This window comes from Cydia fagiglandana, chromosome 24 (assembly GCF_963556715.1).
Source record: "Cydia fagiglandana chromosome 24, ilCydFagi1.1, whole genome shotgun sequence".
Taxonomy (NCBI): domain Eukaryota; kingdom Metazoa; phylum Arthropoda; class Insecta; order Lepidoptera; family Tortricidae; genus Cydia; species Cydia fagiglandana.
The window spans coordinates 8161050-8282945 of NC_085955.1; the positions used below are offsets into that span (position 1 = coordinate 8161050).

Here is a 121896-nt window from a genome sequence, read left to right on the forward strand (position 1 = left end):
ACACTGGTGTGGGCCGCATGCACTTGTAGGTACTTGTAGGAAATAGCGGAGTGAGCCACGCCTGTCCCAGTCCACACACAATATTTAATTACAAACGCCTTTCCCCACTTGTTGTACAGTACAACACAAATACTCTTCATTGCACACCTCATTACAGAAAACAATACAAATAATACAGGAAGAAGAGGTTAAACAACAGGCGGTCTTATCGCTAAAAAGAGATCTCTTCCAGACAACCTTTAGGTAGCGGAAATTAATAAATTTATGTCATGTCAGTAGGTGTTTTATATTCAATATAAGAATTCTAGCACAAAAAAAAACACAATACAAAACAGTATAACATACAAATAAAGTACCTGTTAGTTTAGTATTATCAGTGGCGTGCAGTGCATACAAAAAAAGGTAGGCACTAGGGTAGGCAGTCCATACAAAATGACCAAAAAAAAAGTTGCCGATTTTTATAGTTTGCGTTACATTCCTTCAAGAATGACTCTTCTAGAGCCCGATTTAAGTCTTATCTCCACTGCACGCCACTGAGTATTATGCTACTACCTGTGAGTTCCTATAAATGGCTTTCTGTATCCACTGTAATTTCTATGGTATTGTCATAGCTGTTGGATCTCCGAATAAATAGAATAAAAAAATAAAATAAGAATAATGTAATGGAGAATGATTGCTGTAATGAAGTATTTCGTTCCAGGATTATCCAAAGCTGTCACAAACGTACTACGTGCTCCTGGAGCGGCTAGCACAGGACCACATGGCGTTCCTGGCGTCCCTGCAGCCCGAGGCAGGGCCGGATTAAGCATGTCGGGGCCCCTAGGCAGTGCGAGGCTCAGGCCCCCCTACAGCCAATTCTGCGCACAGCATATTTAGTACAGAGAAATAAACTTGCGTTTTTAATTTCAATCTTCAGGCGTCGGCCGAGCCGATCCAAATCGAACGATGGCTTTGTCGCTCTTATTGAGTAGACATAAAGCTTTATTCTATCGGTTTTTGCCAATTCCGCGTCGCGTCAAGTGTGAAGAGGGCCCTTTAGGCCAATTCCCAGTGGAATACCAAAGATGTGAGCTTCAGCGTCACTTTCCTTCTACCTCTAATCACTAATGGCAAATTTTAAGCGAGGCTAAAGGCTACGCTCAACGAGTTCCGCAAAGTTAATTTACTCAATAGTTAATATTTTGCGAGGCTGAATAGCGATTTTCCGACCATAAGACTAAACGCTGAGCCACATGATTAGTATCAACCTAATAATAAAGAATTTCCATATGTAACAATTACTTAAATTACTAGAGTTAGACCAAGTTAAGCCTGCAACAATTTCGATAGCACTCGCAGTGCAAGTGTTATTTTAAACGTAAACCATTTTTCCTGAAAACCCCATTATTATATTACCTACAATTTTAGAACAGGTACGCAGAATACGCCCCGTATACTAGCTGTAACGCAGCGGTCGGCAACCTTTTAGCAGCCAAGGGCCACATAGCAGCTAACGAAGTGGACGCGGGCCGCACTTTGTTAGTATTTATGACTTTATCAGACATTGTCGTTTGTCAATATTACATACAAAATAGCCAGCGAGGCTCGCGGGCCACGAGTAAGAGGTTCGCGGGCCGCTGGTTGCCGACCGCTGCGTGTAACGTATTGCTTCAATTTTATTACAGTATTTCATTAATTTAAAGAATGGATCGAAAAAAAAAACAATAACAAAGCACACTAATTATTATAAGAATAAAAAAATTACCCATGAATTTTGACCCTATGGAACAAAATTTTATTTGGTTCGCGCTGAGCCGCGAGGGCCCCCTAGCCGCGGCGGGGCCCCCTAGCCGCGGCGGGGCCCCCTAGCCGAGGCGGGGCCCCTAGGCAGTTGCCTACTTTGACTTAGGGTTAATCCGGCCCTGGCCCGAGGCCACCCTGTATGTGCTGTCATCCATCTCCGAGGGACTCACAGCATTAGGTACATACAAACATACATACATAACTAGTGGCGTTATGAGCTGTACACCTCACATACCTACATGCGTAGAGAAGTATAAGAAGATGTATGGAACATCAGTTTTCATACAAAAACGCGAGTTATTTCGTAGTTTCGTGGAACTATCAGTACTGCTACTTGATACCAGCTGCCTCAATTGTACCTACTGACGAAAAATGTACTACTAAAACAATTTACAACTAATATTATACGCAGAATAAGTTGGAAATAGACTTCCGGTGCATCCGGTTAGAATATTAGCTGAAAATTGTTGAGCATTTAAAGTTTTACATTGCCGCGACATCTATTGTCAACTAGCCGAACTGATAATGTTCGCTACTTGACGTTGACGTTAGATGTCAACTACGATACAACTCGCGTTTTGGTAAGAAAACTGATATGGGGCTGTCCATAAATTACGTCATCGATTTTTTGACCCCCCTCCCCCCTAAAATCATCCAAAAATGATGCTTCGAATGACCCCGCTTCCTCCTACATGCTATCATCTTCCGCTGTCCAGACCCCCCCCCCCCCATCCTAATTTGAAATGACGTAATTAAAAACAAACCGCCTTGATGCATGAATGTCCTATTTTATTGTCTGTGAAAACTTGTCAAAAAACAGTTTAAGGCACAGTTTAAGTTAGTCTATGAATTTACTGAGTCGGTAGTGCTGCACTCTGGCGGCAGAAGATTGCAGTAATATCCCCTATTAAAGTGCCGTGAGTTCAGTCATGAAAAAAAAATGTTTCCATGACTGATCTCATGATCTAATTGAATTTTGAGTGAATTGGGGCAACGTTTGAGGGAGGGAGGTCATGACCCTCGTTCCGGGTCATTCCTGATGCAGAGGCTGTCTATCGCGGTCCAGCGTGGCAACGCGGCGAGCGTGATGGGCACCTTTGCATCTGGAAGGGCGCGGGACGGGTTGTTTGATTGAGTTCTCGGTTGTGGCTTTATTTAGCTTAGTTTTAATTTAGTTTAATTTAGAGTTAATTTATTAATTGATCGAGTGTGTTTAGGTATAAGTTTTAATTTGTAATAGGTTTAGTTGTATATTTTGTTCAATAATAAGTAAATATGTATTTATGTTTAGATTGTACTTAAAATAAAGAAAGATACACCTGTATAAAATAAAATAAAATAAATTGAATTGATAATGGTTGTGTTGTTGCAGACACGAGTGTGTGCACGGGATGCTGCGCGACGCTGGACCACATAGTCACATATCTATTTAAGCAATTAGTACAGAAATGTAAGTATTACTTCTCCATCTATTATTAAGAGAATAGCGGACGACCGCTTCTTCACACCAAAAAGGATAGATAGTATAGAGGGATCCTGTCATAGTAAATTTTGTAGTTACTGTAAATTTACTGCCATCTATCGACACACGACTAAAACTCAAAATAAACTCGTATTAAATTATCAAGAAAATGTATATATGTATATGGATAAATGATTTTATTTAGAACTGACATTATAGAAAAAAAAACCGGCCAAGTGCGAGTCGAACTCGCGTTTCTAGGGTTCCGTACATAAGTCCGACTCACGGTTGACTGCATATTTCTAATAGGTTTTCCTGTCATCTTTAGGTAAAGAATTATTTTGTGTATTTTTTTTCAAAATTATAGACCCACTAGTTTCGGAGATAAAAGGGGTCCCCCCCCCCCCGCCTTGGTCATTTTTTGACTATTTTCTTAAATAACTTCGAACCTATATATTTTAAAATTATTTAAAAAAAAACATGTCCATTTTTGGGTTACTAATTTACATATGCGCACGAAATTTCAACTTAATTGGTCCAGTAGTTTCCGAGTAAATAGGCTGTGACAGACGGACAGACAGACGGACGCACGAGTGATCCTATAAGCATAAGGGTTCCTTCTTTTCCTGTTGAGGTACGGAACCCTAAAAAATGCACCATTTGATGTGTATTAATTATAACTATGTCCCTTCGTTTGACCAAAGAGAATTTAGTATAGAGGCGGATTGTCAAACTAATTTTTGTGGCCACAGTAAATTTACTGATATCTTTCGACACTTGAGTTTGATCCTTGTTCTTTCACTGATATGTGTTAAATTTGTTAAATGTCAAAAAGTGTCGCCATCTACACGAGCATAGGCCAAAGGTATGGCTAAGCTAAGGTATATCTCTAGGAGCGTAAAACAATAGTAAAAAGCTTTTAACTCTCATAATTATTGTTAAATCAACAAAATCTAACGAACGGGCATAGCTGTGGTAAATACCTCAAATTGTATTAAAACGTTTTCTATAATATTAATATCCATAGAGGAAAATGGGGACAACGTTTGTATGGAAATAAGCGGTCGTCCCCTTTCCTCTTAATATCACACACCACTGAACAAAACAATAGGGTATTTTCCTACTAGTCAAATCAGTTACTTTTTTAGAGCTGTCAAAACGATTTGCTAATATGGAATTTATATGAAACATTACATCGTGACGTCACGGTCAACTCACCTACTTTTTATATTTCTATCCGATTTATTAAATAGAGCTTGTTTTTAAAAATAACTCCCATCTGTGTTTTCCTAATAATTATCTGGTGCTTTATTTCATGCATGGTGTAAAATAATTTATTTTAAATACAGTACATATAATACCCTATTGATGAATAGGCTACATTCCTACTAGTCAAATCAGCTTCTTTTTTAGAACTGTCAAAACGATTTTCTAATATGGAATTTATATGATAACGAATATAGTGACGTCACGGTAAACTCACCTGCTTTTTATATTTCAATCCGATTTATTAAATACAAATTGTGTTTGAAAATAGCTGCTATCTATGTTTTTTTAATAGTTTGAAATAATTTATTTTAAGTACAGGAAACATCCCTATTAAAGATAATAACTTTACAAAAGTATGCTTAAAGCATACCTATATTTATTTCTGTTAAAAATCCCAACTAACCTTTTTTTTATAATACTTAAAAAAGCTTTTGTTTTAAATTTATATTCGAATAATATTTGCTTTGTTTTTCAGCAAGCAACAAAATTCCTCACGGGCGGCAACCGGAGACGAGTAACATGTTCATACAAGTTCTGCAGCAGCGGCCGGAGATCATGCAGCAGCTTCTGGCCACGGTGAGATTTGGTTGGGCAACCAACTATGACATCCATTTTTACAGTTACAGCCGTATTCAAACAAGTGTCAAAAGTAGGGTTGCCATAATTAGTCGGAACAGGCCGCGTAGCCAAGATGCCAATCGCTTACGCTCCGTAGCGATCGAAACGCAACTGTCACTGTCGCGCTAGTATGGAAGCGTGATAGAGAGACATAATGTTCGTTGTCGAAGCGATGGCGATTGTAACCTTGGCTAGGCCGGCTATATCTGGTTGCTGCTGTGTGGAGAGCCCTGCCCTCACTACCCACTAAGGCAGACCGGTCGACAAAATACGAGACAAAAACGGGACCAGTATAAATAAGGGACGTGATACTTAAATACGATGGCAACCGTAGTCAAAAGTCATGTCTTTGTTTGAAGAAACGTCAATTTTGACACTTGTTTGACACTGACATATTCGATCCATAACGTTTCAGTATCTAGTATTTGACGTATCCCATTGTTCGAATACGGCTGTTAGCCGTATTATTTTGTATGGAGACGGCCGCTATATGACGGCACCGCTATCCTGGGAAAACCGAGCTTTACCCGGGGTTAAGCGGTTAAACCATTAACCCAATGTCAAATTGTACTGATAACCGTGGTAACTCCAGTTTTAAGCGGTTAACCCCGGGTTAGGGAACAATGCAATGTCCCTTATGCTCTGGTTTCCTAGGATAGCAGTGCCGTCATATAACGGACGTCTCCATACAAATACTACGACATCCATATTTAGTCGTACGGCTCGGCCACGACATCGAGCGACTTGCGACGGCGGGAGCGATAACCATAGGTTGGAGCATGACACAGCGATGGGACCTTTCGCTCCAATCTATCGTTATCGCTCCCGCCGTCGCAAGTCGCTCGATGTCGTGGCCGAGCCGGTATGCCGTATCAAAGATATATTGATTGAGTAAGATGGGTAAAATCTAAGACAATTTTGTGCTTCGAATTTGACAGGTAAACGAGATGGCGCTGTACAGCTCCAAACATTTTGCGGTAACTCTGATTGTCAAAAGTTGACGTTTGACAATTAAGTGACCGCAAAATATATGGCGGAGTACAGCGCCATCTGTTTTGGTAGTCAAACTAAGGGGCACGTTTTTTTCTTAGACTTTACCTCTCTATTACGCCGTATTATTTAGTATGAAGACGGCCGCTATATGACGGCACCGCTATCCTAGGAAAACCAATCTTTAGTCTTTTAGATTTGAAATTTAAGGTAACACTTTAATTCCTGTAAACTGTAACTTTTTTGTGAGTGGAAAATAATAATAGTAGACTAAGGTTGACTGGCAGAGAATGCCTTATGGCATTAAGTTCGCCTTTTGTACAGTGTATTTCCTCATGTGCAATAAAGATTAAATAAATAAATAATATTATATTTCCATGACAGGTCCTAAACGTGATAATGTTCGAAGACTGCTGCAACCAGTGGTCCATGTCGCGGCCGCTCCTCGGCCTCATCCTCCTCAACGAGGAGCAGTTCAGCCGCATCCGAGCCGAGATGATCGCCCAGCAACCAAGGGACAAGCAACCACAGCTGGCGCAGTGGTTCAGCGGACTCATGCAGGGGATAGAACCCAACCTGCTCACCAAGAATAGAGACAAGTGAGTAACGATGATACAGCAACCAAGAGACGAGCAACCACAACTAGCGCAGTGGTTCAGCGGACTCATGCAGGGGATAGAACCCAACCTGCTCACCAAGAATAGAGACAAGTGAGTAATGATGATACAGCAACCAAGAGACGAGCAACCACAACTAGCGCAGTGGTTCAGCGGACTCATGCAGGGGATCGAACCCAACCTGCTCACCAAGAATAGAGACAAGTGAGTAATGATGATACAGCAACCAAGAGACGAGCAACCACAACTAGCGCAGTGGTTCAGCGGACTCATGCAGGGGATAGAACCCAACCTGCTCACCAAGAATAGAGACAAGTGAGTAACGATGATACAGCAACCAAGAGACGAGCAACCACAACTAGCGCAGTGGTTCAGCGGACTCATGCAGGGGATAGAACCCAACCTGCTCACCAAGAATAGAGACAAGTGAGTAATGATGATACAGCAACCAAGAGACGAGCAACCACAACTAGCGCAGTGGTTCAGCGGACTCATGCAGGGGATCGAACCCAACCTGCTCACCAAGAATAGAGACAAGTGAGTAATGATGATACAGCAACCAAGAGACGAGCAACCACAACTAGCGCAGTGGTTCAGTGGACTCATGCAGGGGATAGAACCCAACCTGCTCACCAAGAATAGAGACAAGTGAGTAATGATGATACAGCAACCAAGAGACGAGCAACCACAACTAGCGCAGTGGTTCAGCGGACTCATGCAGGGGATCGAACCCAACCTGCTCACCAAGAATAGAGACAAGTGAGTAATGATGATACAGCAACCAAGAGACGAGCAACCACAACTAGCGCAGTGGTTCAGCAGACTCATGCAGGGGATCGAACCCAACCTGCTCACCAAGAATAGAGACAAGTGAGTAATGATGATACAGCAACCAAGAGACGAGCAACCACAACTAGCGCAGTGGTTCAGCGGACTCATGCAGGGGATAGAACCCAACCTGCTCACCAAGAATAGAGACAAGTGAGTAATGATGATACAGCAACCAAGAGGCGAGCAACCACAACTAGCGCAGTGGTTCAGCGGACTCATGCAGGGGATAGAACCCAACCTGCTCACCAAGAATAGAGACAAGTGAGTAATGATGATACAGCAACCAAGAGGCGAGCAACCACAACTAGCGCAGTGGTTCAGCGGACTCATGCAGGGGATAGAACCCAACCTGCTCACCAAGAATAGAGACAAGTGAGTAATGATGATACAGCAACCAAGAGGCGAGCAACCACAACTAGCGCAGTGGTTCAGCGGACTCATGCAGGGGATAGAACCCAACCTGCTCACCAAGAATAGAGACAAGTGAGTAATGATGATACAGCAACCAAGAGGCGAGCAACCACAACTAGCGCAGTGGTTCAGCGGACTCATGCAGGGGATAGAACCCAACCTGCTCACCAAGAATAGGGACAAGTGAGTAATGATGATACAGCAACCCAGAGGCGAGCAACCACAACTAGCGCAGTGGTTCAGCGGACTCATGCAGGGGATAGAACCCAACCTGCTCACCAAGAATAGAGACAAGTGAGTAATGATGATACAGCAACCAAGAGACGAGCAACCACAACTAAGGACTGTATCGTTTATTATAAATACAGATAAAACCTGGTCTAACTGTTGACGTGTGTATTATTTTGTATTACTATGTTCTTAAGGTATAATCTGGGGGTATTTTTAAGACATATCTGATATAAGAATGTTTTACATTTATTTTATTTTAGGGACTTTATGATGATTTTAATACCTTCTAGCAAATGTAATTCGGACAAGCCTATCGAGCTTAATTTGAGACTATTTCACCGATTCCTTAGTACGATTTAAAGAAACAAAAGGTTAATATGCTGCCAAAATATGCCATCTAAGTGTCCTTTTCATGATTGCTCAATTGAACATCCACAGAATAAATGTGGTGTATTTTATCTTTACATGAAAACGACTTTTTATGCAACATTTTGGATTCCCGTCAATTTCTGACGCCAGGGAAATGACGGAAACAGCTAAAAGAATCCAAAGCCTAACGGACATTCATGGCGTTGAACCATGGCTAGAACAGGTCGATAGAAACGCTCCATGATGGTTATATTGTATACCAAAGTCGGGGTTGTCGTAAGTAACATGCCATATTTTCAAAAAGGCCACCAAGCACAGATCCAAAACTTTTTTTCCAACTAAAAGAAATGATTAGACTATGCCCAGATGTTTCGCTTTACGAATCATATGTAATTGCTGTTTACATAGTACGATTTTTTTTGTGTAATACTTATCTTGTTCGCAAACCGTAAATTTTCTTGTAGTATTTGTCCGAAATCGTTGTAGTTACTCGGGAGGATTGGGTAAATATTGTCCAAACCATATGCTTTACGTGATCTCCCAGGACGAAATGTTACTTATTATTAAAGCACTAATTAAACTATATGTGTAATTTTTTAATAAAAACATAATACCAGAAAAAACGGCTAAGTAAAGTTGTATTTATAATAAACGATACAGTCCTTAGCGCAGTGGTTCAGCGGACTCATGCAGGGGATAGAACCCAACCTGCTCACCAAGAATAGAGACAAGTGAGTAATGATGATACAGCAACCAAGAGGCGAGCAACCACAACTAGCGCAGTGGTTCAGCGGACTCATGCAGGGGATAGAACCCAACCTGCTCACCAAGAATAGAGACAAGTGAGTAATGATGATACAGCAACCAAGAGGCGAGCAACCACAACTAGCGCAGTGGTTCAGCGGACTCATGCAGGGGATAGAACCCAACCTGCTCACCAAGAATAGAGACAAGTGAGTAATGATGATACAGCAACCAAGAGGCGAGCAACCACAACTAGCGCAGTGGTTCAGCGGACTCATGCAGGGGATAGAACCCAACCTGCTCACCAAGAATAGAGACAAGTGAGTAATGATGATACAGCAACCAAGAGACGAGCAACCACAACTAGCGCAGTGGTTCAGCGGACTCATGCAGGGGATAGAACCCAACCTGCTCACCAAGAATAGAGACAAGTGAGTAATGATGATACAGCAACCAAGAGGCGAGCAACCACAACTAGCGCAGTGGTTCAGCGGACTCATGCAGGGGATAGAACCCAACCTGCTCACCAAGAATAGGGACAAGTGAGTAATGATGATACAGCAACCCAGAGGCGAGCAACCACAACTAGCGCAGTGGTTCAGCGGACTCATGCAGGGGATAGAACCCAACCTGCTCACCAAGAATAGAGACAAGTGAGTAATGATGATACAGCAACCAAGAGACGAGCAACCACAACTAGCGCAGTGGTTCAGCGGACTCATGCAGGGGATAGAACCCAACCTGCTCACCAAGAATAGAGACAAGTGAGTAATGATGATACAGCAACCAAGAGGCGAGCAACCACAACTAGCGCAGTGGTTCAGCGGACTCATGCAGGGGATAGAACCCAACTTGCTCACCAAGAATAGAGACAAGTGAGTAATGATGATACAGCAACCAAGAGGCGAGCAACCACAACTAGCGCAGTGGTTCAGCGGACTCATGCAGGGGATAGAACCCAACCTGCTCACCAAGAATAGAGACAAGTGAGTAATGATGATACAGCAACCAAGAGACGAGCAACCACAGCTAGCGCAGTGGTTCAGCGGACTCATGCAGGGGATAGAACCCAACCTGCTCACCAAGAATAGAGACAAGTGAGTAATGATGATACAGCAACCAAGAGACGAGCAACCACAACTAGCGCAGTGGTTCAGCGGACTCATGCAGGGGATAGAACCCAACCTGCTCACCAAGAATAGAGACGAGTAATGATGATACAGCAACCAAGAGACGAGCAACCACAGCTAGCGCAGTGGTTCAGCGGACTCATGCAGGGGATAGAACCCAACCTGCTCACCAAGAATAGAGACAAGTGAGTAATGATGATACAGCAACCAAGAGGCGAGCAACCACAACTAGCGCAGTGGTTCAGCGGACTCATGCAGGGGATAGAACCCAACCTGCTCACCAAGAATAGAGACAAGTGAGTAATGATGATACAGCAACCAAGAGGCGAGCAACCACAACTAGCGCAGTGGTTCAGCGGACTCATGCAGGGGATAGAACCCAACCTGCTCACCAAGAATAGAGACAAGTGAGTAATGATGATACAGCAACCAAGAGACGAGCAACCACAGCTAGCGCAGTGGTTCAGCGGACTCATGCAGGGGATAGAACCCAACCTGCTCACCAAGAATAGAGACAAGTGAGTAATGATGATACAGCAACCAAGAGACGAGCAACCACAACTAGCGCAGTGGTTCAGCGGACTCATGCAGGGGATAGAACCCAACCTGCTCACCAAGAATAGAGACGAGTAATGATGATACAGCAACCAAGAGACGAGCAACCACAGCTAGCGCAGTGGTTCAGCGGACTCATGCAGGGGATAGAACCCAACCTGCTCACCAAGAACAGGGACAAGTGAGTAATGATGATACAGCAACCAAGAGGCGAGCAACCACAACTAGCGCAGTGGTTCAGCGGACTCATGCAGGGGATAGAACCCAACCTACTCACCAAGAATAGAGACAAGTGAGTAATGATGATACAGCAACCCAGAGACGGGCAACCACAGCTAGCGCAGTGGTTCAGCGGACTCATGCAGGGGATAGAACCCAACCTGCTCACCAAGAATAGAGACAAGTGAGTAATGATGATACAGCAACCAAGAGGCGAGCAACCACAACTAGCGCAGTGGTTCAGCGGACTCATGCAGGGGATAGAACCCAACCTGCTCACCAAGAATAGGGACAAGTGAGTAATGATGATACAGCAACCAAGAGACGAGCAACCACAACTAGCGCAGTGGTTCAGCGGACTCATGCAGGGGATAGAACCCAACCTGCTCACCAAGAACAGGGACAAGTGAGTAATGATGATACAGCAACCAAGAGGCGAGCAACCACAACTAGCGCAGTGGTTCAGCGGACTCATGCAGGGGATAGAACCCAACCTGCTCACCAAGAATAGAGACAAGTGAGTAATGATGATACAGCAACCAAGAGACGAGCAACCACAACTAGCGCAGTGGTTCAGCGGACTCATGCAGGGGATAGAACCCAACCTGCTCACCAAGAACAGGGACAAGTAAGTAACGATGATACAGCAACCAAGAGACGAGCAACCACAACTAGCGCAGTGGTTCAGCGGACTCATGCAGGGTATAGAACCCAACCTGCTCACCAAGAATAGAGACAAGTGAGTAATGATGATACAGCAACCAAGAGACAAGCAACCACAGCTAGCGCAGTGGTTCAGCGGACTCATGCAGGGGATAGAACCCAACCTGCTCACCAAGAACAGGGACAAGTGAGTAATGATGATACAGCAACCAAGAGACGAGCAACCACAGCTAGCGCAGTGGTTCAGCGGACTGCATGCATGTATAAATCGGATAACAATGCAATATTATGGTACCATTGAGCTGATCTGATGATGGAGACAGGAGGTGGCCATAGGAACTCTGTGATGAAACATGACAACCTAATTGTGGGTTTTTAGAATTGTCTCGATGAGTGTTAGTTGTCTGTCGTAAGAAAAGTACAGTCAGTGATAAAAGCTTGGTCCGTTCAAAGACACGGGCGTCACACAAAGACACTTTCGACTCGAGAATGGAGTAAAACTACCGTATTTGTGGCAGAGGGGGTAGAGCTACTATGCTCAGTCTGAAGGATGTCTTTTGTCTGTGTTACATATTACATACTTTTACTTTTCTACTTTAACTAACTGATTATTGTGGAATGAAATACAGGAAGCGCTGGTGGCCTAGCGGTGAGAGCGTACGACTTGCAATCCGGAGGTCGCGGGTTCAAACCCCGGCTCGTACCAGTGAGTTTTTCGGAACTTGTGTACGAAATATCATTTGATATTTACCAGTCGCTTTTCGGTGAAGGAAAACATCGTGAGGAAACCGGACTAATCCCAATAAGACCTAGTTTACCCTCTGGGTTGGAAGGTCAGATGGCAGTCGCTTTCGTAAAAACCACCAACGGCACCAACAAATCCTGACCTACGTCAAATCATGGGATTAGTTGTCAAGCGGACCCCAGGCTCTCATGAGCCGTGGCGAAATGCCGGGATAACGCCAGGAAGAAGAAGAAGAAGAACTAACTGATTATTGTGATATTCCAGATTCACGCAGAACCTGTCCATGTTCCGGCGAGACATCAACGAGCTGCTGAAGGGCGCCGTCAGCGGAGCCGCCTGCAACGACATGATGACGTCATAGGTCACTACACACACACACACACACACCCGCACACACACGGACACACACACACACACAGGACACTTGTACGCAACCCCACACGTGTAAGAGTGCAGTGAGTGAACTAAAGGCGCCTTGGGTGCAATAGGTCCAAGGTTCAAATACAAGATACCGTCAACCGTGTTGAATGGGGATGGCTGGATTGAATATTACCAAAGAGAATAAATAGTATAGAGGAGTCCTGTCATAGTAAATGTTGTAGTCACTGTAAAATTACTGCCATCTATCGACACACGACTAAAACTCAAAATAAACACGTATAAAATTATCATAACAATGTATATTCCTATATGGATAAATGATTTTATTATTTTTATATCATTTTGACCCACGTTCATTCCCTGATATCTATGTGTTAAAATTGTTAAATATGAAACGGTGTCGTCAACGCCATCTAGCCGAGCATAGGCCAAAGGTGTGTGCGCCATCTATCCGAGAATGAGTTTTTCTTGATTTCTGAGGCACGTTTTTTTCTTTGTCTTTATTCATCTTATACGAAGTTATATATGTCTTTGATATGACTTAAAATTTAAAAAAAAACACACAAGACATTTTAAGAATATACACAAAAATTATATAATTCGATTGAAAATAATAGTATATTTTGTTTGACACAATTTGTGTAGGTTATTATTATGAAATTGTCAGTCAAATCAAATTTAAGGTTTTGTCCCTATCATAGACCTAGTATTACATAGATGAGCTATACGCGTGCCTCCGTGAGGGACAAAACATACGCAAAGCGACAATATTAAAAACACGTTTTAACATTCCTGACAACATACCAAAAACAATCTACGTAATTCGGTCGGGTTATTTGTCGCCCACCATAAACCATACTAAATTTTTGGTGGGGAACAAAGAAAAAGTGAGACTGTGACAAGGACAAGCAATGATACCGCTTTCTCTGCTACTCCTACTGAAATTTCCATAAGTGCATCTCGTTCGGTCGTTAGGCCCCTCCCCCGTGTAATCTCTATATTATTGTACCTCTATGGACCCTATTCACCCCGGTTGACGGTACCAGTTTTCCTAATCCTACTTACAAAAACGTTTTTAACTATTGCCTCGCGAGGTAAAAGTAATAGACTTTACTACAGTGAAACGTGAGCAATTGAGATTTTTTTTATAACCAACAAACACATTGAACTATTATTACTATACTTGGTCAAGCAGATCTTGTCAGTAGAAAAAGGCGGCAAATTTGAAAAATGTAGGCGCGAAGGGATAGCGTCTCATAGAAAATTTGAATTTCGCGCCTTTTTCTACTGACAAGATTTGCTTGACCATCTATATAGTTCGTTTTTTAGCATTAAAAAGAAGATAAAAAATCTTGACGTGTCTTTTTATTAAAAAAATATTGAAAAACGCTTTAAATAATTAGTTTATAATTACTTACGAAAGCAAAAGAATGTAAAATATCGTATATGATTTATAATTCTAACATGTTTGCTGTGACTTATTTTTCAATGGTGATTTTTAATAAAAAGACATGGCTAAATCGCTTACCTTCTTTCTAATGCTAAAAACTCGAACTATAGTAATAATAGCAGGCGTGTCTCACTCCACGATTCCGTCGCTTTGCTACAGGTAGCTAAAAGTACATCCGTTCCACCCCAAATTTGGGGTTTGCCATAAGCCGCGCGTGGCGCTGTCGCCACCTAGCGGCCATATCTGTGCTGATCGTAACATACGCGTTTTGTTAGAGAGTGAGTCTTCTGTACCTAGTAATATTATTTATTCTGTGATAATAGTTCAATATGTTGTAAATAAAAATATCGCATTTGCTCATGTTTCACTGTATCGTCACTTGCGAGTTGTTTTCCTTGTATCACAAATATCACAATAAAATATTTTCAGTGTATCGTTATACTTAAATCTGTAAAACACCGTAGTAATAGACCGTACCATTGTAATAGACGTTTTAGTACACTCGACATCAGATATATCGGAGGGGCCGAGGTGTTCAAAATTATCTGAACATGAACTTAAAAAAATCGATAGTAGAGGCTTTGTTCAGATAGTTGTGAATACGTTGGCCGTGACGATGTATCTGATGGAGTCTGTACACTAATTGTGTGCTATGTGCGGGGGTGGTGTAGAGCATTTAAAACGGGTCAGTTTCTATTAGAATTCCCTTATGAAGTCGCCCGTTTTAATAGCTTCATTGAGGAGTGGTTAGATTTCGTCGTCGTGTCGAAATGTAATGGACTTTTATTTTATATCGATGTATGTATTTCATTCGAGTGTTAGTGAGAAGCGAATTGTTGATTATGATCGTATTGTGAGCATTAATAAATTTAAATGGTTTAAATGGTCAATTTACAGATTTTTAAGCAAATTTTGACCAGTAGCTGAATTGAGTACAGTTTTTCTAGCATGGAAATCAAATCAGTTTCAAATCAAATGGGGTAAATTTTATCCCGTTTTATGAAATTACATCTTAAATGTAGTTAAATTTGAAATGTTGGAAACGGTTAACTGTACGTTTCAATCATTTTGTTGCTAAAAATTCAGGAATTAATATCACTGATAAAGTTTTTTTTTTAACTATGAGGTACATTGTCTACGGTGGTTATCTTCATAGTTAAAAAAAACTAGACTATTCATGACTTAAGTCTAATGTTTTATGTTTTACAATTAGTAACGGACTTTGGACAATTTTGTAACAACCTCCTGAAAGTTTTTTCAAAGCTAAGTGCATGCTAGTGATCCAAAAGACTCGAGGCTCTTAGCTCTTTTTTTAGGGCTCGCCTCATCTCTTGACGCCTAAAATATTTTACTAATTAAATAGGAATAGGCTTTTAGCCTTTTAGGCGTCAAGAGATGAGGCGAGCACTAAAAAAGCACAAAAAAAAAAACGGTCACCCATCCAAGTACTGACCACTCCCGACGTTGCTTAACTTTGGTCAAAAATCACGTTTGTTGTATGGGAGCCCCATTTAAATCTTTATTTTATTCTGTTTTTAGTATTTGTTGTTATAGCGGCAACAGAAATACATCATCTGTGAAAATGTCAACTGTCTAGCTATCACGGTTCGTGAGATACAGCCTGGTGACAGACGGACGGACGGACGGACAGCGAAGTCTTAGTAATAGGGTCCCGTTTTACCCTTTGGGTACGGAACCCTAAAAAAGAGCTAAAAGGCTCGAGTCTTTGGATACTTTGAGTAAATAGCATTTCTTGTCTGAAGTGAACAGGAGAGACCGTTTTTTTTAACTGAGCATTGTTCGTAGAAGCAATTTTTAACTTTTCTATTTTTATTTATGTCCACGAAACAGTATTATACCATTACATGTTTGAAATATAAATATATTAAGGCGGTGGCCTAGCGGTAAGATCGTGCCGCTTTCAATCCGGTCGGGGGTTCAAACCCCGGCTTGTACCAATGAATTTTTCGGGACTTGTGTACGAAATATGGTTTGATATTTACCAGTTGCTTTTCGGTGAAGGAATACATCGTGAGGAAACCGGACTCATCTTTATAAGGCCTAGTTTCCCCTCTGGGTTAGGTCAGATGGCAGTCGATTTCGTAAAAACTAGTGCCTACGCCAATTCTTGGGATTACATAGTTGTCCAGCGGACGCCAGGCTCGCATGAGCTGTGGCGTGGCAAAATGCCGGGATAACGCGAGGAAGAAGAAATATAAAAATATAACTTGTTAATTTCAACACAGTGATGATTCGTCTTGATATCACTTCATCTAGCCTCGCTGGAATGCGTTTTTTTAAGGGGTATTGGGGTAAATTCCAAAATCATTAAATTTGATCAACCAATCACTCTAAATTATATAGTCTGGCAACCAAAGCGTCTTGGTAATGGTGCCCCTATACTGATAGTTACATAACTTTATATAACATTGTGTGACGGACTATCAATACTATCACACTGTCCTTGTCACACGATGTTAAATAACTGCCATAAAATAATTATAGGGGCACCATAAAATAATACCTTAAAATTCTCCTATTCCGTACTACATTATAGAAAAGTTAAAAATTGCATCGCATAATTGTTTTCCATCGTATTTTCTCGGAAACGTTCGTATTTGTCATGCTACTTCAGCCGACCTCAGTACTTTTTGTACCGAGACTGACTGAAATAGCAAGACACGTTCGTAAGTTTCCGTGACGATGATGGAAAATAATTATGCACTACATCAGTAAGGGCTTGTGTACAAATCTCGCGAGGTTCGATAGGGGGAGGGGGGGGTCACGAAAAAATCACGTTGGGGGAGGGGGGTATAAGAAAACCTCACGTGTAATTTTCTACAGTGAACGAAACTAAAAAAAAACCTACCACATGAGTGGATACTTTTTCTCGGTTTCGTTAAACATAAATCTTCACTCTGCACTTCAAAATAGCGAGTCTATTTAACGAAAATAGAAAAATGAACAAGATTTTCTATATAAAATACTATTTATCTTAAAATTAGGTCAAATGAAAAAAATTCAAAAAAATACACGTGAGTTTGTGTGTGGGGGGTAGCCAAAAACCTCACCAAGGGGGGGGGGGTCAAAAAGTAGCCGAAAACACCTCGCGTGATTTGTGCACAACCCCTAATGGTCTGCATGTGACATGCCTTGAGGCGCCTAGTGTAACTGTAAAGTGTTGGTTCCGTATACCGTAGCCTTGTATACTTGGATGTTAGTATAGCGGCCGATGTAAATAGTTCATGAATACATTGTGATTTGTACAAAGTGCACTCTGCTTTTATTTCCGTCCCTATATCCTCTCGCGTCGAATGATAGTCCCTATTACTTTACTTTTTACTTTGTGACAGTTCAATTTATCCCTACGGGCAGGATGAAATAAAAAGCGCAGTATTTTTTGTTTTTAAACAGTTTATTATATTACATTATTATTGTTCAGTATATGAAAATTTATTTATTTATAATTTTGGACACAATATGTACATAATACATCTTAAATAATTACGAAAGTACCTATCCGTCAAAACCCGTTCTTTATCGCTTCCGGTGCAAAAGTGCCCATAACACTCACGGCATTACCCCGCTGGATGGCTATGGACAGCCTCTGCACCAGAAACGATTCGGAGCGGGGATCCTCTCCCTTTTGCCTGAGTCGACGGCCTATGTCACGCACAAATTGTTTCGCGTCAGCACCCCAGCAGCCCGCCGTTTCCACCGCAAAAGGGACGAAAATATAACCCGAGCCCAAGGGAACATACTTTTGGCGCTTCACCGCCGCCTGAGACTCGGCCGCCGCTCCGGCCGCGCGTGCCGTATATTGTTCAGTATATTGGAAAACACTAAATGTAAAAACAACTAAAGTGTAGTAACAACAATAGGGGGTATTACTGCAAGGTTCTGCCGCTAGAGTGCAGCATTAGCTCCTCTAGTAAACCATAGAGTAACTTATACATACTGTGCCTTAAATGTTTTTTCAATGTCAACAACCCTATCGGACTTTAACCTTATAATGTAAGCTGTAACCTTTTTTGTTTTCTCTTTGTTCGATTTGTTGCTGTAAGTTTTGTTGCGACAATAAATGACTTTTTATTTATTTATTATTTATTTTTTGACAAGTTTTCACAGACAATAAATATTACATTGATGCATCAATCATCATCATCATAAATGTTAACAAGGGCCTACCGGGAAACGCGAAAATCGAAATTTAGTTATCTGCCTCTTTATCGCTCGAATATGCAAGAGTGATAGAGAAGTTTAGATAACGAAATTTCGATTTTCTTGTTTCGCGGTAGACCCCCAGATTGTGACGGATTGTGGTAGTAGCGACCCCTACGCAGAGTTTCGCGGAATATTCCCTATTCAAGAAATTTTTATTGATCAATTTTTTAATCATTCTAAATAATGAAATGTATTACATAAAAAAACGCGTCTAGGATTTTAGGAACTATGTGTCTTGTCTTTATAATTTGCATACATAACTTACTTCAGTGACAGCGACTGCCCCGCATGAGTGACCATATGGTCACTCAGTTCCACCTTCCCACCGAAAACCAACGAACATACCTTACACTGGAAACTCTTCTGCTGGCTATACGAATGCTTCTTCGCATGCACGTTCAAAGTTCCCAGATCAAAGAACTTATCCCCACACACGGGACACGCGAATTTCTTCTCCTTCAAATGTACCCTATTCACGTGTCGATTTAGCAAAGACTTGCTTAGAAAAGTTTTAGAACACTCCTTGCAAGTAAATTCCATCTTCATATGAGTACTGTGCAAGTGCAGACGTCTTAAGTAATGCGAACCGAACATTTCATCACACTTGTAGCATTTAAAAGACTTGATGTTATGCTCTTTATATTCATGGCTAATCCTATTCGCGTCTAACTTAAATTTCTCGTTGCAATGGCTGCATTTGAAGTCGGAATTAGAATGATGCGACTGCACATGCTTTCTTAAACTGAAATCTGAGAAAAAGCTTTCACCGCACGCCTCGCAAATGCGCTTAGTGCCTTCCAAATGAACTTTATTCATATGAGAGTAAAGCATGCCGAAAGACTGATAGGATTTAGCACATTTCAAGCAAGATATCTGATGGTCAGCTAGTTTGAAAGGCAAGAAACACTCCTGCTCTGTATCTCCTATCAGTTTGTGTGTTTTGAGATGCTTAATCAGTCCTTCCAAGCTATCATCCTCATGTTTACACTTGAGGCATTTTAAAGTTTCTCCGATATCAACTTTTATGGGTGCGAAGTCTCTAGTTTGTGTTAAATGCTTCATAATGGCCAGGTTTTGGTGTGTCCTAGTGTGTGTCCTTAAGCAGGTGGCCTCCGTGAAGGTGTAGTGGCAGTAGAAGCAGATATAGCGGTTGCCGCGCCAACGGAAGGGAAGGAGGGAGGAATGGGTGAGGACGGAGTGGACGTAGCGACGTGCAGCTGCCTTTTGCCATTCGATTTGCGTTGGTACTCGGAGTTCGTGCTTCTTTGGATCTGTGGATTTAAGATAGATCCGAATGAGTTTTAGACAGAATTGCAAACAAGTATCAGAAGCACACATTCATGCTTCTGTTCCTGTACTTCCTGTATAGGAATTTGATAAACGAAAAAAAATGTGGAATGAGGAAACCTCTAACAACATATAATTTTAACATACCTATACAACAACAGCATATGAGTCGCTTAACTTCAAACTCGGGTAAATCCATCTGTCAGATTATGCGATTTTGGTATTAAGAAAAGGTAATAGGGTAGTTATTTGCTGAGAGGGTCGAATGGATTTACCCGAGTTTGAAGTTAAGCGACACATATGTTGATAATAAGTTCATATTCATATCTCAATAATATACGTAGGTATCAGAACATACACGGTAAACTATTCATATTTCTTGCTACCTGTTTTTCCGGTATATCTGACGGCACACTTAACGTCAATACAGATAAGTGTGGCTGGCCTTAGGGATATTTCGAGTGCTTCACTGCACTGACACTGTAAATGTATAAACTCATACTTATAAAGGCGCAAGGAAAGTCCTGAGGCCAAATTCGACACGTACAACTGTCAGATTTCGCATACACGTCAAATCAACAGTTGATTTTATTGCATACTGAGTGTTGATTCCATCAACGGTGGATAATATCATTTGGTACAACCAAAACTCAACTCTAAACTAAGGGCGGTTCGGTTTGGTTTGCTTGTCACCCTAACTGTGGATTGTTAATGTCTAATTTTGACATTGTACGTATTCGAGAACTTATGATTTTTCCCACATCAATGGGAGATCAACACGATACGTCAAACGTCGCTTGTCGAATAGGGGTCTAGTTAACTAGGTGTAAAATGAAAAACAAAGTTAAATCTACAACTGTTTATTTAAAATATTTTCTACTACGTCCACGTTTCATTATTACTGGAATGATGCACTCTCATATGGAGCTTGAGGCTCGTCCACTGCACGAACGACCGCCCGCACTCCTTGCACTGATACCTCTTGTCGTTAGTATGTATCCTCCTGTGGAACTCCAAGGTCTTCTTTCTTTGAAATGTTTTCTTACAGAATTCACACTCAAACGGTCTAGCATCATCATGCTTCACCATATGTCGCTTCAAATGATCTTTACTGAACACTTTATGTCCACAAATTTCGCAGGCAATGTTCCTTTCTTTCAAATGCACGCAGGACTTATGCAGAAGCAACTTGTTTTTCAACGAGAAAATCTTCTGACACTCGTCACATTTAAACTGCGCGCTTTTCACATCATGTACGATAGCTAAATGACGTTTCTTTAAGTATTTGCTGCCTAGAACTTCCGGACATTTAGGACACTTGAATTTGGCTAAAGTGTGGACTTTTTCGAAATGATAAGTAAGTTTGTACTGTGTAGAGAATGTTTCATCACACTCTTTGCAGTGATAGTTGCAATCGGACTTTTTGTCGTGTATTTTCCTATGGTTTTCCACGTTCGCTTTAGCTATAAATCCTTGTCCGCATATTTCACAAATGAACGGCTCAGATTTGGTATGATATTTATGTGTGTGAATTAAGAGAGGGCCGAAAAATCTGAAAGACATCCCACATTCAAGACAGGACATATCGTTATCAGTAAGAATGAATGGATAGCAACAATGTGAAGCCTCTTCACTTATTATAAAACCGTGTTGTTTAATATGGTTGAAGAAATGCTGTAAGCTGCGCATAGTTTCGCCGCATTTCTTGCAAGCTAGCTCTGACACGTCGAGTTTAATGCTCCCGCTTTTCGCCACAGTGGTTCTCAAGATAGTTTTGAGTTTGGCGTTCTCGTGTTCAGCCTTGGTGTGATGCTTGAGGGCCGAAGAGTCGGTGAAGGGGCACCCGCAGTAGAAGCACAGAAAACCGTTGGCTTGCCATTTGAAAGGAATGACGGTAGAGTTCTCTATCGTAATGGTGAGCAGTTTGGTCAGTTCCTCCCGTCTGCGGACCCCCTGGTCTGTGCTCTCTGAAATTAGATAAAATTCTTGTCACTTGGCTGTTGGCTGCTCTCTTTTGTATTTGGATAGCTCAGAAAGGTATTTTATAGATGGAAAGTCCAAAGGTACCTACGCAACACATAAAATTATGTTCACTGTTGCACTATTTAAAAACAAATCGTTGAATACACTAAGTTGAGCCAAAAGTAGATACCTACATTTTGTAAATTTACGAGTACTATCTAATCCGGTGGAATACAATAGGTATTATAGTTCAACAGGTAGGTAATTTTGTTCTGGTTATAAAACAAAGATCTATCTAATTATTTTGATTGAGTATAAAATCCTTACTTGTTAAATATTATAATTTTTGTTAGTTTAGTTTTTGAGTAGTGTAATATAGATTAATTATTTGTCCGGCGTCTAAACTTTTATTTACAGTACTTCCAACACCTTAGTACGTACCTATACCAAACCCCACTGCCAAATAAATAGCTAGTACGTAAATGATAATAGGTCTACTAAAAAGGTACAGATATTTATTACCTTTATATGTAAATACATGTTTATTTTCTTTACACTTATGTATAGACATTTAAAGAATGATGATGTTATTAAACGATTCTTAACTCATTTAATTGATCCACGCACATCACTTCGACTGCTTCTTCCCAATCCCGTGATGCACCCGCACATGCACCTTCAAGCTAGTCGTCTGCACACACGCCTCCCCGCACACCTCACACACGCGCGGCTTGTCTCCCGTGTGTATCTTCTTATGTAACACCAGGGCCTTTTTTCGAGGAAACTTTTTCAAGCAGATATCGCACCCATAAGGTTTTTCCTCTCTGTGTTTAACCTTGTGCAACTTCAGATGATGATCATCACAGAATTTGTCTCCGCACACGTCGCAAACTTTAGTTCTTTCTTTCACGTATATCCTCCTATTGTGGATATCTAGCTGACTTGCAAGCAGGAAGACTTTAGGACAACTGTCGCATTTAAACTCGGCCTGCCTAACATTGTGGACGTTGGCCAAGTGGGTTGCCTTTTTAAACGCGCTGCCTAAGGTTTGGTTACAAATATCACATGTGCTAGCTTTCATATCGTGTATTCGCTTCTCGTTATCACGTTTGTGCCGAGTCGCGAAGTTCTTGCAGCATTGCTTGCAGGTGTATGTTTTCTGATAATTCTGATTAGTTTCGTGAACGCTTTGGTAATGTTTAGCTAATCTTTTCTTGGTAGCGTAGCTGACGCCACAGGTCTCGCACATGAACTGGCTCACTTTGTGCATTCTCAGCGTATGCAGGAGTAGCTGATTGAAATATTGAAAATTCTCATCGCAAATTAGACATTTCATTACACTGTCTGCTAATTTGTAGCCGTCTATATACTTTAAAGGTTCCATATCCAGATTTCCTTTTGAACTTCCGTAAAATGAGTTAAGAAGTTTTTTAACCGACTTCCAAATCTCAAAGAAGGAGGTTATCAATTCGGTTGTATGTTTTTTTTTATTTTTATTTTTTTTATGTTTGTTACTCCATAACTCCGTCATTACTGGACCGATTTTGAAAATTCTTTTTTTGATTGAATGTATATGCATACAGATTGGTCCCGTTTTTGACAAAACCCAGTTCTGATGATGGGATCCATGAGTAATCGAGGGAACTCCTCAAATCTTAAAGGCATACATATAGTGATTTTTGGTTTTTTATCAACGAATCAAGCATATACATCCAAAAAAGTGACATTTGATGAAGTGGAACTGCTGATGATGATCAGAACGGAACTCTTCAACGACGCATAGTTCACGGTTGGCGATTTGTCCTCTTCGTTATGTTTGTTAAGCAAGTTAAGTTTTTAAGCCACATTTTTGTCAAGCTCGAGTTCTGATGATGGAATCCATGAGGAATCAAGGGAACTCCTCAAATCTTAAAGGCATGCGTATAGAGATTTTTGTATTTACATCAGAAAATCAAGCATTTTCATTAAAAACTGTCGCATTTGATGAAGTGGAACTGCTGATGATGACCAGAACAGAACTCTTCAACGACGCATGGTACACGTCTGGTGATTACGAATTTCGATTTTGACTTGGACTGGGACCCGGACTCGGACTCATACCCGGACCCGGACCTGGACTCGGATCCAGATTCGGACCCGGACTCGGATCCTGACTCGGACCCGGACTCGGATCCGGTCTGGGATCCGGACACGGACACGGACCCGGCCTCGGACCTGGACTCGGACCCGGACTCGGACCTGGACTCGGACCCGGACTCGGACCCGGACTCGGACTCGGACTCGGACTCGGACCCGGACCCGGACCTTGGCCCGGAAAACCACTATGATACCTTAACTAAATAAACCACTATGATTACCTACCATAAAATGTAGGTATAAAGTATGATGATGCCAATCTTACTAACCCCTCCCGCTTAAACCCCCGTACACCGCACCGCATGCGCCATTAAGTGGGTTAGGTTAGGTTTGAACTGCGACCCTCACAGAACCGAACAAGGGTTAGGTTAGGTTGAAACTGCGAGCCTTACAGAAACGGAATGCTACTTGAAAAGTGGGTTTGATTAGGTTCGAACTGCGATCCTCACAGAACCGAACTGCTATCTGAGAAGTGGGTTAGGTTAGGCTAGAACTACGACCCTTATGGCTCCTCTACACGATGGGCCAACGCCGGCCACTCCAAGGGTCGCATTTATGCGTTAGAGGGAGCAAGTAATATTGCTATCTCTTTCTACCGCATGGCTGCGTCCCTTGGAGTGGCCGGCGTTGGCCCATCCTGTAGAGGAGCCATTACAGAAGCGAAATGCTAGTAGAAAAATGGGTAGTTTTACCTCCTTTTCTACATAGTGTACTATCTACTATAATCTTTCACCGGCCCCCAAAGAAGTCGGTTTTTTTTTTCTTAAAAATTATTAACGACTTAAATTCGCTGTCGCATTTTTTACATTTTAACTCGGTAACATCTAGTTTGATAAAGCTTCTCAGACCATCTCCACATCGATTGATGTCAGTCAATATTTATAATAAAATTCCAAAGTCCAAGTCCAGTCCAATAAAATTCCAAGGTAGAAACAAACATAAATAGATTCAAAATGCAACTAAAGTGACATTTAATTAGCAAAGCATATTACTGTATCCAAGAGTTTTTAAGTGAGAACTAAATGATCTAGTTTTAGTTAGTCTTAAATATGTTGCTATACCCTCGCAGGGTTCATGTTGAAACTGTACTTAGCCCTAAGATCCTCTGTACACATGAAATGCAATAAAATATATGAGTATGAGTTCTAAATTTCTGCTCGAGGTCTACATGAGTGTTGGTGTGATTTTTTAAACCGCTGGGCTTATGGAAGATTTTCTGGCAGAAGAAACATTTGTACGTGTTGCCCCAGGTCGTGAAGGGCATAGCTGTGGAGTTCTGTAGGATGGTGAGCAGGAGTTTCCTCATGCGACGTGTTTCGGCGGCAGGGTCCACGGTCGGCCCTGCAAGTAAAGTACCGATTGAGGGTGGATCAGGTGCGTCAGCCGCGACCACGACCAGTGAAACCTGTGTCGAAACGTCGGTAAATCAAGGTAGTTAATTGGATAAAATTCGCGTTAGACCCGTCTATAAATGTGAGTTAATACTATGTTATTCGCGGTCTTTCTCCAAGGGACAATAGTGGTCTGTTAAAAGTATCACTTTCTACTCAAGATTTTTTTACCCTCGTATTCCTCTTAAAACTTAAATCTTCTCGAGGCGAGGTGTAGGGTTGGAGCCGGTGTAGCTTTATTTGGCGTTCATAAGTTTAGTTACTTTTTTTTTCTGTTTATTTCTCACTGCACCCACATGGACGCTTTTCTGTTTCGCTTTACGGTTGACTGGTAGAGAATGCCTATAACGGCATTAAGTCCGCCTGTTGTACTTTTTGCATGTGCATGTGCAATAAAGTTTAAAAATAAATACCTAAATAAATAATAAGCGCATTGTAATATGCCTACTTGAATAATAAACTATATTTATCTAAGTCTATGCGTACTTGTACAAGTACTAATTACATTAGAGTTCAAAAGCGCAAAAATTGGCTTGGGTAAACCTACACAAGAAAAATCAATAAATAAAATGTACTCTATTCATATCAGGTTAAAGTTAGATTTCCTTTGATATGGAGGAAAACTTGCCAAGCAAGAGGCACCACCTCTACCTCTTGTGATCTCTATCTCACACACATCTTTGGGCCAAATCTACTTAAACTACGGATATGGTGGTCGTAATTGCCTACGACGAGAGTGTTTGTCTCATTCAGTCGTGCGGTGTTAAAAAGAGACATTCGTGGTATCACGTGGATTCATATCATATCTTAAAGTATAGTTCATTTTTTTAGCATTAGAAAGAACTTGCAAGAAGGTAAGCGATCTTGACATGTCTTTTAATTGAAAAACGCTTTTTAAAAATCAAAAACTATTACTTATGAAAGCAGAAGAATATAAATGATCGTATTAGATTCATAATTGTTACATATTTGCCGTATACGGCCCGTAACTTATTTTTAAAATGTGTTTTTCAATTAAAAGACACACCAAGTTCGTTTTTTTAGCATTAGAAAGAACTTGAAATAAGGTAAGCGATCTTGACATGTCTTTTAATCAAAAAACGCTTTTTAAAAATCAAATACTTATGAAAGCAGAAGAATATAAATGATCGTATTAGATTCATAATTGTTACATATTTGCCGTAACTTATTTTTAAATTGTGTTGCGTCTGTAGCCCTTATGGCTTTCTAATAAAATTTAAGAATTCACTCATAATTTAAAAGAATACGGGATTTTATCATGAGAAGAATTTTCACCATAAAACGAGCTTACATATGTTTATATGTATTTATTTCTATATCATCAGTGATACAAGTTTGTAAGTTATGCTAATGTAAACCGCAGTATGGCTAATTATAAAAAGTATGGTTTCCCTAGATAACTAGATGAATATTTATTTTCAATGGGGTTGGCCGGTGGAAGTTTTTGGCAGATGGCGCCATCATAGCTTGCCCCGTCAATCCCAAGAATTGTGTAAATTTTTTGCTTTTTTGATACCCTGGATGCCAGTTATTTAAGCCAAATCTCATAGAAAAAGGAGCAAGCTATGATGGCGCCATCTATGCAAACCTTTGACAGTTGCCAACCCCATTTCCTCGCGTTGTCCCAACATTAGTAATAGTTCAATGCAATATAAATTATTACTATATGCACGGATCAAACGCTCATCAGAAGGAGTTCTTAATATACCTAACAAGTTTATATACTTATGACGTCAGAATTATCTATTGAAAATATTAAACCTTGAAGGTGCGCCCAGATCTAACTAATGCGCAAGCATACTTGCTGTAAATTGCAAGCTGCATGCAAGCCTCTCAATTTTGTATACTTAACAATTAAAGTACTTAAAAAAAATTCCACCCACAAATTTACTTATAGGCAGACGTGGCTCACTCCGCGACTAAAAGTACATCCGTTCCACACCAATTTTGGTGGCTAGCCATAAGCCGCGCGTGGCGCTGTCGCCACCTAGCGACCATATCTGTCCTGTAACGAAAGCGTTTTGTTAGAGAGTGAGTCTTCTGTAACTAGTACTATTATTATTTTTACCTATAATTTTTGTAAGTACTACTACTACTACTAGTACTAGTACTATTATTATTTTTACCTATAATTTTTGTAAGTTTTATTATGTTTGTTAATTTATTTCTTTGTTTCTATCAATAAAGAACTACTATTATTTATGCTGTTATAGGTACCTATTAAAATATGCACTATGTCTATATTTTGTCAGTCAAAACTTCAGTTCGGCTCCGTCTTTTTCTCTATCCCATGATGCACTCTCAGGTGCAGCTTCAAACTCGACGTCTGCACAAACGCCGCCCCGCACATCTGACACACGCATCTCTTGTCGCCAGTATGCGTACGCACATGTATATCCAAACCCTTTTTCCTCGTGAATTTCTTATTGCATATCTCGCACTCGAACGGCTTTTCGTCGCTGTGTCTCACCATGTGCAATTTAAGCAAATTGTTATTGTAGAACTTGTCGCCGCAGACCATGCAGACTTTGTTCCTCTCCTTGAGATGTACGCGCTGAACGTGACTGACTAAATGGTTGCGAAGCCGGAAGGTTTTCGGGCAGGTTTCGCATTTGAACTCGCCCATCACGTTGTGAACGTTCTCCAAGTGCATTGCCTTCTTGAATGTGCTGCCTAGTATCTCCCCACAGATATGGCACTTCCGCGCCTTCTCGTCATGAATCCTCTTTTCGTGCTCCCGCCTATTATGCGTCGATGTGAATGACTTCTCGCAATGTCTGCATTGGTAGATTTCTGGAGTGTCGTGGGTTGTCTGGTGTTTTTTGAGACCGTATTTGCTGCTGAAACTCTGGCCGCAAGTTTCGCATTTCAGCACGCTTTCCCTGTGCGATCTCACCGTGTGAATCAGCAGGGGGTAGAAGTACTCGAAGGTTTCGTCGCAGATTAGACATTTCATGTTGCCGTCGGATATTTTGTAGCATTCAATGTGTTTCGTCGCTTCCATGGAGAATATTTTCTTATGGTCTTCTTGCAGATGGATGAGGAATGTCTTTAAGTCGTCATAGTCCATGTGGCACAGCTTACACCTGAGATCGGAGATGTCCAGGCAGGTCGGGAACTGGATGGCGCATCTCTTGACGGTTCTGAACTTGAGTCCGTCGTCGTCGTGGGTGTCGTGGTGTTCCCGAAGGTCGCTGGCCTTGTTAATGTTCTTGTAGCAGTAGAAGCACTTGTAAATGTTGGCGGCTCTCCGGAACGGCATGGCGGTGGAGTAGTGTATGATCTGATGCAGTAGCTGTCTCTTACGGGCGCGCTCGAAGTGATCACCTGGCACAGTGGCGTCTGAAAGGGAAATTGTAAGGTAGTTGTTTTAATATGCTTGAGTTTCTTGCCTTATTTTGCTTACGCATTAAGTTGGCAACTGGACTTTTTTACCGATCAATATATTAAATACTCTACTGCAGCGGTTCTCAAACTTTTTTGGTGACGGAACCCTTTCGGCAAGCGAAATATTTGACGGAACTCCAAATTAAAAATTTTCGTTCATCACTGTGGACCAGATATACCTACATCAGAAGAGCTGGTTTTTTTCTTATTATTACAAGTATATTTTCGCGGAACCCCAACAGAGGCTTTGCGGAACCCTAGGGTTCCGCGGAACACACTTTGAGAATGGCTGCTCTACTGTATCAGATCAACACCTTGAGTACTGTATGTACTACTTAAATATCTACAGTGGTTAATGTTTTCTTTAATGTTAGAAACTACTGTTATCGGAAAAAGTTAATTCGTTCCGATTTCCGATCTGTCTTCAATCATCGATCAGTTTCACTTAAACTACATATGTAAATAAAACTGCGATTTAGTTCTAACTGAATTTATTCAATAATAATTGAATCCATACATCGTTAACTCTAGCAGCACTAAAATATATCAAGCGTCCTAATTTTTAAAACCAGTCTCTAAATTATAATGAGATTTTAATAAATATGTTGCTTATATCGTTCAGTTGCAAAAAAAGCATCGCTAAGTTACGATATACCTAAATATCGGTTTTTAACCCGAAAGCATGGTTTTGATTTGACCTACCTACTTAGTTGTGAAAATCAATACAGTATTTAGTATTTTCAGAACCCTAATCGAAGGGTCTAATCGATTCTAAATTTGATTTTATGTTACACCAACGCCATTACCAGAATGGATTGAAAGAATTGATGCCGCAGCATATATCATAATATACTACCAGATTTATTTCCCGTTTTCTGTAAAGGATTGGTGATATCCAGGCATCGGAGTTTTTGTCGCATGGTAAGACTAATAGCAAGCTATGGAGTCGACATTTGCCATAAATGTAAACTCTTATTCATACTCATACTCATTTATTTAGTGATATCTAAAAACGCGGTGATTTTTAAACAAGTTTAGTTAAATCAAACAGAGGACGGTATATTATTTATTGCAAAGGTGTTAATACCCTACATAGTCTTCACAAGCGTTCATAACAACAGGGACATTCTTATGCATCCTCGCGCAGTGCGCTTTCATGATCTTCTTAGTAGTAAATGCCTTGTCACAAGCGGTGCATTTAAAATTCTTCTCTCCGCTATGCTTATACATGTGGTTCTTCAATCTGTTGCTGTTGAAAGCCTTCCACCCGCACACTCCGCACACATGGTTCCGGACTTTTAGGTGGGTGTCTCTTAAATGCGTCATCATCATGCTTCTGAACACGAAAGTTTTTGGACAATGGAGGCACTTGACTTCCTGTCGATTCTTATGTTCTGCTGCCATGTGCCTGGACCTTTTATAGTGGCTCTGGAAAGTCAGGGAGCAGACGAGACACTTGTACTTCTTCTCCATGTCGTGATGGTTTTTCTGGTGCGTTTTTAACTTGGCTCGGGTTTCGAATTTTTCACCGCATTCAGGGCAAAGGAGTCCCGTGTTTTCGTGAACAGTTTTTATGTGTAGTCTAAGTAAATTGGCATCTTTGAAGTGCTGGCCGCATATGTCGCAGAGAATAGCCGAGGTTCCTTTATGGTCTTTGTTGGTGTGGTGCAGTAATGGTCCGAATGTGTAGAAGCTTAGGCCGCAAGCGAGGCAGGTGACTGAGAAATTATCCAGCTTAAATGCCACCATACAGGTGCCGACATCTTTGTTATACACGACTCCGTGTTTTGCGACTAGATGATCTATTAAATCGTACAAGTCCACTACGTTATCTGTACAAAGTCTGCAACTTAAATTGGATATGTCGATGTAAACCACAGGTTCCCAGAAGTTGCTCATGGCCTGCTCCTTGATCTCGTCGCCTGTGTGGACTTGTTGGTGGTTCTTCAAGTCCGAAGCCTCTTGGAAGATGTCGTAGCAGTAGAAGCAGCGGTAGGAACTCTTGAGCCACCTGAAGGGCATGACTGTGGACTTGACTAGGACTTGGACGACGTTGTTTCGAAAGATCTTCCTTTTCTCTTTGGGTGTGAGTGTTTTGTTGGCGCTCGTCACTTGTTCCTCGTCACTTTGCGAGTCCGAGTCCGCTTTGGTCAGTTTGGACTGTTTCTGTGGTCTTACGTCGCCTGAAATTAAAATTGGTCTTGCTTCGTTACATTGCGGTTTTATACTTAATTCCTAGTTTCATGCATGTCGTTGGTCATATCTTGGTAACTTTTGCTGTCTAGTTATGATATTTGAGCTATGTAACTGAAGTTCTCTGAAACTGGTATATCTGTTTGGCTAAAAACTTAACATTTTCACTATTTTCTTGTAACGTACCTAATAGATAATTGGTTTAAATTATATCGTTAGTCGTGATACCTGTTCTGTGATAGCTTTAGTTCTATACGCAAACTAATGAGCCAAGACTTCTCCCACTGTTAACACTTATGTATTTCTATCCTGTTTTTTTTTCTTAATTGAGTATTATTATTTCTCTTTTGTTCTTCTCGTTCACTGTGTAAATCTATTCTCCTTGTCAAGCATGATAAGCAAAATATAATTGTAAGTAATAAGTATTATTTCTTAAATTTGTAAGTTCGCACGCTATGTAGGTACTTTACGCATTTTCTACCTGTGGAAACTTGTAATTGGCTTACTGTTTCTATGTTATTACCAAACTTGTTACTCTAGCTGTAAGTTTTCCTGACAAATAAAATAAAATAAATAAAATAATCTAGCGCATACGTGGGTTAGGCTAGGCTTTAAGTAAGTACCTAATAAAGTACAATCTTAGCTTGTCTGGATACAAAGTTATATCTCGTCATTTTTGTAGATGGGCGATGAGGTTCATAATATATTTTGTGTGAGCTTTGAACTCTGCATAAAATCGTTCAACTAGTAAACTAAGTTAATCTATAATAATGGTTGTGTTATTGGCTAATATGTTTGTATGATATCATGCCTAAAATCCAAAACAAAATGGAACAATGCATTTCAGACATGAGGATTTGAGATGAAATGGTTAAATCTTAATAGCAACATTACTTCGTGCTAATTCACTAGGTAAATTAGATTGCAGATTTTAGAAAAAAATAGGGGTAGGCAACTAGGCATTTAAATTAAATGAAATGATGACAATGATATTTGCTAAATTATTTAAATATATTAAATAATTTAGATTATTAAATGATTTAGATTTCATTTAATTTAAATGCCTAGTTGCCTTTAATTTAAATACCTACTTATGTAGCTCGTAGTAAAAGAAATTCTAATAAAATAACGACGACAGTGGAGTCGGGCCAAACTAATTCTGCATGGTATTAGCAATAATTAATTGTGACAATATCATCATCATCATTTGGTTTATAGAAACTTTATTTGTCTAAGAAATTACAGGAATTTCACTTATAAGACTACTTATAAATAGTTAACTTAAAAATTATAAGTTACGCAATAAGCAAGCACTTATGACAATGTTCAATAATACACAGTTGCATTTTGATTTAAACTAATGATTCAAACACACAGAATAAAACTAAGATTGGACTCTAATGGTCTTAACATAAGGTTTCACTTTCTTAACATAAAATCATTAATATCAAACATCTATGAAATATGACGTTTATAACGACACTCCTTCACTTTGTTATGCAAAGTTAGCTGAGACTAGGCTTGAATACAAGGCTGAATATCATTAGTTATCTCAAAAATAGAGGCCTACGTCTGAGGTTCATTTGATCTGACTTCAGCCAGTTTATGAAGCCGTTTCCTCTCCCGTTCCAACCGTTTCTGCTGTCTCTTTCGCAGTCTAAGTTCTTCCTCTTCGATCGGAGTCAACTTTTCTTTTTTCTTCTTCTGTAACTTCTTTATTCTCTCACATTCCTTTTTCTTGAAGACTGGGTCGTCCAAGGCCTTTCTCTGTCGCCATCTCTGCTGCCTGGTTGCATTCGAGCTTCGGTGCGGATCTATTAGAAATTGGGACATATCAGGCTCCAAATTAGGCAGTAAACTTCTAGTTCTACGATTATCACTGAACACAACTTATAAACGACAGTAGGTAGGTAGCAGTGGCGGCGCGTCCATAAAAGCCGATTCCCACCGGCTTGCCTGTTTTTGGACGTTTGAGCAGAGTTGTAAAGGAAATATGTCAGCCAAATTAGTCCTGGCTTGCCTATAGATATGTTTCACGCGCCGCCACTGGTAGGTAGTTAGGAACTTATATTCCATACCTCATCAGGTTTAAGAATCTTTATTTCTCATAAAGGTATGACAAAACTTCACCTAAATGAGAAATTAATAAAATCAAAATAATAGTAGTCCAGAAGAATTAGGTACATACTACTTATGGTTCAATAGTAAAATATCTAATGGGTAGTAATTGTGGCTCAGTAAGTATAATACTTATTTAACACCAGCGACCCGCCCTGTTTTCGCACAGGTTAAGAAATTATACACCTAAACCTTCCTCAAGAACCACATTATTGATAGGTGAAAACCGCATGAAAATCCGTTTAGTAAGTAGTTTTTAGTTAACCGCGAACATAAAAACAAACACACAAACAGACAGACGACTTCGAGATTTTGTTTTATAAGGTGTAGTGATTTTCGGAATCACCCATAGTCTAATAAAACATGGTCTTCTCTTCCCAGAGTGACACAAGCCTACGCCACAATAACATGGCCGCTGTATATAGCTCTATCGCATAATATCATATAGCGCTATCGCATGATGTAGGCTTGTGTCAGTCATGTGACCACGAAAAGACGGGAAGAGAGTACCAGGCGGAGTATATTATTATACCATGGAATCACCCTAGGTTCCTGCAGATGTGTAAGATGCGGAAACTTAGATAAAAGTTGAAAAAAAAAGTTTCGGGAAAATTTTATAGGATACAAAGGAAACTTAAATCAATCTTAGAAATAGGTTTCGAGTTCCTTGTGAACACTTTGTATAGGAAAGACTGCTTTTGACCTAAATGTTTCTAATCTTGTTATACTTCTTTGCACGAAAAATACTAAAAAGAGTTCAAAATGTCTAGTGGAGAATTATGCTAGTGAGATCGAGTAATAAAATAAAATGTTGACATATTTGAAAATCATTTAATATCACAAGTAACATTACATTCCTGCCAATAACTTACGTAGCTTAAGCATAAGATAAATTATTACAAAATAATGAATGTAACTTTAAAAAGTTCATCAAAGGAATAGACAGCAGACTTTTAGATAAGCAACTACATTTTAGGGAAGTCACAACTAGAGGGTGCTGTTGTATAATGCGTGCTACCTGCATGTAATCATATAAATTATTTAATTAGTCAAGTCTCTAGTAAAATGTCTCTCTGAAATACTGAATCTCTGAAAGACTCTCTCTGAAAGACTGTTCGATAGAAAATCGAACATAAATATCACTGTATCCCGACAGAAAATTATTGCTATAATTTTATTAGGAGTATTATGAATATAAGTTATAACATACACTTGTTGTTGCTTTTATATTTTATAGTTTGAATAAATAGGAAAATATGACGTCAAATATAACTCGTATTATGAACAGTTTTAAAGAACGATTTTAATCACAAGAAAACAACATACACAACTTAATATAGGTAGGGGTAGGTACATTGGGCTGTCGGGAGGCTCGGACACCCCCTTGTAAATCGGGACTTATTACAAGGGGGTGCCTCCCAACTGCCTAGTGGTCACCTACCTCCCCTACTTCAGGACTCAGGAGAGTGACATCTCATCACTTTATCACCTACAATACATAAGGTAAGATAAGTCTTCAAAAACACTATAAAACAGGGGTCACCAAATCGCGGACCGCATCCAGACCTCCAACCTATTTTATTTTTTACTTATTTAATAAACTTAAGGAAAAACGGACCGTGATGGTCATTTTATTTTAAGAACCGGATCCCTGAAGAAACTAATTGGTGACCCCTGCTATAAAACAAGGGAAAGTGCGTCTACGAGTTCCACGGCACATGGGCTTACTTATAAGGTAATCCTCCTTTATGCGTAAGTATAAAAATTAGGTATTTGAGACAATTACTTATGTCAAAGACATATGTAACTTCGTACAAGATGAATAAAGTCTAAGAAAAAAACGTGCCTCGGAAATCAAGAAAAAGTCATTCTCGGATAGATGGCGCACACACTTTTAGCCTATGCTCGACTAGATGGCGTGACGACACCGTTTCATATTTAACAATTTTAACACGTAGATATCAGTGAATGAACATGGGTCAAAATGATATAAAAATAATAAAATATAAAAGCCCAAAGTACGGCAAAACCTAGGATTTACCGGTAAAACCTAGGTTTTACCGATGCCGATCGGTAAAAGCCCGAAATGTTAAATCTTACTAGTTTACTTCGGGCTTTTACCAACACCGATATAGTAAATCCTAGGTCTTACCACGGCGACCGGTAAAGTTTGAATCATACACTGATTCTCAACCCCTCTCGCTCAAATCCCCGTGGACCGCATCGCATGCGCCGTTAAGTGGGTTAGGTTAGGTTTAAACTGCGATCCTCACAGAAACGAACAAAAGTGGGTTAGGTTAGGTTAGAACTGCGAGCCTTACAGAAACGAAATGTTACTAGAAAAGTGGGTGGTTTTACCTCCTTTTCTACATAGTGCACCATCTACCATAATCTTTCATCGGGCCCCATAGAAGTCGGTTTTTTTTTCTTAAATATTATCATCTAATAATCTCAAGAATCAGTGCATGATTCAAACTTTACCGGTCGCCGTTGGTAAGACCTAGGATTTACCATATCGGTGTTGGTAAAAGCCCGAAGTAAACTAGTAAGATTTAACATTTCGGGCTTTTACCGATCGGCATCGGTAAGAACTAGGATTTACCGGTAAGACCTAGGTTTTGCCGTACTTCGGGCTTTTACAGTAACATATATTAATTTTTTTGATAATTTTATACGTGTTTATTTTGAGTTATAGTCGTGAGTATAGATGGCAGTAAATTTACAGTGACTACAACATTTACTATGACAGGACCCCTCTATACTATCTATTATTTTTGCTTATGTATAAGAAATATTTAAAAATAGAATTATGGGACAAGGTGCCGATTCGGCAAGCCTGTTAACATATATTTATGCCAAAAGGAGCCCAGGACTCAAATAAACCTGAGACATTGGTCACTTATTGAGTTTTCGCTATTACGATATGAAGGAACGGCGAATCGTTGTTTAAAAGCTGCTGCTGAAAGAGAAGAGTTGCTGGAAGAGATCCCTTAAAGGGATAAGTTCGCCTTTGTACTAATGACCAATGTTATTTTTCCTGTTTTGTTTTGATTTTTGTACAATAAAGTGTTTTACTACTACTACTACTAAAAGCAACATATTTATAGATAAAAGTTATACGTAGTTGGTATAGTAATGCGTCTCCTTCTCATGTTTCTCCAGCGCCTCCAAATCCGTGAACCCTCGCTTGCACCAGCGGCACACCCGCCCGAATATACCCGTGTGCACCTTCATATGAGCTCGCAAGTTACTCGACCGACCAAACAGCCTGTCGCAAATGCTACACGCGTAGTCCCTTTCCCCGAAATGCTTGCGTTTGTGAAGCTTTATCATCCATTTTATGGCGGTCTTGTACTCGCAAAGATCGCATTCGTACCTAACATCGGAATGCATAGACTGAGCATGGAGTAGCATTGCTCCTTTAGTAGTACATATCTTAGGACAGTGCTCGCATTTAATTCTATATTTCTCTACATTGTGCACTTTTCCTAGGTGAACCTTTACTTGGTAATCGTTGTCGAATTTCGCGCTGCATAAGTTACATTCGTGCGTTTTCGTGCGACCGTGAATCCTTTCCTTGTGTCTGTCGAGTTTGTGTGAGGCGTCGAAGACTTTTTCGCAAATTTTGCATTTGTGACCTAGATGGCAGTTGTTTATATGTCTAGAGAGGCGTACTTTGTCAATGAAGCTGAGACCGCACACTTGACAGATGGAATGGTGCGCTATATGCTCCTTGTACATATGTGAGACCATGGATGGAAAGTTGTCGTATCGGTTTTCGCATAAGAAGCACTGCATTATGTCCTTGTTGAGAATGAATGGGAAAACGCAGACTCCGGCTGAATTGTCATACAATTCTCCGTGGATAGATATAATATGTGCTATGAGCTCCTCTACGCTGCTCAGGGGTTCAGAGCATTCTTTGCAAGCTAATTCCGTCACATCTATTTTCACTGGTACATTTTTTGTTACAATTCTTTGGGGTATAAATGTATCTAGATCAACTGAAGTGTGTTTGGTCAATGTGTGTTCTCTTAATGTGTCGCAGTCTTTCATAGATTTCGCACAATAGAAGCAGCTAAATCCCTTAGTGTTCCAGTGGAACGGCAGTACATTTCCGTAGCGCAGCAAGTAGAGTATATTCTTCCGGACAGTACTGAGTCGTTCCAAATAAGTCTCGTATGCCCTCCTTCGTTTGGTCCCTGGAAAGAGAGTAGTCCAATTTACGGATTTATAACTCGGGCTCAAGTTAAAATCACGCTATTTAAAGCGTTCTTAGTTTCTATACGACCTGCGTATACAATCTCACTCAGAAGGCGCTCAGTGCCTTGAGGGTTCAAAATAATAATGGCTCTAAAACCATTATCAACAAACCTAAGGTTTCTGAAATTGCCCGATTCTGTAGAGCTTCTAAATGTACGCGGAGGCACGCACAGATGGGTTCCACGAACCTCACCAGATAGTAAATGAGTAGCAGTTCTAACTGCATCCTAAACATGTTTGTAGGAAAACCTGGTTTTCCTATGCACAAACGCATTAACAAATTGATGATCATGGGCAGTCAGTTTTGTGTGGAATTTATTATTCAAAATATTATAGATTTTCAGTCACTATGTAACGAATGGATCCTATTTAGTAAAGAAATGATATTATTATTATAACGCTGCAGTTATATAAGAAAGTAAGCTTATGCACAAGATTCATGATGAGTATCAAAAATATTTAAAAAATGGAGAGAACAGGCAATAGAGTATTCTTTCCAGGCGGGTGTTACGCCTGGGGACCGAAGGCCGGTGAGAGTTTGGTAGGAGTTGTATTTAAATACAACTGACACTCAGAACTTAGTGCCATGTAGGATATGTTATGGCGTTTCATAGAAGGTTGCAGTATTTGTATGGAAGTAGCTCTACTAACGCCATCTGTTACATCTTGTGGCACGTCGTTAAGTCACTAAGGAGACGCCACAAAACCATTTAGGGCACTACTACTAAGTTATCCTTCCAGCATTTAAGTTTGAGTCTCATTTTAATTTTTATATATACTTATTTTTAATGAAAAAAAAAACTTTTAGAAGCGATATTTATTAAATATAAATAGGTAGCTACTAAATACTACAGCATAGCAACAAGAATCATCCGAAACCATGATTTGATTGATTATTGGACGACATACGTCCCGACTACTTCAGCGCCTTCTAAGTCATCGTGTATAAACTCCTGTGTATGTGCATACACTTCCACAACTTCCGTGCTCTGATCTTCTGTGATTAACTCTTCTGTGATGTGATCTTCCTTGAGCTCGATGTTCTGATGCATGCTCTTCATGTGCATGGTAAGATTGGTGTGATACGCAAAGGCTTTGTTACATATATTGCAGGTGTATGCTTTTTTGCCAGTATGCATAGCAGAGTGTGAGTTTAAATTGCTTTTTTTAGAGAATTTCTTTCCACACACGGAGCAGATGAAAGCCTTCTCCCCGCTGTGTTTCAGCATATGAAGCTTCACGTCGTAGGGACCGAAGAACTTTTCGCCGCAAACTTCACATTCCACGTTTCTTTCTCTTAAATGAACTCTCCTCATATGCCGGGACATGATGCTCTCCTGTGGAAATACTTTAGGACAATATTGGCACTTTATCTTCAACTCTTCTACACCATGCACGTTGGCTAAATGCAGCTTCTTAAAATAAGGACTTTTAAACGTTTCCGGGCAATGAGGACATTTCAGCAAATTTACCATATGGACGTTTTTCTCGTGAATAATCTTTTTAGAGAGAGTTGTTAAGCTGACGTCGCAATAGTCACAGGTATACCCTCCTTCCCTATGGTAGTATCTATGGTGCATCTTTAAATGATTCTCCCCTTGGAAGCTGGTGCCGCACACATCACAAATGTACTCATGGGATAAGTGGTACTTATTAGCGTGGCGTAGTAAATATTCGAAAAAGACGAACTTCATATTGCAAGTTGGACAAGTGGGGTTGTCCTTGTCTAGTTGGAAGGGCAGCAGGCAGTTAGGGACGCTAACATCGTACTCGGCATCATGACCGATTATGAGATGGGAGATCAGTTGTTCCAGGTCTGGAACTGGCTGTGGGCAGAGTTTGCATGAGATGCCGGTGACGTCTATTTTGATCGCCGCATCTTTGTTTCTGTTGTCTTTAGTTCTGTCGAAGACTGCCAGCTCGAGGTTGGCGAATTGGTGGACTTTAGCGGTATGCTCGCGCAAAATTTCCGGGTTCTTCATGGGCTCGGTGCAGTAGAAGCACCGGTACTTGCCCTTGTACCACAGGAAGGGCGTGACGTTGCCGTACTGGAGCACATACTCTACGTTCCGCCGTTTGATCAATTGTTTACGTTTGATTTCCATTTTCTTATGTTTATCCTCCAGTGAACTGATTTTTGCACCTGCAAAGAAACGGTCGTATTTAGCTTCTCATGATTTTGTCCCACTGCCCTCTGATCGTCATATGTTTTATGATAAAAATCTGCCTCTTAAAACTTTTCGCCGCGTAAGCTTATTGTGATATGTGTAGCTGCGTTCATATGAGTAGGGATGAATTTATAGATGAAAAAAAGGAAACTTAATGGTACCGAATATATTTATTTAGAAATAACCTTCTTACAGTAGGTGGGTATTTAAATTTAAAAGACTATAATCACATGATATTCAAACCAATTTGTAGTAGTAAAACAAATGTATAGTCAAACAATGGCCATAGAAATACGCCCTAAAGTTGAATTAATTGACTTGATATTAGCTCCATTCCTACAACAAAAATTTTCATTGTATGTATATCATAAGAAAACTTTTCTCGTAAAAGATAGGTATACTTTACCTATATAATTATTTTTTGCAACGACAACAAAAAAGTCACAGAGCAACATCAATGTGCTTAGTGATAAAAATCAGTATTAAGCGCGTCATGCGGGTGGTCTACGTATGTTACATTACATAAGCAAGTATTTTTACACAACTAAGTATTTACAATAAGTTAATATTAGTAAGTCACTTAATATTATTTCACAAAGATAATTTTATTGGTTATATTTTCATGATTAATTACCCAATAAGGCCTAGTTTATCCTCTGGGTTGGAAAGTCAGATGGCAGTCGCTTTCGTAAAAACTATTGCCTACGTCAACACATGAGATTAGTTGTCAAGCGGACCCCAGGCTCTCATGAGCCGTGTCGAAATGCCGGGATAACGCGAGGAAAATGTTTTTCTGATTAATTAAACTTTGACGCGACCGCCGACGTGTCGCTTCAAATGAGCCTTCAGCGTACTCTTCCTCAGATACGCTTTCCCACACACATCGCACGTGTACATCTGTCCGCCCGTGTGTTTCACCATGTGCGCGTCCAAGTGCGCCTTGTTGAAGAACATGTAGCTACAGACTTCGCATTTCACGTTCCTCTCTTTATAATGTACCCGTCGAACATGAGCCAGCATTATACCTTTCTGCGGAAACAGCTTTTGGCAATGAGGACACTCGCTGCGGCATTTCTCTACGCCGTGAACAGTAGCCAAATGGAGGTTCTTATAATATTTACTCTTAGATATCTCCGGACAGTAAGGACACTTCAAATGGTCGATCAAATGGTAGTTCTTTTTATGGTTGTACCGTCTCGCGGCTGTAGTGCATACTACACCACAGATGTCACAAGGATAGCCACCTTCCTTGTGGTAGTCATTGAAATGTGTCGCTAGGGCATTTTTACGGTGGAAAGACTTTCCGCATACGTTGCAAGTGAAGTCGTGATTGAGATGATGCTTGTTCGCATGTCGGAGGAGGTACTCGAAGTAGTTGAATTGTATGTTACAGATAGGACATGTAACTTTTTCGTTACCGAGTACAAAGGAGAAAAGGCAGTCATTTATCGAAGTGTCATAATCTGCTTCGTGAACTTGGATTAAATGGTCAATGAGCCCTTTTAAATCAGAGATAGGTTGTATGCAAAGTTTGCAAGAGATGTCTTTGACGTCCAGTTTGACGGGGACCTCACTGTCCCAAGTAGTTGATATCCTCATACTTAGGATTTGGTCGAGATCGAGAAATTGATGCATAGTCTCTATGTGGTCTCTTAGTTCGTCGGGACCTTTGGCGGGCTGCTTGCAATAGAAGCAGAGGTAGGTGGAGCGCGCCCACATGAAGGGCATCACATTCCCATACTTTAGAATGATGTGGACGTTTCTCCGAATCAAAGATAGTTTGTAGCGCCGCAGCGCGATTTTCTCGTGCTTCTTATCCTTTGGTTTGCCATCTGTAAAGAAAGCGCAGCGTTTATTGTCGCCTCCCTCTTCTTAATCCGGGATAGGGGAACTTCACAGTTGTTTTTGGTTTCGACTAGCTCAATGCAATTAAATCGTTTACGAGAAAGACGCAGTAGAAATCGTATTTATGAGTTTTACTTCACTAATTTTAAATAAATAAATTGCATAATTAAAGCATTCTAAAGTACCGATGGTGTAGTTAGATTCGCATTATAAGTATTTCATAATATGCCGTTATGGGTCGAAAACTAGTAGGCAGTGCATCATGTATCTATGCAATTTAATGGAAGTATAATTAAAAACATATTTGTACCAATAGTAGAAATGAAACAATATAAAAATGTTAAGACTGTTTAATTGTATGAGGCATAAAATATTTTATCTACACACATATCATAAACTGTCTATGATGCCTTCAAAATTCGTAAATAATGGCCCACATTACGATAAACTGTTTTGTTACAGCAAATTTCTTATCTGTGAAAATGTGGTAATAGCTTCATTACTATATCAAAATCGATTTGCTAATGCATTTCAAATTTCGAACATCTCTGAAAAAAAGCAATTTGATTTGACCCCTATTCTAATATCAGTTGAGATGACGTTATATTCGAAATCAAATGACAATTGCATACAATATTGACAAATCTCGCATGTAAGTTGGTATCGGACGATATGGTAATCGACCCCGACTCTAGTTTGTCTCTGAATTAAAAAAAAACTACGGATGCGTGACGTGTGTGAAAAAAGTTTTCATTTGCCGCCATTTGACGTAGGTACAGTTTATCTTTTAATTAGTTTATAAGTAAAAAATAATTTGTTTTATTGTTTTTAAAGGAACTATAACAAAAGTTTCGTGTAAAATGTGCGATAAAGATATTTCGGAAAGGCCATCTCATATCCGCGAGTTCCGTCAGAGAGCAAAGTCGGCTGTGATATGAAGTTAGTGAATATATCATAAAAAGTTTATAATATGTGTGTAGATAAAGCAGTGTATGTAACTGTACATAATTAGGCATTAAAACACTCGTGTGATACTATTATGAAACTCATTTCATTTGTTTCATAAACCCACACTCGTATTTTAATGCCTTTCATTATGTAGCAGTCACATAAACTACTATTACAAAAACACTACTGTCCTGTACTGTGTACCTACTGTGTCCACTCTACTGTCTCCGTGTCAACTTCATCTTTTACATCTGACTTGGAGTGGTACAATTTAATATGCTTCGCGAGATATGAATTCCTCATGAAAGTTTTCCCGCAAAAATCACAATTGAAGTCCTTGCGTCCCGTGTGCGCCATGAGGTGCACTTTCATCTGGTAACTCTCGAAGAACATGTCCCCACACACCGGACAAACGTGCTCTTTCACTTTCTGATGGACACGTTTTAGATGCCGCACCATTATATTGTCCTGAGGAAACACTTTCGGACAATGTGGGCATTTAATTCTTCTCTCTTCAACCCCGTGCACTTCAGACAAATGCACGTTTTTTAAATAGAAGCTCTTTAAAGTTTCGTCACAAATCGAGCATTTGTACACTTTCGCCTGATGGGCAGTCTGCTCATGGAGAGCTTTCTTAGGATTAGAGGAGAATACCAAACCACAGTATTCGCACTCGTAACCGCCTTCCTTGTGGAAATCTTTTAAATGCACAGAATAATATCGTTCGGAAAAGAAACTTTTCCCGCAAATCTCGCAAATGAAACTGTGTTTCAGATGTTCTCTGTTCGCGTGTCGTAGGAGATACTCGAATAGGTCAAATTCCAAGTTGCAAGTGCCGCAGGCGGGCGTGCCCGTCAGTCGGAACGGGAGGAAGCAGTTCGGTATGTCGAGGTCGTATTCAACGTCGTGGTCGTCAATGAGATGTCGTATGAGCTCGTCGAGATCTTGCACGTTGGATGAGCACAGCTTGCAATGTAAATCTGTGATTTCAACTTTGATCGCCGCTTCTGCGTTGCCTCGCAGCTGAGTGTATTTTTTTACGGCTACGGGTAAGTTAACGCAGTCGTGAGTTTCGTAGTGGCAGAGTATTTCATTGGGGTTTTTTTGTGTGTCCATGCAGATGAAGCACTTGTATTTTCCGCGATGCCAGATAAAGGGTATAACGTTGGTGTATAAGAGGACGGACTCGATGTTCCTCCGTTTTGTTTCGAGCGTCCATCGAGCTTCTGGTTTGGTATCGGCTCGCGACAGGTATTTCGAACCTGCAACCAAACGAGAGCTTTGCTTAGAATTCTCCATTTTGGATACCACGTTGCCGTCGGCAGCAGAGCTGTCGACGGACTATCATTGCTGGCTATTGGGAAGACATGGAGCGAACTCAAGCGCGAAGCTCAAGACGAATCCAGATGGCAGTGCACTGTCGACGCAAGTCAAGTAAGTCATCCTGGATTGCTTCAAACCGAGAGGCACTCTTTGCTTAAAACCGTGAGGACGGCCGAGGAGGGTTATATTATTGTGACTCGTGCGGTTTTCTGCACTATGTATATGGTAAGCTAGGTCCAAGATCACAATGCGAAGTGAAAGGTGACGATAATTCCATCGAATTACTTTCACAGTAATCGAACGATATTCGATACAGATCTCTTAACGGCAGATAAGCTGCTCATAATCTTGGAAATTAATGTATGACATGGTTTTATTTACACACAGTGTTCTATAATGTACAGGAAAAAGGATTGCCTTTTTCCTATTGTTATTGAACAATTAAAACATTATACATGGATGTCGTAATTTACTTCCAATCGTCATCTCCGAGTTTTTTGAGTTTATATTTGGAAAAATCGGCTCGTTTTCACGAGACTGCGCTTGAAAAACTTACGAGTAATTTAAGTCCAATGACAAGTCTTTTCTCGGGTCATTTTTAGCTCAACGCTAACTAGCTCGAGCCTCCAAAGCTCCGCCAAAAATGTAGTTATTTTTATATTTAAATTAACAGCTACAAAACAGGCGATATTGTATAATTTATGCGCCTAACTCATGAGTTTCATGTGAAAAAATGCATTATGATTTTTTTTGTAAAATATGAGAGTTATTTGACAATACAAGTTCTACAAAAGACTCAGGTCTTAATTATTACAGGTTGAAAAACTTGAGTCGAGTCTTGACTCGATTCTTAACCAACACTAAAAGAGAGACCAATTTTTAAAGCCTAGTCTGTCTCTGAGAAATTCAAGTGGTAGGAATAGGAACCGAGTCAATAAAACGACGAAGTAAAAAATTGTACGTATATTTTTAACCGTACAGTTACAGATCCTTAAGGCTAAGTATAATCAACTTAATAGACTAATAGTATAGTGGAAATGAGACGATATAAAACTGTTATGATTTTATAATTAAAAAGGCGTAAAAAACTTAACACACTATAGTCCTATACTGTGTGTGTGTCTGTACTGTGTCCACGGTATTGTCTCCGTTTCCACTTCATCTTTTTCATCAATCTAATATTAATATGCTTCGTGAGGTATAAATTCCTTATGAAAGTTTTCCCACATAAATCACAAGGGAAGTCCTTGCGTCAGTTGCGTCCCGTATGCGCCATGAGTTGCACTTTCATCTGGTATAACTCTCTCCCCACACACCACACATCAAGCAAACTTGCTGTAGGCGACGGAACTACCAACCTTTAGGACTGACTTAGACGGCGCGCGAACTCGTTTGCGATTTTAGTTCCATGTCCAATTTAAACGATCAAAACCCGCAATGTAATGAAACTCGCATGTGAGTTCTCGCATATTCTAAATGGGCCCTTATGCTGCGCGCGTGCTGGCAGCCTGGCCGATACGGATGCCGCTGCCAGCGCGCATCTTTTGTTTATACATATGTCCATATTTTTTCTATCAATAAGCAACAAATTTTTTATTTCTGCACATCACTAGTAAATTTTACGTGTAAATAATTTTAGTCGTAATCAAGCTCTAGATCTTTGAATCTAATTTTTTCCATGGGATTGTGTACATGGAATGTATTATATAATGCTTTTTCATTCACCATCGGCTGCCCGACGGCGTACACGGGCTGTTTAACTTTCGAATGAACACGCCTTACATGTTGCTGCATTGTGTTGATCTGAGGATACACTTTTGGACAATGTGGACATTTGATTCTTCTCTCTTCGACCTTGTGCACTTCAGACAAATGCACGTTTTTTAAATACAAACTCTTTAAAGTTTCGTCACACATCGAGCACTTGTACACTTTGCCCTCATGAGCAGACCGCTCGTGGAGAATTTTCTTATGATTAGAGGAGAATACCAAATCACAGTAATTACATTCGTAACCGTCCTTGTGGAAATCTCTCACATGCGCAGAACAATATTTTTCGTATAAGAAACTCTTTCCGCAAATCTCGCAAATGAAGCATTTATTTAGATGCTCCTTGTCCGCGTGTCGTCGGAGATACTCGAATAGATCAAACTCCAAGTTGCAAGTGCCGCATTTAGGCTTGCCTGCCAATCTGAAGGGGAGGAAGCAGTTCGGTATGTTGAGATCGTAATCGACGTCGTGACTGTCAATGAGATGTTTTATGAGCTCGTCGAGATCTTGATTCTTGTATGAGCAAAGCTTGCAATGTAAATTCGTGATTTCTACTTTGATCGCCGCGTCTGCGTTGGCTTGTATCTGAGTGTAACTTCTAACGGCTATGGGTAAGTTAAGGCAGTCGTGAGTTTCGTAGTGGCTGCGTATTTCGTTGGGGTTTTTTTGCGTGTCCATGCAGAAGAAGCAGTTGTATTTTCCGCGATTCCAGATAAAGGGTACAACGTTGCTGTATAACAGGACGGATTCGATGTTCCTCCGTCTTGCTTCGGGTGTCCATTGAGGTCTTGGTTTGTTATCGACTGGCGACAGGTATATCGAACCTGCAACCAAACGAGAGCTTTACTTAGTAGTCTCCATCTTGGATATTCCGGCAGTTTGCTTCAAGCCCACTCTTTTGCAAGCACGCTCTTTAGGCCTCTTGCCGAAGAAAGATTATGTAGCTTGAATATTTCGACTGGTTTTGACTGATGCGGTATATGGTTAGTTAGGTCCAAGATCACAATTCGAAGACAAGGTCGATACCCTCATCTAATCACTTTCACAGTAACAGTATAGCCGCCGCTCCGCTCGTGATAATATAAATTCATTTATGTCACTAGTCATCTCGAAAATGCTAGTATTCAGGGTATAATGTAGGCACAGAAAGGGAAGAAAAATTAAAACATGCATGCATGCCGTTATACACGGTGGTCAAAAAATAAGTGCATTCCCATTGCCAGTGAGGTTTTGGAATTATACTGAGCAACTTTTACTAATTTACCCTCCCATAGAGAATGGACCAGCCAAAATGTATGAATCAGCCAAATTTTTATGCGCGATTTCGGGGTTGGTCCCATAGTAAAAGTTGCTCAATATAATCCCAATACCTCCCTGGCAACAGTAATGCTCTTATTTTTTGGCCACCCTGTATTCGTCTAAACGTCATCTCGGAAAATCTCGGCCCAACCAAGGCCCCCTACCATAACATCTGGAGCTCTACGTCTTCAAATTCGGGAGGGGGGTGCAAAGACAAACCAACTAACGCCAAACCCCGTTATTCAAAACTGAGCAACCTCTTACAAACCTCGGTATTTTTTCTCTTTGTAATGCCGAGGACACACTAACGGGAAAAGTGTCAATTATCGCGACAATTATCCCGTTAGTGTGACCCCGGCATAACAAACAGAAGTGTCAAAATGACTGATGTGAAGAAAAGATTATCAACGGTTTGTTAGATTAGATAGACAGACGTCATAAATAACGCCATAAATAGGTCTCTGAGAAATTAGTGGTACCTAGTCAATAAAACAAGGACATAAAACTTTAGTACGTATATTTATACACCGTACTGGCAGTTACAGATCCTTAACGCTAAGTATAATCAACTTAGAACGCTAATAGTATAATGCTCCTTAAATACAATAATAAGGAATTACATAACTATAGCTATTCAAAATATCATTCGCACAACTCAAGTTACATAGTTAACTGTATTACATACAAATGTAAATAAACAAACAAAAAATTACGTCACTTTAAGATCAGATCATATTTTAAAGATATAAAAATAAATAAATGGCTCCAGACTATATTATACAGTAATTTTGATTCTATCCAATTCTATCAAGATAATTGTATACAGAATTCGGATCAACCGACTCATTTTAACGAAAGGCGGTTTTTATTTTCTTGATTCTTAAATTTAACATAAATAAAATAAAGTCTAAAAGTAGAAACGTTATTACAAAAAGCATAAGGTCCACCGATGTACAGTTAACAGTTCTGACGATGGTATCATTTCTGAATGAATCACTATCACGCGTTTTTGACACAAAATTGTGACGATACGTATCTTTGTTAAATTGGCAAAACATGGCCATTTATTAGTATAAATATACAGATTTTAGGGTACCTAAATGATTAATCCCTTTTCATTCCACGATTTCTACATGTAACACTTGCGCGGTCAACACAAGTACTTTTTCTGGACTAAATCCGCTGTTCAAAAGAGTAAGAGCGTTTTCATATTAACAGATTCGATATTGAATACGACCACAAAGAAAAAAAAATTGGCATTTTATATTTATTTACTCATATTGTTAATGTTTATTGTTAAAAGGAAAGCCTTAATGCAAAAATTAAAGGATTCGATGCCATAGGGCAATCTCTAGCAGCTTTTCTAAGTGTCTCTGACATCCGATATCGGATCGGACAATATGAGGACGCTCTAAGGGTTTGTCCATTTTGATTGCTGAGTGCTGGCTGTATATCAGCCGAGCAAATAATTAAATGTTAAAACGAATATAGTTTGTAGCTACTTTTACGGAAGTAATACTCAAACGGAAGACATAATCACCTTATCAACTAAGTAATTTACAAATTGAAATAAAATTGTACTTGCAATTTAAACTAAAACCTAATTTTTTTAATGAATAAGTCAGTTCTTATGCGTATAATGAGACCGACTAAACTTGAACATGTCCGTATTTTTTGTGCATGTCCATGTGAGAGCTAAGATTGCTCCGCCTGAGAAACGCCTTACCACAAACTTCGCAGCTGAACTTTCTCTCTCCCTCATGCTTCACCATGTGCATGCGAAGGAGATAGTTATCAAAGAACTTTTCGTTACAAACGGAGCAAGGCACGTTTTTCTCCTTCAAATGCGTTCTACGGATATGATCCTTCATAAAGGAGTTCCTTGTGAACATTTTGCCGCAGTAAGAACACTTGTGGCCGATGTCGTGGGTCGTTATTAGGTGCTTCTGCTTGTGGTACTGAGATTGGAATTGTTCGGGGCATTTAGGACACTTGTAATCTTTCGCGTTGTGGGTTTTAGCTTTATGCCGCGCGAGACACCATTGGTTTTTAAATTTAAGCCCGCATACGTCGCATTCGCATGAACCGGTATGAGCGTAAGTGATGTGAACTTTGAGATTGGTGACATTTTTGAAACTACGACCGCAGAAATCGCAGATTCTGTTATTGTTGCTGTGTTCGGAGTTGATATGTCTTAGAAGGGTGCTGAAATATCTAAAAGTCTTATCGGAACATAGGGGACATGGCATATTGTCTTTGATTATGCGGAAAGGTTCGAAGCAGCGTTTTAGAGACTTGTCATAATTAGCTTTATGGTCAGCTATGAGATGATCTATTAATATGTCTAAGTCGTCAATAGGCTGACAGCATATTTTGCACGCTAAATTGGCGACATCCACTTTAACATTTATCCTTTCACCTTTGCATTTCTTCATGCACTTAGATTTGACGTCGCAAATCGGGTGTTCCCTGAGAGTATGCTCTTTAAGTTCTTCAAATTCGACAAACTTTTTAGAACAGTAAAAACACGAATACTTTGAAAAGAATTTGAAAGGTATAGCGGTAGACATGTTGAGTACGCATTGGATATTTTCCCTTATTTGTAATATGTTCTGTTTCTTTCTGGGCTCGACGTAAGACTCTTCAAAAGCGTTACTAGGCAGAGGAGCATCGATTTGGGAAAGTAATCTTACTTCGCATTTATTAAGATGCTGTTTTAGACCCTGTTTAGAATGCAGCTCCTTTGCACAATAAACACACTTCAAACTCCCATCGTCTGGGTGGTCTAACTGTATGTGTTTTTGTAGTAGGCTATGAGACGCGAACGTTAACGAGCAGTCTTTGCATTTTCTGAAATGGAATGTGTTTTGGTGTTTCCGGAGCATGCCTTTCGTTTTGAAATTGCTGGCGCACTGGTCACACGGGTACCCTCCCTGACGATGGTTATCTCTCGAATGTAGGGCGAGATCTCTTTTCTTATTGAAAGTGAGTCCACAGTCATCGCATATGAAGCAATTTTGTGGATGAACGCTGTTCACATGTTTTACCAAATATCCGAAGTAGTTGAACTGCTCGTCACATAGTAAGCATCGGAAATCTGAAAGTCTGTATAACTGGAACGGGATTTGTACGCTAGTGTCGTATCTCAGATCATGTTTCGAGTTCAAATGTTCGACGACTTCGTCAAAACTGTTAAAGGGATCGCAGCATATCTCGCAAACTATATCAGAGACGTCGATTTTTATCTCTATATGGTTCCCTTTAATAATTTTAAGGGAATAATCGTTCGTAGAGCAGAGCCCGTGTGACTTTGTGTGCTTTCTGAATTCCGGATACTCTGTATAGTTTTTCCCGCAGTAGAAACATAGGTACGTGCCCCGCCATTTGAAAGGCATCACGGAGGTGTTATTGAATAATATTTGTAAATTTTTCCTCCGCCGCTGAGAGGTACAGCTGTCGTACGGGCGGTGCGGATATTCATCTGAAAAGAAACGATTCTTGCTGTCAATTCACTCTTACAACTCCTTAATTAACGTCGTTTAATATCAGGTAAGTGCGTGAGTAGCGTTTTTAACATGGGAGGCCATGTGACCGCGGAGGTTTTTCTTCCATAGGAACTTCTTACCGCATACATCGCAGTGAAAATTTCTCTCCCCTATATGTTTCACCATATGGCTTTTAAGGAGCGCAGCATCGAAGAATCTGTCGTTGCAGAGCAAGCACTGCACGTTTTTCTCTTTAAGATGCGTACGTCTTATATGGTTGTCCATGAAGGAGTTTCTGGTGAATAATTTTCCGCAATACGAGCACTTGTGGCCGGAGCCATGTATGGTAATTAGGTGCCTTTGCATCGAGTATTGGGACACGAATTTCTCCGGGCATTCAGGACAGTCGACTGTCTTGTCGCCATGGACCCTGCCCATGTGCGAACGGAGATCTACCGTTCTTGTAAACTCTAGTTTGCAAGCGTCACAATTGTAAATCTTGCCTACCTTGTGGCGTCGCGCTACGTGCGCTCGTAAATTCGGTTTAGTCCTAAAGGACTTTCCGCAGTACATGCATATATTTTTATTATCCGTATGGGCGATACTGACGTGCCTTAGCAGAGTGCTAAAGTACCTTGATACTTCTCCGCAAAAAGGACAGGCAAAATTGTCTTTTATAAGTCTGAACGGTTGAATATTCATTTCTATAGACTTGTCAAAACGCGCCTTATGTTCTGAAGTTAGATGATCTATTAAATGGTCCAAATCGTTCATAGGTTCAAAGCACATTTTACAAGATAACGACGATATGTCTATTTTAATCGAAATGTCCTCTCTATTTCGTAATTTCATGGATTTAAACTTAGAATCGCAATGGGGATGCTCGATCATAGTATGTTCTTTGAGTTCGTCGCATTCTATGAAATGTCTGGAGCAATAGAAACATCTGAATTTATTCATGAAATGTTTGAACGGTATTGCTGTGGACATATTGAGGATACAAGCGATGTTATTCCTAATTTGTTTAACATTGGGCCTCCTTTCTGTATCGTCAATGGACACAATCTCGTCCATGACATGTTGCGATTTGGAATCGTCCTTCGCGGACGTGCAGCCGGCCGCGTGTCGCAAGAAACCCTGTTTTGTATTCATAGTTTTCAAACAAAATCCGCATTGTAATAAGCTATCGCCTGCATGTTCTGTTTTCATATGTTTTAGGCGCTTATCGGACGAAGAAAAGCTTTTAAAACATATATTACAAGCTGACGAGTGTGTCTTAAATTTGTGATTACTAAGCGCCCAGTTGGTAGGAAAAGAAATGGCGCATTTATTGCAAGTGTAACCTCCCTTTTTATGGTAAGATCTGAAATGAGCAGTCAGGTCCCGTTGTTTGTTAAATTTCTGATGGCAGACATTACACGAAAGGACTTTTAGAGGATGGCTATTGTTAACGTGGACGATGAGCTTGCTGAAGTGATTGAAGCTTTCCTCGCAAAGTAAACATTTGAGATCGGCCAGTCGGTATTTGACAATGAGAAGATCGGCGTGTTTGTCATAAGGCAAGTTGTGTTTGTGTATTAGATGGGAGATTATCTCATCGAAGTTTGGGGGAGATTCGTTGCACAATTGGCATGTGATGTCGGACACGTCAACTTTGATCTCGACATCAGTGCCTGAGACGCGTGTGAGCGCCCGGTCCCGTAAAGTACACGGTCCGTGTGCCCTCGTGTGCTTCTTAAGCGCATCATAGTCGGGCACGTCCTCGCCACAGTAAAAACAGAGATATTTTTGCCGCCATTTGAACGGTATCATCGAGGTGTTGTTGAATATTATTTGTAGATTTCTCCTCTTCCGATAATTGGTGCTTTTCACGTTTTTCAGCCCAATTTCATCTGAAAAGAAATTTACTTTTCTGTAATCTTCAGTTCACATTCACAATTAGGCCAATTTTGAGTATATTTTGTCTAAGCTTCTTTCTTTCGTAACATTTAACATATAATCAATAAGTACACAGTAATTTGGCACGCGAATATAACAAAGTAAATAGTGTTGACGTAAAACTAAGCGCTCCGTTTATGCGAAGACATATGGCCTCTTAAATTTTTCTTCCAAAGAAAAGTTTTTCCACAAATATCACAATGATAGTTCCTCTCCCCGATATGTTTCACCATATGTATATTCAGTCTCGTCTTATCGAAGAACTTCTCCTTACATACTGAGCATTCCACGTTTTTCTCCTTCAAATGCAGTTTTCTGATATGGTCTTTCATGTAGGAGTTCCTAGCAAACATTCTGTCACAGAAAGAGCATTTGTGCCCCGAGCCGTGGGCGTCAATGAGATGTTTCTGCCTCAGATACTGAGTGGAAAATCTCTCGCTGCATTTGGAGCATTTGAAAGCTTTAGCACCGTGAGCGTTTGCTCTGTGCGTTGTAAGTTTAGGCGGGTTAGGAAACACTAGATCGCAGTCGGGACATTTACACGAGTTCGGCCTGTGATACCTCGCTAGATGACCTCTATAGGACGGCGTACTCCTAAACGCTTGGCCGCAGTAAACGCATATCACGTTATTATTAGAATGGCTTTCGTTCATGTGTTCTAAAAGCTTTACAAAGTACCTAAAAGCTACGTTCGGGCAGAGCGGACAAGCCATGTTGTCCTTCGCTATCTTAAAAGGTTGGACTATATCCATCATCAATTTATCGTGTTTCGTATGATGATTTGATACTAAATGGTCTGATAGAGCGTCTAGGTCGCTAATTGACATGCAGCATAACTTGCAAGCTAAGGAACTAATATCTACTTTGACTATAGCATCTTTCCCTTTAATGGATTTCATGGCTATCCCCTCAGGATCGCAGTAGGTGTGTTTAGTGAGAGTGTGAGTTTTGATTGGTTCAAATTCTGGATGGTTTTTCGAGCAATAGAAACAACGAAACCTATTCATATAGTATTTGAAAGGTGTAGCTGTGGACATGTTTAAGACACAGGCAATGTTTTGTCGTCTTAGCTTGGCTATCCTTTTCTTTTCTACTGCATCGGGATCAAATGTTTTCACTTTAGTTTCAATGACATCTGGTTCTTCTTTAATGTCTATTTGCTCTTCATATTTATTATAATCGTATGTATGAACTAGTTGCTTGTGTAACTTCAATCCCTTTTTCTTGCTAAACATTTCTGAACACAATTCACATTGCAAATTGTTTGAATGCGAAGTAACATGAGCGTTAAGTATTTCCATTTCAGTAAAATTTTCTTTACAAAGTGGACAGCTAAGATCTATTAATTTGAATTGTTCTATATACATTTCGACATGCCTGTTGTATTTCAAGTCATGTTTCGTTACTAGATGACTTACAAGATTGTCTAGATTTTGGAAGTTTTGATCGCAAAGTTCACAACTCGTATCTGAGACGTCGATTTTGAGCTCGACTTTTGACCGTACTTTGGCTAAAAAGTCTTTAATATCGTTCTTATCGTGCGATTTAGTATGTTTAATGAGCTCTTCACACAGAAGCCCTTTAGAACTACAATAACAACACGTAATGGAGTTCCATTTCCATCGGAACGGTATGACGCTCGTGTTGCTAAAAAGTGTTTCCAGATTTTGCCGCCTCGCCGTTTCGCAGGCCTTTTTGTGCGTTTCATCTGAAAACAAATTGTTCCTCTGTATGTTCGGATTAATGTATCACAAATTTCTAATGTACATTTGGCTGGATTATGCTATCATTAATTTCTACAGGTTATATTAGTGTTTAATAGATGTGATTGATTGAGTTCTTTCTCCAATAAAAGGAAATTTGGCAATGGTCGCAAACTAATTTAGCTCCACTGGGGCGTTTGCCGTAATATCCAATATATCCATCATGTTTTGACGTGTAGATCAAACCCGTATTCAGATGTAAACTTCACATGTATTGTCGTGCACTTGACAGTTGTCAAATCGCTGTGATACACTACGAAATCTGCAAAATCTTGTCTTTCTCGTGGCTTTGTAGGACTCGAGCGAAGTGAAAACATCGCCACAGTGATTGCACAAGTGTCAAATACCGAAAATCAGATAAGACCTCATTGCATAAGAGGCGTTTTGTATGCGCGTGTCAAGACTTTATTTTAAAGTAATTTAATATAATTTTAATACTGAAAGTCAATTTAACACGAAGTTGAGGCATATAAAACGTTAACAGCATGATTTCCGAAATCAACGTTAATACTATAAGTTTATAATTTTCGCTTGTTTATTATGAGACGCCATGTGCACCCGCAAGTTTTTCTTCCAATAAAAACTCTTGCCACAAACATCGCAATGAAAATCTCTTTCTCCGATATGTTTTACCATATGAATCTTCAGCAGAATATTGTCGAAAAACTTATGATTACAAACAGTACATTGTACATTTTTCTCCTCCATATGAGTTCGTCGTATGTGGTTTCTCATAAAGGAGTTTTTAACAAACATTTTACCACAATACGTGCATTTATGGCCAATATCGTGAGCTTGAATCAGGTGTTTTTGTCGCTCGTATTCGGAGGGGAATTTTTCGGAGCACTTTTGGCAGGGGACCTCACGGACCCCGTGAGTTTTTGCTCTGTGGCTCTTCAACTTTAAGGCTGAGTTTAATTCTATGTTGCAGTCCGAACATTTGAAGACTTTAGGGCCGTGTATTCTAGCTATATGCATGGTGAGAATAGCTTCGCTAGCGAACACCGCTCCGCAGTTCGAACAAAGATGCGTTTTGGCTGAATGTTCTTGATTCATATGCTTAAGGAGGATGTTGAAATAAGAGAATGATTGAGGACAGAGAGGGCACCCCATATTGTACTTCTCAAGTCTAAAAAGCTGCATAATCCCTGTTACATTTTTATCATAATTCGCTTTATGATTCATGATTAAATGATCGACTAACAAATCAAAATCTGTAAACGGCTCAAAGCAAATCCTACAAGATAGAGATGATATATCGAGTTTTATACACAAGTTGACGCCTTTGAGCGATTTCGGACATTTTCTCTCTAAATCGTAAAACGGATGCTCCATAAGAGTGTGTGTTCGCATGTCTTCATGCTCATTGAAGTCTTTCGAGCAATGAAAACAAGTGAATCTATTCTGATAGTACTTGAAAGGTATCGCCGTAGTCATGTTTAAAATGCAAGCGATATTCTCTCTATTCTTTTTAGCTATAGCGTTCCTTTCGCGCAGTCTTTTCCTTTGCGTTTCAATTTCGCAGTCTTCTAAATCTTCGAATGGTGTTAAGGCGTCTTCAGATATTATTGAGTTTCTTGCTCGCAAACTGGAAAGGATCCTAGTGCATTTCCGTTCAGAGGAGCCGTGGGTGTTGATGAGATGGAGTCGGAGTAAGCTGGAGGTTCGGAAGCATCGTTCGCATTTTACGCACTGGTAGCCCGCACGCCTGTGGTATATTCTACAATGAGCCATCAACTCTGACTTCTTGTTAAAGCTTTTATCGCATTGCTCGCAAGGCAGCAGTTTCTCCATATGATTCTTTCTCACATGCATAACTAAATTACGGAAATATTCAAACATCTTACCGCATTCAGTGCATTTGAGATCTACTAGTCTATAGGCGGATAAAGACATTGGCACTTCCCTATCATAACGCAAACCGTGTTTAGCGTTTAAATGAGATATTATATCATCTAAGTTATTAAATGGTTCATCGCATAGTTCACAGGTGACGTTGGAAATGTCTAACTTAACTTCAACCGTACCAAACTTTTGGTTTATCAAAGACTTGTGTTTAACATTGCAAATGCCGTGGGATTTAGTGTGTTTAACGAATTCCTTGTAATCCGGGTATTTGTCCCCGCAGTAGAAGCAGCCATACTGACTGCCGCTTCTGAACGGTATGACGGAGGTGTTGTTGAAAAGTATCACGAGGTTATGCCGCCTGCGCTCTGTGGCGCTGGGCCCGCAGATTGACCGCTGTTTTATATCTGAAACGATATATACAACGTGTCAATCGGGGGCTAAAGCTGGGTTCACATTTGTCTGTCGTGTTGTGCTGTGATGCTCTCTGTCGTGATGGCATACTGTTCACGTCTATATGACGTGTTATGACGCATTATGATGCATTTTTATCAGTTCCGTCTTGGCTCTCGGAGAGTTCACACTCCTCGTCCATACTTGATGCGGCTCTGACGCGTCACAACACAACACTGGCGCGTTCACACTAGTCTGATGCGCTGTGTCGTGTCGCTGCCCCGCCCCACGCACCTCACCCGTCCTGGCGCGGACCGGGATCGCTTGTGATGCGACACAACACAAGCCGTCACAACACACGGCGTCAGAGAAATGTGAATGCAACCATATTAAATGTATGAAACCGATACCGTTCTGATGCATCACAACACAACACGACAGACAAATGTGAACCCGGCTTAACACGCTTTATAAATATATTTGTATTTTTACGATAAGTGTCTCTGCTTATTATCGGCGAAAAATTGAACGAATGTTAAGCTATCCGAGCCGGTTAGTAACGTATTTCTACACACTTTGTAACCAAACTACTGTTTTGTACTAAATAATTACTTATTTATTTTACATGGTCTGCACGTTAGTCCTAAGATATAAGTATTATAAAAATTGTATTCTCATGTAAGCGAATTTTGAAAATTCTTTTTGAGAATAAAGTTCTTAAACCATATGTGGAATGTGTCGAACATGATTCCAAATTTCAAAACAAAATAAATTAGTTTATGTACAGCATGGCCAAATCTATGGCGACCGATATAAATGACTTAAGCTATATGGAATAACTAAATGACTAGATGAAGACTTAAATATGTACAGGATTAATATGCTTATTATGCCTAGCCATATGCGTCCGAAGGCTTTTTCGCCAGAAAAATCTTTCACCACAAATATCACAATGAAAATTTTTCTCGCCGCTATGTTTAACCATGTGGCGTCTCAGAAGAATGTTGTTGAAAAACTTCATGTTACAGATGGAACATTCGACATTTTTCTCTTTTAAATGCGTTCGTCTAATATGGTCCCTCATGAATGAGTTCCTGGTGAATAATTTGCCACAGTAAGAACATTTGTGGCCAGAGTCGTGAGCTTCAATCAAATGTTTCTGTCTTAAATATTGTGTTGAAAAGCTCTCGGGGCATTTAGGACATTTAGCCGCTTTCACCCCGTGCGCTTTAGCCATATGCATGTATAACCTGGAAGGTATATTACATTCGGCGCCACATATGTTACACTTAAATCTACCGTCCCTATGGTGACGCCAAATATGAACGCGAAGGTTTTGGTCCCGCCTGAAGGTTTGTCCGCAATACACGCAAATAATATTGTTGTTCGTATGTTTGTTGTTCATGTGTTTTAGCAGAGTGCCGAAGAATCTAAATATTTCGCCTGGACAATGTGGGCAGGCCATGTGGTCTTTGATGAGTCTGTAGGGCTGTAAGCAGGTCGTTATGGACTTGTCGTAGTTGGCTCCGTGTTTTAGGATTAGATGATCTATGAGCGTGTCGAGGTCGGGTAGGGACTCGAAGCATAGTTTACACGCTAGGGCGGAAATGTCTATTTTGACGCACGCTACAGATTCCCTACACTTCCTAATGCATTTCTGTTTGACATCGCACGTAGGGTGTTCTATTATAGTATGCTCTCTCATCAAATCTGAGTCGGGAAAATCTTTGGAACAATAGAAGCAGTTAAACTTATTTTTATAGAAGTTAAATGGAATAGCTGTTGACATATTAATGACTATAACTATGTTCTCCCTGATCTGCTTGACGCTCGGTCTCTTGACTGGATCTTCGTAATTCTGATCCAGATCCATCGGATCGTAGTCTTTTTTCCTAACATCTATACTGAAAAGCTCATCTTCTCCCTTGCACTTTCTAACGTGCATTCTAAGACCCTGCTTCGTGTGGAATTCTTTGAAACAGTTATCACATTGCAGAGAGCCATCGTCAGGGTGTTCCATCTCCATATGCTTCTGTTTTAACGCCGCTGAAGGCAGCTTCAACTGACAGATACTACACCTAGTCAAATGACGATTGTTTCTATGTTTCCTGAGTATATTTAGTGAGCTAAAACTTAAAGGACACAGTTCGCATTGGTAACCTCCCTCCCTATGATAATTCTTCATGTGAGAGAAGAGATCTCGTTTCTTATTAAACTTTTGCTCGCACTTATCACAGATGAGACAGTTTTTAGGATGACTGTTATTAACATGAGAGACCAGATAACCGAAATACGCGAATTTTTCATCACAAGCTAAACAGCTAAGATCGACTAGTCTATACTCTTCTATGGCCATTTCAACATCGCGGTCATATTCTAACTTATGTTTAATAAATAGATGTGTTATAATATCTTCTAATGTAGTAAAAGGTTCGTTGCAAATTTCGCAGGTGATATCCGATATGTCGATCTTAATTTCCATATTTTGACCTCCTTTCAAAACTTTCAAAGAATGATCATTGGTGGAGCAACGTCCGTGTGACTTTGTATGTTTCCGAAGCGCGGGGTATTCGGCTATGTCCTTGCTGCAGTAAAAGCAGAGGTATTTGCCCCTCCATTTGAAGGGTACGACCGAGGTGTTGTTGAACAACACCGCGAGGTTGTTGCGACGTCGCATCGAGGACGATTCGCAGCCTTTGTATTTCCGCGGTTTAACATCTGAAAAGAAATTCGCCACTGTAAATGTACCCATGTTAGTTACGCTAAACACACTTTACTTATTTAAATTAAAAATGGTGCAAATTAAAACTACTAATAGGGTACATTTAAAGTGTTACGATTTCGTATGGGAAGTGATTGCGTGAATTCAAAATCGCGTTGAGCGTCAAATAATTTAATGTTAAGTTTGTATAAAAACAATTATGAAAATATATAATAACTTAAATACACATCTACATTTCCTACTTATGTTACCAACAGCTTTCGAGGTATTTCTACGCATTGACAGATTCGGGATGATGTACCCTCATATGCAACCTCAAACTGTTGTTTTGTACAAACGCCTGGCTGCACAGCGCGCACACATATCTCTTATCATTGCTATGTATTCGCATATGATCTCTCAGCGTCTGCTTCCTAGCGTACGACTTCTTGCAGATTTCACACTGATGAACTCTTTCGCCAAAATGCTTCACCATGTGCTTCTGAACGTGAGTTTTGGAGAAAAACTTCTGTTCACACATGGTGCACGAATAATTCTTCTCTCGTAAGTGTACCTCTTTTATATGGACTTGCATTTTGCTTTCGATCTCAAAGGCTTTATGGCATAACGGGCAATTGAATGCGGGGATCTCTAGATTATGAACAGAGTGGTGATGTCTTTTACGTTGCATGTAGTTAGGGAAGGTTTCATCGCAGTAGAAGCATTTGCAGAGTTTCTCCTTGTTGTGGACTTTAGTTTCGTGGTTGATCCTTAAGGTTAGAGAGTCGAAGGTCTCTGAGCACATGGTGCATTTGAATCCGGAGCCGTGACTAAGGACGTGGCATCTCAGACGGTTTTGGGATAAAAATCCTTTGCCGCATAATTCGCAAATGTAGTTCCCGAAATGTAGATTCATATGTTCGTTCAGTTTGATAAAGTATTGGAATTCTTCTGTGCAAATAGCGCATTGGAAAGAGGTGGAACCGCTTTCTAGTTTGTAAGGGATTAGGCCGAAGGATCCACACTGTTCCGTGAAAGTTTTATTATGGTTTGAGGTCAGATGAGTTAAGAGTGAGGTAAGGTCGTCTACTTTGACGTTACAGAGTCTACATTCGATGTCAGAGACGTCAATTTTGACTTTTTCGTCCCTCCTTAGGTAAGAAACGGCCGCTTTGATGTTAGATTTCTTGTGTTCGTCGCGGGTGTGGTCTTTTAGAGAGACTGTGCTCTTGAAAGTCTTGTGGCAATAGAAGCAGAGGTAGTGCTGCCTCTGCCACTTGAAGGGGACAACTGTGGAGGTCTCTAGGACTATGGCGGCGTTGGCCTTCATGAGGCGATTGCGTTTGGTGGCCGAGACGGGCTTATCGCTCGGTACAACGGCCCGTTTCTTACCTAAAAAGTGAAATTAACTGTCAAACTTGACGTCTGCGAGCTGAGAGCTTAGATATTATTGGTAAGTCTAGTGTTTAAAAGTAACGTAGAAACCAGTAAATTACGTTTTTGTATGTCAAATTAATAAACGTTTATCTCTAATAAATGCGATGATTCTGATTCAAATTCAAATAAAAGTTTCCTAAGATGTAGTATCTAAAAGGTATTTAGGTAAAGTAAAAAAGCCATGTTTTTATATTATAAATTAAAAACCGATGACCAAACGGTCAATACTCAATTTTAGTTTAATGTTAAAGTTTAGGTCAGTTTGTATAAAGATGTAAGTTTCATTCGTAATACGATTATGGACCGGACAAAACAAAACACATAATACAGAACGATATTATAAAAACAACGCGACTGTAGTAGCTTAGCTACGTAACTTACTATTAATGAAAGGATTTAAAACGGTGTTTTTATAATATCATCCCATGAATAATGAGTGACTTGACACACTATTAATAAAACGGCCTCTTTTATATACGGTAACTTTTTGAAAATATATCCCATCAAAAATCCACTCGTGTCTCGTCCTAAAGGGTCATACGCTACGGTAGGACACAACTTACATAAAGTATTTAGAATAGGGGTAGTTAACTATCCCCAACCAGACGCCGCCTACGGGTAGTATCCTAGTATCCCCGCGATGTTGATTCCATATTTGTCCTAAACTCACAAACTGTGACGCCCCACACCACACCAACACAGTACCGCGTATCGTAAGCTAGCGGCTATGTAGACCTATTTGACTATCTGATCTCACATTGCGAAAAGTCGCAATAAAAAGCTGTGCTCTATATATATTGGTCCGTCTTCCAACTTGTATAAAACTACCCTGGATTTGTAGACGATAGGCCATTTAAAGTAAAATAAGTGCCGGTTGCACCAACTTTAAATGATGAACTGGTTAATATAACTCAACTTAAAATGTAACTATTATAGATAGAGTCGGTGCAACTGGCTCCATGTGTCAAATCACCAAGCAATAAAAAAGTGTATGAAAATCTTCCTGTTACCATAATAATTGTTTAAATTTCTAGCCATTCTTTACAAGCTATAAATAAAATAAAATATAAACGCAAATGATTTTTTATAAGTTGAGTTTATTAAAATTGGGGAAAAATTATTGAAATAGTTTAAGGAAGGCATTATTTGTATTTATTTTAATTTAGTAATAATGTAATGTAAATAAGAAAATTTAAACAGGTAACAAGAAGATATTCAAACATAAGCATCTTGAGGTAGTGTTGTTAACTTTGTTATATTTATGTAACAATCCATATATTTATACATGCATTGCACTTTCATATAGTTCAGTATGAATATATTTCTTTACGAAATAGTGTCCATGTCAGGCGCGAATCCAGAATTTAGTTCAGCAGGCAATTTTAACACGCTAAAATGTATTTCTCTATAAAATTTTGAAGAGTCAGAACACAAAACGGGTGTGTGTAGATCATATTAATCACCTCAAACAATTAGCTAATTATGCTCCTGTCCGTACGCGATCTATACAGATGTAGTGCATAATTACTTTTAATCGGATTTTCACGGAAACGTGTCTTGCTATTTCAGTGAGTCTCGGTACAAAAAGTACTGAGGTTGACCGAAGTAGCATGACAAAAACGAACGTTTCCGAGAAAATACGATGGAAAAGAATTATGCACTACAATTGTACTGTATCGATTTTAAGGCATCTTTCACAAATGGAAAGGATATCTTTGTACTTTACAACATCCCAACAAACTTACTAACTTATTTATTGTATGTATTATGTGTATTAAGTATATTATAATTAATTGTATGTAGTATATTATGTAGGTATATATATGTAGGTGTGTTAAATTTCAGATTAGCTTTAGTGATGAGTAGCACCGCCCACAATCTCTGCTTTGCCTTAAGGTTGACTGGTAGAGAATGCTTTTGGCATTAAGTCCGCCTTTTGTACCTACGATAAGTTTTTTTTTTGTGCAATAAAGTTTAAATAAATAATAATTAAATAAACATCTACACAAAATTATCAACACAACCTCAAGAGCCTGAACACCAACAGCGACGGACCTACCTTTAGCAACTGCTTTCTTGGGCTTCTCCTCGGTCTTGGCCACCTTGGCCTTCTTCTCGGGCTTGGCTGCGGCCTTCTTGGGCCTGCCGCGCTTGCCCTTCACCGCTAGGGTGGAGACGGTGATGTCTTCGGACACGGAGGCTTCGCCGTAGTCTTCGTTTTTTAGGAGCTCCTCTGGAAATTATACTCGAGATCACAAAACAGATAGGTACAGAAATCAATCTACATACAAAGCGCGCTCGAGCAACGCACACATAGACACTGCTCACGGATACGATATCTCGGACCGGTTGGGACCACTGCGAGCGCGAGTGCCATCCGCTTGAGACACGCGACTGTGAACTTTTTTGTGCAATAATGGAGAAACAAAAAGAAAAGTGTACAATGGACGGTTGTTTAAATTCAACATTAAACGGTGAATTGTCGTATTTTAAGCTACTAGTGGTTTCAGAGAGATTGTGAATGCGAATTTATTACATTGTACATGAGAATGCGAATTTATTACACTTTAAAATATACTAATCGTGCATTTCGCCAATCTCAAAATCATCGCAAGATCTTTTCTGTGACAAATTTTTAATATAACAATGACATTAAAATGCATTAAAATTAAAATACCTATTTGAGTTATTAATGTTATTATTTTATATTTACATTCTTCCCGTTTCATCCTGAAGAATAAATCAAATAACTAGATACGAGATACGATACGATAGATACGAGTGCCACTACCACGATAGTTTTTTGTGCATAAGCCATAGTTTGCAACCCTAGAGCGACCGCCGAGCGTAGGTATGAAAAGTAAAGTACATACATGTGATTGACTTCTGTACTTATCTGTTTTGTGTCGAGATGCAGGTTACAAAATACAAATATGGCCTGACAATATAATCATCAACAGCAGCGGTCGGCAACCTTTTAGCAGCCAAGGGCCACATAGTGGTTAACGAATTTGATGCGGGCCGCACTTTGTTCATATGTGTGACTTTATCAGACATTGTCGTTTGACAATATTACATACAGAATAGCCAGGGGGCTCGCGGGCCGCAAGTTAGAGGTTCGTGGGCCGCAAGTTAGAGGTTCGTGGGCCGCAAGTCAGAGGTTCTCGGGCCGCCTGTTGCCGACCGCTGATCTACAGGATTTAAGGAACAAAATAGATCTTTTTAATTCCATAAAGTAACTGAAAAAATTTACTGTTTTCTGTAAAACTAATATTTTCTATATTATAGAGAAGACTCAAAACAGAGTTACAACCTTCTAATTTGTCTCAATCCAGAGATCGCGGGTTCAAACCCGGGCTCGTATCAATGATTTTATCGGAATATCATTTGATATTCTACCAGTCGCTTTTTGGTGAAGGAAAACATCGTGAGGAAACCAGACTAATCCCAGTAAGGCCTAGTATACCCTCTGGGTTGGAAGGTTAGATGGCAGTCGCGTTCGTAAAAACTAGTGCCAGCGCCAGTTCTCGGGATTAGTTACCAAGCGGACCCCAGGCTCCCATTAGCCGTGGCAAAACGCCGGGCTAACGCGAGGAAGAAAAAAAAAGACCAATTCCAACAGCCAGTGCTCGGTTAGCTCAAGCCGCGGTGTGTACTCTTTATAGATGTACAAAGTAAAATACTGGCAGTTTATAATTTTTTTACCAGATACCATCTTCTTCAACCTAGCGTTTTCCCGACCTAGCGCCCATACTAGAGATGCACCGGATATCCGGTTACTATCCGGTATCCGGCCTATCCGGCCATTAATTTACTATCCGGCCGGATACCGGATAGTGACCTTCTATCCGGCCGGATACCGGGTAGTAACATTGCTTGATTTCGGAGTAATCAAATTGGATTTAAGAAACAGACACGGTCATAATCGTACTAGTTTATTATTTTAAAACAATTTAATCATTCCACTGACTTGCACGCGCACTCATTTAGAACCCAGAAATGAGTCCGCGCGAACGTTTACTAGGAAACAGGACAAACCTGCAGAATGCGCACCTGAAAAACCGAAATGTGGGTATAGTTCCGCGGCCGAATATCCGGCCAAACAACTATCCGTTGCATCTCTAGCCCATACCATAAAAATAAATTTGAAAGGAGTGTTGTGAGGAGTGACACAAAGAACACAACAAAGAAGTTAGGATAGAGTTTACTAAAAGAAATTATAAAAATCCATGTGACTGGACTGACAAGTCTGTAATACAAGAATAGACCAGACTAGAAAGTGAAAATTATATTCTTTTCGTAATTTCAAATCAATTTAACTTTGGTTGACTATTGTACAATGCCGATATGGAGATCATTAAATCATTTATGTTCCAGTCAAAATAGGATATACATTATTATTTTTTATAATTACTATATTGGTATTACTGCAATGTTCTGCCACCAGAGTGCAGCACTAAGCTAGCTAGTAAACCATAGAGTAACATATACATACTGTGCCTTAAACTGTTTTTTGACAAGTTTTCATAGACAGTAAAATATGACATTGATGCATCGAGCAAGACGGTTTGTTAACAACGTATTGGGAAACGCGAAAATCGAAATTTAGCCATCTGCCTCGCTCGAATATGCAGAAGTTAGATAAAGAAATTCGATTTTCTTTTTCGCGGTAGCCCCCCAGATTGTGATGGATTGTGGTAGTGACGCCCCCTACGCAGAGTTTCGCGTAATATTCCCTATTATGAAAAGACAAAGATCCAATACGAATGAAATTTCGTTTTAGTTGATGTATTTTCAAACATTTGTTTCAGTTTCCGTACCGTACCTTGCGGGTTATTCCCACTAGTTACCACCAAGTTCTTACCAGAGGTAACTACTGGGATTTTTTTTCCCACCTTTAACCACCGGTGACTACTGGGGAAAAAAAATTCCCAGTAATAGATCAAGAATGGTCACAGTGATACATACTATACATAGGCTTTGGAGCCTTATATAGCCCCTAAAATGAAGAAGAAGAACTAGTGGGAATAACCCTACCTTGCTTGCGAGGTATCGTCTTGGGTCGTCCCATTCGTTTATCGTCAAGTTCTTAAATTAGTCTTATTCTGCTTTCGTCACTCATTCTACATTCGTTCCAATCGTCGGTGGCTTTCAATGTAGAATGAGTGACGAAAACAGAATAGGACTAATAATATATATGGACGACCGGTCTGGCCTAGTGGGTAGTGACCCTGCCTGCGAAGCCGATGGTCCTGGGTTCGAATCCCAGTAAGGGCATTTATTTGTATGATGATACAGATATTTGTTCCTGAGTCATGGGTGTTTTCTATGTATTTAAGTATTTGTATATTATATACATATATCGTTGTCTGAGTACCCACAACACAAGCCTTCTTGAGCTTACTGTGGGACTTAGTCAATCTGTGTAAGAATGTCCTATAATATTTATTTATTTATTTAATTAAAAACTTGACGAAAAACGAATGGGACGACCCAAGACAATACCGCTTGCGAAATTTTGATCAACTTAAGATTTTTTTTATTGTATCTTACCATCAAAGTCTGCGTCCTCCTCGAGATATTCGACCTCGCCGCTGTCGTCAGCGCCAGTTTCCTCTTCAATCTCCATAACACGTTCAGTCTTCATCTGGGTCTGATACAGCAGCACTGGTAATAACATATTTATTATTATATTATGTTGTTTAAATACACTAGCAGCTGAAAGGTGATGCGTGTCATGCGTGTATATGAGTGCACTTGTTTTCTTTAAGTGAAAGTTAACAGTAAGATATTAGACTAGGACTATTAGAAGTACCATGGGCCCCTTCCCATCTTCACGGGGCACTTGTCCTTCCGGGCGCGGCTGCGGTTGAGCAACACTACGTAACCAGACACTCGACGAGTGGTATGGGAAGTAGCGAGGGAACTAGGCAGAGATGTAGTTTTTTTTTATATTCTATACATACATCTATATATTTTTTAAGGGGTTTTGTCACGCAGTGACGATGTCACCCCCGTAATGAAATGTACATCCAGATTAGCAACTTTCAACATTCCTACTGTACTTCTTTAAATAAAACTTAATTTATAAATGATAAATCAAAGGTTTTTCAATAGATACCTTTTGGCCGGAACTCCCCCCTGCCCACCATATCCACAAACTTCTTCTCCGACTCCAGCACTTGCTTCTTGAAGTTGCAGGCGTCCCGCAGTCGCGTGATGCACACCTCGCAGATCAGCCGGTTGGAGCCGTTGGGGCCCGTCGGGTGTTGAGATATCTGCATCAATAAATTTTTTATGATAAATCATTTCCTTTCTATTTATGATGTCCGTCTACCATCCTGGCATCCACCTCCTAATTAGTCTACTAAAGAGGCACATAATTTAGCAAATAATAAGAGCAGGAAAAAATAGCGTTTTTTAATTTTACATCAGAGTTATTTACATGTTTGAGGTTAGAAATATAGTTGGATAAATATATTCTTCAGTTATTAATTTTTAATAATGCTAAATTAGAATAAAATTATACATACCTACTTATAAAACATAAATAAAATGTCATATCTTTTTTCATACCACATGCATAGGACAGTCAATAGTAAACTTATTATTAATATAGTTACATAAAAAATGTATGCAACAACAAAGCATTTCTATATTATTTCTATGGCACACCCCATGCCAGTTTAATTAGAGAAAATAGAATCTTTTGTAGTTAAGATTAAATGGATATTGTTTTAAAAGTATCTAAGCGTAAATAAGATTAGAAACTTACACTAATATCAAAGCATTCCAGCAACATATCGGCATAAATTTCTGTTTCACTCATCCAACTATACTCCGATCCTAGGTCTTTGTAGCATCCCTCAGAAAGACAACACCGGCACAAGCCGGGGCTTTCTTTTACTACAATTTCATCGAAATCCATTTTCGTAACACTATTAAAACATACTCTGAATACAAATAACTGTTTTAAACCCTTATAATTATTAGAAAACGCAAAGCGTCGATAATTTCACGGCCCACCCGCCATTTTGTTAAGAACGTCTTTGTTTTTTTTTTACTAGGCGTCGCTTGAACACGCTTCGATCGTTAAAGTACCATCTACCTAATGCCCTTTTCACTTTATTTTAATTTAAATATAAAATAATATATATAAATAATTACGTAATTATAAGTAGTTTTACATAATATAATATATATTTTTTATAAAGTTTTGTTTGTTATTCAAATTAATTGTATCAACGTGTAGTGTAACTTTGCTAGCGCCATCTGCTATGCAGTAGCGGTACTATAAAATATTTATTTTAACGCCATCTAGAAACCACATGTCACTCGATTAGTTTCCTCGTACTGCTATAAGATGGCAGTTATCTGTATTACAGTACCATTAGTACCAACTCTGCCCAAATCTAATGTTTAATTTGTCTTTTTTTTCCTTGTATTCTTATTTTGTATAGTTTCACAGTGCCTTGGTTTTTTACTATAATGCTGTGTCACTTATTTGAGTAATAAATAAATAAATCTCAGTGAAAAAATAAGCTTTAAAGTCAAATATGGCGTACATACTAAAAGTGTTGCTCATTTGTGTCGAAAGATGGCAGTAAATGTACCTACTGACTACATAATTTACTTTGACAATTATAGTATTATTGAATATTATATTATGATTATATTCCTCTAGTCTGAATTCTTTTTGGTGTAGACAGTTGTTTCCACCAGGGTTCGGTCGTTCTTACCATAGTGATTATATTCTCTTTGGTGCTTACCCGCCGTCCGACTTGCAGCTGATAGAAACACGACACGCTAGAAACACGTTGCACGCCTGAGACAGCGAGTTTTTAGTCGTTCTCATTTTACATCTGTCGGCGGCCGATCGTAAGATCAGGCAGATCGTAATGTTCCTGTGTATTGTTTTGAGGATAGTCATAAACCAATATATATATATAGGTAAGATAGGTTCATTAGGTTGCTTCAGATGCCCGAAGGGCAAACTGCCCAGAAATAGGTGCCTCGCGTAGTGGGGCTCCGTCGACTCAGGGAACGAATCAAAGATTTTCACGTTTCACGATATGTCTAGGAATTTCATGATATGCCTGATCTTACGATCGGCCGCCGACACATCGATAAGACCGCTTGCTGCTAGAGTTAGACCAAGAAAAATCTGCAACTTTCTTGATACCATACGCATACGCAGTGCAAGTGTTATTTATACACGTCATCATTTCATAGAAGTCTGACGTTTACAAAAACATTTGCACTGCGTGTGCTATCAAAATCGTTGCAGACTTTCCTTGGTCTAACTCTACCTACATTGGGGCTGTCCATAAATTACGTCATCGATTTTTGACGATTTTGGACCCCCCCCCCCCTAAAATCATGGTTCGAATGACCCCATTTCCTCCTACGTCGTGCTACCGTCATCCGATGTCCAGACCCCCCTCACCCCTAATTTGAAATGACGTAATTTATGAATAGCCCCATTTACATTGTAAGTCGGTTTCGGAACTTGATTTATTTGTGATGAAATAAATAATATTTATTAAGTTACCTAGTCACTTACGTATATTTATTAAAATAAAGGCAAAATGAAGTTTATTGTCTCAGGCGTGATTTGTTCACGTGAGTTTGGATTACTTTTCACTATATCTATAAGGATTGAAGTTTTTTACTCTACTTATATTCAGAATCAAGTCTGCCTCCACAATCTTTTACTGTCATTTGAATAGCCGGCAGTCATCCGGCAACACATGTCTGTAGAATAACTTTTTCACTTACCAATTTACGTAAAGCTAAAGGTATGAAGTTAAGGAAAAAAGATTGTAATTTAAATTCATTTATTCATTTAGAAAAAATAATAATTTGAAAATAAATTTTCATAAAATCGTCACCCGGCTGAATTGCGGTGAAAAGAGCGCAAAGAGTAGTATAATATATATATGAGAGAGCGTCAGGTAGGTTCTGCTATGAAATTATGTCACGGAAGCCAGACGGGAGTATCTATTACTTATTTAACCTTTTCGACGCAGTGTCAAACACAAAAGCTGTCACGCTGACGCCACGTCACCGAGGTGTCAAAACTGAAATTGAACTTTATGCATATACACGTAGGTCTATGTTGCCCTGTGGTCCGTGACCGATTAATCGGTCTTTGGCGTTGAACCTGCGGTGCGGACATATCGGTCACTGGCGTTAAATGCCACCAGATCCCTGTTTCATCACAATCATCACCGCGATACAGCCGGCTAACGAAATAATTTATTTACAATAGAATATACACAATTAGGTCAGGAAATGAATGCTCAAAAAACGTTGTAGAGGGAAAAATTAGACATTCTTTCCCCCCTCTACCCCCCAGCACCGGAGCTACGGCCGAGGACTTTTGATATGTTCACCTCCTAACTAGTCCAAACAAAGTTACGGAGTCGAAAATTGTGTTCTTAGCTTTTCCCTCTATACCTTCTTATTGCTTGGCCTAAATCATAAGGCAAAGTTTCGATTGGGGAGCGATGACATTTTTTTGACATGTTCATGTGACCAGCTCTACCGCGACACACCCGGTTGACAATTTTTTTACTCACAATGGCATCTAAACTATTATCTGTCAGTTTCAACCGGGATCCGACGGCTAAATGTTTATTTATTTTACATAGGCCGGCAGGCCCTCCACCCACCAACGGAGCGACAGCTGACGACCACGAGGGTTCATACCACATCGCCCTTCCCGAGTAATCAACCGGCATGCTATTGGTCATGGCTCATCTCTTCCTAGCTCGCGGGCTATACGTGTGCTTCTATATTGTCCTTCGAATTTCTAAATACCTTTGAGATAAAGATATACGCTCACTCTTTGAGATACCGGACCTATGTATTAACTTGTCAACTGCGGCTCCTGCGTTTCTATCTTCACTTTTCACATGTAAGTCAGTAGATGTTCCTTCTCGACCATAATTTACGGTTATCGGTATCGCAAACGTGCCTTTGAGCCATTCACTATTTTTTGTATAAAATAATTTCTGGGATCTATTGGCCTTATTCCACCTTTTCTTAAAGTAAGCCTTAAGTGACCAGAACCTTCTTAGAACAGCCTTGGATTGTTCGACTGAATAATCATCAAATGACAATAGGTATTTTTTGAGATATTCCAATTTTTTATCGAAAGTAGACAGCTCTTGCTTCTGCATTTTATCAAACAACGCCTTTCTAGTAACTTTCACATAGCACTCTGCTGGTCCTGAAAATAAAAAAATAAAAAGAAGTTAACGTAATAACTACCGCTTGCACGAGTGAATCGATCAAAATGTATAGAGTTGTATAAATCTGTCTTGGACGATAGCGGCGGCGCCCCGCTTGCCGCGCCGCCGCGATCGTGCGTCCAGTCCGCGGACTCGGTCGGTGTTACCCGCCACCCGCATTACCCGCAACGAGCGGCGGCCGGTGATAGACGTGTCACCGTAAGATTGTGAACCCGTTAGTTTATAATCTAACGTAGGTTAGGTTAGATTGTAATCTGCCTACCGTCAGTTTATAATTTAACTAGCGATATTATAAACTGACGAGTGTTTACAATTTGACGGTGACAGACGCACGCTGCACGCCGCTGACAGCGGGTATTTGGTCGTTCTCATCTCACATCGATAAGACCGCTTACTGCTACCTATATTTACATTGTAAGTCGGTTTCTAAATTTTATTTATTTGCGATGAAATAAAGAATATTAATTTACTTACCTAGTTAATTACTTAAAATAAAAATGAAAAGTTTATTGCCTCGAGCGTTATTTATTACTTTTACTGTAATCCTTAAGGAACCTATTTCTGCACTATATTCTTCTGTATTCAGAATCAAAACCTCTACCTACATCATCTTTTACTGACATTTGAATAGCCTAGCCGGCAAAAAATGTCTCTAGAATAATTTTTTCACTTGCCTATTTACATAAAGCTTTAGGTATCAAGTTAAGGAAAAAGACTGTAAGTAATTTTAATTCATTTATTCATTAAGAAAATGATGAATAAGAATAACATTTGAAGAATATGTCAGCCGGCTGTATTGCGGTGGAAAGACCGTCAGGTGATTCCATGAAGGTGGTAAGGTGACGCGGAAGCCAGGCGGGAACATCTATCACTTATTGAAATGCACCAGATGAAAAATCTCTATTTCATCACCGCGATGCAGCCTGCTGACGATATTAGATAATAGATATTCACAACACAATAGAATATACATATACTATCATCTGCCAGAGATTCAACCGGGATACGACTAAATTTTTATTTATTTTACATGTTTCGGTGGCGACGATCCTCAACCCTCCAACAGAGCGGCAGCTGACGACCACGAGGGTTCATAACACATCGCCCTTTCCGAGTTATCAACCGCGGTGCTATTGGTCACGGCTCCTCTGTTCCTGGCTCCCGGGCTATACGACGTGAGCTTCTATATTGTCTTCCGAATTTCTAAATACCTTTGAGAGAAAGTTTTCCCTTAGTTTTTGAGATACCGGACCTATGTAATAAACTTGTCAACTGCAGCTCCTATCTTCACTTTTCACATGTAAGTCAGTAATTGTTCTTTCGCGCCAAAAATTTACGGTTTTCGGTATAGCAAACGTGCCTTTGAGCCATTCACTATTTCTTTTATAAAATTCATTCTGAAATCTATGGGCCTTATACCACCTTTTTTTAAACTGAGCCTCGAGTGTCTTGAACCGGTTTATCAAATCCTCGTATTGTTCGTCTGAATAATCGTCAAATGACAACAGGTATTCTTTGAGATACTCCAATTTGTCTTCTAAAGTAGGCAGATTTTGCTGTTGCATTTTTTCAAACAGCGCCTTTTTAGTAACTTTCACATAGCACTCTGCTGGTCCTAAGAATAGAATATATTTTTTTAAAGAATTTGAATGTAATGAATGAATGAATTTGAATGTAAATATAATAGTTGAATGAATCTGTTTTGAACCCGCGGTGCTATATGTTACTATTCATAAGTGCTTGTTGCTAGGCCTACATGAATAAAGTACAGTAGAACCCGCTTAAGACGATTCTGAGGGGACCTAGCAAAAACAGCATCTTAAACGGGAAATCGTATTAAACGTGAAAACAAAACTAGGATTATTTCATGTACAAACACCGCAGCGGTGATAATGAGCGAATGATATCTAAGTGTAGGTAGGTATAAGTTCACACTCAAAATTTTATCTAGGAACACTAACGATAGGCTCAAAAAGTCGTGGTCCATAATCGTCAAGCAGATGGCATAGCGTTCTCATACCGATAAGGACCCGACAAAAGATATTAGACAAAACAAAAAGCCTAAGGTAGGTAATAAACACATTAAAAATGTTAGCTAACAGCGTATTGCATAACAATACGACCGTACGATGGTTATGTCAATAACACAAACTTGCAGATGGTGCGTAACGGGAATTTTAGATGGCGTATTAAGCGGGTCACGAGTCGTATTAACCGTGAAAAAATGTATGAAAACAGGCCTAAAGTTGCAGGGACCGGCGTAAAATGGCGTATTAATCGTATTAAACGTGATCGTATTAAGCGGGTTCTACTGTATAGGTATTTTGAGTTTGAGTTTTGACCCCAATGTCTGGTGTCTTTTTGTGTGTCTGTGGCATCGTCTCTACATCAGAGGGACCGATTTTATTGCGGTTTTTTAAAATAAATAGAGTGACTCAAGTCAGTGATTCAAGGGGAAGGTTTATGTATAATTAGGGTTCCGTACCCAAAGGGTAAAACGGGACCCTATTACTAAGACTTCGCTGTCCGTCCGTCCGTCCGTCCGTCTGTCACTAGGCTGTATCTCACGAACCGTGATAGCTAGACAGTTGAAATTTTCACAGATGATGTATTTCTGTTGCCGCTATAACAACTAATACTAAAAACAGAATAAAATAAAGATTTAAATGGGGCTCCCATACAACAAACGTGGTTTTTGACGAAAATTAAGCAACGTCGGGAGTGGTCAGTACTTGGATGGGTGACCGTTTGTTTTTTTTTTTTTGCATTATGGTACGGAACCCTTCGTGCGCGAGTCCAACTCGCACTTGCCCGGTTTTTTGTTAACCCGTGTGAAGCCGGGGCGGATCGCTAGTTATACACAAACCTTCCTCTTGAATCACTCTATCTATTAAAAGTAACCGCGTCTAAATCTGTTGCGTAGTTTTAAAGATCTAAGCATACATACAGACAGACAGATAGACAGCGGGAAGCGACTTTGTTTTATACTATAGTCCGTTTTTTTAGCATTAGAAAGAACTTCGCAGAAGTAAGCTTGTGGTTCCAAATCCGGCACTTTTAGCGGTAATAATTTGAAGTAAATTATATGTATTGACCATGCTACATTAGATAATTCAATAATTATTAACAATTAAAGAGCCTGATAAAAACTGCATGCTTGCTTCTGTGGAGTTCTTTCTAATGCTAAAAAAACGAACTATATGTAGTGTAGTGATAATTGTGTGGTTATATGGTAGGTATAGAGGGTGTTTGGTACATCGTTTGCCAAATTAAAACGGCAGATAGCTTGAGTCATGTGCTATCTTCTCATGCCTAGAAAAACAAAATTGGCTATGGTTTTTTTTTTACTACTACGCAAGTAAAAATTAGAAATTTACGAAAAACTGTCATAGAAGTGAATTTTTTTTTTGCATCAAATTAAAAATTTCTAGGCCTGAGAAGATAGCAAATGACTCAACCTATCTGCCGTTTTAATTTGGCAAACGATGTACCAAATACCCTGTATAACTTACCGGTATAAGACTGAGTTGTGACCCCGTGCTCCTCAATATCAATGTTTTCAGGCTCCGTCTTCACCTCGATGGTGAACGCCTGGTCTTTGGAATCTGCTGGAGATACACAAGACTGTCAGCTGAACCACAGAATAAATAATAGTACTAAGTACAGAAGACTCACTCTCTAACAAAACGCTCTGTTACGATCAGCACAGATATCGCCGCTAGGTGACGACAGCGCCACGCGCGGCTTATGGCTTTCCCCAAAATTGGGGCCGAACGGATGTTCTTTTAGCTATCTGTAGCAAAGCGACGAAATCGCGGAGGGAGACACGCCTGGCTGAACTGAATTCTATATTACCAGGTGGATCAACTACTTCTTGTTATAGCTCTGTCGCATCAGCCAAGGGGCAATAATGTTTCCTCTACTTAACCGATTTGTCGCGTCTTCCATTTTCGAAAACTTTTGGCTGTGGCGGCGAACAATTATTTCATGACACTACAGGCGTGCCTTACGCCATAGAATATGATGACACGCCTGTCGTCTCATACGCCACACGTTGAAAACATTGATGACACGCCTGTCGTGCCATCCGCACCGAAACGGTTAAAATAAATTATTTCACACCATGCATGAAATAAAGCACCAGATAATTAGAAAAACATAGATGGGTCATTTTTTATTCCTTCATTCTTCCACTGAGTTACTGAAAATGTATGGAATTTTCTGTAACTCGATGGGAATATTGACACATTTTTTTTTGTCTCCAATTTGGATTTCATGAATGTTTATTCCGACAAGAATAAGGAGCTTTTCAAAGCTACTCATTTTTATCAAAATCTGACTAAAAATGCCCAGATAGCAGTTATTTTTAAATAGTTGTTCTAAAAAATATAATAACCATTTAAAAATAGTTATTTTGATTGAAATTGTTTTATTAAATAAAAAGAATGTACAATCAGCAAAACTATTAGCTTAGCGCCCCTGCCACAGAATAAATAATAGTACTAGGTACAGAAGACTCACTCTCTATTCTCTAACAAAACGCGTCTGTTACGATCAGGACAGATATGGCCGCTAGGTGGCGACAGTGCCACGCACGGCTTATGGCAAACCCCAAAATTGGGGTAGAACGGATGTACTTTTAGCTACCTGTAGCAAAGCAACGAAATCACGGAGTGAGCCACGCCTGCCCCTGCTTACACATTTGTATGCATTGATGCAAGCTAACAGTTTTGATAACTGTACAAAGAAGGTTCAAAGAATGTTACTTTAATTTATAGAAACCTAATTAAATAAAAAATAAAAAAAATTGTGTGTAACCAGAATATTACCTTCCGCCTCCATGTGGTCAAGCATCTCGGCTAATTTCTTCTCATTGCCAAGCACTTGCTTCCGGAACGTGCAGGCCTCCCGCAGCCGCGCCGCACAGTCCTCGCAGATGAGCCTGGAGGCTCCGTTGATGCCATTGCTGTAAGGGTATTGTAATATCTGTAACACGAATTATGTATTTAAATAATAAGTAGTTTTTATTTTTCAAGTAGTAATGCCCAAGCTGCCCAGGACCGGAGTCAGTGGAAGAAAAAGATTCGAGCCCTACACCCCAGCAGGGGGTAACTGGATGGAAAGAAGAAGAGAAGTAGAAATAATTTTATTGTTATTCTCCCAAAATATAGTACAAAAACAAATCGCTCCTGAATTATTTGATTTAGAAACAACATGAAATTTGAGGATTTTGAATAGAGCATTATCTCAAAACCAATGCCATTATCTTACAGCACTGCTTTGCTCTATATTTTTACTCCTTTCCAAATATTTTACTTTTCTTGAGTTGACTTTCTAAGACTGTAAGATTCTCTTAAAGACATGTTGAACGAACCCCTCCGTGTTCAGACTTCAGAGAGCAGCCACAGTTTTAAGAACTTACCTTAATATTGAAACATTCTTGTAACATTCCGCCGTAGTTTACAGTTTCATCCATCCAAACATACTCCTCGTTTAAGTCTTTGAAGCAACCCTCGGAATGACAGCACCGGCACAAGCCAGCGTCCTGCTTCACAGCCGCCACTTCTAATTCCATCTTTTAAAGTCTACAAGACAGACAACACAAAACATACAATTTAATAATAATTTTACTAAATAAAGTAGTACGAAATACCGTTTTGTACGAGAATGACAGATTATTGTGTACAATTTTTTTTTATTGTCTCCACGAGTACCGTCTACCAGTGTCGATTTTTATTTAAAATTCTTATTTTTCGGCCATCTAGCAGCGAACAGCAGAACTGCAATAGATTATAGTTGAGCTATCTGACAAGAGAGGTCACACCATGTCCTGTTCAAATTTAGTTTCCTAATTGTTTCATAGATGTAGCTTACTTTCTAGCGCCGAACATTTTTATTGTCTCTTTCAATTCAAAGTTCAATCTAACTGTACAAATATGATCTATTTTATAAAACTAACAAATATAAACCGTACTGGAAACGTTGAAGATTACTTTGACAACGTAAGCCATAGTATTTAGCGCATTGGCCTTCAAAATGTTACCAAGTTAGTGTATAGTTAGTGTGTCGACGTAGTATCACAGAATAAATAATAGTACTAGTACAGAAGACTCGCTCTCTAACAAAACGCGTCTGTCAAGATCAGTACAGATATGGCCGCTAGGTGGCGACAGCGCCACACGCGGCTTATGGCAAACCCCAAAATTGGGGTCGAACGGATGTACTTTTAGCTACCTGTAGCAAAGCGACAAAATCGCGGAGTGAGCCACGCCTGGTAGTATATTCTTTGGTTGATGGTCACAGGGAATAGAAACTACAATGTATGAAATCTTTCTTTATTCTTCAATTTTACATCTTATCATATTTGTAATATTTCTGTGGCTTAGGGTGATATTCCACCTAATCAATTTCTTTGTCCAATGTGTATTGCGTCTCACATTTATTCAAGGCGCACTGACATTGGACACATGGCATACCAATACCACCCTTAATCTTAACAAAATTATATTAATAACATAATAAAGTAAAATATTCTTACACTTATTTACAACAGCCATTATAAGTAAAAAAAAAATTCAAGTGAATTACATTACAACATATACTTAGGTATAATTAATGTACTTTTTATATGTAATACGACCGTTTATATTACAAGAGTGACATACTGCCGCGCTGTCCATATCCTCCTAAGGCCCTGCCATACAAATGAAATATCCAAAATTTGCCACTGAAATTTGAACCTATAATGCAGGGAATAGAGCTATGTTTGTTTTGTTTGAAAATTGAACGAAACAAAACAATTGCAACTCTATTCCTATTTAAATATGGTTTAAATTTCATCGGAATGATTTAGTACTATTGATAGGACCTTGGGCCATAGGATAAGTAATATGGAGTTGATGAACGAAGTGCTCATGTCATGACAGGGCCATTCCAAGACATTCGATTGTTCTATTCGTAACGAAAATTAAAAAGTTACATAGGAATTATGGCAATATTGGCAATATTCCTATAAGAATGTTATTGTGTCGGCTTCTCAAAGTCGAATACTTAAGAGTGCTATTACATTTCGGGGTTGAGCGAGTTTAGGTATTTTACGCGCTGCGGCAGGCCGTGCGAGCTCAGTATTCCGATCCCTTCTACCACACTTGCACTACAATGATGGATTAAACATTCTTGATCCTTCGCGAAGCATATTGAAATCAACCATAACAACACTAACTGTACTTAACTTATAAAGTCCTAAAACTGTTATTTGATAAGTACGAAAATAATAAATGCAGTGCAAATGTACATAGGGGCTGTTCATAAATTACGTCATCTATTTTTGACCCCCCCCATCCCTCAAATCAGCCAAAAATCATGCTTCGGATGACTCTGTTTCCTCCTACGTCATGCTACCATCATCCGATGTCCAGACCCCCCCCCCTCCTCCTCCCATTTGAAACGACGTAATTTATGAATAGCCCCATACTCGTACTTATGAACGTATATTACTCGATTATAGGTACTCGCTTATTTACAAGAAACAAGTTACAAGAAACTGAAGATACACAGGGTCTGATGATGGAGCTGGAAGGTGGCCACGGGTACCAGTCTATCATGTAACTAAACCACTTCGTGTTTGGGCTCGTTTGATTCGTCTCAACAAGATCTTTGACACTGAAGACACACAGGGTCTGATGATGGAGCTGGAAGGTGGCCACGGGTACCAGTCTCTCATGTAACTAAACAATTTCGTGTTTGGGCTCGTTTGATTCGTCTCAACAAGATCTTTGACACAAGACAGTACTCAGGGTCTGATGATGGAGCTGGAAGGTGGTCACCATTACCAATCAACCATACAACTAAACCACATCGTGTTTAGGCTCGTTTTATTCATCTCAACAAGATCTTTGACACTAGGTGATACTCAGAGTCTGATGATGGAGCTGGAAGTTGGTTACCAGTACCAATCAACCATGCAACTAAACCACTTCATGTTTAGGCTCGTTTGACTAGTCTCAACAAGATCTTTGACACTAGGTGATACTCAGAGTCTGATGATGGAGCTGGAAGGTGGTCACCGGTACCAATCAACCATGCAACTAAACCACTTCGTGTTTAGGCTCGTTTGATTCGTCTCAACAAGATCTTTGACACTAGGTGATAAACCAAACACGAAGCCCAAACACGAAGTGGTTCAGTTATGTGATAGACTGGTACACGTCGCCACCTTCGAGCTCCATCATCAGACCCTGAGTAGTATCTTGTGTCAAAGATCTTGTTGCGACGAATCAAACGAGCCCAAACACGAAGTGGTTCAGTTACATGGTAGACTGGTACCCGTGGCCACAGTCCAGCTCCATCATCAGACCCTGAGTACTAACTTGTGTCCAAGGTCTTGTTGAGACGAATCAAACGAGCCCAAACATGAAGTGGTTCAGTTACATGATAGCAGTGTTGGCAAAAAATTAATTCGAATTGACGATTGACGATTGAGAATTGACCGATCAATTCGAATTGACGATTGACGAAACTAATTCTAAATCTACTGATTGAAGATTGACGATTACTAATCGTTAATTCGAATTGATCGGTCAATCCTCAATCGTCAATTCGGATTGACGATTACTTTGTATGTCCTTTTTATTTAGGCCATTTTTGTGAAACTGACCAAATGCGATCAAAAGCGGTGTCTGAGTTTACCAAAGGTTCCGAAACATGTTTCCGACGGCTATATGAAGGATGTCCTTTTTGGAACATTTTCGGGACTTTCCTTGAAATTAACCGATAGCGTTCAAAATCCATATCTGAGGTGCCCAAAGGTTTCGAAACTTGTTTCCGAGGGAAATATTGAGAGATGTCCTTTTTTGGGACATTTCTAGAAATTACCCGATTGCATTTAAAATCGATATCCGAGGTAAACAGAGGTTTCTAAACATTTTTTCAACTGCAATATTGAAAGGTGTCCTGTTTTGGGACATTTTAGTGACATTCTTTGAAAGTGACTGATTGCATTCAAAATCGATATCCGAGGTGCAAAATATGGTTTCAACGGCAATATTTAGATTCTACACTTTAGCCGCGTACTTACTTTACTACCTGCATTACGCCACCCTGCTAAAAAAAGGTTATTTCTCGGTATTGCCGTCAGAAACATGTTTCGAAACCTTTGGGCACCTCAGATATCGATTTTGAACGCAATCGGTTAATTGGAAGAAATGTCCCATAAATGTCCAGAAAAAAAAGGAAACTTCGTCTGTATTGCCGTCGGAAACATGTTACGGAACCTTTGGAAATCTCAGATATCGTTTTAAAGTGCCAACGATCAATTAAAAAAAATGTTGGGACAAAATGGAAGGGACATCCTTCAATACTGACGTCAGAAACATTTTTCGCGACCTATGGTCGACATCGATTACGAATATGAACGTAATTGGCCAATTTCGAAAAATGTCCCTAAAAGGGACATCAGTCAATACTGACATCAGGAACATGTTTTCGAACCTCTGGGAACCTCAGACATCGACTTTAAGTCCAGTAAGTAAGTCCCTAAAAAGGACACCTTTGAAAACTAATCTTAGGGAAGGGAAAGGGACCCTAGGTTAATCTAGATTGAGAGACTAGATTTAATCCGAATTGAGGATTGATGCGTTAATTCCAATTGATTCAATCGGATTGACGCGTCAATCAGAATTAAATCAATTCGAATTGATCAATTCGGATTGATCAATTCGGATTGACGCGTCAATTCGATTGATCAATCCGGATTGATTTAGTTCAGATTGATGCCAACACTGCATGATAGACAGGTACCCGTCGCCACCTTCGAGCTCCATCATCAGATCCTGAGTACTATCTTGTGTCAAAGATCTTGTTGAGATGAATAAAACGTGCTTAAACACGAAGTGGTTCAGTTACATGATAGACTGGTACCCGTGGCCACCTTTCAGCTCCATAATCAAACCTTGTGTATCTTCAGTGTCAAAGATCTTGTTGAGACTAATCAAACGAGCCCAAACACGAAGTGGTTTAGTTGCATGGTTGATTGGTACCGGTGACCACCTTCCGGCTCCATCATCAGACCCTGAGTACTATCTTGTGTCAAGATCTTGTTGAGACGAATAAAACGAGCCTGAACACGAAGTGGTTTCGTTGCACGGTTGATTGGTACCGGTGACCACCTTCCGGCTCCATCATCAGACCCTGAGTAATATCTTGTGTCAAAGATCTTGTTGAGACGAATAAAACGAGCCTAAACACGAAGTGGTTTAGTTGCATGGTTGATTGGTACCGGTGACCACCTTCCAGCTCCATCATCAGACCCTGAGTACTATCTTGTGTCAAAGATCTTGTTGAGACTAATAAAACGAGCCTAAACACGAAGTGGTTTAGTTGCATGGTTGATTGGTACTGGTGACCACCTTCCGGCTCCATCGTCAGACCCTGAATACCATCTTAAGTCAAAGATCTTGTTGAGCCGGATAAAACGAGCCTAAACACGAAGTGGTTTAGTTGCATGGTTGATTGGTACTGGTGACCACCTTCCGGCTCCATCATCAGACCCTGAGTACTATCTTAAGTCAAAGATCTTGTTGAGACGAATAAAACGAGCCTAAACACGAAGTGGTTTAGTTGCATGGTTGATTGGTACTGGTGACCACCTTCCGGCTCCATCATCAGACCCTGAGTACTATCTTGTGTCAAAGATATTGTTGAGACTAATAAAACGAGCCTAAACACGAAGTGGTTTAGTTGCATGGTTGATTGGTACTGGTGACCACCTGCCGGCTCCATCATCAGACCCTGAGTACTATCTTAAGTCAAAGATCTTGTTGAGACGAATAAAACGAGCCTAAACACGAAGTGGTTTAGTTGCATGGTTGATTGGTACTGGTGACCACCTTCCGGCTCCATCATCAGACCCTGAGTACTATCTTAAGTCAAAGATCTTGTTGAGCCGAATCAAACGAGCCCAAACACGAAGTGGTTTAATTGCATGGTTGATTGGTACCGGTGACCACCTTCCGGCTCCATCATCAGACCCTGAGTACTATTTTGTGTCAAAGATCTTGCTAAGACGAATAAAACGAGTCTAAACACGAAGTGGTTTAGTTGCATGGTTGATTGGTACCGGTGACCATCATCAGACCCTGAGTACTATCTTGTGTCAAAGATCTTGTTGAGACGAATCAAACGTGCCCAAACACGAAGTGGTTTAGTTGCATGGTTGATTGGTACCGGTGACCACCTTCCAGCTCCATCATCAGACCCTGAGTACTATCTTGTGTCAAAGATCTTGTTGAGACGAATCAAACGAGCCCAAACACGAAATGGTTTAGTTGCATGGTTGATTAGTACCGGTGGCCACATTCCGGCTCCATCATCAGACCCTGAGTACTATCTTGTGTCAAAGATCTTGTTGAGACGAATAAAACGAGCCTAAACACGAAGTGGTTAAGTTGCATGGTTGATTGGTACTGGTGACCACCTTCCGGCTCCATCATCAGACCCTGAGTACTATCTTAAGTCAAAGATCTTGTTGAGCCGAATCAAACGAGCCCAAACACGAAGTGGTTAATTGCATGGTTGATTGGTACCGGTGACCACCTTCCGGCTCCATCATCAGACCCTGAGTACTATTTTGTGTCAAAGATCTTGCTAAGACGAATAAAACGAGCCTAAACACGAAGTGGTTTAGTTGCATGGTTGATTGGTACCGGTGACCACCTTCCGGCTCCATCATCAGACCCTGAGTACTATCTTGTGTCAAAGATCTTGTTGAGACGAATCAAACGAGCCCAAACACGAAGTGGTTTAGTTGCATGGTTGATTGGTACCGGTGACCACCTTCCGGCTCCATCATCAGACCCTGAGTACTATCTTGTGTCAAAGATCTTGTTGAGATGAATAAAACGAGCCTAAACACGAAGTGGTTTAGTTGCATGGTAGATTGGTACCGGTGACCACCTTCCGGCTCCATCATCAGACCCTGAGTACTATCTTGAGTCAAATAAATACATATAGAATGTCAGGTCGTTTCAAATATTTTTAATCCTGTCCGGTAGTTTATTAAACTGTACCATTATAAATTATAATACTATAAAAACAGTGCTAGGATCAAAGTCTCTCGTTGCGGTTTACACGCACACAGTATAGCGTTTTACACGGCGCCCGCCGCACACAATGATAAAAAACCTCGTCGTCGCCGTTGAAAATGTGCGGAGCCGACCGACACACGTCCTGCCTGTACAAGCTCTGCCGCGGCACTGAGCTGGCGAGCGCGCGTCATCGGTAATATAGAGTAGTTTTCAAAAAATTGCCAAAAAATTATAGTAGAATTTCATAAACACTAATGTATACCAACAGTATAAGCAAACGTTGCAGATTGCTTGAGTATGAAAATGACTTCGATATTAAGTAGATTTTCGTAGAAATTGACACTTGTTTCGGAGAGAAAATTGAGTTTGTTTTACTTTGATTTTCTCTTTCTCAAAGGTATGTAGGAAAAATATCGTTTGATATGCCTAAAGTACAGGGTATTAGTAATACAATATAGCCAGATTTAGCAGAGTAAACTTCTCAACATTTCCAAATAAGAGCTTGCCGTTCAGTGCTTCACGGGGTTTTTCGGAAACGACCATCAGAAAAAAATTCATTACTAATTTAATAAGTCCTTTTTCTAATATTTACAACGATATTTAAAAAGATAAGAAGACGCTTTTACTGGAACAAGTACTCATTGTTTCTAATAATGAGCACAAAGTCCTGAATTTCGTCGACTAGTATCATCAATTTTGCATTATTTCGACTTTTCTTGTAAGAGCGCTCTTAACTAACACCCTTTGACCACAAAAATGTCATCTGAGGGGCTACCGCGAAAACCGAAATTCGCATATTGCGGGGATTTTTCTCTGTCACTCTAATTACGCCGTCATTGGAGTAAAAGAGAAAGATACCCGCAATTTGCGAACTTCGATTTTCGCGGTTATAGCCCAGAGGCGCGCGGTTACAGCACAGAATAAATAATAGTACTACCGTACAGAATCCTACAAAACCGAACTTTGACAGCGATTCAGGGGCCAATCATGCTTTCTCTTTCTAATGTATGGCACTATCCCTTTCGGCCATTTAGGGTTGTCAAAATTCAAGTCATTATCTTATCTGTGGTCGTGCACGCAAAAGGACGTCAAACCCTAATAATTGCTCGGAGCAATGCTGAGCCGAGTTTGCCCGAAGTGAGAAGTGTCTCCCCACTGGCTACAGCCGAATATCAGCCTTCGTGCATTCGTACAAGGTTCATAATGCCGCGCCGCGTACGGTAGGCGTGGCTTTTAAACGATTATCAAATACCAAAGAGAATTTGAAATAGAGAGTTACTGTCATGGTAAATTATGTAGCTACAGTACATTTACTGCCATCTTTCGACAGACGATTAAAACTGTTAGAACGCCATTTGACTTTGATCATTATTCTTTCACTGATATGTGTTAACTTGTTAAATATTAATGTTAACGCCATCTACTCGAGAGTAGGCTGAAGGTTATGGCGCCATCGCTCGAAAAGATTGCACCATACCTTTGGCCTATTGGCCTATAGTCGAGTAGATGGCGTTAATATTAATATTTAATAAGTTAACATATATCACTTATATCAGTCAAAGAATAAGGATCAAAGTCAAATGGCGTTCTAACAGTTTGTATGTTCTGTCGAAAGACGGCAGTAAATGTACAGTGGCTACATAATTTACTTTGACAATCCGTCTCTATTCACTCTATTCTCTTTGTCAAATACACTATTCGGTAGAGGCAATATCGCAAGCAGCCATACTAATGCCATGATTCGACAGCAGGTGACTTTTCAAACTACACTTCTGCACAAAAGTCATGGCGCAAACGTCACACTTGAACCGTCTATCATTATTATGTATCCTCATGTGTTCGCGCAGCGTATACTTCCTCGCATAAGACTTGTGGCAAACTTCACACGAATATTTCCTTTCCCCGGTATGTTTCACCATATGGGCATTCAGCGCTTTCTTACTAAAGAACTTGTAACCACATTCGGTACACTGGCAGTTCCTTTCCATTAGGTGAGTCTTTTTTATATGGTACATAAGTAAACTCTTCAATATATAAGCTTTATCGCAAACATTACATTTGTATTTAGCTTCTGAATTATGTACTTTGACCAAATGTTGATTCCGCTGGTAGTAACTCCGGAATGCCTCATTACAGAACGGACAGTTTGAGACGTTTCTTGAACCTAAATGCTTAGTTTTCACATGGTAATGCTGTTTAGATTTGCTAGCAAACACCTTATCACAGTGCGGGCACTTATGGCTGCCTTCCAGATGAGTAGATCGGTGTGAATTCAAAGACCGCTTAGTAGCGAAGGCGGTGTCACATTTTTTACAAGTATAATTCGCATAATGCTTGTTCATATGCTGTTTTAGCATCTTAAAAGTCTCGTAAGTCGACGTACACAGCGCGCAGTCATACACATCACCTTTCTTAAGCTTAAACTGCAATATATGATCTTTAATATCGTTATAAATAGTTTTATTATGTACCTTAACTAAATGGGTCTTCAGAACGCTTAAATTGTCCATTTTTTCATCGCACAAAGTGCAATTTAGGTCTCCTACGTCTAATTTCACATTGTACTCCGTCATATCGAATGTAGATTTGAAGTCCAAGCGGTCTTTCTTATGATCTTTTTCGGTGTGAGATCTTAAATCAACCGGGTCGATGAAACGTTCGTCGCAATAGCCACACATGAAGCCTAAAAGTGTCTTGTTTTTGAACGGTACAGCGTTAGAGTAAGTGAGTATGGTTTGGAGGTTAGCTCTGTGTTTGTTCTTGTCGGTTTTGACCCGTGAGGCCCAGGAGGTCAGGGACGCGAGGTCGATCCTCTCGCGGGGGACCGGCCGGCTGGACCCCGTGCGGGCGGCCGGTCTGGGTTGCTTGCGTCCCGTCTTGATGATCTGGTTTATGTCTTTCTTTTTTAGAGTGGTTATGTCTGGGAGCTCGCATGAATCTGTAAGTTCAGATTGACATATTTTAATCTGTTTAAAAAAACCACAGAATAAATAATAGTACTAGGTACAGAAGACTCACTCTCTAACAAAACGCGTCTGTTACGATCAGCACCGATATGGCCGCTAGGTGGCGACAGCGTCACGCGCGGCTTATGGCAAACCCCAAAACTGGGGTAGAACGGATGTACTTTTAGCTACCTGTAGCAAAGCGACGAAATCGCGGAGTGAGCCACGCCTGTCCCAGGTCTAGAGGTAAGAAAGAGTGAATTTCATAGATGTAATTTTCGAAATACTATTATTTGTTATTAATTAGTTATAATTTCCCTTGGGGAAAGTGTTATAATGAAAAGCAGGTACAGTGAGGTGCGATGGAAAAATTATGATTGATTCATTGAATGAATTGATTTGATTCATTCATTCATTGATTCATTGGTACCATCAGCCGTAAAAGTACATGCTGCAAAAGTATGAATAAGGTTTAGTACCACTTCGGTAATGTAACTTTTAAAGACTTCGTCGTGTTAAGAATTCCTGGGTTCCGCTCAGCAACCTAATCCCAAGAACTTGCAGGCACTACTTTAACTTCAAAACTTACTCATGGAAGAAGCTGCAGGCAGTTAACAGAGAAATTCAATCGTAAACTTTCGTAAAATTTCCATACATCCGTCATATCTGACAAATTCTCCTTTGAATCAGATGCCCGCTGTGGGCCGTCCGGAGCGGTCGCGTACTTGCGCGTCCCATTTTGACATTTCGTTTTTGCATATATATTGTCAGAAATTCTGCTTTAACTTCAAAACTTACTCATGGAAGAGGCGAGCCTGTTGACGAGCGTCCTGATCTTCCTGGCGCGCTCCCCCTCCTTGAGGGGCTTCTTCGGCGGAACGGCCTTCTTCTTGACCTCCCGGGCTTCTGGCATGATCACTTCCACGGGAACTTCTCTGACTGAAAGGTAAACATGTATGCTAATATTTTCTATTAAATCAAACTAAATTTAGCAAATGAATGCAATTTTAATTAGAGATGCACCGGATATTCGTTTACTATCCGGTATCCGGCCTATCCGGCCATTATTTTAATATACGGCCGGATACCGAATAGTAACAGGCCGGATACCGGATAGTAACATTGCTTGATTTCTGAGTAAACAAATTGGATTTAAGAAACAATCACGGTCATAATCGTACTCGTTTATTAATTTAAATATTCCACCGACTTACACGCGCACTCATTTCGAACCTAGAAATGAGTCCACACGAACATTCACTAGGAAACAGGTCAAAACCTACACAATGCACGTCTGAAAAACCGAAATGTAGGTATGGTTCCGCCGGCCGAATATTCGGCGACCGGATACCGGATATTCGACCGATGTTCAGGCCGAATATCTGGTATCCGGTATCCCTTGCATCTCAAATTAATTGTTTAGTTTAAGCTCCTTTTATGTAATAAAAATATTATTTCGCTACGAACACCTCGCCCGCTTAGCAACTTCTGTACAACGACTGTATACCGTATACAACGTAAAACGCGGACTGAATAATTCTTTAACTGCCTCTCTATCTAGTGCCAAATCAAATCAACAAATCATATCCCCTATGCCAAATCAAATCAAATCATATATTTTATTTTATTCTTCTTCGCGTTATCCCGGCATTTCGCCACGGCTCATGAGAGCCTGGGGTCCGCTTGACAACTAGTCCCACGATTTGGCATAGACACTAGTGTTTACGAAAGCGACTGCCATCTGACCTTCCAACCCAGAGGGTAAACTAGGCCTTATTGGGATTAGTCCGGTTTCCTCATGATGTTTTCCTTCACCGAAAAGCGACTGGTAAATATCAAATGATATTTCGTACATAAGTTCCGAAAAACTCATTGGTACGAGCCGGGGTTTGAACCCGCGACCTCCAAATTGCAAGTCGCACGCTCTCACCGCTAGGCCACCAGCGCTTCAAATCATATATTTTATGTCATTTGAATTTTACCAGTTGCTTTTCTGTGAAGGAAAACATCGTGAGGAAACCGGACTAATCCCAATAGGCCTAGTTTGGAAGTTAGCTCTGGGTTGGAAGGTCAGATGGCACTCGCTTTCGTAAAAACTAGCGCCTACGTCAAATCATGGGATTAGTTGTCAAGCGGACCCCAGGCTCCCATGAGCCGTGACAAAATGCCGGGGCAACGCGAAGAAGAAGAAGAAGAGCGATAGAGAGTCAGATAACGAAATTCGATTTTTCGCAGTAGGCGTCTACGTCTTGTCTGATTTTACTACTAAGTGGAATGTACCTGTATCCGCCAGGAAGTAGTCATCGGAGTCGTAGTCGAAAGAGAGTTCATTTTTTGGCTCCACCTTCACTTCAAATGGCTTCTTTTCTGTAAATCAGAATATTTGTAATTGTAGTTCGTTTTTTTTTAGCATTAGAAAGAGCTTGCAAGAAGGTAAGCGATCTTGACATATCTTTTAATTGAAAAACGCTTTTAAAAATTAAAAATTATTACTTATGAAAGCAGAAGAATGTAAATGATCGTATTAGATTCATAATTGTTACATATTTGCCGTAACTTATTTTTAAAAAGTGTTTTTCAATTAAAAGACACATCAAGATTGTTTACCTTGGTTCTAATGCTAAAAAAACGAACTATAGGAATAAAACACAATATTCATTCACCATACCTCTCGGTACTGGTTTTCAATACAAATACAGTACCGACACCGGGAATTCCCGGTTCTCGCCATACAAGCTCAGTACCGGGAGCATTCCCTGATACCAAGATGACAAAAATCATGAATCTATGATAAAGGCCTCTTTTTATCATAGAAGTCTGCAAAGGACCATCTAGTGCGCTGACATCTGGCCGCAGGGTGTCGTGTTTCTCAGGTTCCGGGGAAACTGATGCCGAATAACCGGGTCTACACGGAGCGAGCTTACGCGTGAGGCAATTTCCTCGCGCACAAAACGACCAAACGTGCCTCGCGCGCGCCGCCTCGTCCGAGGCTCGTCTACACTGGCCGTTTTGTGCGCGAGCAAATTTCCTCACGCGTAATGGCTCCTCTACACGATGGGCCAACGCCGCCCACTCCAAGGGACGCATTTATGCGTTAGAGGGAGCAAGTGATATTGCTATCTCATTCTACCGCATGGCTTCGTCCCTTGGAGTGGCCGGCGTTGGACCATCGTGTAGAGGAGCCATGATGCAAATTTTGAGTATGTTCCTTATGTTGGTTGATAGCAGGGATGTTGCGGATGCGGATGCGGATATTTAAAGCCTCACATCCGCGGATGCGGATGTCAAGATTTGGTATTTAAAAACGTCAAATATTACATTTTTAGTGTTTTTTATTTAAAAAACGAAACGTTTAGTATTTGAGCAAGAATATAGGTACGTTATATTTAATAAATAGCCACGTCAAATTAAGCCGAATTTGGGCAAGCTGCGGAAATAATTCGTGTAGTTTTGAAAATTGGTACAGGCATACCTTGTGGTGTCTAGATAAACATACTAAAAGTCCTCGAGGGTAGGGGGTGTGCTGGGGGTGTAGAGGGGGGTGGAAGGTACCTTTTTTCATATTTTTGCTCATATCTCGAAAATGTGTACGAATTGCATTATAATTACTTCGGACAAAAGTTTTAACATAAAATTTACTACAAATTTGGTTATGTTTATTTTTACTCTGCGAACAATACTTTAGGAGCTACAGGCTGTTAAAGTTAAATAAGAGATAAAAAATAGACGGTTTAAAAAAACGTCGTATTTTCATAATTGTTCATCATAAATAAAAAATTTAATTGAGAATAAGCAAGCTAAATGACCTGCTGATAAAATATAAAAAAACCGGCCAAGAGCATATCGGGTCATGCTCAGTGTAGGGTTCCGTAGTTACCCGTCCGTCAAAATAGACTATTTGCAAAAACTCAAAAACTGCTTAATCGATTAGGTTCGCTATATTTTTCTCTGAAAGTCTTTACTAAGATTTACTTTCACGATTTTTTTCATATTTTTTTGGACCCATGGTTCAAATGTTAGGGGAACTAAAGTGGAAAACACAACTTTTTTTCTTTCAGATCAATTATTTCCGAAAATATTAAGCAGATCAAAAAATGGTTCTCGAAGACCCGTATTCGTTTTAAAAGACCTATCCAACGACACCCCACACTACAGGGTGGAAGCGAAAAAAAATTTCATCCCCTTTTTAATGTACGGCAGCCACCCTAAAAAAAATTTTTTTAATTTATATTTTACAACTTTGTCAGCGTAACTGATTTATATATTCGTGTCAAATTTAAACATGAAAACTAGAATTATTTTTTTTATGGTGGTTGCCCTACATTAAAGTGGGGATGAAATTTTTTTTCGCTTCCACCCTTTAGTGTGGGGTGTCGTTGGATAGGTCTTTTAAAATGAATAAGGGTCTTCAAGAATCATTTTTTGATCAACTTAATATTTTCGGAAATAATCGATCTGAAAGAAAAAAAGTTGTGATTTACCCCTTAGTTCCCCTAACTTTTGAACCGTGGGTCCAAAAAATATGAAAAAAATCGTGAAAACATAACTTAGTAAATACTTTCAAGGAAAAATATAGCGAACCTAATCGGTACAGCTGTTTTTGAGTTATGGCAAATAGTCTATTTTGACAGACGGGTAACTACGGAACCCTACACTGAGCATGGCCCGACATGCATATGGCCTATTTTTTTATATTTTATCAGCAGGTTGCTTAGCTTGCTTACTCTAAGCTAATTTTTTTATTTGTGATGAACAATTACAAAAAAAAACGACGTTTTCTTAAACCGTCTATTTTTTATTACTTATTTAACTTTAACAGCCTGTAGCCCCTTAAGTATTGATCGCAGAGTAAAAATAAACATAACCAAATTTGTAGTAAATTTTATGTTAAAACTTTTGTCTTAAGTAATTATAATGCTATTCGTACAGATATTCGAGATATGAGCAAAAATATGAAAAAAAGTACCTTCAACCCCCCTCTACACCCCCAGCACACCCCCTACCCTCGAGGACTTTTAGTATGTTTATCTGGACACCACAAGGTATACCTGTACCAATTTTCAAAACTACACGAATTATTTCCGCAGATTTTTCTAATTTGCTTAGGCTAAAACAGTAACTTGGCCGACTTTTGAGGATCTAGACGATTTCGTTATATATAAAGACGAAATTACCTAGCAGTCCTAGCACTTATGCCGCCGGCGCCGTCGCTAAATACGTTTCTGTTACCGACTTGGTCGACATCCGCATCATGCGGATGCTCCGCATCGATTTTATGCGGATGCGGATACAGATGCGGATGTTGAAAATAATGCGGATGTTCCGCGGATGCGGATGTTCGCAACATTCCTGTTGATAGAATTAACTTTTAAAATTTTGTGGAGTCTCACCATTATCCACACAAGCCTGTATCTGCTTGAGGAACTCCCGCTCGGAGACCAGCACCTGCTCCCTGAAGCGCACGGCGCTCCGCAGCTGCAAGATGCAGTCCTCGCAGATGTTCCCGTTCTCCAACTTGGCCAGCTAGCCAAAAGTACTTGTTATGGCTCCTCTACACAATGGGCCAGTGCTGGCCACTCCAAGGGACGCAGCCATGAGGTAGAATGAGATAGCAATATCACTTGCTCCCTCTAACACATAAATGCGTCCCTTGGAGTGGCTGGCGCTGGCCCTTGGTGTAGAGGAGCCATTACACATTGTTTAATTTTATATACAAATATTTAGAATATATTGAGCAACTTTTATCTTGGGACAAACCCAAAACTAAAACTGTTTGAATCTGGAATTTTCTTTTATCTTAATTAGAATTCAAAACTCTTATCAAATTTGTAATTGTAGAAATACGCGGGGACTTAAGAGGATAAAAAATGAAAAACCGGGCAAGTGCGAGTCGGACTCGCGCACGAGGGGTTCCGTACCATAAAACAAAAAAAAAACGGAAAAAAATGCAAAAAGAAAACGGTCACCCATCCAAGTACTGACCACGCCCGACGTTGCTTAACTTTGGTCAAAAATCACGTTTGCTGTATGGGAGCCCCAATTAAATCTTTATTTTATTCTGTTTTTAGTATTTGTTGTTATAGCGGCAACAGAAATACATCATCTGTGAAAATTTCAACTGTCTAGCTACCACGGTTCGTGAGATACAGCCTGGTGACAGACAGACGGACGGACGGATGGACGGACAGGGAAGTCTTAGTAATAGGGTCCCGTTTTGCCCTTTGGGCACGGAACCCTAAAAACGAAGTTCAACATCTTTCGTGAGAGATAATAAAACTGACAAAACCTAAAACATTGTATTGTTATTCAGTTCCAAATACAAGACATTTGCAGTTCTTCTGTACAGTACAGTCCGTTTTTTTAGCATTAGAAAGAACTCCGCAGAAGCAAGCGTGCAGTTTTTATCAGGCTCGTTAATTGTTAACAACTATTGAATTATCTAATGTAGCATGGTCAATACATATAATTTACTTCAAATTGTTACCGCTAAAAGTGCCAGATCTAGAACCACAAGCGAACTTCTGCGAAGTTCTTTCTAATGCTAAAGGACTATAGTTGGGTGATATAGTAAAGTTTTAAACACTGAATACTTACGGTAATATTGAAACATCCCTGCAGCATATCCGCATATATTTCGGGGGTGTCCAGCCACACATAGTTAGAGTATAAGTTCTTTACCAAGCCTTGGGACAAGCAACATCGGCACACAGTCGATAAATCCATCGTGTTTGTTATGTCATTAGTTCGAAGTACAAAACAATATCTGATTAAAATCTACTTAAAATGTAAAGATTTCTCATATTTCGATTTTACAATTGAGATGACTCATATGACATTTCAGCTCACTTGATTTGACAACTAAAACGTTTCGTTCAACAAGAATACGTTCCGTTTAAAAAAAGCCCTTATAAATGTAAATATATTTTTTAAATGGATTACGAATTATAAATTAGGGGTTATTAGGCCATGTTCTGCGTAGGTGACACCACTAGCACATACAGTAAACAAACCTCATTGACATCATCAATGATACATCATGCACATGGCCTATCGTGAAACACGACAATCGATAGTTCTGTTTCTGCCTCTCTATCACTCTTGCTTATTCGATCGATAGATAGGTATAGTGCGTCAAGCAAATCTTGTCAGTAGCAATGTAAAGCAAACTAAAGTAGGGCAACACTCAAAGAGTAGTATTGCGCTAAGAAAAGCAGCAATGTATAATGTACATCGAACCAAAACTTTTTTTTCCGCTGAGCGCGCCTTGTCACGTACGTCAATTCAAATTGTCACTCGCGGATTCTCTATTGAAAATGTTTGAAATTGTTATTAATACGTATAGACGGACAATTTAAAAGCGGTGTGTGATGTTGATAAAAATGATTAACCAATTTGAAGATCTCAAAATAAAATTGTAAGTGGACTATGCCGTTAAACAAGAATGTATGAATAAAATCATTGCTTCAGCAGGTAGATGTCATACTGGATTTTCATATTTTCTTAGATTTCTCAGTTGGCACTGTAAGCATTGTAGGCACCTTAGCTTTAATTAAGCACAGTCTTGTTTAATATATTGGTATTTAATGGTGACACAGCAGAAATATCTCTTGAAATAGAATCGATTCAGAATGAAAACATTGTAAACCATTTGTAAACAAACAAGATGATGGCTGTCATTCACGATTTTTTTTTTTTTAATTTATTATGAGCATTGGCAACTAGGCCATCAGCTCAAACACAAAACAAAAATATAGTGCGTCAAGCAAATCTTGTCAGTAGCAATGTAAAGCAAACTAAAGAAGGGCAACACTCAAAGAGTAGTATTGCGCTAAGAAAAGCAGCAATGTACAATGTACATCGAACCAAAACTTTTTTTTCCGCTGAGCGCGCCTTGTCACGTACGTCAATTCAAATTGTCACTCGCGGATTCTCTATTGAAAATGTTTGAAATTGTTATTAATACGTATGGACGGACAATTTAAAAGCGGTGTGTGATGTTGATAAAAATGATTAACTAATTTGAAGATCTCAAAATAAAATTGTAAGTGGACTATGCCGTTAAACAAGAATGTATGAATAAAATCATTGCTTCAGCAGGTAGATGTCATACTGGATTTTCGTATTTTATTAGATTTCTCAGTTGGCACTGTAGGCATTGTAGGCACCTTAGCTTTAATTAAGCACAGTCTTATTTAATATATTGGTATTTAATGGTGACACAGCAGAAATATCTCTTGAAATAGAATCGATTCAGAATGTAAACATTGTAAACCATTTGTAAACAAACAAGATGATGGCTGTCATTCGCGATCCACATTCCACAGATAAAACACAGATGACACGCGATTTTCGAATTATTCGAACACAGTGTTGCTAACCCGCGATTTTTCAAATTTGCCGCCGTTTGCTACTGACAAGATTTGCTTGACCCAGTATAATTACAATGGACAGCTTATACCTAAAATCTAACTACTACTACAATGTACACAATACAATATGATTTGAATCTAAAAGTTACATTACATTAAAACATAAAACACAAAAATAATTACAATGCCCAGTTTGTACCTAAAATCTAACAACTAATTACAAAATACAATGTGAATCTAAAAGTTACATTAGACATAAACTTTATGGTTATTTCAATCACTATTTACAAACTGCCAATAGTGTAAACGACAAATTCATAGATTACAGGATATAATTGTTTATATTTCAAAAGGCCCTGTACGGACTTTGGCAGAACTTGCAAACCTGTATCCATACACATGGCAACAAACAACAGCCTTTGTAAATTAAATGCAGGACAATGGAAAAAAATATGATCGAGATCACATACATTAAAATTACAATGTGCACAAACAGCAGAATCACTTAGTTCTAGTCTAAAGAGATGTGCAGGAAAACGAGCATGACCAATACGCAATCTACACATAGTTGTAATAAATGCCCTTTCTACATATTTTCTTTGGTATTCAAACCACGACTTGGTGCTAGGTGCTGGGACTATTTCAGCTAGCCATTTCCCTTTGACTTCTTTGGATTTAGACCACGAGTTGTTCCACCGTCTAATCATAAGTTCTTTTACAAAAGGCACTAAATCGGACTGAGGTACTTTTAAATCACAAACTTGGATATTTTCTGTGGATTTGGCAAGCTTGTCTACAAGTTCGTTACCAAAAATTCCTGAATGTCCCGGAACCCAGCAAAATTCAACAGTAATATTTCTATATAATAAAGAACTTAAACAACTTCTTCTGTCATTCACGATCCACATTCCACAGATAAAGCACAGATGACACGCGATTTTCGAATTATTCGAACACAGTGTTGCTAACCCGCGATATTTCAAATTTGCCGCCGTTTGCTACTGACAAGATTTGCTTGACCCAGATAGATAAATTTCAATTTTCGATTAAAATTTTCGGGTTTCGCGGTAGGTCACCTGTAAATTAACCGCCTTGATGCATCAATGTCATAGTGAAAACATGTCAAAAACCTCGGAGTAATTAACAATGGAGCCGCCATTAACAGGCATTCCCCTCTGTCGAAAATAGGCGGCCAATGGTCAACCATATGTATGGACTGACGTTTATCTGACATGACGTACCTATACATTTGATGTGCCCCTCCCCCGCAAAAAACGGCAGACTATTTTGTACCGAAAATTTTAGACATTGCGTCTCCATTGTTAATTACTCCGAGTCAAAAACTGTTTAAAGCGGTATCCAGGCGGGACTGATCAAATCGGTCGATTTGAAAAAAGGTGATCAAATCGGTCGATTTGATCAGACCAATTTTAGATTTATGATGATATTAGAGCCCTCTAAATTGAAAAAATGCCCCAAAACGAAAATATTGGCCTCACAAATTAATACTCTTGCGTCCGTACCTCATTTTATCGATAATATCGGTCATTATCGGTGGTTGAATTCGGCGAGCCAAATTGGCGTTTGCGTTCGCACCCTAAGTATTATATTATGCCATTTATTCAGAAACAGGATCTTTCTAGTCACAATATAGTCTTTGCAATATAGGCCAATGTATTGCGAATTTTGTTATGTTTAAGGCGTGGCAAGCAACGTCAATCACAATGATAAAATACTATATAATGTTTTAAAGTTGTTGAACAAAAGTGTCACCGTTTGAGGAGTACAATCTATGTTTTAATTATTTGCTCATGTTACAGGCCACACCCGGTACAAGAGCTACCATTTTATTCGAACAGTGTACAAAAAATACGTGCGTGTCAAATTATCTTAACAGTTTGGGTACGAGACGTGCTCATATCCCGCATGGAGAGGGCCCTGACGGACCACAAACCCACACGTGGTAAGTTCCTCTTCTTGCGGACTATTTCCACATCGATGTTAAGTAAGCAGTTTGATCGTATCGTAACTAGTGATGTACCGACTATTGATTTGGCCGACTAGCCGACTAGCCGACTAATCGGCGCCCGAATGGCCGATTAGTCGGCCGACTAGTCGGCTAGTCGGCCAGATCATTAGTTTCGTATAAGTTCAGGTGAAAAACAATAGTTTTGCTCTTTTGGTTGCGCTATTCATATATTAGCTTAGCTAAAAGGTGTTCTCTACAGGTTCAAAGACCTATCACAAAAATCCTCGTTCAATTTCTGTCTTTCTTTTATTTTGCGATCCTGAGCAGACCGTCAGTAGGTACAACTTGTAGGAGGTATTCCAAGGCTCTATTTCTCGTACGTAGTCGCCAGTTAAGAACTTATCCCCTGTGGTCAGCGTCTTTACGAGCAACGTGCCCTGTTTATAAGTCTCTAAATTTTGCAAACATTAATAGTTCCCCATGGTTCCACCATTAAAAAAAACAAAAACAGAATTATAATAAAATCCTTTATGTATACAACTTGGCCATGAAATTACACGAGAATCAGTTGAGATCGACCTGTAGAGGAAAACACCAGCCCACCACCATACGATAACGATCAAACGGTTAATTAAGTGATCAAAAGTTTTCACACCCTGAATAGGTAGTTTGGTAAAATAGACATAAAACATATGGTAAATATTGAGTGATGGTTTCTTTTTTTCTGTTTTTCATTCACTAATAAAGTGCCGACTAATCGGCCATTTTTGCCGACTAGTCGCCGACTAATCGCCGACTACAAATGTGGCCGGATAGTCGGCTTTCCCGACTAGTCGGCGACTAGTCGGTACATCCCTAATCGTAACATATAAACAGCCCACTGTTCTACACGTACGATAGATCGTTCTGTCTTACTAACTTCACTGCCAAGATACGGACTCGCTATGAAGTGAAAATGTAATAATTCATTAATATAACGAACACATATAAAACTTAATAGCGTGATGCAAAACAATTTGAGTTTTTAATAAGAATAACGATTGTTTGGTATACTATTTTCATCGATATGTAATCCCAATACATTATTTTTGTATAATTTTTAATACGCAGCAAAAGTTATCGTCATGTAAAACCGTATTTCATTTTTTTTTTTACTTATGAGGTTCATGTGACCACAGCGCCATCTAGCTGCCATAATTTCAAATTAGTTGGTGCAGTCGAACATGAATTGAGTCGAACCAACCGTCCAGTGGCGCCCTAATTGGGGGAATCACCTGATACCAATTTATTTATAAGAGTAAAGACACCGTTTGACATGTGAAAAATACTTTAGCGGTTATTAGCAGTGATCGGCACGACCCGTGCCGCATGGTGTCAATGACCTCAATCATTATGTTAATATGGATATTCCCCGGGATTGGTCATAAACGCAAACAATAGAAAACACGATAGCGACCTTCGACATGCCAGGTAGTAGTAGCCAGGTAGGGAAAGGGGTTTTTATGCACTTCAAATGATTAATATTTTAACACTTAGGTACATATTTTATATGAGTGCACGTAATATTTTACGCAGTTTAAAATAAAACCAACGTTTATATTTTCTTTAATGAAAAATGATACATTTTATTAATTTATTAAATATTCTGACTTCTATTTACAAATACATAACTCTTAATTTTTGCGAATCATGTCATGTCCATATTATTATTTCCTCTTTGAATCCCGCGGTGCGTCACGGGTCGTGCCGATCACTGGTTATTAGTATGGTATTACCTGTTTCTCCATTTTCAGCTTTTGTTATGAGAGTGATGATCTGATGATGCATCACTCTGCAAGACTAGTTTCTGTTTGGTTTGTTTGTTTGGTCATGTAAATTTTTGTGATTCAGGTACGTTTCAAGGTCTGGATCGGCTGGATCCATCAACAGAGGCGTAGCGCGAACTAATCTAGCCGTGGGCGAAGTCACATCTGCGAGAACTTTTTCTTTCATAGTGCCCGAAGGGGCCTCGCGCGAGGCCCCCATTGGGGTGTGAAGCCGTGGGCGACGGCCCACTTTGCCCACGCTTCTACGCCACTGTCCATCAACATTTGAAGAGTTATTGGACCTCATGGAACCCATCGTCAGAACTAAATGTTCATTCAGAACGTAGGTACTTGCTTGACAAACATAATGTATAAATCGGTATACTTATTAGCAATTGTTGTCCTACTGATTCCCCAACTGTTGGTTTTTGACGTGTTAAATCGATGAACACCGGTATAGCATGCACGAAAAAGTGTTACGTTGTGGACAGATCTCCATGGTAAAGTAACGTAATGTAATGGTAATTATCTCTTATGACGTTATCACGCAAAATTATAGTCCGTAAGCCGACTTTACAGACAACCATATGTTTTGTCACATAGTTTTACATTGTTTATAGATGGTCAAGCAAATCTTGTCAGTAGAAAAAGGCGCGAAATTCAAATTTTCTATGAGACGCTATCCGTTTGCGCCTACATTTTTCAAATTTGCCGCCTTTTTCTACTGACAAGATCTGCTTGACCAAGTATACCTACTATTTTTTGCTTTATCACCTAAACGGAAAAAATTGGTACTAATGTTCTTTGACAGTTCTTTGTCGTACATGTTGGTAATGATTGGAGAACCAAACATACACGTCTCTTAAAACGTAGTGATTATATTCTCTTTGGTAGTCAGTACTGTCAATGATGTCATTTCATTCATGATGATGTCAATCAGGGTTTTGTCTGTTATTATGTCTATGGTTTTGTGGATCTGTTTTTAATTTAATGCTACTAGGGACTCTATTTAATTTAATGCTCAAAAAGAATAATATATAGGAACAAGAACCTAAAGTTGTGAAAAGTCGGCTTATAGATTGTTTATTTCTATAATTAGTTCTAGCCTCAGACTACTTTTTATGGTTCTTCCAACGAAAGTTATACGGTTACTTTTACTAAGTGTTAACCTTTGTGTCTTGTGTGTTTCCTAGATAATAATATTTATTTTGACCTTCCGGTATTTGGTTATTTCATTAAATATAAGCATACGTCTGATAGTTGCAGTTTTCCGCCGCCACAGCAGCACTAGCGCAAACCGTAAACAACAATAATTTTACTTTTGTGTTTTTATTGAGAAAGAGAATGTGCTAATACAATAATGCATCAGTGCTGCGTACATAAATGTAGGAATCAAGGGAATCATTGCTTTCCGAGAGACCAAAATCTACGAAAACTATGGGAAGCGGTCATACCCACACGTGATAATAAAGTGTTTATAGCAAAGAAAACCTCAAAAATATGTGCAGCACATTTCAAATCCGACGATTTCATTAAGGTTGGATGGTTTTCAGGTAAGATTTTCATAATTATACAATTGTCACATATCGTTATCATACATACTTGTTCGTGGTCGTGACCTCATGTCTGAGGGACGTGACTTCTATGGGTTATTCTTCCTACCACTGCTCTCCAGGCCTCTCGATCTTCGGCCATCTGCATCGTTGCCTGGAGCGAAGTCTGGGTAATATTTTGGACCACATCTGACCATCTACTGGGTGCACACCCTCATTTCCCCTCATTGGGCATTTATTTGTATGATGATACAGATATTTGTTCCTGAGTCATGGTTGTTTTCTATGTATTTAAGTATTTATTATTATATATATTATGAATGTCGAAGTCATCAACCAATTTAACTTCTACACTAATCACAGAATGGTCAGAGCTACACTATATCCAAAAGCAAGGAACAAGACAAGAAGACATTTCAATTTTCACCAACACACGCTCCAGCACACAAGAAACAGAAACACAAGTGATCCCAGTGACTTTCAAAACACCTACGACAGAGAAACCAGTGAAATGTTTAACACCACAACAACAACAAAAAAAGAAAGGAAGGACGTATTGAGCTCAAAAACGAAAACACTAATTGCAGAAAGAAAAGAACTATTTAAAATGAAAAAAGACCCGACCACCTCGAAAGCCATTACCAAACTAAGCAAGGAAATCAGCAACAGTATAAGAAAGGATAAGGAAAATCGGAAGATGGACAGCATAAATTACCATATAGCTAGGACAGGAGGAATAAGGAAAGCTCTGAAAGACCTGCAAGAATCTAAAGCCTGGATACCGAGAATGAAAAATAAAGATAAGAAACAAACAACAAAAAGGACATCTATTCTCAACACCGCCACTAGCTTTTATAAGGACCTGTACTCAAGTGAAAACATCCAAGAAACACAAACCATATTCGAAGATATCAATGATGAAGTCATCCCGCCCATACTAGAAACAGAAGTTGAACTTGCAGTTAGAACACAAAAAAACGATAAAGCCCCGGGACCTGATGGTATTACCAACGAATTAATAAAGTCAAGGTTAGCTGACATCCTACATAGACTAACGGCACTCTTTAATATGACTATGAAGACAGAGGAAATTCCAATACAGTGGACCACAAGCAACATAATACTAATTCACAAAAAGGGTGACCAAGATGACATCAACAACTACCGCCCCATCAGTCTAATGTCTAACATCTATAAAATATTCGCAAAAATAATATTAAACCGCATCACAAAGAACTTGGAGGAACAGCAGCCTATTGAACAGGCAGGATTTAGATCGGGTTTCTCAACAGTGGACCATATGCACACATTGAAACAAACCATCGAGAAGTGCCAAGAGTATGGACAACCCTTATACCTAGCATTCGTCGACTTCAACAAGGCATTCGACTCTCTGGAACATAACCACATCTGGCAAGCCCTAGCAAACCAGGGTGTTGAGAGAAAATACATACAACTAATAAAGAACGTGTACAGTAACAGCTCCGCCCAAGTCAAACTAGAGTCGCTAGGAGAAGAGTTCCCTGTCAAACGAGGAGTCAGACAAGGCGATCCACTCTCACCAAAAATTTTCATTTGCGTGCTGGAAGAAGTATTTAAAAAACTTGATTGGACCGATTCAGGCATAAATGTAAACGGCAAGAAACTAAATCACTTGAGATTCGCGGATGATATAGTGCTCATGACTAACGATCCAGAGTCCCTAAGACACATGCTGCAAGACCTAACAAGCAGGAGCAGAGAGGTTGGCCTAACAATAAATAAAAGCAAAACTAAAATTATGACCAACAGAATGGAAGTACCAATCACAGTGGACGGGGAAGACATTGAATGGGTAAAATCATACATTTACTTGGGCCAACTCATCTCTATGTCTGATCAAATGCAACAAGAAATGAACAGAAGGGTCACAAATGCATGGAACAGGTTCTGGTCCCTAAAAACCATCATGAAAAATAAAGATTACCGCATCTCAATAAAAAGAAAAGTTTTCAATATGTGTATATTGCCTATACTAACATACGGATGCCAAACCTGGGCCGCAACAGAAAAAATGACACAAAAACTAATAACATGCCAGAGGGGAATGGAGAGAAGCATGTTAGGGTACACAAAAAGAGACAGAAAACGGGCGACGGAAATAAGAGAGATCACAAAATTAGAAGATGTTACTCTAAAATCAAAAACTCTAAAATGGAAGTGGGCGGGCCACATGCTCAGGGAAAAGCAGAAGTGGTCAAACATACTGACTGTGTGGACCCCACGAGACAACACAAAAAGGAAAAGAGGCAGACAATACAAAAGATGGTCAGATGATCTAAGGAAAACTGCGGGTCCACTATGGACACGACTAGCTAGAGACAGAGAGGCATGGAAGGCATTGGAGGAGGCCTTTGTGTCAAAAGGACACGTCGAGCCGACGGTTGCTGCAAACACATGAACAAATAACGAAAACTGTACTAAATATTATTATTAACTGTATGCTCGAAATTAAAGGCTTTGAAATTGAATATTATATAAATATCGTTGTCCGAGTACCCACAACACAAGCGTTCTTGGGCTTACCGTGGGGCTTAGTCAATTTGTGTAAAAAAATGTCCTATAATATTTATTTATTATTTAGAGCCACTTGCACCATCCCACTAGCCCGGGGTTAAACGGTTAACCCAGTGTCAAATTGTACAAACTCCAGATTTAACTGGTTAACCCGGGTTAGTGCTGGTGCAAGTGGCGCTGAGTGCCTTATAAAATAACTGATACTAAACCTAACTAAAATATAAAAAATCCTAAAACCTACCATCTAAGCCTAGGCCCAGCAAGATAGATGCCCATTCAGAAAGCAGCATTCTAAAGATAAGATAAAGATAAAAAATAGTTTATTCAAGTAGGCATATTACAATGCGCTTATGAACGTCAAATAAACCTTTACCGGCTCCAACCGTACACCTCTGCCCCGAGAAGATTTAAATCCCCCCTCAATTGGAGGAGGGTATCCCAATATGGGACCGGCAACAAACTCGGCGGGACACATCTTTTCAAAACATTATTACATCTTATAATTAACATGCATTACGAGTAATTAAGAAAAATACAATTTAAATTACTATAGAATTCATGCAATTATACTCAGTGAGTACATAACTTTATAGAATTTGATATAAAAAATAAACATATATGTACATGAAATCACAAATACGTAGCTCTTTCAGAAAACATATCAAATCTTACAAAAGGAAAAGAAATTAAAATCAATAAAAGAAATGAGAATACATATTATAGGAATCTGACTGATTGTTATGAGATGCTTTCATACAATTTGATGTGCTTTCTTACCTGAGCTGAGTCACCTTTAACTCTACACATAATACAATATTTTTAATTGCTACTTGTCGTTATTACAGTTTCTGGTTTGGACCATGCATGTTTGTCTGTCAAGTAGTCCTCGCCTCTGTAATAAACCTTCAACATCAATGACTTTTTTAAGTAATTCTTAAGAGCTGGAAAGGGTAATCTTAAAGCATCCTCAGGTAACTTGTTATAAAAATGAATGCATTGCCCAACGAATGACTTCTGCTCTGTATAGCTATAGCAATCCTTTGCGCGAGAAAGCTGTCTACATGAGAGTCCCCTGTTCCCACCTTTAACCTAGCTATAACTTATAAAATGTTATTGAAGTTAAACTATAGTATTTTTCAAACTGGAAGGGTACACTGATAGTTGCCATCTCCATTCAATTTATAACCTAGAAATGCCAAATGTTGCAAATTGTATGCATTTAACATCTATCAGCTTACCCTGCCTGTTTGAAAAACAATAAAAAATTAAAAAATAATAATTTAGCATATATACGTCCCACAGCTGGGCACAGACCTTCTCTCAAGCATGAAGGGTTTGGGCTATAGTCCCCACACTGGCCAAAAATACTATCATAATATTCTGAGCAGAACCTAAATTCTTATTTTGTTATTATTTTCAGGATTAGTGAACATAAGGCGCATTTTAAAGAAGGGAACAGTGCCTTCCATCTTTCAGTGCCACAAACCGGAAGATGTCAAATCTAAGCCAACCCTAGAAGGGGCTGGACCGGGTGAGTTGTGCCCTGCCTAAGCCGATGGTTCTGGGTTCAAATGTTGTTGTTGTTAATCCTAGGGCACCCCGAAGGTGCACGGGTCATTTAATTCTGAAATGATTTAGTAATAATTTTTTTTGTTTAAATATATGTATACTAGCTATTGCCCGCAACTTCGTCTGCGTAGAATTAGTGACAGCAGCTAAAGTAGGTATAGCGCCAAGATAATGCTAATAGCAATCATTCAATTCGCGCATTGCTTACTTCCTTCATTCATTAGGCAATTCATTAACTCTTTCAATTCCACCCCCCTTTGCACTCTATTCAGGGATGATTTCCGACATAAAAACTATCTTATGTCCTTCCCCGGGACTCAAACTATCTCTATACCAAATTTCAACTAAATTGGTTCAGCGGCTTAAGCATGAAGAGGTAACAGACAGCCAGACACACTTTCGCCTTTATAATATTAGTATGGATTCTTTCTTGCAGGTATGGTTACTTTGGAACTGGAAGTATTGAAAAAGGAAGTTGTGAAAAAGGAGCCCGTATGTGATGATTTTGTCAGTGAAAATGCTACCAGCCTGTATGACGTTCATGTGGCCAATGATGATGATGGTTAGTATTAAGTAACTATGACTGCCCCATTCTAACTTTAAGATACGTCAATTAATAGATCTAGAAACGATATGCATTAGATGCGTCAGTGTCAAATGTGACGTTTTTGTTAGAAGAAAGGTCACATTTGACACTGACATATTTAATCCATATCGTTTCTAGATCTATTAATTGACGTATAAAAGTTCGAATCGGCCAGTAAGTTATCATCTTCCTCGCGTTATTCCGGTATTTTGCCACGGCTCATAGGAGCCTGGGATCCCCTTGACAACTAACCCCAAGTATTGACGTAGGCACTAGTTTTAACTAAAGCGACTGCCTACTGACCTTCCAACCCAGAGGAGAAACTAATTAGGATTAGTCCGGTTTCCTCACGATGTTTTTCTTCACAGAAAAGCAACTGGTAAATATCGAATGATATTTCGTAACATAAGTTCCTATTTCAAAAACAATACAATTGCTTCTGGGTCTCAGGAGGATAGTGGTATAAATAAAAAAACCGGGCAAGTGCGAGTCAGACTAGCGCACGAAGGGTTCCGTACCATAATGCAAAAAAAAGCAAAAAAAAACGGTCACCCATCCAAGTACTGACCCCGCCCGACGTTGTAACTTCGGTCAAAAATCACGTTTGTTGTATGGGAGCCCCACTTAAATCTTTATTTTATTCTGTTTTTAGTATTTGTTGTTATAGCAGCAACAGAAATACATCATCTGTGAAAATTTCAACTGTCTAGCTATCACGGTTCGTGAGATACAGCCTGGTGACAGACGGACGGACGGACGGACGGACAGCAGTCTTAGTAATAGGGTTCCGTTTTACCTTTTGGGTACGGAACCCTAATTAAGGTTCTAATAACTCTTTCTTGCAGGTATGGTTACATTGGAACTGGAAGTAGTCAAAAAGGAGGTAGTAGTAAAGAAGGAGCCTCCGTGTCATGATTCAGGCAGCGAAGATGTCGCCAGCCTGTATGCCGGTTGTGTGGTCAAAAATGAGCCCAGGCTAGGGCCTGAGAGCTTTCAGCAGCATATGAGTAGTAAGTATCAAGTACATAGTTATAGTCTAAGACCCACTTGCACCTTCCACTAACCCGGGGTTAACCGGTTAAACCTGGAGTTACCATGGTTACCAGTACAATTTGACACTGGGTTGACGGTTAAACCGCCTAACCCCGGGTTAGTGGGATGGTGCAATAGGCTAAGTCACCAACCAACCAAGCCAACCTATAGGTCCCATGCATTAACTATAGGGGGCAGCATAGGAGCCGTCTCAGATTTTTGGCGTGAGGCGTAAATGCGTCGTTTACGCTTCCGAAGTAGCTCACAAGATGGCAGAACCTGCTATGCACAAGGAAACGTACCAACGAGAACGGTAGATGGTAGCACTTGCTTTGGCAATGTCCATGTGCACATACCAATGTTTCCGATTCAGGCCACAAGATGGCAGACCCTCCAACGCGCACGGTCCCTATAGTACAAACTAGAGATGCAACGGATAGTTGTTTGGCCGGATACCGGATATTCGGCCTGACCATCGGCCGGATATCCGGTATCCGACCGCCGAAAACTCAGCCAGCGGATCTATACCTTACATTTCGGTTTTTCAGGTCCGCATTCTGCAGGTTTGACCTGTTTCCTAGTAAACGTTCGCGCGGACTCATTTCTAGGTACGAAATGAGTGCGCGTGCAAGTCAGTGGATTATTAAAAACATTTTAATAGTTATTTGTTTTACAAGGGGGCAAAGTTGTTGTTTAACTGCTCGTGCTAATATTGATACCCGAGCAAGCGAAAGATTCCAAAATTGAACCACGAGCGTAGCGAGTGGTTCGAAAAATGGAATCTTGAGCGTTGCGAGGGTTTCAAAGCACGAGGGTTAAACAAAATTTGCCCCCGAGTGAAACACAAAATTTTTCACCACACCAACCTGAAGCAAATATTAAATGTAAAATATCAAACAAAATCATACCAAATCAAATCCAAATGAATGTTATTAAATATTTATCATCCAAAATCATCATTTAAAAGTCATTTCTACCAGCAAACATAAGAAACCAACTCAAAATTTGCATTTGATTACTTTGTCTCCCATGTGAATAAAATGCAACTTTGCTATCAGTTTTTAAAGTGCAAAGTAAGCCTTTCCGAGCTGGTGTGGCGAAAAATAATAAACAAGTATATATTAAGATTAAGATTGCACCATAGTCGAGTAGATGGCGTTAATTTCAATATTTAACAAATGAACACATACCAGTGAAAGAACATGGGTCAAAGTCAGTTCCAAACAAGTGCGAGTCGGACTCGCGCACGAAGGGTTCCGTACCATAATGAAAAAAGAAACGGTCACCCATCCAAGTACTGACCCCTCCCGACGTTGCTTAACTTTGATCAAAAATCACGTTTGTTGTATGGGAGCCCCATTTAAATCTTTCTTTTATTCTGTTTTTAGTATTTGTTGTTATAGCGGCAACAGAAATACATCATCTGTGAAAATTTCAACTGTCTAGCTATCACGGTTCGTGAGATACAGCCTGGTGACAGACGGACGGACGGACGGACGGACGGACGGACGGATGAACAGCGAAGTCTTAGTAATAGGGTCCCGTTTTACCCTTAGGGTACGGAACCCTAATAATAGGGTCCCGTTTTACCCTTTGTGTGGAGTGTAGACTGTAACTTTTCGTGATGAGGGGTTCGTTGGGTGAAGCGTAGAAACTCGCCGCTGGAACGCGCTGGCCGTCGTGCTGTCTCGAAGTCCGCTATACCTCCATTTACCGGAATATGTGTTGTGTGAAATAAAAACACATATATCTGAGTTTAATTACTGGAGAGTGTTCAGGCAAGTGATAGAGTTAAGCTCTCTGAGTTCTCTGAATATGCTACAAATGGCGCGGGTTTATATAGGAATGGCCGGGCGATTTGCATCTCTGAACTAGTGGGCATTATATGCAGAGTGAGTTTTATTTATTTCTGTCAATCTCGTTAATTATAAGCACGTATGAAAGGAGCACGAATCCTAGACTTATAAATAGGTACAATATTAAGCACGTATGAAAGGAGCATGAATCCTAGACTTATAACTAGATATAAAACATTCCACGCAATTCATTTGACATAATATACGAGCACAAAGTAAAACATGATATACAAAAGTAAAAATAGTAACCTAAACGTAAAGACTAATTTAACACATGCATGAACCCTAATAGCTATTTACGACAGTCTCCCCCACGTGTGTTAACACCGTCTTCATGCGCGGAGTAAATGGGGATGAGTCTAGAAACTGGGCGGCGGACGTCACCTGCGCGTGTGCGAACAATGGCCATCCAGGCCAGGATATAGCTGGGCGATTACGCCTCTGGGCCACGTTCCTCGTTACTACGTCACCTTCATGCAGTTTCTTTACGTTTTCTTAGCGAGCAATACGGCTTTGAAAACCTCGGCGGCAACCAGACTACCAGCGGTGGCGCGAACTAACCGTACATTATCAATGAACGATCGCCACGCGGGTGCGAGTGAGACGGATATAGGCCTGTCCCAATCGATCCCTGTCCGCCAAACGAAACGTAACATATCGCGATCTTGCTCTGTTATTTCGATCTGTAAAAACATCTGTTTGACGTCGGCTAACACCGCGATTTTACTTTCGCGGAAGCGCATTAATACGCCAAAAAGTGACTTTAACAGGTCGGGGCCAGCCAACAGCGCGCTGTTAAGCGAACGTTCGCAAGCTGTGGCGGCCGTGTCCCAAACTAATCGCATTTTGCCGCGTTGCGGGTGAAAAGTTGGGAAATGCGCCAGAGGCCACGTCCGGGGTGCCTCGGGGGGCGGTGGCGAGTCTATTTTCTCCGCGTAACCTTTGTCAAGCAACATACACTTTGCATATTCGGCTTTAAGTTTCGCATCGTGGTCTAGCTTTCGTTCTAGACTGTACGGCCGTTGCAATGCTTGCGCTTGGTTATTGGGGAGTTTCTCGTCATCTGACCGCCAAAGTAAGCCCGAGCGATACCTTTGCTCCCCCGGTATCTTTTCGCAGGTGGCTTCTAGTAAATCTAGCGCACGTTGGTGGGGGTCGGCCCTAGGTAACTTCTGCGAAACGCCTAATGATTCTACCTCAGAATGCCGTTTCACAAGTTGTAAGGCCTCGTCGTCCGCGGTATTAGGCTTTGCGTGCCCAACCAATTGTACCGCGGGCGCGATTCTGTCCGCAGTTTCGTGTAGCGTCAGTCATTGTCGCGCCTTCGTCAAGTGGCGCGAGGGTTTGGACGGTACCTAACGGTTCCGACACCTCTACAGGCATGACTTTGTGACACGTCTGCGGCAGTCTAACATTGAGTACTGCAGGTGCTGCCGGGACTCTATTACCGCTCGCGGACGCGGCCGCGTTTCGACCGTGTAATAGTTTATTATGTCCGGCTTCGCACTGATTCATGCCACACGCGACATATTGGCACCCATAAGGCTTAGGGTGACTCGCGCCTAAACATCTACAGCACAATTTAGCACCCTTTGCCAAGTCCCATCGCTTAGATATAGTCGCGGCTAGAAATTTCAAACACTCACTAACTTTGTGTTCTTTGCCGTTCTTACATATGGCGCACGCATCGCGCGAGACAGAGACAGACGATGTCTGCTGCCTGGGCTGAGTTCTGGTTGACGCTGGCTTTTTCTTTAAATTACTATCGCGGTGCTTTACTTGAGCTACGGTCGATTTATTAAAACGTGATCTATTTCCCGTATCACGTGGGTATGATTCGTGGGAATCTGACTCCGAATCCGAACTATAGTCGCGAAAGGACGCGGGGGCGCGGGACCCAGTGAGAGCGCTGCTCGATCGACTGGGCTCGCGCACAGAGGAAACCGCGCTTCGTTCACTTCGCGATCTACTAGACGCATCACGGTAGAATGCGGGGGCGCGAGACCCAGAGAGAGCTTGGCTCGATCTTCTAGGTTCGCGCACAGAGGAAACCGCACTCACTGCACTCCGTGATTCGTCAGACGTGTCACGGTAGAACGCGGGGGCGCGTGACCCAGAGAGAGCTTGGCTCGATCTGCTCGGTTCGCGCACAGAGGAAACCGCGTTCACTGCATTCCGTGACCTGTTAGACGGCTTATGTCGGTTTATGCGCTTGGCCGCAGTGCTAATTCCGTTAAGAAACTCGGATATCGCAACTAACCCGGGTGATTCTACGTTAGACTGCCTGTATTTGGCCCATTCATAGCGCACTATCAGATTCAATTTATCCACGATTTTATTCACAAGCTCAGGCGCGTGCAAGTATTTCTCTTGACGCAAGGATCTAATGGTGGCGACGGCATTCGCTACATGCGCGGCGAATGAGGTTATATTAGAATTGTCTTCGGATAAACGCGGCATGCGTTTAACGTTATGAATTTCCGTAAGAACAATCTCCTCAGGGTCGCCGAACTGCCGTTCCAGCGCTTCCATTATCTCGTACGGATCCTGAACCGTGTACATTATTGATTTTACGGCCGTCCGAGCTTCGCCCTTAAGTGCGCGCCTAATCCGACTGACGTTATTGACGGCACTAAACATGGGCGACGTATCTTCGAACTCTGCCCTAAATGATATCCACTCGGTGATATCTCCGCCGAATGTAGGCAATTCCGGCGGTTTATGGTACATTGGCGCGTAGGTACCGTGCGGTACCTCTACAATGCGCGGGGGTGGTCTGCTAGCCCGATCGACGGCATGCACGCGGCGGCGGATGCGTTTGCGCGGTCTCTTTCGGCGGCGGGATTTTAACGTTTTCCTTTGCGATCTCGTGCTGTAACCTAGCTTGTCGTTCTACCCAACTTCTAGTCCGTTCTTCGACGGTCGCGTCACTGCTGCCGACAGACTGCGCCTTCAGTTGCGCAACCTGCAGCCGTAAATTTGCAGTGTCGGACTTTGTCTTAGTAGCTTCGACGGTCGCGTCACTGCTGCCGACAGACTGCGCCTTCAATTGCGCAATCTGCAGCCGTACATTTGCAGTGTCGGACTCTGTCTTAGCAACGGCTAGACGGGCTTTACGAACCTCGAGCTCGGCCATTAGCACGGCCAATTTATTATCGCGTTCCCTAACCGATTTGCGACTCCTATGTGAATCGCGATTAGACGGCGCCCGCGACGGCGATGGCGGCGCATCGATGTCTTTATTCACTAGCGTACCTAATCTACTACGATTTACTACCGTGGCATTTAACCCTTTGACCGCCGTTGTCCGGTATAGAAGACAACGATAGAACGATACGCTGGCGCCGTCGTCTTGTATACAAGACACAAATTCAACCACTGAGTTAATGTGAAAATAATAACAATTGCAATTTCATTTACACTCGTGTTCATATTTAAGGTCTTTGTTTTTTCATTTATTTGCTTTTTAAGCCGCTATATAAATCCCTTCTTTTATAATAAGGCATTTAAAAAAATTGCTCCAATTTTCAACATTTTTCATGTTCCTCGTCGCCGTTGTCTTGTATAAAAGACAGCTAGGGATGGGAATGTTAACTCGATATGGGAATTTTTAAAGTAAATAAATATAAAGTCAGAAATATGTTTTTATCTAAGTATTTGAACACTTGTTAATCGACAATTTTTTTCAACGAATAGTAGGTATAACTACTTACTAGAATACGTAGAACGAGAGTCAGATAGGCATAACTATATTTAAAGTTCAGGCAGCTTCTTTAGTTCTATAAACTAGAGTCAGACAAGTAAATTTGCCCTTGTAGATTGTGGACTATTTAATTGCAGAAGAGATAAATAAAAAAAATAATTGATGTTATTTTATAGCTTAGTGGGAAGGGATACACCGCAGCGACCGCTTCGCACAAGAGTGGTACAGGGACATACCTGTTTATCAGACTTTAGTTTTTGTTATAACATTGAAGTTAATGTGTAATTTTTTTATAACAAGTCGTTGAACGTTTTTTTGATAAGAGTTTACCTATATTAATGTAAACCAAACTGAAATTATAATGATAGATTCTAATTCCGGAATAATATCTTCACTCATTAAAAATTCAACCCACGTGTAATTTTCACTAAAACAGTTCCGGTATATTGACTTTATCGACACATGATGCGCAGCTTTAACGTTACGCCAATAAAGTTTACGTACCGACAAGCGCTTACGCCGTTGACCTAGAGACTATTATTACTTGATCCGCGCGGAAACAGTCCTTGTCGATCTGCACTGCGGGCAGTCCATGCGCGCCGTTGTCTTGTATAAAAGACTTCTCGTACAGCCTAGTGCGGCGATATCACGTCTTGAATCGACATTGTTTAGTGGTTGTTTTTTATGTTAAATCCCTATATTTTAAACATTTTCGGGTGTAAAACATATGTTTAATTTTGGCAATTTGGAATTAAATCAAAACAGGATAAGAACAACGCTAAATTAAAAAGATTTTTATCATAAATTGTAAATATCGATATCACTATCTGCAATCCCTAAACTTTTTATTAGTTGTTTACTTAAAATTGGCTCTGGCGTGTGAGTGAGCGTCTTTGCGGACTAGGTCCGGCGGCCAAAAGGCGTTTCCGAGTGTACCGACTCGTTTCCACCGGTAGTATTCGGGTTGCCACTGGTGCCCTTGCTCCACGTATTTGTCTCGCCGGACGTAGTCTTACCGGACGAGGGGGTAGGGGTGTCCATGTACGGTGCGGGCGCAGGCGGGCCCTTGGTGCGTGGTCGTAGGCTCCTTGCTTCCTTTTCGGACATCTTTCTGGCTGGAACCACTTCACTTCACTTAACACACGCGGGGGTCCCTAACTTGACCTGCCTATATCTATGACTGACCGTTACTGAGCGTAACGTCAGGCCCTAAGCGTAGCGTGGATCCCTCGTGGCACTGAATCTCCCGCAATGGCAAAGTGCTATGCCTAGAACGTTCGAAAGCAGTGTGTGGGTATCAACCATGTGACACATGCAACGAAAGTTGCCAGGACACGTGAGCGGAGGACGACCTACACGCTGCACGGTCCGACCGGCAAGCCGGTAAATGGGTTACGGAAAGGTATTGGGGTTGGGTCTGAGCCGAAGCGAACCTCTAGGCCCAGCGCGTTCTTTATTCAGTCTTGCCGTCTGAGTCAAGCAATGTCGCTTAAAACTCAGCGCGTACTTGTTTCTTTCTTGCCGTCTGAGTTAAGCAATGTCGCTTGAAACTCAGCGCGTACGTGTTTCTTTCTTGATTCTGAATTAAGCTATGTCGCTTGAAACTCAGCGCGTACGTTTTTCTATCTTCATCCGGCTTCAAAAGGACCAAACTGTGGAGTGTAGACTGTAACTTTTCGTGATGAGGGGTTCGTTGGGTGAAGCGTAGAAACTCGCCGCTGGAACGCGCTGGCCGTCGTGCTGTCTCGAAGTCCGCTATACCTCTATTTACCGGAATATGTGTTGTGTGAAATAAAAACACATATATCTGAGTTTAATTACTGGAGAGTGTTCAGGCAAGTGATAGAGTTAAGCTCTCTGTGTTCTCTGAATATGCTACAAATGGCGCGGGTTTATATAGGAATGGCCGGGCGATTTGCATCTCTGAACTAGTGGGCATTATATGCAGAGTGAGTTTTATTTATTTCTGTCAATCTCGTTAATTATAAGCACGTATGAAAGGAGCACGAATCCTAGACTTATAAATAGGTACAATATTAAGCACGTATGAAAGGAGCATGAATCCTAGACTTATAACTAGATATAAAACATTCCACGCAATTCATTTGACATAATATACGAGCACAAAGTAAAACATGATATACAAAAGTAAAAATAGTAACCTAAACGTAAAGACTAATTTAACACATGCATGAACCCTAATAGCTATTTACGACACTTTGGGTATGGAACCCTAAAAAATATATACATTTTGAGTCTTAAACCTGTGTCGATAGTTGACAGTAAATTTACTGTAACTACAAAATTTACTATGACAATGACTGTCTATACACTCTATTCTCTTTGTTGCAGGTAACCATACATTGGAACTAGATATAGTGAAAAAGGAAGTAGTCATAGAGGAGCCCCCAAGAGGAGCCTTTGCTTACGCCCCCTATGTGGTCAAAGATGAACTCGCGCTTGGATCCTTGTGCCAGCAACGGCATGGTTAGTATCAGCAGTAGAATATATACAGGGTAAATTTTCAAACAAGCAGATACGTCTGCGAGCGATATTCCAAATAAAATAATATAAAAAAAATATATATTAAAGGAAAAAAAATTAAAAGTAACGCTTCCGGCAGAACCTTTTCCATTTTTTCCATTAATATAAAATTTTGATACAGGGTGGCTAAGAAATGACTGCATTCCCTTTGCCAGGGAGGTTTTGAGATTATCGCCCCCGAAATCGCGAAAAATGTTTTACCCTCCCAAAGAAAATGGACCAGCCATAATGTATGAAACAGCCATAATTTTTTTGCTATTTCGGGGTTGGTCTTATAGTAAAAGTTGATCAGTATAATCCCAAAACCTCCCTGGCAACAGGAATATAATTATTATTTTGCCACCCTGTATACTAAGCTCTTAAGTTCATTTATGATTTTAATAATCGGTACAATCCAACTTATGGTTATTTTCTACAAATCAAATTGTAGAACTTATTGCGCTCGTGACGTAGGCGAAAGAAATAAATATGTAGTAGGTACTTAAATATTAGGCATTTGTATATGAATGGTACAAAATAAAAAATCATCGGAAAATTTATTTAGTTTTATTAAAATTAAATCAATTATCATTTATTTTTAGTAACTTATGGACTCATTATTTTTAGTTAGTATGTACTTCTAGTTATGTCAAAACCTATATTTCATAAAAATAAATAATTACTAGGGCAATGTTTCTAGAAGTACTTAAATAATAACCCCCTTATTCATAAACGTTTACTAAAGTTGACAAGCCGATAATAATCGTTTGTCCCTTTCCGACGTATTGGTATGATGGAAAGGGACAAACGATTATTATCGGCTTGTAGACTTTAGTAAACGTTTATGAATAAGAGGGTAAGTAGTTAAACATAATAAATACTTCTAGAAAGATGCAAATCATCATAATGCCTCAAATATGGGCAGCCGAACCGCTCGGCTATCGAACGCAGAACGGGGTTGGGGCTGACCCTAAGCTATAGTTCGTTTTTTTAGCATTAGAAATAAGGTACACAATCTTGATGTGTCTTTTAATTGAAAAACACATTTTAAAAATAAGTTACGGCAAATATGTTACAATTATGAATCTAATACGATCATTTATATTCTTCTGCTTTCATAAGTAATCGTTTTTGATTTTTAAAAAGCGTTTTTCAATTAAAAGACTTGTTAAGATCGCTTACCTTCTTGCAAGTTCTTTCTAATGCTAAAAAAAACGAAGTGTAAGTAAACTTCTCCTTAACCCTTTCAACGCCATGCCAAAAACAGATTTTTTCCAGCCGCTGCAGACACAGACATTGTAAATGCAAGCGCCTGCGGACACCCTCCGGCCCTTGTCGCACCACCGCGCCAACCAATCAGCGAGCGCGACTGCACTGCCATCAGCCCCGATACGTCAACCAAAAAGAAACCTAAAGCCTGCGAAACATGCCAAAAGACCTTCACCCGAGTCAGAAGTTTAAACATACATAAATTAATACACACCGGCGAGAAACCACACTCGTGCAATGTATGTGATAAAAGTTTTAAGCGCGAGTATGATTTGATGTTACACCAACGAACGCATACCGGAGAAAAACCATATTCGTGCGAAACATGCAACAAGCAGTTTGGGAAAAACAGCGATTTAAACAAACATATTCGAACACACAAGGGGCTGAGATACTCCTGCGATATATGTGAGCAGGACTTTGTAGAATTGAGCACCATGAAGGCACATAAACGCACTCATGAAAAGGCATTTCCGTGCGAAATTTGTGGTAAATCGTTTAAACAAAAGAACTATTTATATAAACATAAACAAATACACAACGGGGTGAAACCATACAGTTGTGATATATGTAAAAAGGGTTTTACGTACTTGCATAATTTAAAGGATCATGAACGGATCCACACAGGTGAGAGACCATTTTCATGCGACTTGTGTGAAATGAAGTTTAAACAGCTGAGTACTTTAAATACACATAAACGAACTCATGCAGGCTTTTTATATTGAGACATGCAGTTTCCACATATAATAATTTGCATATACGAACTAAATAATAGATTTCACAGAAACTTGTTGGTGTGTTAAATATATTAAGAACATGTCGAGCGTTTTTCGATTTAAAATACGTGAGTGACCCGTTCTTAATATATTTAATATGTCGGTGTCTAACGGAAGTTTTGTTATTAAACTTGTTGGTGTGTCTAGTGACCTCCGAGCAGGGGCGTTTATTGCCCAGAGACAAAGTTTAGCCCAGCACAGAGGGAATGCGGCCAGTGTCCTGGGAACAATGCCTCGGTCAACACTACGATTAGATAACGAGTAATTTAAAAGAGTTATTGAATGTAATGTATTTTTGTGTTAGATTTTAGTTTGTAAGTAAGGATTTTCTGCAAAAAGATCATTGATCCTGACACTATTCGAACCCTGTAAATAAAAATAAAATGATATGTACCTACTTATATACAATTTCATGCAATGTATGTAGTATTAGCATTTTATTAATTATTCTCTTTTATTTCTCTTTTAACTTAAGTTAGGTTATTTCATAACATGGTACCTAATAAAAAGAATTATGGATGTAATACCCTACCACACCATACCCTAATAATATAAATTAAATGAAACTAGACAATTTTGCAACGTCTTTTATTTATTCTATTACTGCTATAGGTTTACCACTTATATATAAGTATAATGAAAAACATTGTGTAACACTGTAAAATTTCACTTACGAGGGGGGCCTCGTTGCATAATGTACTATTTCACACTTTTGCAGGCATATGCCTTTTCTCCTCCATGTATTCGTTTATGGAGTTTAAAGTTACCCCCGTTGTTAAAATTCTTTTTGCATATTTCACAGAAATACGGTCCTACTTTAGTATGAAATTTCTTGTGCATCTTTAAATTTTCCATTGTAGTATATACATCGCGACATATGTCACACGAGTATGTTTTCTTTTCATGGGTTCGTTCGTGCCTTTTAAAATAATGCATATTGACAAAAGTTTTGTCACAAATGTTGCACGTGTATGTTTTCTTTGCACTGTCAACTGTATGTGCTTTCAAACTGGAATGATTCGTAAAATCCTTTGCAAATATCTTGCAAGAAAACGGATTATAACCTAAGTGCGTCCGTGCATGTATTTTTAAATCATCAGGTAGCAGAAACTGTTTTTTACATATTTCACAAGAATACGGCTTTTCAGTCTTGTGGATTATTTTATATTCCTTCAAATTGGTCGGTGTAGTAAATGCCTTTTCGCTGGCATATGGTCTCTGTCCTGTGTGTAATTGTTTGTGCGTGACCAATTGAGTTAAGAACGCAAAATCCTTGTTACATATGTCGCAGGTGTATGGTTTGTATCCTATGTGGCTTAGCATATGAATCGTTACTTTGTCGTATTGGTCGAATTCTTGGTCACATGATTTGCAAGTGTGTTTTTTCTTTGGATTATTTTGTATAGGTCTTTTGGAAGTAGTAGTAGTAGGGGGCAGTGACCGTTGGCTACTCCTTGATCCGTCATTGGATGTGGTGGCCAACTGCTGCCCACAGGTGTCCAGATTAGCTCCATCCACTGCAACAAAAAAAAAACATGCAATATATATATATCTACACTTTTTGGGATAATAGAAACTTTCTGCATAACTTGTATAGTGTTAGCGAAAGCCCTGAACCCATTTTGTCGAATGAGATATGATACATAACTAGTTTGGGGCTATTCATAAATTACGTCATTTCAAATTAGGGGTTGGGGGTCTGGACATCCGATGATGGTAGCATGACTTAGGAGGAAACGGGGTCATTCGAAGCATGATTTTGGATGATTTTAGAGGGGGGGGGGGGGGGTCAAAAATCGATGACATGATTTATACACAGCCCCATTTCTATATATATTAAGTATGTATTTTTCTATATAAGTATGTAAATTGTACCCAGCACCCACAGTACAAGATTTGCTTAGTTTGGGGCTAGGTTGATCTGTGTAAGATGTCCCCTCTCTATATATTTTTTTTATTAAACTCCCAAAAGTGTTTTATCGAAACAACAAAACCTACAAGGTGATCCTAATTATAACAAATGAAAGTAAAAAAAACAACATACCCGAGGCAAGAGGCGCGCCGGGCCGCTGCAAGCACTCCGGTCCCAGCACCAGTTCCTCCTTCACCGTGTGATCGGCATAAAGACTGGGGAAGTCTTCAGACACATGCTCATCCTCATGGGGCTCCTCCTTTATTAGTAACTCCTCATGCAATCCTAGTCCCTCCGTGTCCTCGAGGCCGGTATTAAGACTGGCCAGGTCTTCAGTAACACGCTCATCCTCCTCATAGGGCTCCTCCTTTATTAGTAACTCCTCATGCAACCCTAGTCCCTCCGTGTCCTCGTACCCGGTATTAAAACTGGCTAGGTCTTCAGTAAAGCGCTCATCCTCCTTATGGGGCTCCTCTTTTACTAGTAACTCCTCATGCAACCCTAGTCTCTCCTTGACCTCGAGGCGGGTATTAAGACTAGCTAGGTTTTCAGTAGCGCACGAGTTGTCCTCTCGGGACTCCTTATTTCCTACTAAATTCTCTTTCAGCACTACTCCCTCCTTCATCTCATGGTCAGTATAACGACTGTTCAGGTCTTCGGTGACGCACAAGTCCGCCTCTAGGGGTTCCTCCTTTACTAGTGACTCCTCATGGTTAGTGTAAAGACTGTTCAGGTCTTCGGTGGCGCACAAGTTGTCTTCCTCCCGGGCCTCCTTGTTTACTAGTAACTCCTCTTGCGTCACTAGTTCCTCCTCGTAGTTGGCGTAAAATCCGGTTTGGTCTATGGTAGCGCACAAGTAATTCTCCTTACATGACTCCTTTACCACTGACTCCTCTTGAACTAATTCCTCCATCTCGTAGTCGGTATAAAGGTCTTCAGTCATGCACAAGTTACGCTCCTCACACTCCTCCTCTGAAATTGAATAAAATGCACTATATGACAGCAAGTACTTTAGGTGCATTGTATATTTTAGGATTTTTTGGTAACTTAAAAAGTGATATGGCGAACTGAAGCTGGTAGCTTTTTTCGACGTCCATTGATACTGTGTGAATAATATTAACCTAACATTTGTTAAAATCAAGTTTAACACAATGTCACAGAATAAATAATAGTACAAGGTACGTGTGGTAGAAGACTCACTCTCTAACAAAACGCGTCTGTTACGATCAGCACAGATATGCAACTACATATTTTGGTACAGTCACCTGCAATAATATGTTACACAACGAAGGCCGCAAAAATATCTGACACGATCTTATTTGTAGAGCCATAAGAGTCACATATTTTTGCGGCCTTTGAAGAGTAACATTTTATTGCTTGTGACTGTACATCTGTTGATTCACTATTTCCCAGCAATACAAACTCACTTGTATTATCAACATTACCTGCTTTTATTTCTTTCTTCCTTCGTTGGTACCTGGATATTGCCGCATTTTCGTCAATCCGCTTAGATGTGTAATTTGCGGGAAATATCTTTGGAACGTAACTGGGACTGGCTTGTTCATCAGCCTTTTTACCACCAATAAAGTGAGCGCTGCAAATTCTGTCCTCCGTTTTTGGTTGCCATAGGGATCCATCGGGACTGTAATATAGTAATTTAAAAATTTACTTAACTTCTCAAAAATAAGGTTCAAATTAGAATGGAACAGGAAACCTTTTTATAGGTCTCCGGGCGGCTAGAGGATAATACAATTACAAGAAGCACTGGTGACCTAGCGGTAAGAGCGTGCGACTTATCCAGAGGTCACCCGAGGCTTCTACAAATAAGTTTGTCATTTGACATTTACCAGTTGCTATTCGGAGAAGGAAAACATCGTGAGGAAATCGGACTAATCCTAATAAGACCTAGTTTCCCCTCTGGGTTGGAAGGTCAGATGGCAGTCGCTTTAGTTAAAACTAGTGCCTACATTAATTCTTGGAGTTAGTTGTCAATCGGACTCCAGGCTCCCACGAGCCGTGGCAAAAAATGCCGGGATAACGCTATCTTTTTAGGTAGGTGTAAGAGATATTTTGGTCGCCCATGAGGTGGACGGACCAAATAAAGGCAGCAATGGACGGCCCCTTGCACGAATGCGCTAAACGCGCAGCCGTCAGGGAGGAGTGGAGGCGAGCCATCAAGCGTGTCACAAAGGGAGACTTCCAATGATGACCACGACCGCTCTGTCAAGAGTGTCCCGATCAAGAAGAAGAAGAGATATTTAATATTGGGCTGAATACCTCTAATTTAGAGATTAGGTAACTTACTTTGTTCTTCGTATGGCTGTTATCCACTTGTTTCGTTGTTCCTGTTTATACCATATTTTTGGAAATCTGTAGAATATGCAGTCACTGTTCTTGTTAGTGTTTGTACAATTCACAACAACACAAAATATTTTTCGTACCATTATTTGCCTAAAAACAAATTATTGCTTTTCTTTTAATAATGGCTTCTACTACTCGCTAAATTTAGCAAGGTGGATTCTGCCAATGTCGAGGTGTGGACTTTTGAGTAGCGAGACGAGAATGTTCTGTTAAATTTGGATTTATGTGGAAGGTTATGCTGGGTACCTAAAACAAACAAATTATTATGGGCATACACATGACATAATTGACACGGTACCAATATTTGTGAAAAAGAGCAGAAAGCGTATGACAGATTTTTAAGGCAAGAAATTAATGTTTACTGCAAAACCATACATATGACAGCTCATACCAGAACCATTGGTTTAATTTTTAGCCGTACTGAGCGCTGTGATCATTTTGGCTTCCCTGCCACCCGCCTTGCACACAAAAGGTACCACTGATTCAAGTTTCACTACTAAGTTTTCTTGGATTGTATGGTGGGCATTTATTTATTAATCTTTATTGCACAAAAGAAAAACCTTACAGTACAAAAGGACTTAATGCCATAAGGCATTCTCTACCACATATTTAATTACACAAACGGGACCGAAAGACGGACTGACGGGGAATGTCAGTCTTTCCGTGACCACAGCTGGTGCAACTCAGAAACGTCAGAAAACAATGAAATTATATTGTGGTAGACCCGTTTGTGTAATTAAATATGTGTACAAAACGCAAGAGTTAAAGTGTTATGTTGCATTCTCTACCAGTCAACCTTAAATATGACTTGTATGAATTAACCGTTGTATTTATGCCCTCCTCCATATTTTCGAATTGCTATAATTATACTCTTCGCAATCTTTGTAATTTTGACTCTGAATAATAACCACCAATCTCTTATACACAATTAATTTATCCTCGTGCCGCCCAATGTACATTAGGATGTACACTTAAGTTTCGTTGGAATGTCAACCTTAATTAAAAACAAAGTAGGTAGCATTTCATTTGTCTCGAAATTTTTTCGAACTAATGAAATTCAACCTAATTGAAAATACAATACGATTCTAACTTCCTTGGCTCTAATTTTGTATGGTGGGCGGCACGAGGTTATAATTCACACGCAATTCAATCAATTTGATCGCTTTTCGGTTTGATCAGTTTTCGCATTATTAATTACATACTAGTCGCTTTTCGGTGAAGGAAAACATTGTGAGGAAACCGGACTATGTTCAACAACGCCTAGTTTCCCCTCTGGGTTGAAAGGTCAGATGGCAGTCGCTTTCGTAAAAACTAGTGCCTACATCAACTCTCGGGATTAGATGCCAAGCGGACCCCAGGCTATAAGCGATATATAACGCGAGGAAGATGAATTATTAAATCTTACGACGCACCATCCATACAATATCTTTACCTTCTGAGATTCTGTGGTCACTGGCAGCTTTGCTCTCTGCACTCCTTATCACTCTATGTTACTGTTTAGGGCCTCCATTCCACCTTATTAAACAATCTAAGTAATCTATTAATCTTCAAGCACCAAAACCTTAGTAGCTTCTTGTATATAAAATGTTCGTAACTACATAGCATTTTAGTGTCATTATTCATGACATTTTAAGGTATTTTTGGCTGGTATTCAATGTAAAATATGTGGAAGCCTGGAAGGAATACTATTTGCTTGAGAGTACTTCAACAAATTCGGATCGGAGTCGGAACACAAACGCAGAATATTCAGCAATGCAATCATCATCCAGCTGACATTGACAACTTGCCACAGATAAACGAACAATGTGTACCGCATTGATATATTATACTTAAAGATTACGTCTTATGCCGGCTACACACGTAACTATAAATCGTAGCGATTAAAGGCCGAGCCACGCCGGCTTGAGTGTGCGTGACGTGCGCGTGTGCGTGCGCTAAAACTTTGGAGCCACACACGTCACGCAAGCGGTGTGCCGTCTCTCATAAGGATCTGTATACTACAACGCCGCACGCGCACGTGCACGTCACGCACATGCAGCCGGTGTGCACAGGCTTTTAACTGTGCAGTCCGATTTGCGCAGTTTTATCTACCGTGTGTATGACAAATCGTTGTCGATTATCGTAACGATTTGTCATACACACGGTAGATAAGTGGATGTGGGCCGGCCATGTGGCACGTGCACCAAAGGATAGATGGACTAAAAAGGTTACTACATGGTTTGGCCCAGTTAACTATAGAAATAAAGGGCGCCCCCGGGAACGGTGGGCTGACGACATAGAAAAGACAGCAGGAAAAGACTGGCAAAACAAAGCAGGAGACCGTAAAATCTGGAGATCACTGGAGGAGGCCTATACCCGGACAGGGGCCTTAACTTACAGAGACAACTTGTAACTACATATTCAACCATA

At 40.0% G+C, this 121896-nt stretch overlaps 18 protein-coding genes across 22 annotated transcripts; 2 read left to right on the forward strand and 16 right to left on the reverse strand.

Moving 5' to 3' along the window:
* Positions 1-1910: 1910 nt before the first annotated feature.
* On the forward strand, positions 1911-6724 carry LOC134676684 (exportin-7-A-like). Its single transcript, XM_063535083.1, has 4 exons — positions 1911-1960; positions 3155-3232; positions 4989-5089; positions 6506-6724. Exons 3-4 carry the CDS (start codon positions 5033-5035, stop codon positions 6722-6724), a joined length of 276 nt encoding a protein of 91 aa, XP_063391153.1. The 5' UTR covers positions 1911-1960; positions 3155-3232; positions 4989-5032.
* A 12228-nt stretch (positions 6725-18952) lies between these two features.
* On the reverse strand, positions 18953-22511 carry LOC134676685 (oocyte zinc finger protein XlCOF6-like). Its single transcript, XM_063535084.1, has 3 exons — positions 22463-22511; positions 20881-21945; positions 18953-19962 (listed from the first exon to the last, which is right to left on the reverse strand). Exons 1-3 carry the CDS (start codon positions 22509-22511, stop codon positions 18953-18955), a joined length of 2124 nt encoding a protein of 707 aa, XP_063391154.1.
* Positions 22512-22568: 57 nt separating this feature from the next.
* On the reverse strand, positions 22569-23210 carry LOC134676686 (zinc finger protein 431-like). Its single transcript, XM_063535085.1, has one exon. It carries the CDS (start codon positions 23208-23210, stop codon positions 22569-22571), a length of 642 nt encoding a protein of 213 aa, XP_063391155.1.
* A 4538-nt stretch (positions 23211-27748) lies between these two features.
* Positions 27749-32901, reverse strand: LOC134676687 (zinc finger protein 678-like). Its single transcript, XM_063535086.1, has 3 exons — positions 32796-32901; positions 29979-31058; positions 27749-28830 (listed from the first exon to the last, which is right to left on the reverse strand). The coding sequence occupies exons 1-3, from the start codon at positions 32899-32901 to the stop codon at positions 27749-27751; spliced, it is 2268 nt and encodes a 755-aa protein (XP_063391156.1).
* Positions 32902-36300: 3399 nt separating this feature from the next.
* LOC134676689 (zinc finger protein 62 homolog) lies at positions 36301-37684 on the reverse strand. The gene is made up of 2 exons (XM_063535087.1): positions 37561-37684; positions 36301-37388 (listed from the first exon to the last, which is right to left on the reverse strand). The coding sequence occupies exons 1-2, from the start codon at positions 37682-37684 to the stop codon at positions 36301-36303; spliced, it is 1212 nt and encodes a 403-aa protein (XP_063391157.1).
* A 658-nt stretch (positions 37685-38342) lies between these two features.
* On the reverse strand, positions 38343-39143 carry LOC134676690 (zinc finger protein 182-like). Its single transcript, XM_063535088.1, has one exon. It carries the CDS (start codon positions 39141-39143, stop codon positions 38343-38345), a length of 801 nt encoding a protein of 266 aa, XP_063391158.1.
* A 1275-nt stretch (positions 39144-40418) lies between these two features.
* LOC134676691 (zinc finger protein 480-like) lies at positions 40419-41345 on the reverse strand. The gene has a single exon (XM_063535089.1). The coding sequence runs from the start codon at positions 41343-41345 to the stop codon at positions 40419-40421; it is 927 nt and encodes a 308-aa protein (XP_063391159.1).
* Positions 41346-42614: 1269 nt separating this feature from the next.
* Positions 42615-43709, reverse strand: LOC134676692 (zinc finger protein 26-like). The gene has a single exon (XM_063535091.1). It carries the CDS (start codon positions 43707-43709, stop codon positions 42615-42617), a length of 1095 nt encoding a protein of 364 aa, XP_063391161.1.
* A 1659-nt stretch (positions 43710-45368) lies between these two features.
* On the reverse strand, positions 45369-49372 carry LOC134676693 (zinc finger protein 845-like). Its single transcript, XM_063535092.1, has 2 exons — positions 48529-49372; positions 45369-46327 (listed from the first exon to the last, which is right to left on the reverse strand). Exons 1-2 carry the CDS (start codon positions 49370-49372, stop codon positions 45369-45371), a joined length of 1803 nt encoding a protein of 600 aa, XP_063391162.1.
* Positions 49373-50289: 917 nt separating this feature from the next.
* LOC134676382 (zinc finger protein 160-like) lies at positions 50290-52113 on the reverse strand. Its single transcript, XM_063534755.1, has one exon. The coding sequence runs from the start codon at positions 52097-52099 to the stop codon at positions 50348-50350; it is 1752 nt and encodes a 583-aa protein (XP_063390825.1). The 5' UTR covers positions 52100-52113; the 3' UTR covers positions 50290-50347.
* A 226-nt stretch (positions 52114-52339) lies between these two features.
* On the reverse strand, positions 52340-53592 carry LOC134676402 (zinc finger protein 26-like). The gene has a single exon (XM_063534789.1). It carries the CDS (start codon positions 53590-53592, stop codon positions 52348-52350), a length of 1245 nt encoding a protein of 414 aa, XP_063390859.1. The 3' UTR covers positions 52340-52347.
* Positions 53593-54485: 893 nt separating this feature from the next.
* LOC134676394 (zinc finger protein 845-like) lies at positions 54486-56271 on the reverse strand. Its single transcript, XM_063534781.1, has one exon. It carries the CDS (start codon positions 55882-55884, stop codon positions 54499-54501), a length of 1386 nt encoding a protein of 461 aa, XP_063390851.1. The 5' UTR covers positions 55885-56271; the 3' UTR covers positions 54486-54498.
* Positions 56272-56840: 569 nt separating this feature from the next.
* LOC134676436 (zinc finger protein 729-like) lies at positions 56841-67406 on the reverse strand. The gene is made up of 5 exons (XM_063534832.1): positions 67140-67406; positions 66486-66642; positions 65918-66031; positions 62424-62597; positions 56841-58944 (listed from the first exon to the last, which is right to left on the reverse strand). The coding sequence occupies exons 1-5, from the start codon at positions 67290-67292 to the stop codon at positions 57086-57088; spliced, it is 2457 nt and encodes an 818-aa protein (XP_063390902.1). The 5' UTR covers positions 67293-67406; the 3' UTR covers positions 56841-57085.
* A 1778-nt stretch (positions 67407-69184) lies between these two features.
* Positions 69185-76274, reverse strand: LOC134676132 (uncharacterized). Of its 4 annotated transcripts, none has more exons than XM_063534414.1 (4): positions 76043-76274; positions 75450-75606; positions 74133-74225; positions 69185-70598 (listed from the first exon to the last, which is right to left on the reverse strand). In XM_063534414.1, the coding sequence occupies exons 1-4, from the start codon at positions 76193-76195 to the stop codon at positions 70159-70161; spliced, it is 843 nt and encodes a 280-aa protein (XP_063390484.1). In that variant the 5' UTR covers positions 76196-76274; the 3' UTR covers positions 69185-70158. The 4 variants fall into 4 exon arrangements, with proteins under 4 accessions (XP_063390484.1, XP_063390483.1, XP_063390486.1 ...); XM_063534413.1 differs by having other exon boundaries at positions 74133-74228; XM_063534416.1 differs by lacking the exon at positions 69185-70598 and adding an exon at positions 71349-72235.
* Positions 76275-76996: 722 nt separating this feature from the next.
* LOC134676383 (zinc finger protein 431-like) lies at positions 76997-92463 on the reverse strand. The gene is made up of 6 exons (XM_063534757.1): positions 92243-92463; positions 91039-91171; positions 87929-88015; positions 86447-86587; positions 83443-85641; positions 76997-77679 (listed from the first exon to the last, which is right to left on the reverse strand). The coding sequence occupies exons 1-5, from the start codon at positions 92369-92371 to the stop codon at positions 84398-84400; spliced, it is 1734 nt and encodes a 577-aa protein (XP_063390827.1). The 5' UTR covers positions 92372-92463; the 3' UTR covers positions 76997-77679; positions 83443-84397.
* A 1838-nt stretch (positions 92464-94301) lies between these two features.
* On the reverse strand, positions 94302-94940 carry LOC134676545 (uncharacterized). The gene has a single exon (XM_063534934.1). The coding sequence runs from the start codon at positions 94923-94925 to the stop codon at positions 94302-94304; it is 624 nt and encodes a 207-aa protein (XP_063391004.1). The 5' UTR covers positions 94926-94940.
* A 3787-nt stretch (positions 94941-98727) lies between these two features.
* On the forward strand, positions 98728-115793 carry LOC134676391 (zinc finger protein 182-like). Of its 2 annotated transcripts, XM_063534778.1 has the most exons (7): positions 98728-99344; positions 103321-103431; positions 103906-104031; positions 104901-105065; positions 112999-113133; positions 114448-115065; positions 115362-115793. In XM_063534778.1, the coding sequence occupies exons 1-7, from the start codon at positions 99152-99154 to the stop codon at positions 115403-115405; spliced, it is 1392 nt and encodes a 463-aa protein (XP_063390848.1). In that variant the 5' UTR covers positions 98728-99151; the 3' UTR covers positions 115406-115793. The 2 variants fall into 2 exon arrangements, with proteins under 2 accessions (XP_063390848.1, XP_063390847.1); XM_063534777.1 differs by having other exon boundaries at positions 114448-115783.
* Positions 115794-115817: 24 nt separating this feature from the next.
* On the reverse strand, positions 115818-121263 carry LOC134676377 (zinc finger protein 62-like). The gene is made up of 5 exons (XM_063534741.1): positions 120920-121263; positions 119431-119733; positions 118572-118768; positions 117259-118098; positions 115818-116731 (listed from the first exon to the last, which is right to left on the reverse strand). The coding sequence occupies exons 2-5, from the start codon at positions 119568-119570 to the stop codon at positions 115914-115916; spliced, it is 1995 nt and encodes a 664-aa protein (XP_063390811.1). The 5' UTR covers positions 119571-119733; positions 120920-121263; the 3' UTR covers positions 115818-115913.
* Between the last annotated feature and the right edge of the window lie 633 nt (positions 121264-121896).

Coding starts and splice junctions, on each gene's coding strand:
- LOC134676382 (XM_063534755.1), bottom strand. CDS start 52,099: ATGATACCGTTCAAATGGCGGCAAAAATATCTCTGTTTTTACTGTGGC.
- LOC134676436 (XM_063534832.1), bottom strand. CDS start 67,292: ATGGATTTCGATGAAATTGTAGTAAAAGAAAGCCCCGGCTTGTGCCGG. Junction 66,032..66,485: donor GGGGGAGTTCCGGCCAAAAG/GTATCTATTGAA, acceptor TGTTATTACCAG/TGCTGCTGTATCAGACCCAG. Junction 62,598..65,917: donor GGAGGACGCAGACTTTGATG/GTAAGATACAAT, acceptor TATAATTTCCAG/AGGAGCTCCTAAAAAACGAA.
- LOC134676684 (XM_063535083.1), top strand. CDS start 5,033: ATGTTCATACAAGTTCTGCAGCAGCGGCCGGAGATCATGCAGCAGCTT. Junction 5,090..6,505: donor TGCAGCAGCTTCTGGCCACG/GTGAGATTTGGT, acceptor TTTCCATGACAG/GTCCTAAACGTGATAATGTT.
- LOC134676692 (XM_063535091.1), bottom strand. CDS start 43,709: ATGGAGAATTCTAAGCAAAGCTCTCGTTTGGTTGCAGGTTCGAAATAC.
- LOC134676693 (XM_063535092.1), bottom strand. CDS start 49,372: ATGTCTACCGCTATACCTTTCAAATTCTTTTCAAAGTATTCGTGTTTT. Junction 46,328..48,528: donor GTTCAGCTGCGAAGTTTGTG/GTAAGGCGTTTC, acceptor GTTTGGTTGCAG/GTTCGATATACCTGTCGCCA.
- LOC134676686 (XM_063535085.1), bottom strand. CDS start 23,210: ATGCACAAAGTGAGCCAGTTCATGTGCGAGACCTGTGGCGTCAGCTAC.
- LOC134676383 (XM_063534757.1), bottom strand. CDS start 92,371: ATGGATTTATCGACTGTGTGCCGATGTTGCTTGTCCCAAGGCTTGGTA. Junction 86,588..87,928: donor CTACTTCCTGGCGGATACAG/GTACATTCCACT, acceptor TTTACCTTTCAG/TCAGAGAAGTTCCCGTGGAA. Junction 85,642..86,446: donor CAGGCTCGCCTCTTCCATGA/GTAAGTTTTGAA, acceptor CTGAACTTACAG/ATTCATGCGAGCTCCCAGAC.
- LOC134676545 (XM_063534934.1), bottom strand. CDS start 94,925: ATGTGGATCGTGAATGACAGAAGAAGTTGTTTAAGTTCTTTATTATAT.
- LOC134676689 (XM_063535087.1), bottom strand. CDS start 37,684: ATGTTTAGGATGCAGTTAGAACTGCTACTCATTTACTATCTGGTGAGG. Junction 37,389..37,560: donor GGCAATTTCAGAAACCTTAG/GTTTGTTGATAA, acceptor CTCTCTTTCCAG/GGACCAAACGAAGGAGGGCA.
- LOC134676132 (XM_063534413.1), bottom strand. CDS start 76,195: ATGGAATTAGAAGTGGCGGCTGTGAAGCAGGACGCTGGCTTGTGCCGG. Junction 74,229..75,449: donor TGACCACATGGAGGCGGAAG/GTAATATTCTGG, acceptor GTGTATCTCCAG/CAGATTCCAAAGACCAGGCG. Junction 70,599..74,132: donor CACAACTCAGTCTTATACCG/GTAAGTTATACA, acceptor TTTTATTTTCAG/GACCAGCAGAGTGCTATGTG.
- LOC134676391 (XM_063534777.1), top strand. CDS start 99,152: ATGCATCAGTGCTGCGTACATAAATGTAGGAATCAAGGGAATCATTGC. Junction 99,345..103,320: donor TAAGGTTGGATGGTTTTCAG/GTAAGATTTTCA, acceptor TATTATTTTCAG/GATTAGTGAACATAAGGCGC. Junction 113,134..114,447: donor CTTGTGCCAGCAACGGCATG/GTTAGTATCAGC, acceptor GATTTTTTCCAG/CCGCTGCAGACACAGACATT.
- LOC134676685 (XM_063535084.1), bottom strand. CDS start 22,511: ATGTCTATACATAAGTGTAAAGAAAATAAACATGTATTTACATATAAA. Junction 21,946..22,462: donor ACATGTATTTACATATAAAG/GTAATAAATATC, acceptor ATCTAATTTCAG/AGAGCACAGACCAGGGGGTC. Junction 19,963..20,880: donor TATGAGAGTGCATCATTCCA/GTAATAATGAAA, acceptor TTAAATCCACAG/ATCCAAAGAAGCACGAACTC.
- LOC134676687 (XM_063535086.1), bottom strand. CDS start 32,901: ATGTCCCAATTTCTAATAGATCCGCACCGAAGCTCGAATGCAACCAGG. Junction 31,059..32,795: donor AGTCTTCAAGAAAAAGGAAT/GTGAGAGAATAA, acceptor TTTTAATTTCAG/GCGACGTAAGACCACAGAAA. Junction 28,831..29,978: donor CCCTGTTGTTATGAACGCTT/GTGAAGACTATG, acceptor TTTCCCTTTCAG/ACGCCACTGTGCCAGGTGAT.
- LOC134676691 (XM_063535089.1), bottom strand. CDS start 41,345: ATGCCCTTCATGTGGGCGCGCTCCACCTACCTCTGCTTCTATTGCAAG.
- LOC134676402 (XM_063534789.1), bottom strand. CDS start 53,592: ATGTATATAGAACAATTCAAATTAATAGATCTTAGCTGTCCACTTTGT.
- LOC134676377 (XM_063534741.1), bottom strand. CDS start 119,570: ATGGTACGAAAAATATTTTGTGTTGTTGTGAATTGTACAAACACTAAC. Junction 118,099..118,571: donor GAAGAAAGAAATAAAAGCAG/GTAATGTTGATA, acceptor ATTCAATTTCAG/AGGAGGAGTGTGAGGAGCGT. Junction 116,732..117,258: donor CGGCGCGCCTCTTGCCTCGG/GTATGTTGTTTT, acceptor TTTTTGTTGCAG/TGGATGGAGCTAATCTGGAC.
- LOC134676690 (XM_063535088.1), bottom strand. CDS start 39,143: ATGAAGTTCGTCTTTTTCGAATATTTACTACGCCACGCTAATAAGTAC.
- LOC134676394 (XM_063534781.1), bottom strand. CDS start 55,884: ATGTCTTTATCCGCCTATAGACTAGTAGATCTCAAATGCACTGAATGC.